This window comes from Mobula hypostoma, chromosome 21 (assembly GCF_963921235.1).
Source record: "Mobula hypostoma chromosome 21, sMobHyp1.1, whole genome shotgun sequence".
NCBI lineage: Eukaryota > Metazoa > Chordata > Chondrichthyes > Myliobatiformes > Myliobatidae > Mobula > Mobula hypostoma.
Window position 1 is genome coordinate 58268858 of NC_086117.1, and position 121896 is coordinate 58390753.

At 43.3% G+C, this 121896-nt stretch overlaps 1 protein-coding gene across 1 annotated transcript; it reads left to right on the forward strand.

Moving 5' to 3' along the window:
- Positions 1-32552: 32552 nt before the first annotated feature.
- Positions 32553-121139, forward strand: chfr (checkpoint with forkhead and ring finger domains, E3 ubiquitin protein ligase). The gene is made up of 16 exons (XM_063074100.1): positions 32553-32881; positions 51938-52034; positions 55919-56028; positions 58343-58402; positions 63245-63697; positions 70048-70204; positions 77755-77909; positions 84223-84385; positions 86446-86597; positions 91888-92007; positions 99982-100065; positions 101847-101917; positions 102832-102919; positions 110317-110424; positions 112078-112150; positions 113835-121139. Exons 1-16 carry the CDS (start codon positions 32773-32775, stop codon positions 113875-113877), a joined length of 2043 nt encoding a protein of 680 aa, XP_062930170.1. The 5' UTR covers positions 32553-32772; the 3' UTR covers positions 113878-121139.
- Positions 121140-121896: the final 757 nt, after the last annotated feature.

A 121896-nucleotide genomic window follows, 5' to 3' on the forward strand; every position in this document is an offset into this window, starting at 1 on the left:
CCAAGAACCATAATTGAATCAATTAAAGACTGCTCCCAACAGAGCAAACAAGCCGCCAATCTGCAAAAGACAACAAACTGTGCAAATTTTGTGTGTGTGTGTGTATGCCATACTCTGCCAGAGCCTCGGTGACCACTTTTTCAAGTGGTTGTCTTGGAGGAAAGATTCTGTGAGTGGTCCCCCACGTCCTTCTCACAGCGCAGTCTTTTTTTTACGAGGCCGAGTTGCGAGCTCAGGTTCCTGGGAGCGCCCCAACTGGGTTCGAACTCGGGTACCTTCGCTCCGGAGTCCAGCACTGATGTCACTGCGCCACCAGCCGGCCCAACTGTGCAAATACAAAAGAGAAAAATAAATAATAATAACAATAATAAATAAATAAACAAACAATAAATATTGAGAACATGAGATGAAGAGCCCTTGAAAGTGAGTCCATAAGTTGTGGGAACATTTCAATGATGAGACGAGTGAAGTTATCCCCTTTTGTTCAAGAGCCTGATGGTTGAGGGATAGTAACTGTTCCTGAACCTGGTGGTGTGAGTCAGAGGCTCCTGTACCTTCTTCCTGATGGTAACAGTGAGAAGAGAGAGAGGGTGTCCTGGGTGGTGAGGGTCCCTGATGATGGATGCTGCTCCCTTACAATGGCGCCCCGTGTAGATGTTCCCAATGTTGGGAGGGATCTAATGGTGATGGACTGGGCTATCCACTACTTTTTGTTCAAGGACAGAGGTGCTTCCATATCAGGCTTGTTGTCCTGTAAGTTTATCTTGGTCCAGGATTTAGTCTTGTTGTAATTTCTGAGTTTCCTGTCTCCTATAGTATGATTTGCACTCAAGCCTTTGGGATAAATAGTTGTAGTTTTCTTAGTAATTTGGTTTATAATTGTCACGTATACTGTCATTCGCTCATACATTACATGCCTTGTCGTGTGACTTGGGCGATCATGGTCTTATCCATGATGGTAATTGTTCTTGACAAATCTTTCTACAGAAGAGGTTTGCCACTATCTTCTTCTGGGCAATACCTCTACAAGATAGGGGAGAACCAGTGGATGTGGTATATTTGGATTTTCAAAAGGCTTTTGACAAGGTCCCACTCAGGAGATTAGTGTGCAAACTTAAAGCACACGGTATTGGGGGTAAGGTATTGATGTGGATGGAGAATTGGTTGGCAGACAGGAAGTAAAGAGTGGGAATAAACGGGACCTTTTCAGAATGGCAGGCAGTGACTAGTGGGGTACCGCAAGGCTCAGTGCTGGGACCCCAGTTGTTTACAATATATATTAATGACTTAGACGAAGGAATTAAATGCAGCATCTCCACGTTTGCGGATGACACGAAGCTGGGCGGCAGTGTTAGCCGTGAGGAGGATGCTAAGAGGACGCAGGGTGACTTGGATAGGTTAGGTGAGTGGGCAAATTCATGGCAGATGCAATTTAATGTGGATAAATGTGAGGTTATCCACTTTGGTGGCAAAAACAGGAAAACAGATTATTATCTGAATGGTGGCCGATTAGGAAAAGGGGAGGTGCAACAAGACCTGGGTGTCATTATACACCAGTCATTGAAAGTGGGCATGCAGGTACAGCAGGCGGTGAACAAGGCGAATGGTATGCTGGCATTCATAGTAAGAGGATTCGAGTACAGGAGCAGGGAGGTGCTACTGCAGTTGTACAAGGCCTTGGTGAGACCACACCTGGAGTATTGTGTGCAGTTTTGGTCCCCTAATCTGAGGAAAGACATCCTTGCCATAGAGGGAGTACAAAGAAGATTCACCAGATTGATTCCTGGGATGGCAGGACTTTCATATGAAGAAAGACTGAATGAACTGGGCTTGTACTCGTTGGAATTTAGAAGATTGAGGGGGGGATCTGATTGAAACATATAAAATCCTAAAGGGATTGGACAGGCTAGATGCAGGAAGATTGTTCCCGATGTTGGGGAAGTCCAGAATGAGGGGTCACAGTTTGAGGATAAAGGGGAAGCCTTTTAGGACCGAGGTTAGGAAAAACTTCTTCACACAGAGAGTGGTGAATCTGTGGAATTCTCTGCCACTGGGATCAGTTGAGGCCAGTTCATTGGCTATATTTACGAGGGAGTTAGATATGGCCCTTGTGGCTAAAGGGATCGGGGGTATGGAGGGAAGGCTGGTACAGGGTTCCGAGTTGGATGATCAGCCATGATCATACTGAATGGCGGTGCAGGCTCGAAGGGCCGAATGGCCTACTCCTGCACCTATTTTCTATGTTTCTATGTTTCTAAGACGGGTGACCCCAGCCATTATCAATACTCCTCAGAGACTGTCTGCCTGGCTTCAGTGGTCGTATAACCAGGACTTGCGACACACACCAGCTGCTCACACGACCATCCACCACCTGTTCCCATGGCCTCACCTGACCCTGATCAGCGAGGGCAGGGGGCAGGGGGCAGTTTGCTAAGCTGGTGCTGCACCTTGCCCAAGGGTGACCTTGCCCAGGCTAGCAGAGGGAAGAGGCACCCTGCACCTCCTTTAGTAGAGACGTATCTCCACCCTGCCAATCATAAACGGCACCTCTGTGAAAAGCTTTGGTTTTCAAGCTGGCCATACAAAGTATTTCATTACAACAATGCATTAATATAGTTCAATGGAAAGCAATAACAGTGCAGAATAAAGTGTCTCAGTAACAGAGAGGTCAGGGCAGGCTGACAGCGAGGTGCTGGGACATACAAGATTGATAGCCATGTTATTATGCTAGGGGACGGTTGAATAGTCTTATGATAGAAGCCGTCTTTGAGCCTGGTGGTATGTGCTTTCTGTTTTTTTCATCTTCTGCCCAGTGGGGGGTGGGGGGGAGTGGAGAAGAGAGAATGTCTGGATGTCTGGGGATGAGAGGGGTTTTCGACTACATTGTCCACTTTACCAAGGCAGCACAGAGCGGACAGAGTCCGTGGATGGAAGGCTGGAATCCGTGATGTGCTGTGCTGTGTTGACAACTCTGCAATTTCTTGCGGTGACAGGCCGTACCAAGCCATGATGCATCCCGAGAAAAATTGGTAAGTGTCACATGCCAAGTTTCTTTAGTCCCATGAAGAAGAAGAAGTGTTGGTGAGCTTTCTTGGCTGTGGAGTCAACATGGTTGGACCAAGAGAGGTTATTGGAGATGTACCCTCCGAGGAACTTGAAGCGACCTCAACACCGTTGATGTAAATATGAACATCGATTTCTATAACTTCTGGACATCCCCCCCTTCTTTCGCTTCTCACTCTGACCCCCCGCCATCCTGCCTCTTCTCCTCACCTGCCAATCTCCTCCCTCAGCTGCCTCTCCTCCTTCCCTTTCTGTCAGCAGCATAATGCAATCCATGATGAATATAGAAAAAGAACTGAATTACAGATATTATATATATGCACATTAAATGGTTAAATTAAGGTAAGTAGTGCAGAGAAAGAAATGTTTTAAAAAGTGGTGAGGTGGTGTTCATGGGTTCAATGTCCATTCAGAAATCGGATGGTAGAGGGAAGAAGCTGTTTGTGAATTATTGCGTGTGTGTCTTCACACTTCAATACCTCCTTCCTGATGGTAACACATTACAGCAGTGGCGTGCAGAACAGCATCTCTGAACGCACACCATGTTGAACATTGAAGAGGACGGACGACAGCAGCAGAAGACCATGAATGTGCAACCCACTCACGAAATGTAAATGCAAAGCTTTCCTTTGCAAAACTCCTTGCGAAAATGTCCTTTCAGTGAACCTGTGTAAATCACCGGCGTCATTAATGCTCTTTTCAAATGTGTGTAACTAGATGCAAGGCAGTTCTTAAAACAGACAGGCCTCTGCAGTTCAGAGTCCTGAATGGTGCCCTCAGGCCCTGTTACCAGGCTGAGAGTCCCCGACCTGTGTTTTAAATGAACAGACTTATTAACTGATAGATCAATCACACGTCTGTTTCAATGGGTTCAGTCTGAGCTCGAACTGCTCCCTTTTGACCCTGAGCTGACTTTCCAGCTTTGGTATACCTGCTTACGTTTCCGTTCTGCTGCCCCTGCTGTGACCCACCTGTTGCTGAGATCCCCCTGTGCCTCTGTTGGCTCTCAACATGGATATCTCAGTGTCTTCAAAATGCCCTCCTTCCTCTGGGTTCTCACGAACATGAGCTCACCCAGATCGCTGCTGCCCTAAGGCACTCTGGCCAAGGCAAGGGACGGACAAACTCTCTTTGTGAACTTCACCTCTGAACGCCATTTGATTAAGTTTATTGTCTGCATGATTTTTTTCTCAGCACATTGGGTGTTCGATCGTCTTTTTTTTTGAAGTGGGTTCTTTGTTTAACAGCTGCCTGTTTGGGGACAAATCTCAAGGTGGTATAATGTATAAATACTTTGATAATAAATGTACTTTGAACTTTTTCTTTCTCTTCAACTGTTGCTTATTGACATAAATCGAGCAGGAGGTACTGAAGCCTGATGTCCCACAACACCAGGTTCAAGAACAGTTACGTCCCTTTCACTATTCAATTCTAGAACTGACCTGCACAACCTGCGTTTGTTGTATCTAGTATGAATGCTCACAATCCTGCAAAAGGTAGTGAATAAGCCCAGTCCATCACAGGTAAAGCCCTCCCCACCACTGAGGACATCCACACAAAACAGTGTCGTAGGAAAGCAGCAACTTTCATCAGGGACCCCACCACCCAGGACATGCTCCCTTCTCACTGCTGCCATCAGGAAGGTGGAACAGGAGCCTCAGGACTCACACCACCAGGTACAGGAACAGTTATTACCCTTCAACCATCAGGCTCTTGAACCAAAGGAGATAACTTCACACAACTTCACTTGCCCCATCACTGAAATGTTCCCACAACCTATAAACTCACTTTCAAGGACTCTTCATCTCATGTTCTCAATACTTGTTGTTTATTTATTTGTTATTATTACTTATTTCTTTTTGTATTTGCAGTTTGCTGTCTTTCACACGCTGGTTGAACTACCCGAGTTAGTGCGGTCTTTCATTGATTCTATTTTGGTTATGACTCTATTAAGGATTTGTTGCGTATGTGCAAAAAACAGTGACTCTCAAGGTTGTACATGGTAACATATGTGTACTTTCATAATAAATTTACTTTGAATTTTGAAGAAAATGAATTTTTATTGTGAAGTTGAATGAAGTTATCCCCTCTGGTTCAAGAGCCTGATGGTTGAGGGGTAGTAATTGTTGCTGAACCTGGCGGTGTGAGTCCTGAGGCTCCCGTCCCTCAGCAGTGAGAGGAGAGCGTGACCTGGATGGTGGGAGTCTCTGGTGGGCCGTTCTTCAGTACACAAGTGTAAAGGAGAAGGAAATGTCTGTTACCCTGGGTCCTATACTGTACAGTATAACAAAAATACATTAACTAAAAAAATACAGTAAATATAAATACATAAAATTAACTTATATACATAGATTGACCGGATCTCCATACGGTGATACTAGGTGCAGGAACATTTGTACGTAAGGTCACTGTTGAGTTGGGTGGTCCTGGCTCCCTCCTGCTGGGGCTGGACAAACATGACCAGGGTGGGTGGGACCCTTCATGCCACAAAGCACCTTTCTGTCTTTATGTCTTTGATGGCAGGCGGGCTGGTGCCAGTGATGTGTCAGGCAGTTTGATCCTACGCTAAGGGTCAATCTTGTGGAACATATTTATTATTTGTTAATTTATCTGCGGTAACATTACTTCATGTGTCTTGTGTACTGAGTTGTGCACCTAGATCTGGAGGAACATTGTTTTGTTTGGTGGTAAACATGTATACTTTCGAATGACAATAAGGGTGAATTTCTCATCCCAAATCTCTCTCATTCCCTCTGATGCCTCTTTAGGGCCTGTCCTGTTGTTGTTTCTTTTCACGCCTTGTGGTGCAATTGGCAGCATCTTAGCCGTTTCCTTAGCATTAGACTCTTTTAGGGCCTATCCTGTGCTCTTCCCCTTTCTCGTCCAGTGTTGACACACAGTGTCCAATTCCAAATGTATGCTGAGGATACCATGATTCCCCAACACCTTTGCTGGCTTTAAGCTTAAGCTTCAACTTGACCTCAAAATTCACACCTGAGACTCTCACTTTACCAGGGTTAACTATCTTCAAAGTTCAAAGTAAATTTATTATCAGTACATATATCTCACCATATACAACCCTGAGGTTCATTTCTGATCAGCTTTACTGCTTGGGGAAAGTACCTGTTTTTGAGTCTGGTGGTCCTGGTGATGATCAGTAATGATCCATATAACCATATAACCATATAACAATTACAGCACGGAAACAGACCATCTCGGCCCTTCTAGTCCATGCCGAACTCTTACTCTCACCTAGTCCCACCGACCTGCACTCAGCCCATAACCCTCCATTCCCTTCCTGTCCATATAGCTATCCAATTTAACTTTAAATGACAATATCGAACCTGCCTCAACCACTTCTGCAGGAAGCTTGTTCCACACAGCTACCACTCTCTGAGTAAAGAAGTTCCCCCTCATGTTACCCCTAAACTTTTGCCCCCTAACTCTCAACTCATGTCCACTTGTTTGAATCTCCCCCACTCTCAATGGAAAAAGCCTATCCACGTTAACTCTATCTATCCCCCTCATAATTTTAAATACCTCTATCAAGTCCCCCCTCAACCTTCTACGGTCCAAAGAATAAAGACCTAACTTGTTCAACTTTTCTCTGTAACTTAGGAGATGAAACCCAAGTAACATTCTAGTAAATCTCCTCTATACTCTCTCTATTTTGTTGACATCTTTCCTATAAATCGGTGACCAGAACTGTACACAATACTCCAAATTTGGCCTCACCAATGCCTTGTACAATTTCAACATTACATCCCAACTCCTATACTCAATGCTTTGATTAATAAAGGCCAGCATACCAAAAGCTTTCTTCACCACCCTATCCACATGAGATTCCACCTTCAGGGAACTATGCACCATTATTCCTAGATCCCTCTGTTCTACTGCATTCCTCAATGCCCTACCATTTACCATGTATGTCCTATTTTGATTAGTCCAACCAAAATGTAGCACCTCACACTTATCAGCATTAAACTCCATCTGCCATCTTTCAGCCCACTCTTCTAACTGGCCTAAATCTCTCTGCAAGCTTTGAAAACCTACCTCATTATCCACAACCCCACCTATCTTAGTATCATCTGCATACTTACTCATCCAATTTACCACCCCATCATCCAGATCATTAATATATATGACAAACAACATTGGACCCAGTACAGATCCCTGAGGCACACCACTGGACAGCGGCCTCCAATCTGACAAACCACTACTCTCTGGCATCTCCCACCCAGCCACTGCTGAATCCATTTTAGTACTTCAATATTAATACCTAACGATTGAACCTTCCTAACTAACCTTCCGTGTGGAACCTTGTCAAAGGCCTTACTGAAGTCCATATGGACCACATCCACCACTTTACCCTCGTCAACTTTCCTAGTAACCTCTTCAAAAAATTCGATAAGATTTGTCAAACATGACTTTCCACACCATTTCCCTCTCAGCCCCAATACAGAGAGCCTTCTCCCTGTGTCCCTTCATGCCCTGATTAATCAAAAATCTATTAACCTCTTCCTTAAATATACCCAATGACTGCTGCCTCTGGCAATGAATTCCACCTCTCTCCGGCTAAAGAAACACAATAGGATCAATGAAAATCCACACACAAGACAGGCAAACAACAAGACCAGTGTGCAAAAGACAACAAACTGTGCAAGTACAAAATAATTATAAATAAGTAAGCAATAAATACCAAGAACATGAGAAAGTGAAAGTGGTTATGGGAACAGTTCAGTGATGGGGTGAGTGAAGGTATCCCCTCTGGTTCAGGAGCCTGATGGTTGAGGGGTAATAACTGCTCCTGAACCTGAAATGAATTTTATTGCATATTTATCTATCTATTATTTATTAATAATAATTATTATTTCTTTCTTTCTTTCTGTATTTATACACAGTTCATTGTCTTTCGCACATTGGTTGCTGGTCTGTCCTGTTGGATGCAGTCTTTCATTGATTCTATTGTGTTTCATGTATTTACTGTGATTTTCTGCAAGAAAATGAATTTCAGGGCTATACTTGGTGACATGTATGTACTTAACTTTAAACTTTGAACAATAAACTATCTTGAATCTGAGTTGACAGATGCCTCCGCAGTCTGAGTGCCCGCCTAAAGTCCAGCTCTGAGCTGGCATCTCCCTCTAGTGGTGACACAGGAGACTGCAAATCGCAGAATCTGGAGCACCACAGAACCCTGGAGTGGGGCACAGACCAACCTTTGCTTTGAGCGGGATTGGGAAACGTTCTCTCTAATTTTTTTTAAGGTTGCACAGACCAACCTTTGCTTTGAGCAGGAAATGTTTACACTGCCTGAAAACTACAAAAGACTTTAATTTTTTAATGCAAAAAATATTCAAAGACTCAAAGTACATTTATTATCAAAACTTTGTCCTCCCACAGGCAGTCACTAAACAAAGAAACACCATGGAAACCGGTCAAGAAAACATCAAACACCCAACGCATTTGGTTCAGTTCAGTTCATACCGTAAGCCCAGTTCAGTTCCTACTGTTAGTCCAGTTCAGTTCATACCGTAAGCCCAGTTCAGTTCCTACTGTTAGTCCAGTTCAATTCGTACCGTTAGTCCAGTTCAGTTCGTACCGTTAGCCCAGTTCAGTTCGTACCGTTAGCCCAGTTCAATTCGTACCGTTAGCCCAGTTCAGTTCCTACTGTTAGCCCAGTTCAGTTCATACCGTTAGCCCAGTTCAGGCCACAGAGCTATTATTCACTGAAGCATACCGTCCGCAATGATTGTCCCGATCAAACTGTCAAAAATAGCAAAAAAAAAGAGTAACTCGTATCCAGGAACCCGTGCGACATGAACCTTAAGGCCCCGCAAAACGAGTTCATAGCCTTTCCGATCAATCCAGGCAATGTGGATCCCAAGACTCCTGCACTTTCCTCTAACAACAGCTAGTGAGAGGGAGAGGAAAACCAGTTAAACGCTGGCACACGACGCCAAACACCCGCCTGTCCTCTGCTGTCGTCCTTGTCGACTTCAACCTTACTTGTCGCCTCAATTGAAGAGAAGCAATAGAGTCAATCATGGGCTCACGCCCTGCCTCCAGGCCCCCAGGCCGTACACTCCTCTGCAAACCTCACCGAACTCCCTCAGAGTCAGTAAAGCTCCAGATCACTCAACTGGCCCCAAAACACACCATCCACATGTAAATCACAGGTTCCAATCACACACAGCTCAGATGTACAATCATATTCGACATAAGTAGTAAAAGAAGTACTGTCGCGATTGGTTGTGTTGTTTGCTGGTGCCATCTTGGATGAATATGCATACATGAATATTTAGAATGAAAATTGAAAAATTTCATACTTTTGATTTTATTAATTAATTGAAGAATATACACAATACAGTCCAACAAAGAAAATGTTTCCTGTTTTGTAAACTTTTTCTTGTCTGTCTTTTTCTTGTTGCTGTGTGGCAACAAAGGCTATGTGCTCAGGGGCATTTCGGTTACTGTGTGGCTGTGTAACTCAGTGGGTCAGGCTGCATCGATTGAGGAATGTGGACAATTGCTGTTTCTGGCTGAGACCTTTCATCTGAACACACCAACAGGCCTTGACCCGAAACATTGACCCCCGACCTCCCTCTAAAAGGGCGTCAGAGTAGTGTAGCATTTAGCGTGACATTATTACAGCTCAGAGCATTCCAGAGCTTGGAGTCCAATTCTGGTGCCATTAACATAGAGATAGAAGAGTACAGCACAAAAACAGGCCATTCGGCTCACAATGTTGATCTGAACCAGCTGAAAAGCAAATCAAATGTAAGGGGTTTCTTCTTTTATGTTACTGTGAAGGCTAACAAAATGGCTTCTTTGTTATGTTATAATTAAAATGGCTTTTCTGTAATAATAACTGCAATGTAAGTTTTCTCTCTCTCCCTCTCTCTCCCTCTCTCTCTCTGCTTGTTTGGGTTATATTATTGATAAGAGGAATAACGAACCAATTGGGATAGATGTTATTCTTTCTTGTGTGTCTGTAAGCTATTGTTTTCGCGAGTGTTGAGAGAGAAGGCACAATGGGGACAGAGAGAGGAAACGCGATGCTGTGACCCTGAGCAGGAGTCCGAAGCCCAGGGTCTTCGGCGAGGAGAGGATACAAAGATAGACTCGTGTGGAGCGTCTGGTCAATCACCGTGGTTGGTCCCAGGCGATGGGTTGAGATGGTCAGAGGGGATCGAATGGTGGAAAGGTGACTCCATTACTTGAGCTCTAACTGTTGTGCATGAAGTAGTTAAACTTTGATAAGTTTGGTTCCTTTTACTTTCCTTTTATATTTTATCTCTAATAATTGGTGGTGTGGCGTACATCGCACAGCATCCACACAAACTTGATTACCCAGTTTGGCAGGGCCGAAGGCTGCTCCCCCCAGACAAAAGCGAGTTGAGCGAGCCTGAGGCTTACCGGGGGCTACACAAAAACACCCAAACACTAATCCCTCCTACCTACACAATGTCCATATCCCTCCATCTTCCTTAAATCTATATGCCCATCCAAATGTCTCTTAAAAGCTTCTATTGTATTTAACTCCACCACCATACAAGGCAGCGAATCCCAGGCATCCGCCACTCTTTGAGTAAAAAACTTACCCCTCACATCCCCCTTGAACCTACCCCCTCTCACCTTCAATGCATGCCCTCTGGTATTAGACATTTCAACCCCGGGAAACAGATTCTCTCTGTCCACCCTATCTGTGCCTCTCATAATCTTATAAACCTCTATCAGATCTCCCCTCAGTCTCCAGCACTCCAGAGAAAACAACCCAAGTTTATCCAGCCTCTGATGTTAGCACATGCCCTCTAAACCAGTCAGCATCCTAGTGAACCTCTTCTGCATCCTCTCCAAACCCTCAACATCCTTCCTATCCGGGCGACCAGATCAGCATGCAATACCGCAGATGTGGCCTAACCAGAGATTTATTCTGTCAGGAGTCTGTACATCCTCGCTGTGGAAGGCATAGGTTTCCTCTGGGTGCTGCTGTTTCTGCCCACGGCCCGAAGATGTACTGGATGGTAAGCTAGTTGGTCATTGTACATTGTCCCATGATTAGGTTAGTGTTTATTGGGTTTGTTGGGAGTTGCTGTGGTGCCATGGCTCAAAGGGCTGGAGGGAGAGGCCTACTCCATACTGTATGGCTAAATAAATAACGATAAACAGCCAGGTTCAAGTGGTGTGACACCTGCTACAGGAAAACTAAGAAGCTTCTAGAAAAATACAGAATCATCTATACTACAACAACTGGAAAATTCACTGAACAATTACGTGTACATGAGTGAATACATAAAAAAACAGGACAACAGCTGAACAACATATTGATGCAGTTACAAAGAAGGCACGACAGCAGTTATATTTCATTGGGAGTTTGAGGAGATTTGGTGTGTCATCAAAGACACTCGCAAATTTCTACAGATGTACCATGGAGAGCATTCTAACTGGCTGCATCACCGCCTGGTATGGGGGTGGTGATGGTGGGGCGGGGAGGGGGCTATTGCACAGGATCAAAATAAGCTGCGAAGAGTTTTAAGGAGTGATGCTTCAATGTCCATTGTTAAGGTCCCCCATCACCCAGGACATGCCTTGTTCTCATTGTTACCATCAGGAAGGAGATACAGGAACCTGAAGGCACACACTCAATGATTTGTCTCCTCTGCCAGCCAATTTCTGAATGAACTTTGAACCCATAAACACTACCTCATTATTTTTTAAGCAACGCACACAAAATGTTGGAGGGTCCTACTGAAGGGTCTCACTCCAAAATGTCAAGTGTACTCTCTTCCACGACGCCGCCTGGCTTGCTGAGTTCCTTCAACGTTTTGTGTGTGTTGCTTGGATTTCCAACATCTGCAGATTTCTCTTGTTTGTGATTGGATCACTTTTTTATTTCTATTTTTGCATTACTTATATAACTAAATTATATATGTTCACTATAATTCACATTTTTTCTATTATGTATTACAATGTATTGCTGCCACTGTCAGGAACCCCGTGTCGGGAATAAAAAACCAGCAGAGATGGAAAACACTTTGGAGTCCAGTATTGCTTTAACTAATGATATTTATTAGTAACTACGCAATACAGTAATATAAATGTAGATAAATCCAACAGGTTAGCAATGATTATATATATAAGTATATCAGTAAGCGTGGAAATATATGTATGGGAAAACCAAGCTTCTTTAAGTCTAGGGGTAAAAAGATACAGTCTTACGATGATGAGTAAAGTTCAGTTCAGTTCAGTTCAGTTCATGGTATTGCGTTGAGTAGTGATGGAGAGAGAGAGCGAGGGAGAGATTTGAGTCTTCAGGTGAGCTGATGCTGTCAATCTTCTTGTTGTCCTTTGAACTCCTTTAAAAGTCACCGACTGTGACTTTAACAAAGGGGACCAGTTTTCTGTGGTGGAGCTATCCCCCAGGCGAGGGTGGACACATGGACAACCCCCCAACAGTCAACCCTTTTCCTCCTTCCACTGCAAGAGCGATGGATCGATCCTCCAAAACCCACTTTTCCTGTGGGCACGACAACGCTCATTCAGTATCCAGAACATGTGTCTGAGGTCTGTATCATCTGACCTCCTATTTTATCTTCCCGTGCTGAGCATCAACTGTCACTCAAATAACTCCTTCTTCCTCTCTCTGTGAAGAAATGCAAGCAGGCAAAAAGTCCTTGAAGAAGTATCAACAACCTGCCGAAAATCATAACATCAATTGTCCATTTAATAATGCCCTCAGTCACCATAGCAGCTTACGAGCTGCTCGGTGCTATCTCCACTTCAGCAGAAATCCAACAGTTAACCAGTTCTTTATCGTTCCTTAAAATGACAGTCCCACAGTTAGTCTTCGTCTCTCTCTCTCTCTCTCTCTCTCTCTCTCTCTCTTTTCAAACTCGTCAGTTCGTAGGGGTACTTCAGGACCTCATCATACCACAAAGACAACAAACATCAAGACGTATGGCGAATGATAAAAACCTGACTCTGAGAGAAGAATAACAATTCTACACCGGATGTAACGCCGATGTTCACGTACACAGACACTTGGGAGCCACGTTTCTCATCATCGTCAACTCAGTCTCTCAAACAATGACAGTAACGCTACTAAACAAAACCCTCTCTATATGTGAAAATATCTATCAAGCTGAATTCATCCCCCATCCCCCATCATCAATGCTAAAGAATATGCTCTCTGATAAGAAATGGTCCATGTTATGTATTTCATATTTGAGTAATCTTGTAGATACCTTGTTTGATTAAGTATTCTTGTCTGCTTAAATAATTCATTACGGGTTATATGTATAAATATGTGACTTGCACCATGTGATACGTGCATGCCTTGCTTAAAGTAAACAGGAAGTTAGACCTGCATTCTCAGACTCCCACGTCTTCCTTTGAATTAGTTTAATGTTTTGAAGTTACAAAACAATCCATGATAAGACCCTTTCCAACACTCAGAAATGTGTCCAAATAGACTATTGCCTTATCTGCACCAGTACAGTCATTTGCTACCACAGGAAAGGATGATATCACCATAAGATATAGAAGCAGAATTAGGCCATTCAGCCCATCATGTCTGCTCTGCCATTTCATCATGGCAGATCCATTTACTCTCTCAGCCCCATTCTCCTGCCTTCTCCCATAACCTTTGACACCCTTACTAATGATCCCCCACTTTAAATATACCCAATGACTTGCCCTCCACAGCTATCTGTGGCAATGAATTCCGGAGATTCACCACACTGTGGCCAAAAATATTTCTTCCTCAGGCTCTTTCTAAATGAACACCCTTATATTCTAGGCTGTGTCCTCTGGTCCTAGACTGCCCCGCTATGGGAAACATCATCTCCTTGTGCATCCTATTCAGGCCTTTCACTATGTGGTATGTTTTCAATGAGATCTAAACCAGCGAGTACAGGCCCAGAGGTGCCAAACGCTCCTCATATATTAACTCTTACATTCCCAGTAAACCTCCTTTGGAGACTCTCCAATGTCAGCACTTCCCTTCTTAGATATGGGACCCAAACTGCTCACGAAACCCCAAGCGCGGTCTAACCAACGGCTTATAAAGCCTCCACATTGCATACCTTGAAGACTGAGTCCACAAACCTCCACAAAGCTCATGGTCTACAACCCAAGGACTCAAACTCATATTCTCAATATTGTACTTACTTACTTGCTTGCTTTATGTTTGAAGTTTGTCCTCTCTTGCACGTTGTTTGTTTGTCAGCCTTTGTGTGTAGTTTTTCATGGACTTTATCGTGTTTCTTTTTATTTACTGTGAATTCCTGCAAGAAAATGGATCTCAAGTTTGTGCATGGTGACATAGACACATTTCAGTGATAAATCTAACTTGAACTTTGAAGCAATACAGTCTTCTTCTTCTTGAGCCCTTAGCTCCCAGTCATCGATGACTAATCATCTCCATCATCTTCACCAAAATCAATGGTATGGTCAGAGTTCATCAATGATTCTTCAATCCATTCTCTTCACTGTACAGGGGATTGTCCGAGACAACTTCACCAGAGCCCTGTTGGCCGGCCTTACCCGTATCCACGTCTCACAACAGGGATGTAGGGTTGGACCTTGAGAGGCTGAGACATACAGTACCACCAACATAATTTCTAAATCCATTGACAAGATAATTGAACCAACATCAGTGTTCTTACCTGGGGCACCAGTGCCAGTACTGAAGCCCCAATTAATCTCAATCACCTCCTTCTGGTAGGACATACCATTTGCATTCCAAACAGTGGACTCCAGGTGAAGATACTCGAAATTCAGTTGTCAGAAGAGACTTCCAGGAGAACCTACACAGAGTCGGAATCAGGTTTAACATCACCAGCATCTGTTGTGAAATTTGTTGTCTTTGTGGCAACAGTATATTGCATTACATAATAATAGAACAAAAACAGGAATTACAGAAAGTATATATAGATATTAAATAGTTAAATTAAATAAGTAGTGCAAAAATGGAAATAAAACAGTAGTGAGGTCGTGTTCATGGGTTCAATGTCCATCCAGAATTCTGGTGGCAGAGGGGAAGAAGCTGTTCCTGAATCATCGAGTACGTGCCTTCAGGCTCCAGTACCTTCTTCCTAATGGTAGCACTGAGAAGAGGGTTTCCTGGGTGATGGGGGTCCTTGATGATTGATGCCGCCTTTTTGAGACATCGCTCTTTGAAGATGTCCTGGATACCACAGAGACTAGTGGCACCCCCCTTCCCCATACCAGACGGTGATGCAGCCAGATAGAATGCTCTCTACAGTACATCTTTAGAAACTAGCGAGTGCCCTCAGTGGCAAACCAAATCTCCTCAAACTGCAAATGAAATGTAGCCACTGTCGTATCTTCCGTGTAGCTGCATCAATATGTTGGGCCCAGGATACAGCAGATCTTCAAAGATAATGACACCCAGGAACTTGAAATTGCTCACTCTCTCCACCTGATCCCTCTATGAGGACTGGTGTGTTCCCTTGTCTTACCTTTTCTGAAGTCCACAAGCACAGTCACATGGAAAGCATGCGAACTCCACAAGGACAGCGCCCAAGGTTAGGATTGAACCTTGGTCTTGGACGCTGTGAGGCCAAACCACTGCGCTTCCCGTAAGAGTTATTAAAATACTTCGTGCAGTCTGAAGAAGAGAACGTCCCAATCTCGCTGCTCCCAACTGGGTTAGGAAATCTTTGCCTTTTAGTTTTCTTTTTGGAAGAAGGCTTTTCTCTCTGGAGCAAAGGGAATGAGCGGTGAATTGGTAGTGGTGTACAAGATGATAAGAAGCATAACTGGAGTCATAGAAAAGTACAGCACAGAAACAGGCCCTTCGGCCCAACTGGCCTCTGCACAACAATTTAAACTGCCTATTCCCATCTACTTGCACCTGGACCATAGCCCTCCATACCCCTACCATCCATGTACCTATCCAAAGTTCTCTTAAACATTGAAATCAAAATCACATCCACCACTTGCACTGGCAGCTCATTCACACTCTCAATGCCCTCTGAATGAAGAAGTTTCTCCTCAAGTTCCCTTTAAACTTTTCATCTTTTACTCTTAACCCATGACCTCTAGTCGTAGGCACGCCCCCAACCCCAGTGGAAAAAAGCCTGCTTCCATTTACCCTCATAATTTTGCATACGTCTATCAAATCTCCCCTCAATCTTCTACGTTCCGAGGAGTAAAGTCCTAACCTACTCAATCTTTCCTTATAACTCACGTCCTCAAGTCCCAGCAACATCCTTGTAAAATTTCCTTTGTATCTTTCAACCTTATTTGGCATCTTTCCTGTAGGTAGGTGACCAAAACTGCACACAATACTCCAAATTAGGCCTCACCAATGTCTTATACAACTTCAACATAACATCCCAATCTCTGTACCCAATACTTTGATCTGTGAAAGCTAAAATCTCAAAAACTTTCTTTACAATTGTCAAAGAATTTCATCGCGAATTTTCTGTATGAGATTTAACCTGTTATCAAACAGAAATAAAGACACAGACCTTGGTATATGGTTAACCCTTCGATACTTGATCACGGAGAACTGTTCCAAGGCCCTTAAATTTCTACAGTAAATATTGAGCAAAAGCCAACAGCTAAACATACTTGGTCAGTGTTTTCAAGAAGCACTTGTTAGGTTTCAGCCAGTCTACAAATGTCTCTGCACGGTGCACAGAATTAGATTAGATTAGATTAGATTAGATTATGAGGACACTCAGTCCTCGTTTATTGTCATTTAGAAATACATGCATGCATTAAGAAATGATACAATGTTCCTCCAGGGTGATATCACAAAAAAAAAGACAAACCAAAGACTAACACTGACAAGACCACATAATTATATCATATAGTTAAAGCAGTGCAAAGCAATACCATAATTTGATAAAGAGATGAGACCATGGGAACAGTAAAAAAGTCTCAAAGTTCCGATCGACTCCCGATAGTCCCTGATAGCAGGTGGCAGAAGGGAGAAACTCTCTCTGCCATAAACCTCCAGGCACAGAGAACTGTCGAAGCACCCGACCACAGCTGACCCCGAGTCTGTCCGAAACCTTCGAGCCTCCGACCAGCCCTTCGACACTGAGCACCGAGCACCATCTCTGCCGAGCACTTTGATCCCGTCCCGGCCACCGAGCAACAAGCAAAGCTAAGGATTCGGGGCCTTCCCCTCCGGAGATTCCGGACCACACAGCAACAGCGGCAGCGAGAAAGGCATTTCAGAAGTTTCTTCAGATGTTCCTCCATTCTCTCATGTCTGTCTCCATCAAATCAGGATTGTGCACGGCACCCGACTTGACAGATTACAGATATCATTCACCGTAGTGGCCGCGCAAGCTGCATTGTGCCGCCATCTTCTCCTCCTCTAGTAGGATTACAACAGCACATCCACATTCACTCCCCCTATTAGCCAGACAGACCCAGACAAAGGTCAGCAATACCTCATTATTGGCATGACCCATTGTTAGCTCGCACAAGTAAGACAGAGTATGCTTCTTATCCTGTCACCCTCATGACCCAACTCTTGGGCAATACTTAGCTAGTCAAGCTTGACAATTAAAATTTAATTTTCTTCCAATATGAGCCTATCTATCTGTGTCACCACTTTCAGTGAACTACAGACCTGTATTCCCAGATCCTTTTGTTCTACCACATTCCTCAGTGCCCCACCGTTCACTGTGTAAGTCCTACTGAAGTCCAAAACCTTGCACTTGTCTGCATTAAGTTCCACCTACCATATTTCAGCCCATTTTTCCAGCAGGTCCAGATCCCACTGCCAGCTCTGATAGTCTTCCTCACTGTCCACTGGACACCCAACCTTGGCATCATCTACAAGTTTACTGATCCATTTAACCACATTCAGATCATTGATATAGACGATAAACAACAACAGACCCAGCACTGATCCCTGCGGCACTCCACTAGTCACAGGCCTCCAGTCAGAGGCCACCATCTACTACCACTCTCTGGCTTCTCCCACAAAGCCAATGTCTAATCCAATTTACTACCTCGGCCTGAATGCCGAGTGACTGAACCTTCTTGACCAGCCTCTCATGCAGGACCTTGTCAAATGCCTTACTATAGTCCATGTAGACAACATCCACTGCCTTGCCTTCAACAATTTTCCTGGTAACTTCCTTGAAAAACTCTATAAGATTGGTTAGACATGCTGACAATCCCTAATCTGTCCCTATCTATCTAAATACTCATATAGCTGGTCCCTTAGAATACCTTCCAATAACTTTCCCACCACTGATGTCAGGCTCCCCAGCCTATAATTTCCTGGGTTTTTTTTTAGCCTTTCTTAAACAGCAGAACAACATTAGTTACTCACGTTAAATCAGTGGACAGCAGAGACCTTGTCCCGAGGTGGCAATTGTAATTACAAAGGGCGTATTTTAAAGGTGATTGGGGGAAAGCATAGGGGGATATCAGAGTTTCACGGAGAGTGGTGGGCGTGTGGAATTCTCTGCCAGGACTGCTGGTAGAGGCAGATACATCAGGGACATTTAAGAAGGTCTTAGATAGACAAATGGATGATAGAAAATAGAGGATTATGTGGGAGGGAAGGGTTAGATTGGTCTCAGGGTAGGTAAAATTTGGCACTGAAGGGCCTGTACTGTGCGGAGATGTTCTATGTAGTTCTTGGTCTTCAATGGTTCTGTTGTTTTGACCCTTCCCTGAACTGTTGTAACAATCTGTTTCTGTTCCCAGCTGATCTGTGATGGAACGAAGGGTACGTCGCATCTGGAGTTTCTCCGGTAAGCGGACGATTTCCCTCCACGCCTCTCTGATGTAGTGGGGAACCACATACAAGGCAAGTTACAGCAGTGGTTTGCCATTGCCTTCCGCCGGGTGAGTTTCCAAAGGGATCACCAGTTTGTAACCCAGCACGTTAGGAAAGCGTGCAGGGGAGCCGGCTGGATTCGAACTCGTCCCAAAGTCCGGCACTGATGCCAGCCGGGTCTGATCTGTGACGACCGGCTCAGAAGTCAATGCTGTAATGTGAAATCAGCACAGAGTCTGATGCAGTTGGCAGATGTTGCAGTCGTTACCCCATGTATTATTTTCACAATGTGCCTGACAACATTTTCATTTTCAAAGACTGATGGAAGCTCAAATGCTGGAATTTTTTCCAAGTGAGCATCGTATCCAAGGTATTTCACTTGAATAATGTTTCCGAAACAGACTCTCTGCTTGTACACCTCAGAGCTCTCTCTGGATCTTTCTGCACATGTTAATTTCATTTTTGCTTCTAGTACAACTGTTTTCAAAGATCAGAAGGGACTTTATCCCCCAACCCAGTCCCTTCTCACTTACAGCCGTCACATTTTAGATTTCTTCTACTGTTTTAACACTATTCCACACCTTGCTCTTTTTACAATCTCCCTTTGTCTCCTTTGTCTTTCTTTCTGTCTCTTTCTCTCCCACTTTCTTTCTCATCTCTTTCTTTCTCTTTATTTCTTTCTCACCCTCTTTCTCTTTCTCTCCGTCTTTTTCTCTCTTCTTCTGTCTCTTTCTTGTTCTCTCCCTCTATTTTCTTTTCTCAGTCTTTCTTTCTCTTTTCTCCCTCTCTTTATTTCTGTCTTGTTCTTTCTATTGTTTGCTTTCTTTCTCACTTTCATTCCCTCTCTCTTTCTTTCTTTCATAACCTACAGTGATTATTTATGTCTTGAACTGTACTGATGTCCGTTAACAAATTTGACAACAGTTTCTGATACATTGACAGCTGCGTTCGCACGGAATGAGGAAACTGAATCAGATCTCAGATTTCCAGCAGTTTTATATTTTGGCAAAAAGCATTTCACCAATTCTCAAACATTGCGCAATGTCTAAAAAGGGACTTAAAACAAATTATATCCACTTTTTTCTTTCAAACCCCTTCCTCTCCATCCATGTAAATCTTGTCCAGAATTGTCTGTGGTTTATTAAGTGAAAGCGAGTGATAGTGTTTGTTGTATTTTGTAACTCCAAAACATTAATCAAAAGCAAAAAGACGAGAATCCAGGAAAACCTGTGTATTTGGTTTTTTTTAAACTTTAAGCGAGACACCCACATATGACGTGGTACCATCATGACACCTGCAACACGTACTTTTACATATAAACTGCAATGAATTATTTAAATGAACAAGAATGCTTAATTGAACAATCTACTTATAATATTACTGAAATGCTACTAAAATATTGTAGCGAGCACTCGGTCTATGGTGACAGACAAGAAAAGCTCATTTGCCTCCGCAGCCATTTTTATTGCGACAAGAACAAAAACAGACCGAGCGCTTTGACCCAGGGATAGAACTACTCAGCCACATACAGACAGGGGAGGTGATTAAATTATTGTCACAACCAGAATCAGGTTTGTTATCCCAGCATGTGTTGTGAAATTTGTTAATTTAGCAGCAGCATTTCAATGCAATACATGGTACAGAAGAAGAGGAAAAAAATTGTATAAATAAGTAAATCAATTACAGTATACGTTTATTGAATAGATTAAAAATCGTGCAAAAACAAAATATATTAAAAAAGTGAGGTAGTGTTCAAAGGTTCAATGTCCATTTAGGAATCGAATGGCAGAGGGAAAGAAGCTGTTCCTGAATCGCTGAGTGTGTGCCTTCAGGCTCCTGTACCTCCCACCTGATGGTATCAATGAGAAAAGCACCGCCCTGGGTGCTGGGGGTCCTTAATAATGGACGCTGCCTTTATGAGATACCGCTCCTTGAAGATGTCCTGGGTACTTTGTAGGCTAGTACACCAAGATGAAGCTGACTAAATTTATAACCCTCTGCAGTTTCTTTTGGTCCTGTGCAGTAGCCAACAACACCCCATACCAGACAGTGATGCAGCCTGTCAGAATGCTCTCCACAGTACATCTATAGAAGTTTTTGAGTGTATTTGTTGACATACCAAATCTCTTCAAACTCCTAATGGAGCATAGTCGCTGTCATCCCTACAGGATTATTACACACCCCGGTTACAGTCACGGTGAACCACAAACACACAAGCAAACAACTGTCTCACCCGAGCTAGAATATAACAATAAATGAACTTGAGCATCTCACCATAATTTCACAAACGTATTTTAAAACAAGAACAATAGGTAGTGCTGGCCGTGAGGAATGCTGGGGGCGAGCTGTTGACCACACCCCGGGAGCATCACAGTATTAAACACAACTGTGTTGTTTGAAAAGTAGTAACCAGGCGTCTTCAATCACTTCTCCTTGCTGACACTTCACACGGGTATTAGGAAAGAATCAACTCCCTGCTGTCTTGTCATTTGATCTGTCAGTCAGGTAGAACTATGTTTGTGGCTACTCATTATTACAGTATTGGCTGGAGCAGCAAATTCCTTACTGGGGCCTATAGTTCATCATGTCAGATTTACCAGGATGCTGCCTGGTTTAGAGGCTGGATAAACTTGGGTTGTTTTCTCTGGAGTGCCAGAGGCTGAGGGGAGATCTGATAGAGGTTTACAAGATTATGAAAGGGATAGATAGAGTAGACAGAGAGTATCTGTTTCCCAGGTTTGAAATGTCTAATACCAGAGGGCATGCATTGAAGATGAACGGGAGTAGGTTCAAGGGGGATGTGAGGGACAAGTTTTTACTCAGAGAGTGGTGGATGCCTGGAATGCCCTGCCTCTCTTAAGAGATGTTAAGAGGCATTTAAGAGATGTTTGGATAGGTACATGGATGTGAGGAAGATGGAGGGATATGAACATGGTGTAGGTGGGAGGGATTAGTGTGTGGGTGTTTTTGATTTTTTTTTTAGCTGGTTCAGTACAACTCTGTGGGCCGAAGGGCCTGTTCCTGTACTGTACTGCTCTATGTTCATATGTTCTATGTTCTACAACTTGAAGGCAGTGTTCTTAGCCGTGAACCACACTCTTGTACGAGTCAGAATGCTGGCACATGAAAGAGAGAGCGATCTTGCCAAGCTGTCACCATCCCACACAGTGAGCCTCCGAAATATCCTCCATATTTTCTGACAAAGAAAGACCTCCACTCACACCCTACTCCTTCAGTGTCACCAAGAGGACATGGCCACAATCATCATGAGGAAATGTTGGAGATAGATTGGGCACATGATGAGAAGAGAGGCCAACTCCATCATTAAGACAGCCCTGAAGGGCGGAAGGAATGCAGGAGACCAAAGACAACTTGGCTCCATACTGTAGAGACAGAAATGAGGAACCCGAACCACACCTGAGGCACAATAGAGAAGGTGGCCAAGGACAGATGGAGATGGAGGACCTTCATCGCTGCCGTAAGTGGCCAGTGGTGTAATGGGCAGTAAGCAAGCCTTGTCAGTCTGGAGGGACCAAGGAATCTTGGGCTTCACATCCATAGACCCCTCAAAGTTGTCAGAGTGGTTAAGATAGCATATGTTGCGTTGGCCTTCATTAGTCAGGGGGGTGGATTGGGTTCAAGAGTCATTAGGTAATATTGCAGTTCTATAAATCTCTGGTTAGATCACACTTTATGTTCAGTTCTGGTCATCTCATTGTACAGAGCATATGGAAGCTTTGGAGAGGAGATTGACCAGGACACTGCCTGGATTACACAGCATGTCTTGGTTGAGAGAGCTCGGGCTTTTCTCTTTCGAGCGAAAGAGGGTGAAAGGTGACTTGAAGGAGGTGGATAAGATAAAGAGAGGCATACAGATAGTGGACGACAAGGACTTTTCCTCAGAGTGGAAGAGAGCACAGGAGGAATGTCAGAGGGAAGTATTTACACAGAGGGTGGTGGGTAAATGGAAAATGCTGCCAGGCTGGTGGTAGAGCCAGATACATTAGGGACATTTAAGAGACGCTTAGGCACATGGATAAAAGAAAATGTGGGAGGTGAGGGTTAGGTTGATCTTGGAGTTGGTTAAAAAGTTGGTACAACATCATGGGCCAAAGGGCCTGTACTGTGTTGTATTTTTTATTTTATAACTACAAGATCAAATTCAAATTTAAGTTTAATTGTCATTCAACCATACACATGAATTAAGGCAAATGAAACAGCATTCCTCTGGGGCTAAGATGCAAAAAACAGTACCAACAGTCACACACAGCTCACATAATTACAAAAGCAGAAAAACATACTGACACAAAAATAATCTAGATCAGGTCCTTGAGTGTCAACACTCCTGTAGACTGATGGTGCATGGGACGTTGTCCTGGAGCCACGTTTCTGCAAGAACAAACACATAACAGTTAGACCATAAGATACTGTATAGGAGCAGAAGTAGGCCATTTGGCCCATCGAGTCTGCTCCACCATTCAATCATGGGCTGATCCAATTCTTCCAGTCATCCCCACACCCCTGCCCTTTGATGCCCTGACTAATCAAGAACCTATCTATCTCTGTCTTAAATGCACCCAATGACTTGGCCTCTACAGCCACTCATAGCAATAAATTCCACAGATTTACCACCATCTGACCAAAGTAATTTCTCCGCATCTCTGTTCTAAATGGACATCTTACAGTCCTGAAGTCGTGCCCTCTTGTCCTAGACTCCCCTACCATGGGAAATAACTTTGCCATATCTAATCTGTTCAGGCCTTTTAACATTCAGAATGTCTCTATGGGATCCCCCCCCTCATTCTCCTGAACTCCAGGGAATACAGCCCAAGAGCTGCCAGATGTTCCTTATACACTAACCCTTTCATTCCTGGAATCATTACAATATCTCCAGCACCATTTTCTATTGGTCCTATATCTAACCTCAACTCTCTTTTACTCTTTATATACTTAAAAAAGTTTTTAGTATCTTCTTTGAGATTAGTTGCCAGCTTCCTTTCATTATTCATCTTTTCCTTCCTAATGAGCTTCTTAGTTTCCTTCTGCAAGTTTTTAAAAGCTTCCCAATCCTAAATCTTCCCACCAGCTGTGGCTTCCTTGTATGCCCTGTCTTTTGCTTTTACTTTAGCTCTGAATTCACTTGTCTACCATGGTAGTGGCCTTCTTCCATTCGAAAATTTCTTCTTATTTGGAATATATCTGTCTTGCACTACCCTCATTTTTCACAGAAACTCCAGCCATTGCTACTCTGCTGTCCTTCCTGCTAGTGTCCCTTTCCAGTCAACTTTGGCCAGTTCCCCACTCGTGCCATTATAATTTCCTTTATTCCACTGAAGTACCGACATATTGGAATTTAGTTTCTCCTTCTCAAATTTCAAAGTAAACTCGATAATATTGTGAAAAATGTTCACTAAGGGTTCCTTAACCTTAAGCTCTCTTATCACTTCTGGATCATTGCACAACATCCAATCCAGCACAGCCGATCCCCTAGTGGACTCAACAACAAGCTGTTCTAAAAACCATCCCTTAGACATTCTACAAATTCTCTCTCTTGAGGTCCAGTACTGGCCTGGTTTTCCCAATCCACTTTCATGTTAAAATCCCCAATGATTATTATGACATTGCCCTCCTGACATGCCTTTTCTATCTCCTGCTGTAATTTATAATCCACATCCTGGCTGCTGTTTGGAGGCCTGTATACAACTGCCAGTAGGATCCTTTACCCTTGTCATTTCTTAACTCAACCCATAGAGACTATACACCTTCTGATCCTACGTCATCCCTTTCTAATGATTTAATATTATTTCTTATACACAGGGTCACACCACACCTTCTGTCTACTAACTTATCTTTCCGATACACCGTATATCCTTGGACATTCAACTCCCAAAGGCAGCCATCCTTTAGCCAAGTTTCAGAGACGGCCACAACGTCATACTTGCCAATCTGTAGCTCAATTTCAAGTTCGTCCAGTTTATTTCTTATGCAGCGTTCATTCAAATACAGTATAACACTTTCAGTCCAGTATTTTTTGCTTTCTGTTGTAAATCATCCCACTGGCTGTGATTTGTCTCATCTCCTGCCTGTCCTTCCTATCATCTCTGTTGCATGCTATCTTTGATTTATTTCTGTTTTCCCCCTTCTCAGCCTTATCACTCCAGCTCCCATCCCCCTGCCAAATTAGTTTAACCCCTCCCTAGGATATTGGACCCTTTTGGGCTCCTCATCATGCACCAGTGCAGCTGCAGATGAATGCAATCTCCTCCCCTGGGCGGCTGTAGCAGGCAACCCGTGCCACAAGGGCCTGGTCCCTGCAACAACTGAGGCCACACACTCCCCTGCCGTCAATGAACCAGTGAGCCAATGCAACTTGCAGTATTCTACATAACCAATGTCCAGCGGGGTCCTGCCATCACAAGATGACACCCTGATACACCAGTGTGTTTGTTAATTCCACGCGCATCTAACCCTGGAAATTTTGCCACCTGACCTTCTGCTCTGTCCCTATGTGGCCCACTCCTTTCTCCGAAGACAATTTTACCACAAGTATACCACAGAACACGATGGACAAGGGACCACCGAGCACATCTTTCCCTCCCCTTCACTTTCTGCTTTCCGCAGGGATAGGTCCTGTTACGTAACCGGCAACAATGAATATCAATCATGACAGGTTATATAAAAACAACCAAACATTTATTAAACACGGATAAACAATAAAAAAAAAACGAAAGCCTTAACTGGAAGTTAACTGCTATGCGGCCATTCAACAAATCGCCACTCAGTACTGGTTCTTAAAGTGATAAATGCGAAAACAGTTCTTAAAGCGGTAAAGTCAAATACAGTTCTTAAAATGGTAAATTCGCAAGTCCAACAGATTTATACATTCAATTGGGAGAGACTTCTCTGGAGAAGGATTTCTTCATAGATGCGACTTTCCTGCTGGTTCTGTCCAAAGGATTCACGATGAAGGAAATAAACGGCTTAAAACAACTGACCTTTCTTCCGGCGAGCAAATCCTGCATGAACTACCTTGTTCTTTTGGCAGGAATTATCTACGATGCAGGTCGCTACTTCTTCAACGAAGACTCAATAAGGTCGATCCTTTGTTAAACTGCCGACCGATACCAACTTCTCTTAATCCTCCAGGTCCTGTATTTTGATAAAGTCTTCACTCTCCAATACTACTGAAAAGGTACATCAACAAATCTGGCAGAAATGGGTAAACTACCAATCCAGCACTATTGTACCTTACAATAGAACGTAATACTCTGTTTTAAAAATGAAACTGTGTCATAAAACAAATACGCAACGGAATGGAGCCTCAGGCTAATGTTCTAGCTGGAAAACTAACTGCGTCACCAGGGGTCTTCCCTTTTATACCCATGGTGAACATGTCATCACATGACCTCACATCGGCGGGAAAATTACATCAGGTGACCTCCAAAAGACCATTACATCATTTTCACAAGAAAATCACAAGATCTCCTTGAGGTATGTAACACTCCCTACACAACTCCCTTGTCCATTTGTCCCTCCCCGCTGGGCTCCCTCCTGGCACATTCTTGCAAGTGGAACAAGTACTACACCTGCCCCTACACCTCCTCCCTGACTACCATTCAGGGCCCCAAACAGTCCTTCCAGGTGAGGCGAAACTTCACCTGTGAGTCTGTTGGGGTTATATACTGTGTCCAGTACTCCCGGTATGGCCTCCTGCATATCGGTAAGACCTGACGTAGATTGGGAGACTGCTTCGCCGAGCTCCTACACTCCATTCACCAGAAGAAGCAGGATCTCCCAAAGGCCATCCATTCTAATTCCACTTCCCATTCCCATTCTGATATGACAATCCATAGCCTCCTCTACTGTCACCACACTCAGGCTGGAGACACAACATCATATATTCCGTCTGGGTGGCATGACCATTGATTTCTTGAACCTGGTAATGCCCCCCACTTCACCATTCCCCATCCCCTTTTCCCTCTCTCACCCGATCTCCTTGCCTGTCCATCACCTCTCTCTGATGCTCCTCCCCCTTTTCTTTCTTCCATGGCCTTCTGTCCTCTCCCCCTTCTCCAGTCCTGTATCTCTCTCATCAATCAACTTCCCAGCTCTTTACTTCATCCCTCCCCTTCCTGGTTTCACCTATCAGCTTGTATTTCTCTTTCCCCTCCCACTAACCTTTTAGATCTACTGCTAATCTTTTTTACTCCACTCCTGCCGAAGGGCGTCAGCCCACAATGTCGACTGTACCATTTTCCATCGATGCTGCCTGGTCTGCTGAGTTCCTCCAAGTGTTCTGCAAAGTGTGTGTTGCTTTGATTTCCATCATCTGCAGATTTTCTTTGTATATAATGAAATAAACTGCCTTAGAGTATTTAAACATACTTAAACCAAGCATTCTTAAACATATTCAAGAGTATTCAAGCATGCTTAAGCGATGAACAAAAAGTTATCATCCCCGGCCCACTCCTTAGCTCTACCCAAACTAGACTGAACCAAAGACAAAACATGGATACGTAACTAAACTCTTCCCTTCTGTTACGCACCAAACCACATGACTGACTACCCATAATAAACATAGCGTAGTGGTTAGCAAACAACAGGAATTCTGCAGATGCTGGAAATTCAAGCAACGCACATCAAAGTTGCTGGTGAACGCAGCAGGCCAGGCAGCATCTCTAGGAAGAGGTACAGTCGACGTTTCGGGCCGAGACCCTTCGTCAGGACTAACTGAAGGAAGAGTTAGTAAGAGATTTGAAAGTGGGAGGGAGAGGGGGAGATCCAAAATGATAGGAGAAGACAGGAGGGGGAGGGATGGAGCCAAGAGCTCGACAGGTGATTGGCAAAGGGGATATGAGAGGATCGTGGGACAGGAGGTCCGGGGAGAAAGACAAGTGGGGGGGGAACCAAAGGATGGGCAAGGGGTATAGTCAGAGGGACAGAGGGAGAAGAAGGAGAGTGAGAGAAAGAATGTGTGTATAAAAATAAATAACGGATGGGGTACGAGGGGGAGGTGGGGCATTAGTGGAAGTTAGAGAAGTCGATGTTCATGCCATCAGGTTGGAGGCTACCCAGACGGCCTCCACGGCCTCCTCTACTGTAAAGATGAGGCCACACTCAGGTTGGAGGAACAACACCTTATATTCCGTCTGGGTAGCCTCCAACCTGATGGCATGAACATCGACTTCTCTAACCTGCTAATGACCCACCTCCCCCACGTACCCCATCTGTTACTTATTTTTATACACACATTCTTTCTCTCACTCTCCTTTTTCTCCCTCTGTCCCTCTGACTATACCCCTTGCCCATCCTCTGGGGTTCCCCTCCCCTTGTCTTTCTACCCGGACCTCCTGTCCCAGGATCCTCTCATATCCCTTTTGCCAATCACCTGTCCAGCTCTTGGCTCCATCCCTCCCCCTCCTGTCTTCTCCTATCATTTTGGATCTCCCCCTCCCCTTCCCACTTCCAAATCTCTTACTAACTCTTCCTTCAGTTAGTCCTGACGAAGGGTTTCGGCCTGAAACGTTGACTGTACCTCTTCCTAGAGATGCTGCCTGGCCTGCTGTGTTCACCAGCAACTTTGATGTGTGTTGCTTGTAGTGGTTAGCAGCATGCTTTACAGCACCAGTGGCCCGGGTTCAATTTCCGCCTCTGTAAGGAGTTTGTATGTCCTCCCTGTGATCGCCTGGGTTTCCTCCAGGTGCTCTGGTTTAAAGACGTACTGGTTGGTAGGTTAATTGGTCATTGTAAATTCTCCCGTGATTAGGCTAGGAATAAAAGGAGGGGTTGCTGCACAGTGTGATTTGAACCGCCTGAAGGACCTATTCTGCTCTGTATCTCAATCAATAAATAAACATGTAAACAAGCAAATAAACTAAATAAGTAAATGTACAACACAAGATACACTACAGACAGAAAATAGATACATGGCTCCTACACCCCACCGCCCCCACCATTCTTTTAAATTCCAGTGAGTACAGGGCCAGAGCCATCAAACATTCCTCACAATTCTTTCCTTCCCGGAATGATTCTTGTGAACCTCCTATGAACCATCTCCAACCTCAGCACATTCTATGTTACCGCTCACTTGCATATTAGTGGGAAATTTATGTACCTGTATTGGCCAATTATCTAACAGCTTGCATCCCTTTGGGATACGGTGGGGGGGGGTGGGAATGCAGCATTGAGGGTAAACCTGCAGGATCAAAGATAAAGCATGCAAACTCCACACAGACAGCATTCCTAAAATTGGGAGTGAACGTGGATTTCAGGAGACACGAAGCAGCAGCCTTACTGTAGTGTTCAGTTACCGCACACTTCCGGCTTTGATCCCTCTCATTTATCCTCTGTACCAACACCTCTGCCACCTTTTGTCCTCACCTGTCTCTCTGCATTTGTACTCCTGCCCTCTCGCCATCTATAGGTCCGCAGGGTGATGGGAGAAAGGAAGAGAAATATTACCTTTGCAGGAAAACGTCAAAGAAAAGGATAAAAATAAGAAATGGTCTGGTTCAATGACGTTGATGTCATGGCCAAGAAAGCTCAACACATCTACTTCCTCAGGGAGCTAAAGAAATTCAGCATGTCCCCCTCGACTCCCACATCAATACACAGTACAAAGGAATCTGTCTGGATGTATAACAGCTTCGTGTGGCAACTGCTCAAAGTTCAAAGTAAAATTGTACTGGACAACAACATTTTTCAGAAGTGTTGCTTCTCAGAAATATTTGTTTATGATAGACTGCTTGAAGCTGAACACAAATATAACTTCGGATTACTTGTATCGCGCAGGAATTTGGAGAAACAAGAAATTAACTTTTATTGGATATAATGTGTTCAATTTAATCAACAGTGTTGATGCTTTGCAATAGTTCAACTAAGCTAAAAGCGTTTCGTTGATGACTTTAGTTTGTATCGTGTGGATAGCCAGAAGCTTTTTCCTCAGGGCTGAAATGGCTAACACGAGGGGGCATAGTTTTAAGGTGCTTAGAAGTAGGTACAAGGGGGATGTCAGAGGTAAGTTTTTCACACAGAGCCTGGTGAATGCGAGGAATGGATTGCCAGCGAAGGTGGTAGAAACGGACACAATAAGGTCTTTTGAGAGACTCTTAGATAGGTACATGGAACTTAGAAAAAGTGGTAGGTAAATTCCAGGCAATTTCTAGAGAAAGTTACATGGTGAGCCAAAGGGCCTGTAATGTGCTGTAGATTTCTATGTTCAGTGCCTGAGGCTTCTCGCTTAAGTGTCCAACAATAATCAGCCAGTATTGATGGATTCCAGTTGCCCTGATACCATTTCTCCATGACCGCAATGTCCTGGTGAAACCTTTCACCGTGCTCATCCCTGACAGCACCAAGATTTGCAGGGAAGGAGTCTAAGTGGGAAAGCAGAAAATAACTCTTTAGTGACATGTTGCACTTCATGGTTTTGTATGCTTGAACCATGTTGTCAACCAGCTGCACGTAGTTTGGTGCTCTGTAGTTGCCAGGAAATTTTTCAAAAACATCCTTGAATGCCTTCCATGAGATTTTTTCCAGTCCCACGAAGTTCTTCAAATTGCCAGTCATTGGTGACCTGGTTGATGTTTTTTACCAACAAAAATGCCTTCCTTAATCTTGTATCAGTTATTCTGACTTGAATTATGAATTGAAATAAAACACTTAACTGATTTTTTAAAAATGGTGCGTGATACGGAAATTCCACGGTGATTTTCATGATGAACAGCCCAAAATCCATAAGATATACCCAAATGCTTGTTGTCCAGCATTAGCAGAGTACATATATGAGTCACCCTGAGACTTATTTTCCCGCAGGCATGCTCTGCAATTCTATGGAATAGTAACTATAACAGGATCAACGAAAGATCAACAGGGTGCAGAAGACAACAAACTGTGCAAATGCAAATTTAAATATATAGCAATAAATAATGAGAACGTGATAAAGAGTCCTTAAAGTGAGATCATCAGTTGTGGGAACATCTCAATGGATGGGCAAGTGAGTGTTCAAGAGTCTGATGGTTGAGGGGTAGTAACTGTTCTTGGACCGGGTGTGCAAGTCCTGAGGCTCTTATACCTTCTACCTGATGGCAGCTGAGAGAAAAGGTCATGGCCTGGTTGCTGAAGGTCTCTGATGATGGATACTCCTTTCCTACGACATACAGATGTGTTCAGTGGTTAGAAGGGCTTTAACTGTGATATACTGGGCCAAATCTATTACCTTTGGTCGGATTTCCCGTTCAAGTGCATTAGTGTTTCCACACCAGGCTGTGATGCAGCCTTCAATATACTCTTCACTACACATCTATAGAAGTTTGTCAAAGTTTTAGGTGTCATGCGAAATCTCTGTGCTTTCTTTGGTGACCATAAGAAGCGCAGTGAGTTGCAGACATATCATGGAAACAAGCCTCCCCTCCATGAACTCCATGTTCTATGCTTCTCGCTACCTCAGGAAATGTAGTTGACATAATCAAAAACCCCACTCATCTTGGACATTCTCTCCCATTGGGCAGAAGGTACAAAAGCCTGAAAGCACCAACTAACAGGCTCAAGGACAACTTCTACCCCACTGTTATAAAATATTGACTGGACCTCTTGTATTACAAGGTGGAACCTTGGCCTCACAATCTACCTTGTTATGGTCTTGCACTTTACCATTTACCTGCATTGTAGCTTTTATGGTTCATTCTGCATTGCTATTTTCCTACCTTATTCTAGCACAATGCACCATGTAATGATTTTATCTGTACAAACACAATGCTTTTCACTATACAGGTGATAATAATAAACTGATAACAAGTGAGATCAGTGATTCTAAGATTCAAAGTACATTTATCATCAAAGTATGTATTCAGTATAACCTCTGAGATTTGTCTTCCCACAGCCACGAAAGAAAGAAAAAAACATGTTTCCGAAAGAAAACGTTCAAAGTAAAACATCAAACCTCTGACGTGCAAAAAAAATCATGCAAATGGTCAAAAAAAAACCGAAAAACACAGAATATTAAACATCAAATTGCATATCATCCAACCAGTTCAATTCAATCTAACTCTGTGTCCTTTGTTATTTCAGGCCACAAAGCCAGTCCGCCTCAGTCAAAATAGCAACAAAAGAGAGAAATGACCAGAAACCAGAAACATGGACTACAAAGTCCAATCCACGAACTGCGTCAATTAAATCTTGCCCCAAGAACTAGACACTGGCAGCATCGATCGAGAGGGAGAGTGAGAACGATTGCATGCAGACACCTTCCTCCAGGAGTAGTGGATGAGAGGGAGAGAGACCGTCACATGCAGACACAGGCAATAAATTCTGGTCTTGCCAGCAACATCCATAATATTAACCGCAAATTTTGTTTGCTGTGGGTCCTACCCTCTACTGGCATCAGGTAATTTAATAAACATAATCAGAATCAGAACCACGAGAAAGTCTGCAGACGCTGGAAATCCAGAGCAACGCACACAAAATCCTGGACGAGCTCAGCAGGTCGGGCAGCGTCTATGGAGAGGAATGATGCCAGCTTCAGCTTCGCTAGGGATGGAATTCCTGAAGGGCCAAAGGCGGCAGCAGAGAACATAGACGGGTCACGTGATAGTGGAGACCCGCCCCAGGATGATTGACGTTGGACACGACCAGACAGCGGACGAGCTGTTTGTCTAGGCGGCCAATGGGAGCGCGGTGGAGGCGGGCCCTCGATGGTAGTGGGGTGGACTGGCCTGGGACGTCCCGCTCCGCCCTGTCAGCTGTTGGCTTCGGGAGGAGGAGGGGTGCGGCGGTGGTCGCGGTGGAGAGGGGCTGGATCGCAGTTCGAGGGCGAGATGTTGTGATCGGGGGCGGCGGAGGCGGTGTCCCTGCAGTTCACTGAGCGGAGGAGCCTGGTGCCGAGGCTCTCGCCTCCCCGGGTTCGGGAGCCTATAGGCCCCGGTGCCGCCATGCAGCCACTGCAAAGCCAGGCCTGGGGCCGCCTCAGCCGTATCGACCGAGAGAGCGAGAGCCACATCCTGCTGGTGAACAGCGAGTGGACCATCGGCAGGAGGAAGGGTATGAGTGGGCCGCCGGGGGGCGGGAAACGTCCTGGGCACTGAAGGGGAGGGGGGAGCTTCGGGGGACAAGGGGAAAGGAGGGGGAGGTCAAAGAGCTGCTGATTGGGGAAAGTGATGGTGGGGGTACGAGGAGGGGCTGATGGTCATTTATTTGGAGGTCATGGTGGTGAGGAGAGTGGTGGCACCACGAGGTTAAAGAACGGCTACTCCCCCTCAACCCATCAGGCTCTTGATCAAAAGGTGATGACTACACTCGTTTGCCTATCCATTGAAATGTTCCCAAACCCAATGATGTCACTTTAAGGACTCTTTTATCTCATGTTCTCGATATTTATTGCTATTTATTTATATTTGCATTTGCACAGATAGTTGTCTTCTGCACTATGGTAGATCTTTCATTGATCCTGTTGTTGTTACTATTTTCTATATATGTTCTGTAGAGTTGCTGAATCTGCCTGCAGGAAAGTGGATCTCAGGGTTGTATGTATTTGGTAATTGGTGAGTTGATTAGGAAGGTGCATTGGAGTGTTTGGACGAAGAGGAATCGCTTTGTGGGTTGGGTGGATTGTGTGCTAAGCAGGTTGGGGGCGGGGGAATCAAACTGTAGTTCCTGCAATCCGCATCAGAGAGAAATGCTTGGATTACCCAGCCAGTTGAGCATCTTCCATGGAAAGGAAATCAGTTTGGTCCTGAAGAAGGGTCTTGGCCCAAAGCACCAACTGTCTATTCCTCGCCATAGATGCTGCCTGACCAGCTGAGTTCCTCCAGCATTTTGTGAATGTTTTAGGTCGATGACCCTTTAGAAGTAGGCAGTATTGGTTGGTGTGGCTGAGCTTTGGTATGTAGGATGGAAGGGTTACTGGATTTCAGGTTTGCTCACTCCTGTCTGTATAGTCAATGCTTTTACAAGCTATTATGGAGGGTACAGTTTGCATAATGCTATTACAGCATCAGAGACCCAGGTTCAATTCCTGCTGCTGCCTGTAAGGAGTTTGTACGTTCTCCCTGTGATCGCATGGGTTTCCTCCCACAGTCCAAAGATGTACCGGTTAATGGATTAGTCCGTCACATAGTCCAAAGATGTACCGGTTAATGGATTAATTGGTCACATGAGTGTAAATGGCGGTGTAGGCCCATTGGGCTGGAAGGAATTGTCACTGTGCTGTATCTTTATAAAATATATATTACTTGAGAAATCCTCCAAAAGGAGAAGAATTCTTCAGTGTTATAGGGATTCTATTTTCTTAAATTATTTTCAATTAAAGGTTACTTTTCAGAATCAGGATTGATGTCGCCAGCATATGTTATGAAATTTGTTGTCTTAGTGGTAGCAGTACGATGCAATACATAAAAATAGCGAAAAGAAACTGAATTGCAGTAAGTATATGTATATAGTTGCAAGAAAATGTTAACCCTTTGCAATTACCTGGTTTTCTGCATTGATTACTCATAAAATTTGGTCTGATCTTCATCGACGTCACAATAATAGACAAACAAAATCTGCCTGAACTAAAAACGACAGACAGTTGTACTTTCCACGTCTTTATTAAACACATTGTTTAATCATTCACAGTCTATATTAAAAAAATTATGTAAACCTTGGGATAATGCCTTCTGCAAAAGCTATTTGGAGTTGGATGTTCCAATCAATGAGATGTGATTGGAGGTGGGGGTTGTAGAGGTGCCCTTCTCTATAAAAAAGATACACAAAGTCAGGTTACTGACAAAGCTTGCTCTTCTCAAGAAAGATCTGTGTATATGCACCGTGTCTCAATCAAAACGACTTCCAGAGGACCTTAGAAGAACTCTAGAGATGCATGAAGCTGGAAAACGCTACAGAAGCATTTCTGAAGACCTGAGTGTTCATCAGTCCACAGTAAAAGACATTGTCTACAAATGGAGGAAATTCAGTACTGTTGCTGCTCTCTAAGAGCACAGTGTGCAATGCTGAAGGTGAAAAATAACCCATGGGTAGCAGCAGAAGGCCTGCAGAAATATCTAGAACTTGCTAAAGTAGAAAAACACTGAGCAAGAATGGTGTTCATGGAAGGACACCAGAGGAAACCACTGATCTTAAAAAAAAACGTTGCTGCACATCTCGAGTTTGCAAGAGACCACCTAGATGTTCCACAACACTTCTGGGACAATGTTCTGTGGACAGATGAGACAAAAGTTGGACTTTCTGGCAGAAAAGCACACCATGTGTTTGGAGGAACCAAACCTCATTCCGACTGAGGTATGGTGGAAGGAGCATCATGGTTTGAACTGCTTTGCTGCCTCAGGGCCTGGACGGCTGCAGTCGTTGAGGAACAATGAATTGAAAATTGTATCAAAACATTTTACTGGAGAATGTCAGGGTAGCGGTCTGTCACCTGAAGCTTAATAGAAGTTAGATGATGCAACAAGACAGTGATCCAAAGCATTAACAAATCAACAATAGAATCGTTTAAAAAGAAATTCATTCATGTTTTGGAATGGCCATGTTAGAGTCCAGACTGTAACCCAATTGAGGTGCTGTGGCATGACTAGAAGAGGGCTGTTCGTGCAAAGTATCCCAGAAATATTGAACTGAAACAATTTTTTATGGAGGAATGGTTGAAAATTCCTCCTCTCAATTGTTCAAGTCTGATCAGCAGCTACAGGAAACATTTGATGGAGATTATTACTGCTAAAGGACGTTCTACCGGTTATTAAATACAAGGATTCGCATACTTTTTTCAGCCTGGACTGTGAATAATTAAACAATGTATTCAATAAAGTCATGAAAAGTGCAATTGTTAGTGTATTGAGTTTCAGCAGATTATGTTTGTTATTATTGTGACTTGGATGAAAATCAGACCGCATTTTAAGAGTAATGCAGAAAACCAGGTAATTGCAAAGGGTTCATAATTTTTTTTCTTGCAACTGTATGTTAAGTAAGTACTGGAAACATAGAAATAAAATAAAAAGTAGTGAGGTAATGTTCATGGGTTCCGTGTCCATTCTGAAATCTGATGGCAGAGGAGACAAAACTGTTCCTGAATCATTGAGTTTGTACCTTGGGTTTCAGTATCTCCTTCCTAATGGTAGCATTGGGGGAAAAAGGCCATGGCCTGGATGATGGTCCTTATTGATGGATTCCAGCTTCCTTGAAGATGTTCTGGATACTACGGAGGCTCGTGCCCATGATGGAGCTGACTAAGTTTACAACTCTCTGCAGCTTACTTTGATCCCGTGCAGTAGCATCCCCACCCCATATCAGACGTTGATGCGGCCAGTTAGAATACTCTCCACAGTACGTCTGTAGAAAGTTGTGAGTGTCTGACACACCAGATCTCCTTGAACTCCTAATGAAATACATCTGCTGTCTTTGTAACTGCATTGGTATGTTGGGTCTGTAACAGAATTATTACAGCGTGACGGCTATTCAGACCATTGAATTTGTACTAACTTTGCACAGTGAGTTCCACTCCCATCCTCTTTTCCATTGCTCACTTAACCAGTTCTTTTGACTTGTACAGTTGAATCTGTCGCCAGTGACATCCCTAGTGCTGCATTGCAGTCCATCACAGGTAAAGCCCTCTCCACCATTGATTTCTGTCGTAATTTTATGTATTGTACTGTACTGCTGCAAAAAAAAACAAACAAATTTCATGACGTGAGTAATGATGAAGCTGATTCTGGTGTGGATCTCTATTGTGGACTGAGTGGGAAGGGTGATGGAGAGGGGACGGAGCAGGAAGCACCAGAGACTCATTCTCTAATGATTCAATTGTTTGGAATTAAATGACCTTGCCCGGTGTCTCGGGAGCCTGTGACACCCCTCATCCCTGGCATTCCTCTTCCACCTGTCCCACACCCTTCCTGTAGTGCTCCACCCTCGACATTGACAAATACAGTACTGTGCAAAAGTCTTAGGCATCCTGGCTCTATATATGTATGTTTTTATATATTATAAGACTTTTGCACAGTACTATATTTGTACAGTTTGTCTTTTGCACGTTCATTTGCCCATATTTGTGCGTGTTTTCATGGATTCTATTGTGTTTCTTTGTATTTACTGTGAATGCCGCAAGAAAATGAATTTCAGGGTAGCGATTGGTGACGTGTATGTACTGTAACAAATTTACTTTGAACTTTTGAGCCCTAGCTACTTAGCAGGTCAGTCCTCTGAACCTTTTCTATCCACATACGTGTCCAAGTGCCTTTTAAGAGACCCTTAGTAGGCACATATATGAAAAAATATTTAAAGTACCTTACTATCATAGTATGTATACAGAATACAGCCTAAATGCCTCAATTGGAGAGAAGCAATGGGGTCGATTGTGTGCTCATGCCCCGTTTCCAGGCCTCACACCCTTCTTCAAGCCTCACCATAGTCCCTCAGAGACAGCAAAGAGCCAGATTGCTCAGTTGGTCCAAAAAACACTGTCAAAATGTAAATCACAGGCTCCAATTGCACACAGCTTAGTAGTGGATTCACATTTGAAAAAAGAAAAGTTCTAAGTATGTATACATCAAACAACCTTGAGATTTATCTCCTTACAAGCAGTCACAAAAGAAAGAAACACAAGAAAGCCCATTTAAAAAAAACATCAAATACCCAATGTACAGAGAGAAAAAAAACAAATTATGGAAATAATAAAAGCAAGAAAATAGCGTTTAGAACTGAAGTCCATGAAAGAGTCTGTCCACGGTCCCACAATTCAGTGCAGAGCTAAGCAGACATTGTGGAGCAGTGAGCTGAAACAGCCCATCCTTTTCACTCTGGACGGGTGCTTAAATCGTCATACAAACATTGGACACGAGGAAATCTGCAGATGCTGGAAATTCAAGCAACGCACACAAAAAATGCTGGCGAACGCAACAGGCCAGGCAGCATTTTTTGTGTGTGTTGCTATACAGACATTGGGATCAGTTGCTTCGATAAGCTTTGGGGCCTGGACCCGCTGTCTTGACCTGGCCAGTACCTGACCACTACAATTCAGAAGTAAAAGAAGTAGTTTTGTGAACTGTCTGCAGGATATCGCCATTATTAAATATTTAAGTTTCTTTTGTTCTAATTTTGCTGCTCTTGAAGGAGGAAATGAATTGTTTTCCACACTGCTGGTGTACAAATTTCCTTTTCAATGCCTCTTAAGTTGTCAGGTTTAGCTTATTGAGTAATTCCCTCTCCTCTGTCAGAACATGTTGTGAATCCCACTCGAGGTTCAAGCACGCAATCTAAGCTGACGCTGTCATGGTGGTGCGAAGAGAGATTCCCCCAGTGGGGAATGCCATCATCCAGGTGAGATGTTGTACAAGTGACCTGTTCTCCCAGATGGGTATGAAAGACTCCACAGCACCTTTTCAATTAAGAATGGTGGATTTACCCTAGTGCCATCAACTGATATCTTTTTTTTAAAAAAAATATGTTTTGTTCATGATGAATTATCAGAAGCTTGCAGCTGCAATTTCCACATCACGTTTGTGAATAAAACATTTGGAGCATAATGCAGTGAAATGCATGACTGAAAGACCTGTTCTAATGCATTTCTTATTGCTGATACGATCTCTTGGCTTCTTGCAACTAATCTTGTCAGAGTTCTGCAGTTAGACACAATAAGTATTAACGACCTATTCAACCTTGTAAAGTTCAAATAATGAGCAAAAAAAAAACAAATCATGCAAACAAAAAAAAACAAGCAAAAAAACACCGAATATAAAACATGACAAAGTTATTGAAAAAATCCAGGCATACTCAGTTCAATCTAGTGCTGTCGTTTGTTATCTGCAGTTCGCAGAACCAGTCCCAATCAAAATAGCGTCAAAAAAAGGAGCAGCCAGAAACACTCACAACGTGAACCAGAGTCCAATTCACAGACCGCGTCAATTAAACTTTGCCCAAGGCCCAGGACTTCAGCAGCATCGGTGGGGGGGCGGGGGGGTGCAGAGGAGGGGGAGAGAGAGAAGTTTGTACTCAAGCAGCTTCATTCAGGACCAGCGGGCGAGAGGGAGACCAGTCACACAGATAGATGGCGATGAACGCCTGCCTTCCACTGTCATATTCATTGATTTCAATCTTCCTCAGTGTTTTAATCAGTGAGATCGACAAGAAATGGAATCGATGGTGGGCTCGCACCCTCTCCATGTTTCATGTCCTCCAGGCCATTAAGTTTGCTCGAAACCTCACTGAACTTCCTCGGAGCACCAAATTGCTCATTCAGCCCAAAAACACCACCCTATACAGACTGGAGATTCATCTTCTTGCTGGCAGCCACAAAAAAGAAATACAATAAAATCCATAAAAAACAATATACGTCAAAGACTGCCATGCATATTTGAGGTCTAGATCAGAGCCTGATTCTTTCTGAAGAAAGATGAGTTGGTACAGTGGAGTGGATGTTAATGGACTGGCCACTAGACTTCTGGATAATTGATCCAGTTTGAATTTAACTAGCAGTTGGTGAATTTAAATACCACAATTTCTTTTTTTTATTATTAAATTATCTAATCTGAAACTTTTCAATTGATTTCATGTTGGCATTCATTTTGAGGGGACTAGAATATGAAAGCAAGGATGCAATGTCAAGGCTTTATAAGGCACTGGTGAGGCCTCACTTGGAGTATTGTGGGCAGTTTTGGGCTCCCTATCTAGGAAAGGATATGGTGACATTGGAGAGGGGTCAGAGGAGGTTCATGAGAATGATCCTGGGAATGAAAGGGTTATTATATTGGGTGGCAGGGTGGACATGTGTCTCTACCAAAGGAGGTGTAAGGCACTCCTTTCTGCCACAACCTGCAGGTCGCCCTTGGACAAGGTGTAACACCTGCTTAGCCCCTGCTTAGCGTCAGGTGAAATCATGGGAGCAGGGGGTGGATGGTCGTTTGAGCAGCTGGTGCACATCGCAAGCCCTGGTTATGTGACTACTGACACCAGGCAGACAATCTCTGAAGAGGATTGAAAATGGCTTGGGTCACCTATCTCGTAAAAACACTGCCCAGTAGAAGGCAATGGCAAACTATGTCTGCAGAAAAATTTGCCAAGAATCATCATGGTCAAAGACCGTGGTTGTCAATGTAACATGACATGGCACATGATGATTATATGAGGAGTGATTGGCTCTGGTCCTGTACTCTCTGGAATTCAGAAAATGAGGGTATTTCATTGAAACCTATTGGATGTTGAAAGGCCTCGATAGAGTGGATGTGGAGAGGATGTTTCTTACCATGGGGGAATCTAGGAGCTGGGAGGACACAGTCTCAGAATAAAGTAACGTCCATTTACATAGAACGGAGAATAAAAGGAATTTCGTTAGCCAAAGAATGAATCTGTGGAATTTGCCGCCACATTTGTCTGTAGAGGCCAAATCATTGGGTATATTTAAGGCAGAGGTTTTGTAGATTCTTGATGGCCAGGGCATGAAGGGTTACGGGGAAAAGGCAGGAGACCAGGGCTGGGAGAGAAATGGGGCAACCATGATGAAATGACAGAGCAGAATGTGATGGGCCAATTGGCCTAATTTTGCCCCTGCATATGGTTTTTATATCATTCAGGAAAGAAAATACCTCATCCTTATCCAGTGTTACTCCAGACTCTTTGACATGGCTGATTCAAAACTGCTTTGTCAGTTCAAGCCTAATCAGTGATGAGCTATGTGCTATGCACAAAATGCTGGAGGAACTCAGCACATCAGACAGCATCTATGGAAAAGAGTTAACAGTCGGTGTTTCAGGCCGAGACCCTTCATCAGGTCTGGGTGAAGGGTCTCAGCCCGAAATGTTGACTATTTACTTTTTTCCATAGATGCTGTCTGGCCTACCAAGTTCCTCCAGCGTTTTGTGTGTATTGCTTTGTATTTCCAGCATCTTCATATTTTCTCTTGTTTATGAATTATGTTCGCAATGTCCTTTGAGTAAATCAATCAAAGCAGAAGATAGCCACATTTGAGACATCAGGTGCCATTTTCAATGTGGTGAGGTAGGAAGTGCTTAGCATGGTGATCTTGGCCAGATAGTGGTTTTGATAATGTTGACTAAAGGGAAGTGTTAGCCAGTTCACCAGAGATTTCTTGCCCACATGCCAAAATCATACCATAGTATCTGAGAGCCCAAATCTGGACTTGATTTATAGTCTTAGCCCAAAAATGAATCAGAATCCAGTTTAATCGCTGGCATATATCATAAGATTGTTTTGCAGCAATAATACAGTGCAATATATGATTTTTGAAAAATATGAACTACAATAAATATGTCCATTATTTGGGACACAGCAGGACCAGTAAATTTTGACCCAATTAAACAGCCCTAATAAACCAAAGTTTCATGGAAATAGTTAAAAATGTATAAAAAAGACAAACATTCTAACTGAGTAACAAATGTATTTAAATGAAATGCAGAACAAGTTAGAAAATGTCCATTCTACTGCGGTACAGGTTTCCCCCACTATCCGAACGTAGAGCGTTCCTATGAAACGGTTCGTAAGCCGGAATGTCGTAAAGTGAATAAGCAATTACCATTTATTAATATGAGAAAATTTTTTGAGCGTTCCCAGACCCAAAAAATAGCCTACAAAATCATGCCAAATAACACATAAAACCTAAAGTAACAGTAACGTATAGTAAAAGCGGGAATGATATGATGAATACGCAGCCTATATAAAGTAGAAATACTTTTCTGCAGCACTGTCTAGCCCAGTGAAAATCCCACAGCAGCGCTCTGGGCAGAAACACTCTCTCCAGTAACCTTTAAGCTATGAAGCTGCCCAATCACACCAAATAATACATAAAAATACACAGCCTATATAAAGTAGAAATAATGTATATACACTGTAGTTTCACTTACTGGAATCGGGAAGACTCCAATAAATTGCAGTTTCGTCACAGTTAAACACTTGCTTCTACGAATAACCACCTTCTGTAATTATTTTCTTCAGTTCTGCTGGGAATTTTTCAGCAGCTTCAGTATCTTTGTACACCCATCAATCCCTCAAGCAATAGACTTTCCATTTTATCCATTATTGGATGCTGACTAAGAGAGACCACTTTGCTACAAGCAGAACCAACAGTAACATCGGCAGCTTTCAAAATTCTTTCTCTCTGCGTATAAGTAGTGCGAATGGTGGACACAGGGTAGTTCAACGCGCGGACAGTGTCTACTTCGTTCACCACGATCGAAACGCTTAATTATGTCTAGTTTTACGCTAAGTGTAACACCCTTAGGAGCTCTTTTAGGCTTTTCCAATACCATAGAACTCATTTTGCTAACGGATGCACAAAATAAATCGAGATAAAGCATGTGTTTAAGCAATGACGGCTAGAATGCCGTTCCGGGGGAGGAGTTTGGCTGCTCAGGTGCGTGCCGCCTTTTTTTGTGACAGTGAAAACACCCTCTGTTAGCGAAAACAGGTAACTATTGTAGGTCTTTCGTAACAGCAAGGTGTCATAAAGCGAACGTTTGTAAAACGGGGGCCACCTCTACTATAAAACTTAGTTCCTAATTATCGAAGGAATTAATCTAGTATACACTTTTGTTCTTTTGATTGACTATAAATGAACAAATTCTAGTGCAGATAATGGACTGCCTTCAAACAATGCTTTTGGTGATTGCATCCTCCAAATCTTTGTAACATTCAAGATGATTGCTGATACCTTCAGATTTTTGTAGTTCCTAACTTGGAAGTAGTGAAATCGTTTCATTTTCACTAGTGGCCGTTTCTGGTATCTCCAAGCCTGAATACTTGAAACTGCAGAGAGCAAAACAGTTTGAATTGTCTTATGGTGTATTTGTCACCAACTATCAGTGACAAAAATCTCTGCTTTTTGAACACACACACAAGTAAGTTGTCAAGCTGGATCGACCCAATGCAAGGGCGCAAGTACCATGAACACAATAGAACAAGCAATACTTTATCAAACTTTACTCTTTGTTCGTAGCATGCTGTGGGGGAAGTCACAGACTGATCTCTCAAAGAACCAGTCCGGACACTACCCTCCCCAGAGTCACAATTCTTCACAGTTTATAACATTGATCATCACGTACGCAGGAAATCTTACAATTACGCGAGTTAAGACAGTTTTAGAATAGTTTCAATCATATGCTAATATACTATTAGATGTAAAATCATCATTGGTTAGTTATAATTATTTTCTGCCAAAGCTAGCCTGAATACAACATCAGTTCCTTATGTTGAAACCTTCCCCTTTCTCTCGAATGTTCTGTCCCCTACGCTATCCTTCCCATATTTAGTTATACCTTGAGATGCTTTTGTATGACCAGATAATTCCTTATTTGAACCTTGATTTAGCATTTTCAGAGAACAATGTCTAGTACATCACCTGTTGCTGGGTAGGGTTTCTTTCTGACTTACCCAGTGACAGTAACATACAAGGTACTCATAAGGTAGTTGATCATTAGCTAATCATTGTTCTTAGTCTATACGCATATTTACCTATCCCTCTACTCTATCAAAGCGACCCTATTTAACAACTCGAACACGAGGAATTCTGCAGATGCTGGAAATTCAAGCACCGCACATCAAAGTTGCTGGTGAACACAGCAGGCCAGGCAGCATCTCTAGGAAGAGGTACAGCCGATGTCCCTCCCCCTCCTGTCTTCTCCTATCATTTTGGATCTCCCCCTCCCACTTTCAAATCTCTTACTAGCTCTTCCTTCAGTTAGTCCTGACGAAGGGTCTTGGCCTGAAACATCGACTGTACCTCTTCCTAGAGATGCTGCCTGGCCTGCTGCGTTCACCAGCAACTTTGATGTGTGGTGCTATTTAACTGTTCGCTCCAAGCTCAGTATAATATCTAACAGTCACAGGACAGGCGCGTGATGATACTAATTAGAAGCTATTCGGCAATAGTCTCCTGTCCCAATTAAGTGGCATAGTGTCCTAAATAACTGAAGTGACTCCTGGCTACTTTCTCGATTTGGTCTTTAAGAGTTGTCCCAAATAAGCGACTGTCCCAATTAACCAAAATTCTCTATATAAAAAAAAATTAAATGAGAAAATGTTAATAAAATTAAGTAACAAGTTTTTTTTAAAAAGTGAAATGGTGTATATGGATTCATTGCTGGTTCAGAAATCTGGTGGAATGGATGAAGCTGTTTCCAGAACAGTGAGTGTGTCTTCTGTACCTCGATGGTAGCAATGAGAAGAGGGCATGTCTGGAGTTAACGATAGATGCCATCTTTTTGAGGCATCACCGTTTGAAGATGTCCTCAATGCTGGGGAGGGTTGTGCCCAAGATGGGGCTGGCTGGCTTTTTCCCATCCTGTGCATAGGCCTCTTCATGCCAGACAGTGACACAACCAGTTGGAATGCTCTCCCTGGTATACGTAGAAATTTGCACCACACTACCCCATGGTGGGATAATTATTAAAACATTTTTTGGGTGAGATGAGATTACTCGTTTTGAGTCTTGTGAGATTATTTTGTGCTGTATGTAACTTCCATATGTGGTCATTCCCATTCCCTTGTTTCTAAGTTCCTCTTTATTCATGATTCTGAAAGCTGCTATGTCCCCTCCCCTGAACTTATGAACAATTTATTTTCTTCTCTGCTTCTAATCAATGTATTCATCCTAGAATTATGTCTCTGCATGTTCAGCCAAATTAGGTATAGCATTTTGGTGTTATTTGTTATAAAATAGCAAAAGCCATTGATTCAAAGTCTCCCCTGTGGGTCCGTTGGGGTCCTATACTGTGTCTGGGCTCCCAGTGTGGCCTCCTGTATATCAGTGAGACCTGACGTAGATTGGGAGACCCTTCACCAACACTTACATTCTGTCCACCCGAAGAAGCAGAATCTCCCAGTAGCCACCCATTTTAATTCCATTTCCCATTCCCATTCCGATATGTCAATCCATTGCCTCCTTTACTGTCGTGGTGAGGCCACACTCGGGTTGGAGGAATAGCATCTTGTATTCTGTCTGGGCAAAAAGCCTCCAATCTATGGCATGAACATTGATGTTTTAAACTTTTGGTAATGCCCTCCACTTTCACCATTTCCCATCCCCTTTTCCTTGTTTCACCTTATCTCCTTGCCTGTCCATCATCTCCCCTGGTGCTTCTCTTTTTTTTCTCCATGGCCTTCTGCCCTGTCCTATCAGACTCCCCTTTCTCCATCCCTGTATCTCTTTCACCAATCAGCTTCCTAGCTCTGTACTTCATCCCTCCCCCTCCTGGTGTCACCCCTCACCTTGTGTTTCTCTCTCCCCTCCCCCTACTCCTCATCTTTTTTTCCCTCCAGTCCTGCTGAAGGGTTTTGGCCTGAAGTGGCGTCTGTACTTTTTTCCATACATGCTGCCTGGCCTGCTGAGTTCCTCCAGCATTTTGTGTGTGTTGGTTCAAAGTGTAATATGGCTTGTTGTGAAATTTGATTCAAGCTATGTCGTAACTCTGCCATGGATGCTCCCAAGCCCAGTTGCGAACGAAGTAGTTGAGAATGGGGCTAGCAACCCCATCCCGTAAAAACCCAGAGATACAGAAAAAGATCTTTGTCGAGAACAGGGATTCACAACCTTTTTTATGTCATGGGCCAATACCATTTAGCTAGCGGCCCATGGATGCCATGTTGGGATCCCTGTCCAGATGGGCTACACCTGGGTTCAACTTGAAAAACTGGCCCAGGACGGAGGACTCTGTCAAGCTGCTGTCAGCGACCTGTGCCCCAGTGGGGGGAATGGGCTTAAGAAGTAGTAGTCCTGTAGGAGACAGACTAGTGCTAGGCAAAAGCTTTTAATTTTAAATTAATTTTAATTATTCTGCGGTCTTTTGCAGAAGGGTATGTACTTCCCTTGCTGTGTTTGGCCTACATGTTGGTTTTCATTCTGATCCTGCTTTAACTCCATCTCCAACAGGGGCTCCCAAACACTTTTTATACCCATTAACTGAGGACCCCAGGTTGGGGACTCCTGATCTACAAGTTTGCAGATGATACTACTTTTGTGGGTCACATCTCGGGTAATGACGAGTTGAAATGCAAGGAGTTCAAGAGCTTGGCAGCATGATGTCATAACAACAGCCCTTCCCTCAATATCAGCAAAGTAAAAGTTCCTAGAAGTAAATATTGCCAAAGGCCTGGCCCAAGCATATAGGCACTGTGGCCAGAAAACCTCACCAAAGCCTCTACTTCCTCGGGAGGCTAAAAAAGATTTGGAATGTTCCTGTCAACCCTCACCATACTTTATGAATGCACCATTGGAAGTATTCTATCTGGACGCATCATGGCTTGGTATGGCAGCAGCTCTGTCTGTGATCGCAAGAAATTGTAGGGAGTTGTGGACTCAGCTCGACATATCGTAGAAACCAGGTGCCTCTCTGTCATGGATGCTGCCTACACTGCTCGCTGCCTCAGTAAAGCATTTGTCATCACAGGGCCATCCACCCCAGATATAAGACCATTGGACATAGGAGTACGATTAGGCCATTCGGGCCATTAAGTGCTCTGCCATTCTGTCAGGGCTGGTTTATTATCCTTCTCAGTTCTATTTCCTGCCTTCTCCATGTGACCTTTGACACCCTGACTAATCAAGAACCTACCAACCTCCGTGGTTACTTGACCTTCACAGCTGTCTGGTCAATGAATTCCACAGGTTCACTACCTTCTGGCTAAAGAAATTCCTCCTCATCTCTGTTCTGAAGGAATGTCCTTCAATTCTGAACCTATGAAGGGCACAGATTTCCTTTTGCTGAAGAACGTTGGAGAACCAAATGGATTTTTAATTTTAACCTGGTAGTTTCATGGCACTACTGAGACTAATTTTAATTCCATATTTACTGCTTGACTGTATAATCATTAGCTGTTGTAATAGGATACAAATCCACGTCTAGTTTTCAAATCTAGTTGCCAGTGCAGTCATTTAGACTCTCATAGTCAAGCCCTTTTCCATCTACAAATTTTCTCTCTCATTTGGGATTGACGGACTTGGAGAAATTATTGCAAACTTCAGATATTAACATAGCAGACAAACATTTGCTGATGATTATCTTACAAGTAAGAGCACTCAATGAATTGCAGCATTTGTGGCCGTCCCAAATGAATTTATTTTACGTAGAACATAGATCAGTACAGTCCCTTTAGCCCGTGACGTTGTGCCGGCCTTTAACCTACTCCAAGATCAATCTAACATTTTCCTCCCACATAGCCATCCACTTTTCTTTCATCCATGTACCTATCTGAGTTTTGAAGGGCTGTGTTTTATTCATTGTCTGTGGATATTGCTGGAAACACCAGCACTTTTTGGCAATCTCTACCTGCCTCTGAACCAAAAGGGCTTGCGGGGCTGCCTAAGAGCATTTCAGACTTAAATTCTTGTGGGTCTAATGTTACATGCAAGCCAAACCAGATAAGTTCAGTGGGTTTCCTTTCCACAGATTTTAATAATTGTAGTTTTATAGAAGTCCAATTGTTCAGGATTTTTTTTTAGTCTAAACTTAAGCAGTCATGGTGAGATTTGAGCTCTCATCTTTGAATTATTCATTTGAGTGTTAAATGTTACTTAGGCACTACACTGTTGTCTCCTGTGAGAAACTTTCTTGCACTGAATTCTGCAGTTGAACAAAAATGTTGGGCTAAATTTATGTGACCCAACTCTGTGATCTTCCCAGCTGCCAAGATTAACAAGATGTAGAACAAAATCTTGGGGTACTTGCTATTACAAAGCTATTCAAGTGTAAAATGTATATTCTATTCATAACTCTTCATATCACCTTTTCCATAGAATGTGTATAAATAGAATACTCTGAGTAACTTATCCATTCAGTGAGTATGGCTTCTAATGCAAATTTCTACACAGAGGTGTGCCAGGGTGGGGGGGGGGGTGGTTGTTGTGGGTGCAGACACACTCAGCCCTGAGACACCAGGCAAGCTCTATTGATCATTACAGAATGTCTCTGGTGCTTTCTGCTCCCTCCCCTCTCCCTTCCCCTTTTCCCAACCATGATTCCCCTCTCCCTGCCCCTTTCCCACTCACAGTCCACAATAGAGACCCAGATCAGAATCAGGTTTATCATCACTCACATAAGTCATAAAACTTGCATTTTTGCAGCAGGAGTACTGTGCAGTACATAAAATTACTGTGTGTTCCCTCTTTGTCTGCATTAGTTTCCTCACACATTCCAAAGACTTGGGTTAGTAGATCGGGGGCTTTCTATGTTGGTGCTCAAGTACGGCAACACTTGCCAGCTGGATTGTGTTGGTCATTGACACAAACAACACATCTCACTCAATGCTTCAATGTTTCAATGTACATTTAACAAAGTGAATCTTTTTCCTTAAAACCATCCTGTTCTATAATGGGTTTGTAAGGTGTGGAGGTGTGTTTAGTTACAGCTAGGGCTGAAATAGTGAAGCTGTGGAATTGCTCAGGTAGACATGATGTTTGCAAGTTGGGAACTGCCTATTTTGTTTAATTGGAGGAGGAAATTAATTTGTTCCCAGTGGGATGGAATTTCCAACTTTCTTGAGGGGAGGAGCTGTTTGTTTTGTTTGACAGATGCTGAAATTTTCATCCTCACCGATTGCTGTAGATGACTGATTTTAATGTGCTGCATCCACTGCGAATACGAGAGTTTGAACTGTGCGCCAGCATCGTTCTTCAGATGCTCGATTTGATCCCTCAAAGGTCCTTGCTTCCTGCTAAAAGTTCAGACCTACAGTGGCATGCAAAAGTTTGGGCACTCCTGGTCAAAATTTCCGTTACTATGAATAGCTAAGCAAGTAAAAGATTAACTGATTTTCAAAAGGCATGAAGTTAAAGATGACACATTTCTTTAATATTTTAAGCAAGAAAACTTTTTTATTTCCATCTTTTACGGTTTCAAAATAACAAAAAAGGAAAAGGGCTTGAAGCAAAAGTTTGGGCACCCTGCATGGTCAGTACTTAGTAACACCCCCTTTGGCAAGTATCACAGCTTGTAAACACTTTCTGTAGCCAGCTAAGAGTCTTTCAATTCTTGTTTGGGGGATTTTCACCCATTCTTCTTTGCAAAAGGCTTCTTGTTCTGTGAGATTCTTGGGCCGTCTTGCAAGCACTGTTCTTTTGAGGTCTATCCACAGATTCTTGATGAATGTTTAGGTCAGGGGACTGTCAGGACCATGGCAAAACATTCAGCTTGTGCCTCTTTAGGTAGTCCATTGTGGATTTTGAGGTGTGTTTAGGTTCATTATCCTGTTGTAGAAGCCATCCTCTTTTCATCTTTGTCTTTTTTAAAGACAGTGTGATGTTTGCTTCCAGAATTTGCTGGTATTTAATTGAATTCATTCTTCCCTCTACCAGTAACTGTTCCCCGTGCCACTGACTACAACACAAGCCCAAAGCATGATCGATTCTTAACAGTTGGAGAGGTGTTCTTTTCATGAAATCTTTCACCCTTTTTTCTCCAAACATACTTTTGCTCATTGCAGCCAAAAAGTTCTATTCAAAAGGTTCAAAGGAACATGTAAACAAGCCTGATGCATTTTGGAAACAAGTCCTGTGGTCTGATGAAGATAAGATAGAACTTTTTGACCGCAATGAGCAAAGGTATGTTTGGAGAAAAAAGGGTGCAGAATTTCATGAAAAGAACCCCTCTCCTACTGTTAAGCACGGAGGTGGATCGATCATGCTTTGGGCTTGTGTTGCAGCCAGTGGCACGGGGAACATTTACTGGTAGAGGGAAGAATGATTTCAATTAAACACCAACAAATTCTGGAAGCAAACATCACACCATCTGTAAAAAAGCTGAAGAGGATGGCTTCTACAACAGGATAATGATTCTAAACACACCTCAAAATCCACAATGGACTACCTCAAGAGGCGCGAGCTGAAGGTTTTGCCATGGCCCTCACAGTCCCCTGACATAAACATCATCAAGAATCTGTGGATAGACCTCAAAAGAGCAGTGCATGCAAGACAGCCCAAGAATCTCACAGAACTAGAAGCCTTTTGCAAGGAAGAATGGGCGAAAATCCCCCAAACAAGAATTGAAAGACTCTTAGCTGGCTACAAAAAGTGTTTACAAGCTGTGATACTTGCCAAAGGGGGTGTTACTAAGTACTGACCATGCAGGGTGCCCAAACTTTTGCTTTGGGCCCTTTTCCTTTTTTGTTATTTTGAAACTGTAAAAGATGGAAATAAAAAAAAGTTTTCTTGCTTAAAATAGTAAAGAAATGTGTCACCTTTAACTTTATGCCTTTTGGAAATCAGTTCTTCTTTTACTCTCTTAGCTATTCACAGTAACAGAAATTTTGACCGGGGTGCCCAAACTTCTGCATGCCACTGTATAATAAGTTAACCTATAGCTGGGAAAGTGATGACACTCCTCCTGTTAGACTGTTGGAGGAAACTCGAGGTAATATTTGCATATCTATGCACTTGTAATGCTACTGTGGCATTGTAATTTCCTTTGGAATCAATAAAGCATCTATCTGTCTATCTTCCCAGACTGCTGTATAATGGACTGCTCTTTTAAAGGACACTTTTGTGACTTTTCCACTCTTACAAGCCTGTTGTAAATGAAGTCTTTGTGCAGAATCACTCAGGTGTCAGCCTCCAGATTTTGTGGAAACCAGTCATTAAAGTTAATGGAGTGCATCTCCTCTCCCTGGGGAGGTGTTTGCACTGTGCTATTTATTCTACAATTGCCCAACTAATGCCCCAGAGAGATTTGAGGGACTTGCAATACAGGATATTTCCTGAATACACAATGCCAAGATTGTTCAGTCCTTTTCACTGTAATATGAATGAGCACTTATTAAGAGATTTTTTCCAACTATTATTCATCTCCATTCCTTGTGAGAGATTGAACTTTGTTGCTTGTCTTATGGGAACCTGTTAAAGAAAACTGGTGTTTGTTTCGCACCCTTTCAAGCTCTGTGTGGTCCAGTGAATGAACTGACATCCTGACTGCTCTGATCTTGGCCTGAACTCCGTTTTCTTGTCTGTTGACTATAACTGTTACTGTATAATGGGGGGAGGGGGGAGAGAGTGAAATCTTTCAATACTGAATGTTTAATGATGCTGCTTCCTACAGATCTGTGTAGAGAAATTTGAAAGAAAATAATTCCTCGAAGATTCAAAGTACATTTATTATCTGTGTATGCAGTGTACAAACTTGAAGTTTGTCTTTCCACACACTGCCCCAAAACAAAGAAAACCATGGAAGTGATTCAAAGAAAAGCAACATTCAATGCGTGAAAAAAAGAACAATTGCGAAAAAAACGAGCAAAATGCACAACCATTTTTGTGAATCTCCTGTGAACTCTCTTCAGTGTCAGCACACCCTTTCTTAAATAAGGAGCCAAAAACTGCTCAGAATACTCCAAGCATAGCCTCACCGTTTGTTATTTCATAAATTCTGTCATTGAACCATTAATCGGATTTGGGTTTACTCCCAAAGCCTTCCCTGTGAGTGTGTATAGCAGCAAAGCAGCTGAGGTTTGAGATTGGAGTTAGGTGAGCTGCCAATCATGGCTGACAAGCCCCATCTACCTGAAGCAACTGGTCTTGAGGCACCAGTAACCACGTTTTCCCCTTTTCCTGTCAGTAGAAATGGCTCCACTGGGCTTAGTAGCTAAGCCACATATGAAGACCAGGAGCTGGACTTGGTTGTCAGAGGCTAATTGAGATGCACGCCTTTGGAAGCATTTAATATTAGTGGGAGTTTATCCCTATTGTCATCCACGACTGTAATAACCTTGTGTTTTTATAAAATCACAGTTATAAGTGAAATTGGTAAACTTTGGATTTGATAGGGAAAATGTCCACTTTTCTTTCCCGAGTTGTAGCCCTGTGAGGAAGTGCAGTCTCAGTGGTGTGGAGCTGGTCTCCAGCTATTTGATTTAAGCCACTAATGGGGAATTCAATACAAGTCCTGGCTAAAAGAAAGTTTAACCTTGTTTCTCCCCGTGCAGCCATCCCCTTCTGCACATGCATTCATTACCTTAATAGATGGCTCATTGAGTAGAGTCTTACTTGGGGTCAGACAATATATTTCAAAGAAGTGTTTTAACTAATTGGCCCCAGAAAGCATATTAGCTAAGTGATAAAATAAATGGAGCTTTTGTCAAAAATCATTGACTCTAACCTGTGCCTCTTGTTATTTTTAGGTTGTGATTTATCATTTCCTGGCAATAAGCTTGTCTCAGGAGACCACTGTAAAATAATTCGTGAGCATACTGGGCAGGTGTGGTTAGAAGACACAAGGTAAGAAGTAATGCTAATTTTCTGACTAGCTCTTTCTCCTTCTTTCTCCAAAGTGGGGGGGGGGGGGGATCTATTGCCATTAGTAAGTTCTAAACACTCACCAGTAGCCAGCATTTATGACAACAACCGTTTTTGTGATTTTTTTTTTTGGTAAGAACCTGGCAGTGATTGGAAAGGACAATCAACAGTCCAGGCAGCATCTATGGGAAAGAGTAAATGGTAAAAGTTTCAGGCCAAGACCCTTCTTTAGGACGAAGATGAAAGGTCTCAGCCCGAATTGTCAACTGTTTCCATAGATGTTGCCTGGCCTGCTAAGTTCTTCCAGCATTGTGTGTGTGTGTGTGTATGGATTTCCAGCATCTGCATGTCATGTTTATGACCTTCAACGATGATGCCTCAAGAAGGTGGCATCTATCATTAAGGGTCCTCATCAACCTGTTCTCGTTGCTACTGTCACGCAGAAGGGACAGGAGCTTGAAAAGAGACACTCTGTTTCAGGAACAGCTTCTTTCCCACCGCCGTCAGCTTTCTGAATGGTCCATGAACACTACCTCACAAAATCCTCCAGCATTTTGTGTTGCTCACTATTTTACATTCTTTTTGCCCTACTTTAAAAAAAAATTATTGTTCTGCTGCCACAAGACAACAAATTTCACAACTTGCATCATAATAACTTGCGGGCAGGCCTATTAGTCATTGATTTGGCTCTTTTGAGACTGCTCTTTTATTGTAATTGCAACATTTTGCCAGTAGGTGGCTGCAGACCTCCTATTGCTGATAACTTCACAGACCTAAATGGCTGAAAATCTCAACTGTTCTGCTTGGAGGAGAGTGTGATACCCAACCAGGTTGCATTTATTCTCATGTATACAGTTAGGTAGCTTCCAACCTGATGGCATGAACATTGAATCAACAGTCCTAAAACTTTTACCATTTACTCTTTCCCATAGATGCTGCCTGGACTGTTGATTCCTTCTGCTAATTTTTTTCCCTCCCCCTTTCTTCTATTCTCCATTCTGACCGCTTACCTCTTCTCACCTGCCTATCACCACCTTCCCTTTTCATTTATTGAGCTACAGTATGGAATCGGCCCTTTGAGCCACACCGCTCAGCACTCCCTGACTTAATCCTAGCTTAATCACAGGACAATTTACAATGACCAATTAACCCACCTATTGGTATGTCTTTGGACTGTGGGAGGAAACCCATGCAGTCACAGAGAGAATGTACAAATTCCTTACAGGCAGAGGCAAGAATTGAACTTGGGTCGCTGATACTGTAAAGTGTGCTAACCACGGTGCCACCATGCTTTCTCCCATGGTCCCCTCTCCTATCAAATTCCTCCTTCTCTAGCCCTTTTCCTTTTCCACCTATCACCTCCCAGCCTCTTAGTTCACCCCCCTCTCCCCACCCACCTGGCTTCACCTAGCTTGCCTCCTTCCGCTCCCCCCCACCCCCCACTCCATCTTTTTATTCTGGGCATCTTCCCCCTTCCTTTCCAGTCCTGTTAAGGGTCTCGCCCCAAAGCGTTCAGTATTTATTCATTTCTATAGATGCTGTCTTTCCCATAGATGCTGCCTGGACTGTTGATTCCTTCTGCTAATTTTTTTCCCTCCCCCTTTCTTCTATTCTCCATTCTGACCGCTTACCTCTTCTCACCTGCCTATCACCACCTTCCCTTTTCATTTATTGAGCTACAGTATGGAATCGGCCCTTTGAGCCACACCGCTCAGCACAGACCAAGCAAAGGAATGAAATGGCCTGAGGCTTTTCTTGGGTTTGTTAGCAAATAAAAATATAAATGTCTGGCTGTTAGTGTTTTTAACCAAAAAGGAAGGTTTTGAGCTGCATTTTAGAGGAGAGAGAGTGGTGGGTGGATTCTGGACCTTAAGGCACTACTAGCAGCTGCAGGCAAGATGGAGTGGTTAAATTTGGGGATGTTAAATGCCCGGAAGTGGAAATGCACAACGACTTTGACTTTGGGGCTGGAAATTTGTGAACCCAACTAGGATTGCATTCTGTATATCATCCATTCTCAGGCCGATGAAGTCCCCTTCTCCAGCCTGATCTGTTTTGCTTAACAATGAAACTTTATTACTATTTTTCTCTAATGCTAAATATCTTCCTAATTGGTTCAACCTTTGGAAAAATTGCACAGCCAAATTCCTTTTTCAAGTTTGAATGTGTTTTGAAAAAAACTAGTACTAATAATTTTGCTATTTGCTCAAAGCTGCCTTTCCAGGAGCTAATACCTTCCTGGCTGGAGCAACACACACAGAATGCAGGAGGAAATCAGCAGGTCAGGCAGCATCCATGGAAATGAGTAAATAGTCAACGCATCAGGTCCTGCTGCCTAACCTGCTGAGCTCCTCCAGCATTTTGTGTGTGTTGCTCTGGATTTCCAGCATCTGCAAAATCTCTTGTGTTCCTGTGCCTAGGTTGTTTATATGCCATTAACAATGAAACAATATCAGTCCTGCAGCAAGGCAGAAGCAATAGCCAATTGAGAGGCTCAAAATTCAAAGTTCAAAGTAAATTTATTATCAAAGTGCGTATGTCACCATATTCAACCCTGGATTCATTTTCTTGTGGGCATACTCAATGAATCTATAGAATAATAACCATAACAGAATCAATGAAAGATCGCCCAACTAGGGCATTCAACTAGAGCGCAGAAGACAACAAACTGTGCAAATAAAAAATAATAATAAACACTGAACATGAGATGACGATAACTTGAAAGTGAATCCGTAGGTTGTGGGAACATTTCAATGAAGGGGCAAGTGAAGTTGGGGGAAGTTACCTCCTTTTGTTCAAGAGCCTGATGGGTGGGGGATACTGACTGTTCCTAACCCTGCTGGTGTGGGTCCTGAGGCTCCTGTACCACCACCTTGATGACAGCAGCGAGAAGAGAGCATGGCCTGGATGGTGCGGTACCCTGATGATGGGTGCTGCTTTCCTGCGACAGCATTTCATGCAGATGTGCTCAATGGTTGTGAGAGCTTCACCCACGATGGACTAAGCTGCATCCACTACTCTTTGTAGTGTTTTCCGTTTAAGGACATTGGTGCTTCCATATCAGGCTGTGATGCAGTCATTTGGTGTACTCTCCACCATACATCTCTAGAAGCTTGTTAAAGTTTCAGATGTCATGTTGAATTTCAGCAAACTCCTAAGGAAGTAGAGCTGCTGCTGGTTTTTCCTTTGACCCTAATGCGACCAGGACAGATCCTCTGAAATAACACCACCTAGGAATTTAAAGTTGCTAACCCTCTACACCTCTGATCCGCCGAAGAGGACTGGCTCTTGAATCTCCTGAAGTCGATAATCAGCTCCTTAGTTTTACTGACATTGAGTAAGAAGTTGTTGTTATGTCAGCACTCAGACAGATTTTTAGTCTCCTAAATGCTGATTCATCACCACCTTTGGTTCAACCCATGACAGTGGTATCATCAGTAAGCTTGAATATAGCATTGGAGCTGTACTAAGTCACGCAGTCAGTCATAAGTGTAAAGCGAGTAGAGCAGGGGGCTAAGCACACAACCTTGTGGTGCAGCTGTGCTGATGGAAATTGTGGAGGAGATGTTAGTAATTCAAACTGACTGGGATCTGCAAGTGAGGAAATGGAGAATCCAATTGCACAAGGCGGTATTGAGGCCACGGTCTTGGAGCTTACTGGTAGTGTTCTGGTTGCTGTTGAAGATGCAAGGCAATAAAATTTTGCATTATACTTGAGTTTTTACTCTAATTGGTCCCCTTTAGTAATCTAAATGCCTTAAACTTTGGAGTGTTTCATTTTCAGTCGGTACTTCTGGAGAATCATTAGTTTGCCTCCAGTGATTGTTTATACAGGCTAACGTGTTCTTGTCGCTTCGATTTTGCAGTACCAATGGAACAGTCATCAACAAATCCAAAGTGGTGAAGAAACAGACCTATCCATTGCAAAATGGAGATGCAATTTACGTTGTCTACAGGAAAAATGAGCCAGATCAGAGTAAGGATATCGCTCAGAAAAGTACTGCATGTACTTGATAATCTATTGTTTTTGGTTCCTGTCGTAAATCAGTAAATAAGAGATTAGCTTTACTTGACTATTTGTTACACGTACATACATAGGTGCCTAAGACTTTTGCATAATACTGTATTTGTCAATGTGGAGCAGAAAGCGAGTTTGTAAATCTGGTAGGAGCAAAGGCTGTTGGGAATAGCGAGGTTTGAGCACCGCGGTAAGGGTGTGTGGGGCAGGTGGCGGGTGGTGGCACGGGTGCAGATACACCCAGCCCTGAGACACCGGGAAGAGTCATTTGATTCCAAACAATTGTTTTATTGATCACTACAGAATGTCTCTCTGTTTCCTGCTCCCTCCCTTCTTGCTTCCCTTTTTCCCAACCATGATCTCCCCTCTCCCTGGCCCCTTCCCACTCTCAGTCCACAGCAGAGACCCATGAAATTTGTTTATTTTTGTGGACAGTTGCTACAGTACTGTGCAAAACTCTTGGGCACCTTAGCTATATATATGCCGAAGAGTTCTGCACGGTACTGTACAGTGAAATGCATTGTTTGCGACAATGGCCAACACAGTCTGAGGATGAGCAGGGGACAGCCTGCAAGGGTCACCACGTTTTTTGTGACAACGTAGCTCACACATCATTTACTGACCCGTACATGGTTAGATTTGGGAGTAAACCCACTTGTTTATAGGGAGAACATACAAACTCCTTATAGACTGGTGGGAATTGAAAAGTGTTACACTAACTGCTGCATTACTGTGCTGTGGTAGGATTGGGTCAAACTGGATATGTACAAATGCTGAGCAGTGGGAAGCTGATCCTTGCTTTTGTTAACTTCTCAGCTTGTCACTTTCGGTTGTGCTAGACCTGGAGTGTTGTGTACATTTTTATCTAGCCTGTTATAAGAAAGATGCAAAGAAGCTTGCTGTTATTTGGGTTGTCTCTTCCTCCCTTGATGGTGCCAGAGTGTTGAGTCTTGGACGAGGTTTAATTGACACGGTTTGTGGTTTGGGCTCTGTAATTCATGTTCTGTGTTTCTAGTTTCTGGTCGTTCCTTTTTTCTTGTTGCTATTTTGGGTGATTTTGAAATGGGATGGTCTGCGGATAATGAATGCTGAACTGAATGTGGCTAGACTCTTGGATTTTTATGTTTTATTCTATGTTTCTCACTCACCTTTTTTGTTGCTGTTTGCACAGTCTGTGTTTGTTTTTGCATGTGGAGGGGGTGTTGATGTTTTTCTTTAAACGGATTCCATGGATTTCTCTGTTTCGTGGCTGTCTGGGGAAGAGAAATCTCAGGGTTGTGTACTGCAATGCCTACTTTAATAATGAACTATATTTTGAATCTTTGAGATTTATGAGAACATTGTGAGGACTCCAGCCTGAGTTGTTGGAAGAGGTTGGAGGGGCTAGGACTTTTATTCTTTGGAGTGTTGGAGACTGAGGGTGACTTTAAAGGTATATAAAATCATGAGGAGCACAGATGGGGGTGAAGGCACAATCCTCTCCCCAAGGCAACTGAAACAGAATTCTCACTATTCTGTGTATTTTTTTTTATTTGTACAATTTGTCTTTTGCACATTGTTTGTTAGTCGTTTATGTATGGTTTTTCGTAGATTCTATTGTATTTTCCCGTAAATACCTATAAGTAAATGAATCTCAGGTTAGTATATGGTCATGAATGAACTTCTTTACAAGACGGGTGACCCCAGCCATTATCAATACTCTTCAAAGTTTGTCTTCCTGGCATCAGTGGTTGTATAATGAGGGCTTGTTATTATGCATGGTGATACGTTGTTCCCATGGCTTCACGAGACCCCGATCAGGGATGGGGAAGCTAAGCAGGTGCTACACCTTTCTCAAGGGTGACTTGCAGGTTACTGGAGGAAAGGAGTGCTCTACACGTCTGGTAGAGGCGTATCTTGACCTGTTTCCCCTGGTACTTTATTTGAATAAACTCTCCACAGCAATTTGGGGGCAGATTCTGAAGTGAACTGAAAGAGCTTTTTTGCATCTCCCCCTCCCCCTCCAGCTTTCAAATCCCTTACTCACTCTTCCTTCAGTTAGTCCTGACGAAGGGTCTCGGCCTGAAACATCGACTGCACCTCTTCCTATAGATGCTGCTTGGCCTGCTGCGTTCACCAGCAACTTTGATGTATGTTGCTTGAATTTCCAGCATCTGCAGAATTCCTGTTGTTTGCGTTTGAAAGAGCTGCTGTTAAATTTTGTGTATACTTTTTGCTCATTGGTGTTATATTTTGTAGTGAAAGAAAACATTTTTTCTGTTTGTATTTTCAGATGTTGCCTATTTATACAAAGCACTGAATTCTGAAGAGGAGAGTGTGGAAGATGCTTTGGGTAATTATTTCAACGTCAATTACTTTAGAAATAAGTGGAGGGGGGTAGGTGGATACTTTGCTGCGTGGGCGGGAGGTTGGGGTTCTAACATTTTACTGTCATTCATTCTTTGGGGTCTTCTGTTTTCATGGATGTTTGTGAAGAAAAGGAATTTCAAGCTGTGTACTCTATACTTTCTCCGATATTAAATGGAACCATTGAACCACTAATTGCATTTGACTTGTTTTTTCTAGCAGTGGATGAAGGTGCAAAAGATGTAAATTAAAAACAAGCTTTTCAAAGTTCAAAGTACTTTTATTATCAAAGTATGTATATATTATACAACCCAGAGATTCAACTCCTAATAGGCAGCCATGAAACAGACCCCCCCCCAACCAAAAACCCACATATAGAAGACTGTCTAACACCCAATGTGCAGAGAGTTAGAAACCACATTATGGCCAGAAAAATATCCATAAAAAATAAAAGAAAATAACGCATTGAAGAAACTACTGCCAAACACCCAATATGCACTGAAATAAAATCGTGCAGTCAGTAACCACAAACAAAATAGCTTTTCTGAACTAAAGTCCACAAAGAAGAGTCCTACAGTTCAGCACAGAGACGAGTAAACAGAGATCTGAACTGGCCGTAACTCACCTAGAGCCTCAACACCCTGACCTTTTCAATCTGGCTCGGTGCTTCTGATTGAGTTGTGACTTTTAATTTTGTATATAATTTTAAGGAGAGAATGCTGATAGGGTTTCAGTGAAGGGAGTGACTACCACTGATGTAGTCAACAGTGCTAGAAATTAATCTAATACATTGGGAAATCTCTTGAACCCAGAGGAGAGTGATAGGTTCGTTAACGTTTAAAAGTCACTTGGACAGGTACGTGACTAGGAGAGGTTTAGAGCAGGGGTTCCCAACATTTTATGCCATGAACCAATACCATTAACGGAGGGGCCCGTGGACTCCAGGCTGGGAACCCTGGTCTAGAGGAATCTGGGTCAAATGTGGGCAAATAGGACTGGCCTAGCGGATGTCTTGTTCAGCATGGGTGGATGGGACTGAGGTGCCTTTTTCTGTGCTGTATTACTCTATGGCACTGTAGTGTTTCTTGAATGAATAACTTTCTTTCATTAGCATTTGATTAAAAGGGAATCCATTGAAGGTATTCAGGATGATGAGTTTGGTTTATGTACATTAGTGTGAATGTTAGGGTCAGGGAGCAACTCAGATGTACAAATTTAAGAACTCAGAAATATTTGAAGCTCTCACCTGCCACCAGCACAACTCTCCCCTCCCACCTAAGGGATGGAACATAGAATGTGGAACAATACATCACAGTACAGGTGTCCCCCGCTTTTCGAACGTTCGCTTTACGAAACCTTACTGTTACGAAAAACCTACATTAGTTACCTGTTTTCGCTAACAGAAGGTGTTTTCACTGTTACGAAGAAAGGCAGTGTGTGAAAAAAGCACTGAGCAAAAAAAAGCAGCGCCTGATAAAAGGCAGCACGCGTGCCCCGAGCAGCCGCTCTCCCCCGGATTCGGAACGGCATTCTCGCCAGCATTGCTTAAACACGTGCCTGTGAGCATCCATTAGCAAGATGAGTTCTAAGGTATTGGAAAAGCCTAAAAGAGCTCGTAAGGGTGTTACACTTAGCGTAAAACTAGACATAATTAAGCTTTTCGATCGTGGTGAACGAAGCAAGGGACAAAGTGAGTTTGGCTTGTGGAAATTGATGAAGATGATGTTGAAGAGGTTTTGACATCCCATGACCAAGAACTGATAGATGAAGAGCTGATGCAATTGGAAGAGGAAAGGATAACAATCGAAACCGAATTCAGTAGCGAAGGTGAAGTCGTCCAGGAACTGAACATGAAGCAACTGCGTGAGATTTTCGCTGCATTGATAAAGTACGACTTTAATTTTGAAAGAGTACGTCGGTTTAGGGCATATTTGCAGGATGGTTTGAGTGCTTACAAAGAACTGTATGATAGAAAAATATGCGAGGCTCAGCAGTCAAACAAGCCTTCTGCATCAGCCACAGCAGAAGACGAAATTCGACCTTCGACATCGAGGCAGGCAGTCATAGGAGAAGATGAAACAGACGACGATAAGATGACACCCCAGTGTCCCACCACCCCATCCCCCAGGCCGCGGACAGATACCGATTCGCGGAGAATGCAGCGGCAGCCGTGAGGCACATAGCACATCTTTAAGAAACAAGCCGAAATAAACAAGCTAATTAATTAGGTGCCGCCCGGGACGTAAATGTCGGCCCAGATCAGAGGCCGACATTTATGTGCCGGGTGGCACCTAATTAATTAGCTTGTTTATTTTGGCTTGTTTCTTAAAGATGTGCTGGATGCCTCCCGGCTACTGCTGTACCCCTGCATGCTTTGCAGATCAGTATCGGTCAGCGGCCTGGAGGGTGGGGGCCACTGCACCACCCAAACACCGACGACTCAGTCTAACACACCATCATCAGTGTGCTCGGCAGGCTGTATTCCCGATTCCCGTAAGTGATACTGCACTGTACATACATTATTTCTACTTTATATAGGCTGTGTGTTTTTACGTGTTATTTGGTATGATTTGGCAGCTTCATAGCTTAAAGGTTACTGGAGAGAGTGTTTTTGCCAACAGCGCTTGTCTGAGATTTTCTGCCAAGAGCGCTTGCGTGAGATTTTCGCTACAGAGAACAGTGCTGGCAATGATTGTGGAAAAGTATTTCTGCTTTATATAGGCTGTGTATTTATCATATCATTCCTGCTTTTACTATATGTTACTGTTATTTTAGGTTTTATGTGTTATTTGGCATGATTTGGTAGGTTATTTTTGGGTCTGCGAACGCTCACAAAATGTTCCCATATAAATAAATGGTAATTGCTTCTTCACTTTACGACATTCCGGCTTACGAACCGTTCCATAGGAACACTCTACCTTCGGATGGCGGGGGAAACCTGTACTGGCTTTTCGGCCTGTGATGTTTGCCAACCTTTTAATATACTCTTAAAATCAATGTAACCCTTACATAAGATATTGGAGCATAATTAGGCCATTTGACCCATGGAGTCTGCTCTACCATTTCATTATGGCTGATCCATTTTCCCTTTTCTACTCTATCTCCCCATATCCCTTCATGCCTTGACCAATCAAGAATCTCTCAACCGCTCCCTTAATTATACCCAATGACTTGGCCTCCACAGTTGCCTGTGGCAACAAATTCCACAGATTCATGATTTTCTGGCTAAAGAAATTCCTCCTCATCTATTCTAAAAGGACACCCCTCTATTCTGAGGCTGTGTCCTCTGGTCCTAGGCTCCCCCACCAGAGAAACGTCCTCTGCACATCCACTCTATTGAGGCCTTTCAACATTCGGTAGGATTCAATGAGATCCTTTCCTTTGTCTTCTGAATTCCAGTGAGCAGAGGTCCAGAACCATCAAATGTTCTTCATTTGACAAACCTTTCAATTCCAGAGTCATTTCTGTGAACCTCCTTTGAACACTCTCCACTATCAAGCACATCCTTTCTAAGATAAGGGGCCCAAAACTGCTCATAATACTCCAAGTGTCTCACCAGTTCCCTCCCATATAACCCTTCATTTTCTATCATCCATCTCTATCTAAGATTTTCTTAAATGTCCCTAATGTATCTCCCACTACCACCACCCCTGGCATCGTTCAATGCACCCACCAAATAAATGTTGTTATCAAACTACATTCATTTTCTTGTCAGCATAAAACTAGTCTATAGAATAACTATAACAGAATCAATGAAAGACCATCCAACTACAGCGTTCAACCAGAGTGCAGAAGACGACAAATTTTACAAATAGAAAAGGAACAAACAATTTTAAGAAAAAAATAAGCAATAAGTAAGAGAACATGAGGTGAAGGGTCCTTGAAAGTGAATCCGTTGGTTGTGCGAACATTTCAATTATGAGGCAAGTGAAGTTAAGTGATCTTCTTTGGTTCAAGAACCTGAATACTCTTGTTCTTTTAAAAAAAAATCTGAAGATGCTGGAAATCCAAATAAACACATACAAAATGCTGGAAGAACTCAGCAGGCCAGGCAGCATCTATGGAAAAGTGTGAACAGTCAACTTTTTGAGCCAAGACCTGTCTTCAGGACTGAACAGGAAGGAGAGGTTAGAGTAAGAAGGTGGGGGATGGTGAAGAAGTACAAGGTGATTGGTGAAACTGGGAGGTGGGAGGGCATGAAATAAAGAGCTGGGAAGTTGGTGAAAGAGATAAAGGGCTGGAGGAGGGGGAATCCAATAGAGGATAGAAGACCATGGAAGAAAGGGAAGAGGGAGGAGCACCAGAGGTAAGGAGATAAGGAAACAGGAATGGGAAATGGTGAAGTATTGGGGGGTGGGGGAACGATTGTTGTGGAGGCAATTACCGGAAGTTCAAGAAATCTATATTCATGCCATTGGGTGTTACTTCTCCAAAAAAAAATTACATCTGATATCCCTTTTGTACTTTCCTCCAAACACCTTAAAGTTATACTCCCTTGTATTAGTCACTTCCACCCTGGGGAAAGGTCTCTGACTGTCCACTCGATCTGTGTCTCATCATCTTTGCACTTCTATCAAGGAAGAGTTAGAATCAAGTCCCTAAGTAGATTGTAGAATACATATGCAGAAATGGGTGGACAGATATCTCTTGTGTATTGCATCACGAGTCAGTATGGATGTGTTGGACTGTGCTGAAAGATTTTGGAGTTTTGTTCTGCATTGTTCATTCATCTTTAACAGAGCTATAAATGTAACGTGCAATTTTGTTTCATAATGGAATAAACTGAGTTACTATCTGAAATATTTTCTTATTGGATTGTCATTGACAGGATCATCTTGCAGTCAGGTTAATCAGATTATCAGTGAAACCTCAAGTTTGGACAGCAGCTCCAACCAAACGTCAGTTGCCAATCCCCTTTGTTCCAAGCGAGTGGAGCACCCTTCACGAGAGGATCCACAACCATGCACATCTAACTACAACCCTTTCTGTACCTCTGCAGTGGATTCTATCGCTAGTCAGCCTTCTGCCTCTACTCTGCAACCATGCATTTCCTCAACAGGGCCATTGTCCACCACTGGACCTTCTGCACTCACACAAGAAACTAGCTGCTCAGCAGCACTTTGGACTTCATGTCCAAGGCCACCCAGTCCTCCTTCAGCAACCTCACGGACTTGGGCAGGCACGGAAAACACACCAGGATTTGAAGTCTTAGCATACACTGTTTCTGATGTCCAGGCCAAAGAAGAGGACATGGAACCAGCCAAAAAGAAACAGAAAAGAGGCAAGTATATATTCTCTAAAAGGTTTTTCTTTTAATTTCTGGAGTTGACTGTCTTAATCAAAGTTGCATTTCGTATATCTTGCCATACCTGTACCACTGAGCGAGGGAAAAAAGTCTAACCCATTTGATGCCTCTCCCATAGAAAAGTTCAGCACAGGAACAGGCCCTTCAGCTCATCTGCGCCTTGCCAATGTCTTTGAACTACCTACTCCCATCGATCTGCACTGGGACCATAGCCTTCTATCCAAACCACCATCCACGTACCTATCCAAACTTCTCTTAAACATTGAGATCAAGCTCATGTTCACCTTGTGCTGGCAGCATGTTCCACACTCTCATGACCCTCTGAGGAAGCTTCCACTGAAATTCCCCTTAAACTTTTCATCTTTCACCCTTGACCTCTAGTTGTAGACCCACTCAAGCTCAGTGGAAAAAGCCTACGCTAAGGTGGAAACTCAATCTTGGTGTCATCTGAAAATTTGAACCAGTTATCATCCAGATTGTTGTTATAGATGACAAACAACGATAGACCCAGCACTGATCCCTGTGGTACTCCACAAGTCAAAAGGTCTCCAGTCATAGAGGCAACTGTCTACTACCCCTCTCTGGCTTCTCCTACAAAGCCAATGTCTAATTCAATTTACAACCTCACCTTGAATGGTGAGCAACTAAACCTTCTTGGCCAAGATATGTCTTTGGGTCGTTATCGTGTTTTTGTTTCAGGAAGCCTACGCTAAGGTAGAAACATAAGATATTGTTTTAATTTCTACTTGCTCACTGATGGCCTGCATTTGTGTAAGTGCCATGTATGGAAAATAACCACCTGCATGCAATGTGGGTATTTTTCAATGTTTGAATTACCGCAGAGACCCTTTCTTCACAAGAAAAGAGCTTGGATGAGTGGGCTACAAGTAATGAGTACAATAGATAAATCTGGGAGTGGTTAAGGAATTGTCCCAGATTTGAATGAATAAAAATTCAATTTCTAAAATATTTAGGTAAGATTAATACAAGACCATAACATCTTAAGATATAGGAGCAGAATTAGGCCATTTGGCCCATCGAGTCTGCTTCACCATTTCATCATGCCTGATTGAATTTTCCTATCAGCCCCATTCTCCTGCCTATTCCCTGTATCCCTTCATGCTTTGAAGGGATCGATGAATCTCTGCTTTAAATGTAGATAAAGACTTCCACAGTTACCTGTCGCAAAGAAATGGCTTTTCACCATTTGATAGGTTTCAATGAGGGTTCCCCACCTCCATTCTGAATTCTAGTGATTACAGGCCCAGAGCCATCAAACACTCTTCATATAACAAGCCATTCAATCCTGCAATATTTTTGTGAACCTCTTTTGAACCCTCTGCAGTTTTAGCACATCCTTTCTAAGATAAGCAGCCCAAAACTGCGCACAATACTCCAAGTGAGGCCTCACCAGTGTTTTATGAAGTCTCAACATTACATCCTTGCTTTTATATCCTCTTGAAATGAATGCTAACATCGCATTTGCTTTCCTCACCACAGACTCAACCTGCAAATTAACCTTTATGGAAATTTGCACAAGGACACCCAGGTCCCTTTGCACCTCAGTTTTTTGTATTTTCTCTTCATTTAGAACATATTCAACCCTTTCCTTTCATCTACCAAAGTGCATGATCATACATTTCCCAACACTGTATTCCATCTGCCATTTCTTTGCCGATTCTCCTAATCCAAGTCCTTCTGTAGCCGCTCTACTTCCTCAAAACTGCCTTTCCCTCCACCTATCCTCATTTCCATCAATTCATCATCCAAATCATTGACATCTTACAAAAAGAATCGGTCTCAACACAGATCCCTGTGGAACACCACTGCTCACTAACAGCCAACCAGAAAGGGCTCCCTTTATTCCCACTCTTGGCCTCCTGCCAATCAGACAGTGCTTTATCCATGCAATAATCTTTCCTGTAATACCATGGGCTCTTAGCTTGTTTAGCAGCCTCGTGTAGCCTTCTGAAAATCCAAGTACGTAACATCAACCAATTCTCCTTTGTCTATCCTGCTTGTTATTTCTTCAAAGAATTCCAACAGGTTTGTCAGGCAAGATTTTCCTTCGAGGAAACCATGCTGAGTAGGGTCTATTTTATCATGTGCCTCCAAGTGCCCTGAGACCTCACCCTCAATGGACTTCAACATCTTTCCACGAAGGTCAGACTAACTGGCCTATAATTTCCTTTCTTCTACCACTCTCCCTTCTTGAAGAGTGAAGTGATATTTGCAATTTTCCGGTCTTCTTAAGCCATTCGAGAATCTAGTGTTTCTTGAAAGATAATTACTAATGCCTCCACAATCTCTTCAGCCACCTCTTTCAGAACCCTGGGGTATACACCTGTCCAGGTGACTTATCTACCTTCAGACTTCTCAGTTTCACAAGAACCTTCTCTCTGGTTATAGTAACTTCACACACTTCATGATCCCTTCCACCATACTGCTAGTGTCTTCCACAGGGAAGACTGATGCAAAATACTTATTCAGTTTGTCTGCCTTTTCACTGTCCCTCATTACTATTCAGCATCATTTTCCAGTGGTCCGTCATCCACTCTCGCCTCTTTTACAATTTGCATATCTGAAGAAACTTTTTGGGTATCCACTTTAATATTATTGGCTAGTTTACTTTCGTATTCCACCTTTTCTCGGTGCCTTCTGTTGGTTTTTAAAAGCTTCCCAATCCTCTAACTTCCCATTAATCTTTGCTCTATTATATGCCCTCTCTTCAGCTTTTTTTTTTGGTTGACTTTGACTTCTCTTGTTATCCATGGTTGCGTTATCTTTCCTTCAGAATATTTCTTCATCTTTGGGATGTAAATATCCTGTGCCTTCCAAATCGCTTCCAGAAATTACAGCCATTGCTGCTGTGCCATCATCCCTGCCAGTGTTCTTTTCCAATCAATTCCAGCCAACTCCTCTCTCATGCCTTTGTAATCACCTTTACTCAACTGTAATACTGATACATCTCACTTTAGCTTCTCCTTCTCAAATTTCAGGGTGAATTTGATCATATTATGATCACTTTCCCCTAAGGGTTCTTTTACCTTAAGCTCGCTAATCAATTCTGGTTCATTGCACAACATCCAATCCAGAATAGCTGATCCCCTCGTGGGCTTATCCACGAGCTGCTGTAAAAAGCCATCTCGTAGGCACTCCAGAAATCCCCCCTCCTGGAATCCAGCACCAACCTGACTTTCCCAATCTACTTATATATTGAAATCCCCCATGACTATTGTTACATTGCCCTTTTGACATGCATTTTCTATCTCCTGTTCTGATTGTAGGCCACATCCTTGCTAATGTTTGTGGGTCTGTATACAACTCCAATCAGGGTCTTCTTACCCTTACAGTTCCTTAACTCTTTCTACAATGGTTGAATACCTTCTGACCCTATGACACCTCTTTCAAATGATTTGATTTCATTTTTTTTTAACCAACAGAGCAAAGCAGCCCCCTCTGCCTTCCTGCCTGTCCTTTCAATGCAATGTGTATCCTTGGACATTAAACTCCGAGCTATAATCTTTCAGCCATGATTCAGTGATGCCTACAGCATCATATCTGCCAATCTGCAACTGCACTGCAAGTTCATCTACCTTATTCCATACACTGCACACATTCAAGTGCAGCATCTTCAGTCCTGTATTCACCCTTTTCGCTTTGGTCTGCCTTTTGCATTGCAATTCATCTTGTTGACTGCGATTTCGCACTATCAACAACCCCTCCTCACTACGCATTGCCTGTGTTTGAAAATCAGCTACCTCATCTTCAGCGGTATTATCCACCTTTCCTATGATACTTGCATTGAAATATATGCAGATCAGGACACTAACCTCTCCGCTAACTGTTCTGACACTCTGGTTTCCATTCCCCTGCAACTCTAGTTTAAACCCCACCGTGCAGCGTTAACAAACCTTCCCGCTACAATATTAGTCCTCCTCCAGTTCAGGTGCAAACCGTCCCTTCTCTACAAGTCTTAACCTTCCCTGGAAGAGAGCCCAATAATCCAAAAATCTTATGCCTTCTCTCCTACACCAGCTTCCTAGCCACGCATTAAACTGTATAATCATCCTAGTTCTGGCCTCACTAGCAAGTAGCATAGGTAGCCATCCTGCAACCACAGCCTGAAGGTCCTGCCCTTGGCACCTAACTCCCTGAACTCCCTATGCAGAACCTTGTCTCTCATCTTACCCATGTCATTGATACCTACATGGACCACGACTTCTGGCTGACATAGAACATAGAATGCTACAGTACATACCCTTAGGCCCATGATGTTGTGTTGGTCTTTTAACCAACTCTCATGTTCGATCTCCTCCAAGAGGACCACAACATTGTCGTAGGGTTTGGAAGCTTGCTGATTTTCAAACACAGGCAATGTGTAGTGAGGAGAGGTTGTTGACAGGGTGAAATTGCAGTCAACAAGATGAATTGCAATGCAAAAGGCAGACAAGAACTCAATGACCCGGATAGTTACGTTGCCTGAAGTCAGGGCCTTGTGCTTTGACTCTTGGCCGTCACCCATGCCATACTGGTCAAAGGGTAGAGGTCAGACTGAGTGGTCCACTGGTCAAAAAAATTGTTATGGAAACAGCTATGAAGAATCCTACTTTCATTGCTGCCCTAAACACTAACAGCATAACAGGCAATAACTAACCAATTTCAATCTAACCCTTTCCTCCCACATAGTCCTCCATTGATGTATCTTTCATGGGTGTGCCTCTCTAACATTCTTTTAAATCTCCTGTATGTATCTACCTCTACCTCTACCACTACCCCTGGCAGCATGTTCCACGCACCTAACACAGTGTTTTAAAAAATGAATAAGTAAATAATGCTCCCTTATATCAGCTATTTCTGCCTGGGGAATGGTCTCAGGCTTTCCACTCAATCTGTTTTTCTTGTTAAATGTAAAGTGTTCATATACTGTGTATCTGAAGTGAAAGGACAGGTGGGTAACACACACAAAGTGCTGGAGGAACTGAACAGGCCGAGCAGCATCTATGGAAAAGAGTAAACAGTCAACAATTTGAGCCCACCCCATCATCAGGACTGGACAGGAAGGGGAGAAGTCAGAATGAGGTGGGGGGAGGGTGGCGGATTGGAGGAAGAATTACAAGGTGGTATATGATAGGTGAAACTGGAGGAGGGGTGAAGCAAAGAGCTGGGAAGTTGATTGGTGAAAGAGATAAAGGGCTCGAAGGAGAAATCTGATGGAGGACTGAAGACCATAGAAGAAAGGGAAGGGGGAAGAGCAACGGAGGGAGGTGATGAGCAAGTGAGAAGAGGTGTGAGAGGGAAACTAGCATGGGATATGTTGGGAGGTGGCAACGACTGCAAGTTAAAGAAATTGATGTTCATGCCATCAGGTTGAAGGCTACCAGATGGAATATAAGGTGTTGCTCTTCCAACTTGAGTGTGGCCTCTTCATGGTGGTAAAGGAGGCCATGGACTAACATGTTAGAATGGGAAGTAGAATTGAAATGGGTTCCCACCAGGAAATTCTGCTTTTTGTGTTGTTGGGTCAAATTGTTTGATCATCTCCCCCCCCCCCCGCCCCCCGGTTTGCATCTAGAGGGCTTAGATGTATTGTGAGAGAGTGAATGATGTAAAGGCATTTTGAGGGGCAGCTGTTCACGTGGGTCTGTGGAATGAGCTGCCAGAGGAAGTGGTAGAGGCAAGTACAGTTATGATGTTTGAAAGATATTTGACAAGCTACATGGACAGTAATGGCTTAGAGGAGTGGCTCCCAACCTTTATTCTTTGGGCCTTCTCATTAACCAAGTAATGTGTGGACCCCAGGTTGGGAACCCCTGGCCTAGAAGGATATGGGACGAGTTGAGATGGGTGTGGACATGTTGGGCCTGTTTCTGTGACTCCCCTACCAAAGGCTTAAACCTAAAACACTAACCAAGAATCCTCGGGCCACCATGCAGCTCATCATGCTTCTACCAGAGTTCTCTTTTTTTTTAAATGTTGGAAGACCAGTTTTGTGTTATAAACACAACACTCTGCAGATGAACATACTGGAGGAATTCCACGTCAGGGACTATCTATGGAGGGGAATAAACAGTCTTTGTTTTGAAACGAGACCCTTCATCGGAACTTCTGCACTCTTCTTGGTCTGATCACAGGTTTTGGCCTGAAACATCCGCTATTATTTTGCTCCGTAGATGATGTAAGACTTGCTGAGTTTTCCCCAACATTTTGTGTGTGTTGTTTGATATTCTACATTAAGTCTGTTTCTCAGATTCTATTCTGTTTTTCATTTCACCAAAGGTGGTAGGTTTTGACAATTTCCTATTTTTTTTTCAAAAACAAATCAGAGAATGATGGAACTCCAGAACCATTTCAGCTCGGTGAAGGTCAGAGTTCAAATGTTAGGCACGAGGATCAAGGGAACTTGGAGGGAAAACAGCCAGACAAAATGGAGGAAACACTCACCTGTATCATCTGTCAGGATTTGTTGCACGATTGTGTCAGGTATGAATAGTCTCTTCCATAGCAAGAGCAGTAGCTTTTGTCACTTGACAGGTTCTCCAAAACTTCAAACCTGTAACATAATGGATTTTCATAGTCCATCTCTTGTGACAACTTGCGTGATACAGTACTGTACAAAAGTCATATAGCTAGGATTCCCCGAGACTTTTGCACAGTACTGTATTTGTGCATGTGGAGCAGGGAGAGAGTTCATAAATATGGCAGGAGCAAAGGATGTTGGGAATGGGAGGGGTGTGGCGCAGATAGCAGGTGGTGTAGGTGCAGGGTAATTTGATTCCCAACTATTGGTTTATTGGTCATTACACAATGTCTCTCTGGTGCTTCCCGCTCTCTCCCCTCTCCCTTCCCCTTTTCCCAATCATGATTCCTCTCTTCCTGCCCTTTTCCACTCTCAGTCCACAATGGAGACCCATATCAGAATCAGTTTTGTATAGTTCTGTATATATACAGTATATATGTACAGTGCCTATAAAATGTATTTACTCCCTTGGAAGTTTTCGTGTTTTGTTGTTCTGCAACATTGAATCACAGTGGATTTAATTTGGCTTTTTTAACAGTGAACAACAGAAAAGACTGTTTGGTGTCAAAGTGAAAACAGATCTCTACACAGTGATCTAAATTAATTACAATTATAAAACAAAATAATTGATTGCATAAGTATTCATCCCCTTTAAGTCAGTATTTAGTAGATGCACCTTTGGCAGCAATTACAGCCTTGAATCTGTGTGGATAGGTCTCTATCAGCTTTGCACATCTGGACACTGCAATTTTTTTTCCCTATGTTACGTACCCCGTAACTGGGTTGCCAAACCAGTAGAAATAGATCACTCGGTTGGAGTCTGGATTACTAGAACTAAGAAAGTTTTATTAAAGAAACAAGCAACACAGTACTCTAATCAAAAGGATAATAAATGCAACAGTTCAGCAATGATAAACACACATGTACACAGAATTAAGATAACAGGATCGATCAAGCTCTATCGTTGTCTAGGGGTATATGACCAGTTTCAAAGTGACGCAAAGTTCAGTTCAATTTAGTTCAGTTCAGTTCGCAGTGATCGCTGCCGTGGGAGATGGACAGTGGGGGGAAGGAGAGAGAGAGCAAAATGAATGAATATTCAAACGGCTTCCACACAGACCTTCGATATTCTTCGCAGTCAGCTTTCGTGCGAGCCCTTTGTGATGTCATCTGAGGTCACCGACCGTGACCCCTCCGTTTCCAGATACGATCGTTTCTCTGCGGTGAACCTGGCACCCAGGCAAGAGTGGACATACACCAGGTTCCCGCCGATCGTGCCTTTCCACCCTGTGCGTCTATGGCTTGATCCCGCGACCAGCCGTCCAAAACTTCCCACCGACTTGTGGGAGACGCACCGCTTCCAGGGTCTCGTTACCTCGGGGTGTCGTGTGTGTCTTGCCCTAGCGAACCTGTCCCTTTTTATCCCCCTGCTGGGGTATCGCCTGTCCATCACTTCAAACAGTTCAGGGTTCAAAGGGGCAGCCGATCTTGACAGTTCTCCTTCCGTTAAACTCTCCCGTCCCTTCATTAACATCTCCAAATGCTGCTCCATTGTTTTCCTTATCTCTCTTTCTCCTGAAGACAGGTGGCAGACCAACTGCTGATCCCACTGGTGCCAGCACAGGACAGCTAACATCTTAATCTTTGTGTATTCTCGTCACACTTCCCACCTTTAAGGACTTCTACCGGGTTAAAAATTACAAACATGAATACATTATTTGATACACACAAATACACATCTTTATCAGCTATTTGGCTAATACAGCGAGTTTGAAGTTGTCAACACCTGACAGACAGTCAGCAATCACATTTTCTGTTCCTTTTATATGTGTAATTAATAATCCCTTAGACCAGGCTCCAATTTAGCAAACTTCATAGTGGCCAAAAACACTGATGAATTGCGATCAATGTAACCTCTCATTGGGTTTCGTCCCGGACCACAATAACAAGGGTCGTCCCATTCCGACTTAGTTTTCTCTCGCAAGGGCTTAGTAGGAGGGGGAGGGGTAGTAACCGCAGAGTTATTGCAAAACTTCCTACAGTACCCCACCATCTCCAAGAGCCTTCTGAGGGCCCTCTTGTCTGTCGGGGTTGGGATGTCAGAGATAGCTCGCACTTTAGCTTGCATTGCTGCCAGCTGCCCCTGTGTCACCACAATTCCCAGGTAAGTGACCTTCATTTTTTTCAAGGTTCACTATCAAGCTGGCTTCAGACAGCCGTATTACATCGCCAATACACACCTCTGTGTTCGTCAGCCCTTTCGTCACTGAATTACTCATTCTATAGGGGTGTTGCTCGCTAGGCTGGCCTAGCGTAACAAACACCACCCAACGTCCCAGTTCTTTGCATCGCCTCGGGACAATCAAACACACGTGTGCGAGTCGTTTAATTACTTCTCCTAAAGAGTCGCTTTGTTCGGGGATTAAGGGAGAGACTTTATCAGCAGAGCTGGCCAAAACAATGGCCTTCTCCCATCTGGTCGATACCATACTCATCTTTTCAAAATGGTTTTTTCCTCTTATCAGGGGGACCCTAGCTTAATTGATTTCCACGCCAACACCGACTAGGTTTGTTAGCATATCAAAAGCCTGTGACCGTCTCAGTTCGCGTCAGCCATAATCAATAACATCCTTCCTCCGGTGCAGCCGGTAAACCTCTTTCATGATTCCACCAACTGTTTCCTCCAGCACCTCAAAATGTCCACCGAGGGGTACCTTGTGGGCCAGGTTAAAAATCTCATCCCCATAACTCTTGCACCACCCCCATTCCTCATCTGCGGGTACGGTACTTGGTCTCCCTTTCTTCCTTAGCACTTCCTCCTCCACACAATAGCCTACTAGTTCCCTTGTTAATTCTGCGTCAGAGAGAGCTGTCTCCGCCAAAACCATCAGCCCCTCATCTCGCTCCTGCGCCTGCACAAATTCTTCCCTGGCTAATGCTAAGTCTGTCTCAACGCCCTCCCTACCTCTTGTTTCACTACACTCCTTCTTTTCACTTTCTACCCCCTTCTCGTACAAGGCTGGCAGAAATGTCTCAGCTAAATTTACTACCACAGTCCTGTGATGAACCTGTGAGTCCATGGGCGGGGCCTCAATGCTGGCAGGCTGACCTGTCAATCTCACTGCTGGGAACACGATTCCCCCGGCGAGGTCATTACCGAGCAAGACTTCCACGCCTTTCATCGGTAATTTGGGCTTCACCCCGATCGTGACTAGTCCAGAGACCAGGTTGCTTTGTAAGTGTATCTGGTGCAAAGGGACTGCCTCTGTCCCTTCCCCAGTACCTTTGACCTTGACCTCCCCAGTCTGGGTCTCTGAGCTAAACTCTAATACGCTCTTCAGTATCAGTGACTGACACGCTCCCGTGTCTCTCCAGATCCGCACTGGAACTGGTTTTAACCCCTCCTTCACTGACACCAATCTGGCCGAGATAAACCTCTCGCGCCCTTCCTGAACTTTGGCAGACCTGTCCTCTCCTAGCGGTTCATTTACCAGCTCGATACAGCCAGTCAAAATCGCCGTTTTTCCTTTTCCCGTCTCCTTCTTTGGGGCAAAGCACCTGGATGCAAAGAGTCCGACTTTCCCGCAATTATAACAGACGACCCCAGGAGACTTCCTACCAGACTGCTCCCGGTCTACCTTATCCTTCTCACTAGTCCCCGGCTTACTTTCTGACTTTTCTGGCGGACTCTCCCCGCCGTCCTGACTACCATTCTGGTAGCCTTTACTCAGGGCAAACTTCATTTTATGCGTCAACGCATACTCATCCGCTAACTTAGCAGTTGCGGCTAACGTGGCTGCCTCTTTCTGATCTAGGTAGGGGCTCAATTCCTCAGGGACACAACCTTTAAACTGCTCAATCAGGATCAGCTGTAGCAGTCTGTCATAATCCCCCTCTACCCCCTTCGAGGCGCACCAACGCTCACAATAAGTCTGCATCTCACGGGCAAACTCTAAATACGTGCGGTCCCACTGCTTCCTCGCATTACGGAACCTCTGCAGGTATGCCTCCGGGACCAACTCATAAATCCTGAGGATGGCCTCTTTCACCACCTCATACCTCTGGGCATCTTCCGCGGACAAGATGAGTAAGCTTGATGGGCTTTCCCTTTCAGTACACTCTGAAGCAAAACAGCCCACTTATCCTTCGGCCAGTCCTGACTTGTAGCAACTTTTTCGAAATGGAGAAAGTACTGATCCACGTCGGTATCGTCAAATGGGGGAACCAGCCTAACCTCCTGGGTCGCCCGGAACCCTCCACCTTGGTTCGGCACGGGCCCCTGCTCTGCCCTTATCTTTAACTTCTCCAGCTCGAATTCCCTTTCCCTCTGTTTCTCCTCTCGCTCCAACTGTCTCTCTCTCTCTCTCTCTCTCTCTCTCTCTCTCCTGCCTTTCTAACTCTCTCTCCTGCCTTTCTAACTCTCTCTCTTTCTCCTGCCTTTCTAACTGCTTCTCTTCGTGTTCTAACTGCTGTACCTGGAACTCGTGCTCGAGTCTCAGTTTTTCAAGCTGCACCTGTACTGCGTCTCCAGCAGGTTTTTCAATAGACACCACCCCCAGCTCACCTTGGGGAAACACACCTTTAGATACATAGTTCTCTACGATAGCTCTGTGTATCTCCTCTCTCCTCATTGTCGACTTCCCCTTAGCAAGATTCAACCGTTTGGCCACAGCTACCAATTCCGCTTTCCTGGCATCCTCTAATGCCTCCAAGGTCAGCACCTTTATAAATCCCTCAACCTCCATTTCTGCTGTTTGTCTTTTCATTCTTTCGGGAATTTTAACCCAATCAATTACTCCGTCCCAAATATAGCGTTCAAAATCGCGGACGAGAACCCCACTTATGTTACGTACCCTGTAACTGGGTTGCCAAACCAGTAGAAATGGATCACTCAGTTGCAGTCTGGATTACTAGAACTAAGAAAGTTTTATTAAAGAAACAAGCAACACAGTACTCTAATCAAAAGGATAATAAATGCAACAGTTCAGCAATGATAAACACACATGTACACAGAATTAAGATAACAGGATCAATCAAGCTCTATCGTTGTCTAGGGATAAATGACCAGTTTCAAAGTGACGCAAAGTTCAGTTCAATTTAGTTCAGTTCAGTTTGCAGTAATCGCTGCAGTGGGAGATGGACAGTGGGGGGAAGGAGAGAGAGAGCAAAACGAATGAATATTCAAACGGCTTCCACACAGACCTTCTATATTCTTCGCAGTCAGCTTTCGTGCCAGCACAGGACAGCTAACATCTTAATCTATGTGTATTCTCGTCACACCTATTATTTTACAAAACTGCTCAAGCTCTGTCACATCGCATGTGGATCAGTTGTGAACAGCCCTTTTCAAGTAGTCACAAATTCTCAATTGGATTGAGGTCTGGACTCTTGACTCGGCCATATTAACTTCGTTGTTTTTAAGTCATTCCTGTGTAGCTTTGGCTTTATGCTTGGGGGTCATTGTTTTGCTGCATTCATTTTACCCTCTACCTTTACAAGCCTTCCAGGGCCTGCTGGAATGCCCACAGCATGATGCACCCACCACCATGCTTCACAGTAGCGAAGATGTGTATTTGATGATGTCCAGTGCTCGCTTAGTCTGATGGTCAAACAGCTCAATTTTGGTTTCATCAGACCATGGAACCTTCTAGCTGACTTCAGAGTCTCCCACATGCCTTCTGGCAAACTATAGCCAAGACTTTGTGTGAGTTTTTTTTCAACAATGGCTTTCTCTTTGCCACTGTCCCGTAAGACTGTGACTGGTGAAGCAGCCAGGCAACAGCTGTGGTATGCGCAGAGATATACCACATCTCCTCCAGAGATGTCATAGTTCTCTTGATAGCCTCCCTCACTAGTCACCTTCTTGCACGGTCACTCAGTTTTTGAGGGTGGCTGCTCTAGGCAGATTTACAGCTGTGCCATATTCTTTTCATTTTTTAGATGATGGACTTAACTCTACACCAAGGCGTATTCAGTGACTTGGAAATTTTCTCATATCCATCTCCTGACTTGTGCTTTTCAAAAACCTTTTCATGGAGTTGCTTGGAGTGTTCTTATTGTCTTCATGGTGCAGTTTTTGCCAGGATACTGACTCACCAGCAGTTGGACCTTCCAGATCCAGGTGTATTTTTACTGGCTTGACTGCACACAAATGATCTCCTTTTAACTGATTATGTGACTTCTAAAACCAATTGGCTGCACCAGTGATGATTTGGTGTGTCATATTAAAGGGGTGAATACATATATAATCAATTATTTTGTGTTTTATATTTGTAATTAAGATCACCTTGTAGAGATTGTTTTTCACTTTGACAAAGAGCTTTTCTGCTGATCAGTGTCAAAAAAGCCAAATTTGTGATTCGATGTTGTAAAACAATAAAACATGAAAATTTCCAAGGGGGATGAATGCTTCTTATAGGCACTACATATGCATGTGTATATGTGTGCAGACTCACAGGCTTCATACCCCAGTGAGATGGAGACATTTCTGTCCTAGCATGCGAAATCAATGCCACAGACTGGGCGGATGAGACCCAACTGCAAAGCTCCACGGAGAGCAAAGGGCATGACAAGGCACAGAAGATGCCACGGTCATCCACTGCAACCAAGATCCCAGTTTGTCACTTGGTACCACTGGATCCTGGACTCCTGAGATCGAGAGAGTGGAACTGCCCTGGGTCGATGGCTTTTCACCTTTGAAAGCTCTCCCGCACAGGTCTCCTGTCATTGGACACATTAGACAACCACCACAATTTTGACACAGAAACCAGGGCTCCAGCAAGGAGAGTTCTACATAAGTCTTAGGCACATATATATAGCTAGGATGCCTCAGACTTTTGCACTCTACTGTAGTAATTTTATATATTGCACTGAAGAATTCATGCCCTATGTGAGTGATGATAAATCTGATCCTGATATGGGTCTCTATTGTGGACTGAGAGTGGGAAGGGGGCAGGGAGAGGGGAATCATGGTTGGGGAAAAGTGGAAGGGAGAGGGGAGGGAGCAGGAAGCACCAGAGAAACATTCTGTAATGATCAATAAACCAATTGTTTGGAATCAGATTACCTTGCCTGGTGTCTCAGGACTGGGTGTGTCTGCACCCACACCCTCCGCCCCCCCCCCCCCGGCCTCTGGTACTCCTCTGCCACCCGTCCCACACCTCTCCTGCAGTGTTCTACCCTCAACATTCCCAACATCCTTCGCTCACACCAAATTTACAAACTCTCTCTCTGCTCTACGTTGACAAATACAATACTGTGCAAACGTTGTAAGCACCCTAGCTATATAGGTGCCTAAGACTTTTGTACAGTACTATATATCAAGCTGGAGTTGACCAACAAATCCCATTGATATGTTTGGCTGCCTGGTTGATTGGAAAATACTTTTCTTCAAATGTGGTGCTTGTGAGAAATAAGTTATTGGATAAATGCTAAAGCGTAGTGCAAGATGTGAATATTTCAGGGCTTAATTTTGAAACAGTTGGATCTAATTTCAATTTCTGTCGCCTTTCAGCCTTCAACCATGCATGCACTCTTTCTGTGCAGCCTGTTATTCAGGGTGGATGGAGCGGTCATCACTCTGCCCAACTTGCCGTTGTCCTGTTGAACGCATTAGCAAAAATCACATGGTGAATAATCTTGTGGAAGCTTATCTCCTCCAGCATCCAGGCAAGTAGTTCCAGTGCTCTTTTTTAAATTTCAGCAGAAAATGTGTTAGCATTCCAGCCATCTGAGAAAGATGTTTGTATATTCCAAATAGAAACACGTCTTTTTACAACAGAGATGAGAAAGAATTTCTTTAGCCAGAAAGTGGTGAATCCTTGGGTAGGATTCTGTAAAAGTTAATTTGCAGGTTGAGTGAGTGGTGGCCCATTTTGAGAGAATTAGAATTTTTTTTAAAAAAAGGCAAGGATGTAATGTAGAGGCTTTATAAAGCATTGCTGAAGCCTCTCTTGCAGTTTTGGGCCCCTTGTCTTAGAAAGGATGTGCTGACATCAGAGAGGGTTCAAAGGAGATTCACAAAAATGATCCCAGGATTGAACAGCTTGTCATAGAGTGTTTGGCTCTGGGCTGTATTTACTAGAAATCAGAAAAATGAAGGATGACCACATTGAAACCATTCAAATGTTGAAAGGCCTCAACAGAGTGGATGTAGAGAGGATGTTTCCTGTGCTGGGAGAGTCTTAAGACCAGAGGACACAACCTCAGAATAGAGAAGCTTCCTTTTAGAAGGGAGTTGAGAAATTTCTTTAGCCAGAGAGTGGTGAAATTGTGGAATTTGTTGCCACAGGGAGCTGTGGAGGCCAAGTCTTTATGTATATTTAAGGCAGAGGTTGATAGATTCTTAGTCAGGGCAGGAAGGGATATGGGACGAAGGCAGTAGATTGGGGCTGAGAAGGAAAGTGGATTAGCCATGATGAAATGGGGAAGTCTCGATGGACCAAATGGCCTAATTCTGCTCCTATATCTTTTGCTCTTATGACTCTGTGGAATTCATTGCTGCAGATGGCTGTAGAGGCCAAGTTATTGGGTATATTTGAAGTGGAGGTTGATAGGTTCTTGATTGGTGGTGGTTGGTAAGGAGGAGTCCATGGATTGCATGCTTTAATGCCTTGTCACTGAATGATACAAACTATGGAACTGCACTTTATTCAATGTTGTTTGCCTTTTGAAATTCAAATTTGCTTGAATTGAATTTGGAAGGATGTACTGGCATTGGAAAGGGCCCAGAGGATGTTCAGGAGCATTATTCCAGGAATGAAAGGGTTAATGTATGAGGAGGCTTTGGCCCTGGGCTTGTAATCACTAGAGTTTAGAAGAATGTTGGGGGAGTCTCATTGAAACTGACTGACTATTGAAAGGCCAAGATACTGGACATGCAGAGGATGTTTCCTATAGTGGGAGAGCATGGAACCAGAGAAGCACGTCCATTTAGAACAGAAATGAGCAATTTCTTTAGCTAGAAGGTGGTGAATCTGTAGAATTCATTGCCACAGATGGCTGTGGAGGCCACGTTATTAGATACATTTAAAGCAGAGGTTGATAGGTTCTTGATTAGTAAGGGCATCAAAGATTACAGGAGAATGGCGCTGAGAGGAAAAATGATTAAACAGCAGAGCAAGCTCAGTGGGCTTAATGGGCAAATTCTGCTCCTTTGTCTTGTGGTCTTAAGGAATTTTCCCATAAAATTTAAGAAACCTTTTATTTTTTGAGTTTAACGATTCCATACAGGTCCACAATCCCTTATCCAAAATCCTTGAGGCAAGTTGGATTTCGGAATTCAGAATTTTTTGGATTTCAGACCCCCCCCCCCCCCGCCCCGTCCCCAAGTCCCTTATTTAACCTGTATCAGTGCGGTGGACTTTAGGACCCGGCGGTGCACCAAACCTACGCACTTCCTCCTGTATACTTTAAATCATCTCTAGGTTACTTATAATGCGTAATACAATGTAAATGCTATGTAAATAGTTGTTATACTGTATTATTTAGGGAATAATGACGAAAAAATTTTTACTTCCAACAAAAACATTCAATAAAACATAAAAATATACAGCTTCAAACAAACCGAATCAAACACATAGGAAGTGACTTATTGGAGTCAATGTAGAACGTCACTGTAACTGTCACTATAAAACTTCAGTAACTTGTCTTTCTGCTTATTTAAATCATATACAGTGGTAGTTCCGACACTATTTTCTTCAGTAAGTCGCTGCACAGACACACCGCAATCAAGCTTCTGTAATAACTCCACTTGCTGCATTATTGATAATGATAGATGCTTCCTTCTCTTTTTCTCATTGTTACCTATAGGGGTATCTGCATCTCTTTTTGACATTTTCACAGTGAAATTAAACACGAAGTCAACAGTGAACACGAAATATCAACAAACAACAAATGCATGTGTAACCAGTACAAGCGCTGAGCCACAACTGACGTCTGGCGGCCTCTGCTAGTGCTGCCACGTCACATCTGAGTGACGTCAGCTGTTGGCAAAAAAAAAACTTAGGTTTTCGGAGCTTTTTGGATTTCAGAATTTCGGATAAAGGAATGTGCACCTGTGCTTCAGATATTACTAAGATCGCTAATATGAATTCATCTTTCTGCCCTTTGAGGTAGAATAAGTGAAATGATCAATGGCCGTGATGGACGAGTTGCAATTACAAATGACATACAGTTGCAAGAAAATAAAGAGTATGAGCTCTTTACAATTACCTGGTTTTCTGCATTAATTACTTATAAGATGTGGTGTGATCTTCATCTAATTCACAATAATAGACAAGCACAATCTCCCTAAACTAACAACACATAAGCAATTATACTTTTCATGTCTTTATTGAACACATTGTTTAATCATTCACAGTCCAGGCTGGAAAAAGTAAGTGAACTCTGAGATTTAATAACTGATAGAACCTCCTTGCAGTAATAATCTCCACCAGATGTTTCCTGTAGCTGCTGATCAGATTTGCATCATGGCGAGGAGGAATTTTCGACCATTTCTCCATATAAATCCATTTCAGTTCATTACTATTTCTGGGATACCTTGCGCAAACAGACCTCTTCAGGTCATGCCGCAGCATCTCAATTGGGTTACCGTCTGAACTCTGACTTGGCCATTCCAAAACACAAATGTTTTTTTGAACCATTCTGTTGATTTACTCTTGTGCTTTGGATCATTGTCTTGTTGCATCATCCAACTTCTATTAAGCTTTCAGGTGACAGACCGCTACCCTGACATTCTCCTATAAAATGTCCTGATGCAGTTTTGAATTCATTGTTCCTTCAGTGATTACATGCTGTCTAGTCCCTGATGCAACAAAGCAGCCCCAAACCATGATGCTCCTTCCACGGTACTTCACAGTTGAAATGAGTTGTTGGTGTACAGTGCCCCTTTTCCTCCAAACATAGCGGTGTAAATTCTGGCAAAAAGTTCAACTTTTGTCTCATCTGTCCACAGAACTTTGTCTCAGAAGTGTTGTGGAACATCGAGATGGCCTTTTGCTAACTTGTGACATGCAGCAACATTTTTTTTGGAGAGTAGTGGTTTCCTCCATGGTGTCCTTGTTCGGTGTTTTTCTTATAGTAAACACTTGAACAGAGACTTTAGCAAGTTCTAGATATTTCTGCAGATCTTTTGCTGTTACCTTTGGGTTCTTTTTCACTTCAGCATTGCACGTTGTGCTCTTGGCGAGATCTTTGCAGGATGCCCACTCCTAGGGAGAGTAGCAACAGTATTGAATTTCCTCCATTTACAGACGACTTCTCCTACTGTGGACTGATGAACACACAGGTCTTTTGAAGTGCTTTTGTAGCCTTTTCCAGCTTCATGCATCTCTACGATTTTTCTTCTAAGGTCCTCTGAAAGTTGTTTTGATGGAGGCATGGTGCACGTAAACAGATCTTTCTTGAGAAGAGCAGGCCCTGTCAGTAATCTGACTTTGTCATTTTTATAGGGCAGGGCACCTCTACAACACACACTTCCAATCTCCATAAGACCGTAAGACAAAGGAGCAGAAGTCGGCCATTCGGGCCATCGAGTCTGCTCCGCCATTTTATCATAAGCTGATCCATTCTCCCATTTAGTCCCACTTCTCCGCCTTCTCACCATAACCTTTGATGCCTTGGCTACTCAGATACCTATCAATCTCTGCCTTAAATACACCCAATGACTTGGCCTTCACTGCTGCCCGTGGCAACAAATTCCACAGATTCACCACCCTCTGACTAAAAAAATTTCTTCACATTTCTGTTCTGAATGGGCGCCCTTCAATCCTTAAGTCATGCCCTCTCGTACTAGACTCCCCCATCACGGGAAACAACTTTGCCACATCCACTCTGTCCATGCCTTTCAACATTCAAAATGTTTCTATGAGGTCTCCCCTCATTCTTCTAAACTCCAAGGAATACAGTCCAAGAGCGGACAAACGTTCCTCATATGTTAACCCTCTCATTCTTAGAATCATTCTAGTGAATTTTCTCTGTACCCTCTCCAATGTCAGTACATCCTTTCTTAAATAAAGAGACCAAAACTGCCCACAGTACTCCAAGTGAGGTCTTGCCAGTGCCTTATAGAGCCTCAACATCACATCCCTGCTCTTATACTCTATTCCTCTCAAAATGAATGCCAACATTGCATTCGCCTTCTTCACCACCGACTCAACCTGGAGGTTAACCTTAAGGATATCCTGTATGAGGACTCCCAAGTCCCATTGCATCTCCGAACTTTGAATTCTTTCCCCATTTAATTAATAGTCTGCCCGTTTATTTCTTCTGCCAAAGTGCATAACCATACACTTTCCAACACTGTATTTCATTTGACACTTCTCATCTCGTTGATTTGAACACCTAGCTCCAAACAGCTTTTGTAGAAGGCATTACCCCAGAGATTCACATACTTTTTTGAACCCAGACTGTGAATGATTAGACAGTGTGTTCAGTAAAGACATGAAAACTACAATTGTTTGTGTTATTAGTTTAGGCAGATTCTATTTGCCTATTACTGTGACTTGGATGAAGATCAGACCCCATTTTACGAGTACTGTAATTAAGGCAGAAAACCAGGTAATTGAAAGGCTTCACAAACTTTTTCTTGCAACTGTACATTGGCAATTAAATGTCAATTCAAGATTTTGCCTCACAATCCTAGTCAGAATTGTGGTGTCACAATCCTTGCTGATTTCACTTGCGTTTACATTTCCTATACAAAACAGAAAGCAGCATCTATCATTCGGGCCTTCACCACCCGACGCATGCTCTCTTCTTGCTGCTGCCATCAGAAAGAAGACACAGGAGCCTCGGGACTCAACTCCAAGTTCAGGAACAATTACTACCCCACAACCATCAGGCTCTTGAATAAAAGGGGATAATTTGGACTCAACTTCACCGAAATGTTCCCACAGCTATGAACTCAATTTTCAAGGACCCTTCATCTCAAGTTCTCATTATTTAATGCTTATTATTATTTCATTTTTGTATTTGCACGTATTGTTTTTTGCACTCTGGTCGGTGCAGTCCTTGATTGATGTGTTATGGTTACTTGTCAATGAATTTATTGAGTATGCCTGCAAGTTGTTGAATCTCAGGGTTGTCATTGGTGACATACCATATGCACTTTGATAATTTATTTTGAACTTAGATTTGATACAAATGATGTATTTCACTGTACAATTCGAAGAACGTCACAAAAACTAATCATTAATCGCATTTATTGCTCTGGAAAACAAAATCTTCTGAGATTGCAGCAATTATTTCATTTTATTTATGAAGTGTGTATATATACATCACCTCATACAACCCCCGAGATTCATTTTCCTCTGGCCATACTCAGCAAATCTTTAGGATAGTAAGTTTAACAGGATCAACTAGAGTGCCAAAGACGACAAACTGTGCAAATGCAAATATAAATAAATAGCAATAAGTAATGAGAACATTAAATAACAAGTAAGATCATTGGTTGTGGGAACATCTCAATGAATGGGCAAGTAATGTAGCTATCCCCTTTTGTTCAAGAGCCTGATGCTTGAGGGGTAGTAACTGTTGGTGCGAGTTCTGGGGCTCTTGTACCTTCTACCTGATAACAGCAGCGAGAAGAGAACATGACCTGGATGGTGGGCATCTCTGATGGATGCTGCTTTGCTACAACAGCGTTTTATGTAGATGTGCTCAATAGTTTGGAGTGCTCTACATGTGAGGTACTGGGCTGAATTCACTACCTTCTGTAGGATTTTCTATTCAAAGGCATTAATGTTTCCATATGTAATACAGCCAGTCAATGCACTCTCCACTATACAACTATAGAAGTTTGACACAATTTTAGAGGTCATGCAACTTGCTGCATTATTATATACTTTCTTGCTTGAGTTGCCTTAAGATTTGTTTGTCCAAGATGGAATGGAAAGGAATTCGTCAAAAGTGACTGAGTCATGTAGAAGTTGTAACAATAAATCAAACTTGTGATATTTTTACACTTAATTCATTATTTCAGAGAAATGTCGCAGTGGAGATGAACTCCAAAGCATGGATGCCAGAAATAAAATTACCCACGACATGTTACAGCCAAAGATTAAACGGTCATTCTCCGATGAAGAGGTCAGCTCTGAGGATTTTCTGGAACTGTCAGATGTGGACAGTGAATCTTCTGATATTAGGTGGGTGTAGTACTTTATCTGTAGGAAGGGGATGTCCACGTTGGGTAAGACATTAACCCCCGAGGTGTTGATGGATTTGGCTGGTGGTCATGACTTTTGAATGTCAACTGTGCTGCAATATTGTCCGGGTCTTGCTGATGCAAATGTGGGCTGCTCTATTTTCAGGAGTTGCAGACAAAATTAAATTTTGTGCAGTAATAGAATGTGGAACAGTAAAGCACAGTACAGGCCCTTTGGACCATGCTGTTGTGCCAATATTTTATCGTACTCTGAGATCATTCTAACCCTAACCAACTTCAGTGTTTAGTATCAGATCCAGTATGGCCTACCCTTTAGTCAAACCATCTAAATCCTTTCTGTTAAGGGGAACCAGTCAATGTTTTGGAAGTTGAAGTCACCCATGACAACAGCCTTGTTATTTTGGCACTGCTCTTCAGAGTCTCTGTTGCGAGTGAGAATACTCCCAATTGCTCCCTTCCTGTTTCTGACTTCCACCCACCCTGATTCAGCAGACAATTGCTTCGCAGTGTTCTCCCTTTCTGTAGCTGTGATACTATCCCTGATTAGCAATGCCTCTCCTCGACAACTTTTACCTCCCTCCCTGTCCCTTTTGAAACATCTAAAGCCCAGACCTGAGGTTCAATCGATTTAAATGCCAGGCCGAATCAGAAAGGTCCAGTACAGGCCGAATTGAGAATCCCCGGAGCGTATCGAAGTGACAGAACCCGATGTTTGGACAATGATATAGAATTGAGAATCCCCAGAGCGTATTGAAGCGACAGAACCCGATGTTTGGACAATGATATAGAATTGAGAATCCCCAGAGCGTATCGAAGCGACAGAACCCGATGTTTGGACAATGATATAGAATTGAGAATCCCCAGAGCGTATCGAAGCGACAGAACCCGATGTTTGGACAATGATATAGGCGCAGGGCCAGATTGAGAAGTTCAGGGTATTGGGGCCCAAGGTGAGTGACAGGCGGGTTCAGTTCGCTGCTCCGCTCTGCGCTGAACTAACGGTCTAGGGACTGACTCCGTTCAGAACTTCATTTGCTTATGTTCATTGTTTGCATGATATGTTTTTCTTTGCACAAGTAATTTTTGGGTTCCTTTTCTTTGTGGCTGTCTGTTAGGAGACAAATCTCAAGGTTGTATAAAGTATACTTTGATAATAAACGCACTTTGAACTTGGAGAACATCCAGCAGCCATTCTTGTGACAGCCAAGTCTCTGTAATAGCCGGTGTTGTAGTTCCATGTACTGATCTCCCTTGTTGAGTTAAATCATCAACAAACATAGGTGATCATGGTCTCTCGTGACCATGATTGTTCTCAGCAAATTTTTCTACAGAAGTGATTTGCCATTGCCCTCTGGGCAGTGCCTTTACAAGACGGGTGACCCCAGCCATTATCAACACACTGCAGAGATTTTCTGCCTGGCCTCAGAGGTCACGTAACCAGGACTTGTGATCTGCACCAGCTGCTCATGGTTGTATTCGGTGATGATTTAAAAAAACGCCTTTGCATAACTTTACCACTGCTCGTTTTCAGTGTACTGTGGAGAGCATTTTAACTGGCTGCATCACCATCTGGTATGGGGGTGGGGGGGGCTACTGCACAGGACTGAAGTAAATTGGAGAGAGTTGTAAACTCGGTCAGCTGCATCACAGGCACTAGGCCTCAAAAAAGTGACATCCATCATTAAGGACCCCCACCACCCTGGACATGCCTTCTGCTCATTAACTTTAGCAAGGAGGTACAGAAGCCTGAAGGCACACTCAGCAATTCAGGAACAGCCTCTTCCCCTCTGCCATCCGATTTCTGAATAGACCTGGAACCCATGAACACTACCTCATACTTTTCTATTTCTGTTCTTGCACTATTTACTTAATTTGGCAATTTAAAATACATATACTTAATTTACGTTTATTTTCATTATACAAAGTGCTGCTGCAAAGTTAACGAATTTCACGATGTATACAGCTGATATTAAACCCATGCTGAAATGCTTTGTGTAGAATTCCATTTGCTGCTTCACTTTTCATCTTGTCTGTTTTCAGTCAGCCATACGTTGTGTGCCGACAGTGTCCTGGATACAGGGCCGAGAGCAATCAGACTTCTTTCTTACCGGGTCAGCACAGTGGATCCTGTGAGTTGCCAGGCTTTAGAACGACTGGGGACGCCCCGTCAACCTCTACCTGTACTCTTGTCGGTAAGTGTCCATGAGCCACAGTGACTGTCACAGTTAGGATAATATTGCATTCGCAAGTCTGATATCAAAGGAGGATGGTGTATGGGGTGTCAGGGAGGGGTAGCACCTCTGGTGGGGGAACATGTCGCGTCCTTTTCAAAGCGGTTAGTCCACATTTGGTCCCCACCTGGCACTCAGCTGTCACCCTTGGCTCCCCGTAGCTGTTTGCATGCGACAGCGGCCACACCCCGGGCAACGGCTTCAACAAGCCGGCTAAACCAGGTGAGGGTCTCAAACCCTCGGTGAGATACGGAGTTGTCTATCCCAGCATGTGAAGTCAGACTCCGGCGGACTGAGCGGACGAGACCAATGGAAGGTCCAACGGTCAAGAAGGCGGTCTCTGCAAGCGTCGTGGAACGTGTAGAGCAGGACAAGACACAGGGGACATCCTGGTCATCCACTGCGCCTAGTCCCATCTCCAGCCGTCTGGACTCTGTCTTGCCACTGGATCCAGATGGGAATTGGTAAGAGCGAGTGAGGCTGACGCTGCACAACTCTCCCTCGCTTAAATCCAAATCACGCGCTAGTCTCAACGCCGTCAAATGGTGTTGAGGTCCTCATCGACGTTGACGATGGACGAACACATCAAAGGAGGAGATGAAGCATGAGCATAAGTCAGATGAAGATTTTTAGGGTAATAATCAGCAGATTGGGTGATATCTGTGGAATGACACGCAATTAAGTTTTTCAGGTTTGTTGCAATGGTCTTTGTGTGTGTGAGAGAGAGAAGAGGGTGACAGACTGGGACATGTCATATTGTTAGAGAAACAACTGCAGATCATGGTCTCTCTTTGGGAGCTTTGCCATTGCTTGCTTGGTGGGTGGTAACGGGCTGATGCTTCCTGCTGGAGCAAGTGGGTGAGAGGGGTGGGTTGATACTTTGCTGGTGCTTGTGTGTTTTGGGGGGGGGGTGGTGAGGTGGCTAACATTTCTCTGTCATTCATTCTTTGGGGTTTTCTGTCTCATGGATGTCTGTGAAGAGTAAGAATTTCAGGTTATGTACTGTATGAATTCCCTGATATTAAGTGGAGCCATTGACCCACTGAAGTTTCAAGATTTATTGGTTTTTTTTTCAGTAAACAAGTGTACAGGGAGAACAAAATAATTGTTACTCCAGATCTGATGCAACATTAAAACACTTGGCATGAAATTACAATAAGTTTAATTATAAAAGCAGAATGTCCAAGTATCTTGAGTATGGCCAAGAAAGTAGCAGCCATCAATAGGGACCCCCACCACCCAGGGCCGTGCTGTCATCAGGAAGCTGGTACAGGAGCCTCAGGACTCGCACCACCAGATTCAGGAAAAGTTATTACCCCTCAACCAGAAGAGTAGAATGAGGCCGTTTGGCCCATCGAGTCTGCTCCACCATTTCATCATGGCTGATCCATTTCCACCTCAGCCCCAATCTCTTGCCTTCCTCCCGTATCCCTTCATGCCCTGACTAATTAAGAATCTGTCAACCTATATCTTAAATATACCCAAAGATCTGGCCTCCACGGCTGCCTGTGAAAATGAATTCCACAGATTCACCACTCTGGCTAAAGAAATTCCTCCATCTCCATTCTAAATGTATGTCCCTCTATTCTGAGGCTGTGTCCTGTGATCTTAGACTCCCCCAACACAGGAAATATCCTATTCACATCCACTGTATCAAGGCCTTTCAACATTTCAATGAGGTCACCCCTCAGTGTTCTGAATTCCAGTGAGTACAGGCCCAGAGCCATCAAACGCTCCTCATGGTAAGCCTTTCAATCCTGGAATCATTTTCATAACCCTTTGAACCCTATCCAATATCAGCATGTCTTTTCTCAGATAAGGGGCCCAAAACTGTTCTCAGTCCTCCAAGTGAGGCCTCACCCGTGCTTTATATAAATATGCTGAGTTTATATACTTTACGCTATACACAAAGTGACGCAAGTACAAAAAGCATTTGGGTGGATTGACCTGGTGGAGGTGTTGATCAGCCTGATGGCCTGGGGAGAGGGAGTCTAGTGGCCCTGATGGTGCTGTGTAGCCCTTTCCCTGATGGGAGTGGGGCAAACAGTCCAGAAGCATATTGCTGGCCCTTTTCCAGCACCATTCTGTATATACAATACTGTGCAAAAGATGTAAAAATAAATTCTGCAAAGTGAAAACGGGATGTCAACATTTATTTTGAAAGAGCTAAAATATAAATGCAAGTATGTAATGATGAAACTTTATGAAGCACTGGTGAGGCCTCACTTGGAGTATTGTGAGCAGTTTTGGGCCCCTTATTTAAGAAAGAATGTGCTGACATTGGAGAGGGCTCGAAGGAGGCTGACAAAAATTATTCCAGGATTGAAAGGCTTATCATATGAAGTGTGTTTGGCTCTGGGCCTGAACTCACCGGAATTCAGAGCTATGAGGGGGTGACTTCATTGAAACCTATCAAATGTTAGCCTCTCAACGTGCAACTGTATTTCTATGTTATATTGACTGTCCTGTTGTACATATTATTTATTACAAATTGCTGTAAATTGCACATTTAGATGGAGATGTAACATTTTTACTCATGTATTTGAAGGATGTAAGTAATAAAGTCAAAGCAGTGGATGTGGATAGGATGTTTCCTAAGGGCAGGGGGGGGGGGTCTTAAGACCAGAGGACACAGCCTCGGAATAGAATAGAGATGAGGAATTTCTTTAGCCAGAAAGTGGTGAATCTGTGGAATTCATTTCCCCGGGTGGCCGTGGAGGCCAGGTCTGTTTCGCTTGCTTGTGTCCTGCCAGGTAATCCCAGACAAGCCTCAATGACGTCGAGATCGGGGCCCTACGGAGTCCATACCATCTGTTGCAGAGCTCCTTGTTCTTTTTGCTGAAGATAGTTCTTTATGACCTTGGCCGTGTATTTGGGGTCGTTGTCCTGGTGCAGAATGTAGTTGGGACCGATCAGACATCTCCCTGATGATATTGTGTGATGGATGAGAGTATGGCTAGGCTAGGCATAGCTCAAATACCATCTACAAATTTGCTGACGATACAGCCATTGTTGGTAGAATCTCAGGTGGAGACGAGAGGGTGTACAGGAGTGAGATATGCCAACTAGTGGAGTGGTGTCGCAGCAACGACCTGGTACTGAACGTCAGTAAGATGAAAGAGCTGATTGTGGACTTCAGGAAGGGTAAGACAAAGGAATACACCAATCCTCATAGAGGGACCAGAAGTGGAGAGAATGAGCAGCTTCAAGTTCCTGGGTGTCAAGATCTCTGAGGATTAACCTGGTCCCAACATATCGATGTAGTCATAAAGAAGGCAAGACAATGGCTATACTTTATTGGGAGTTTGAAGAGATTTGGCAGGTCAACACAAACACTCAAAAACTTCTATAGTTGTACCGTGGAGACCATTCTGACAGGCTGCATCACTGCCTGGTATGGGGGGGGGGGGGTGGTGCTACTGCGCAGGACCGAAAGAAGCTGCAGAAGGTTGTAAATCTAGTCAGCTCCATCTTGGGTACTAGCCTACAAAGTACCCAGGACATCTTTAGGGAGCGGTGTCTCAGAAAGGCAGCGTCCATTATTAAGGACCTCCAGCACCCAGGGCATGCCCTTTTCTCACTGTTACCATCAGGTAGGAGATACACAAATCTGAAGGCACACACTCAGCGATTCAGGAACGGCTTCTTCCCCTCTGCCATCCGATAAGACCTTTGGTTGGCCCTGCTACAATCGAAAGCTTCGCTGTTCTTCTCCACCCCCCCCCCCGCCATTTGTGATATAATGCCTAGTTGCTTTCTCTAGCCCAATACAGTATTAGTAGACTGTTGCAGTAGGAACTGCCAAAATCAAGATGTTGAAATGGTTAGTGGTGAAAGATTACAGACCATCTACCCTGTGGTACTTGTGTCTGAGCTCACTGGATTCACCCCATTTTTCATCAGTGTTTTCTCTTGTCATCATTGTCATGGTGATGAGCATTCTTTCTGTTCATCCTCAGTATGTGACATTTCTGTGGAAGCAAGTCCATTAAGTCCAGTTCAAAATGGTGCTGCTGAGGACAAGCAGCAGCTTGCTGGCGGCTTTCAAAGCAAGAAATAGAACTAAATTTATTAACAACACTATTTAAAAACTTAGGGTGAACGATGACTGCAAACAATGAAGAGGCGAGTGAAGGTGAGACTGTTAGGGCTGAGTGTGAGAGCAAGGTTGAGTAAGGCATGTTCAAAACAGAGTGGGAGTGAACGTGGAAAATTCGGAGTGGAGGAGATTCAGAGCTAGTCCGCCTAAACTGAGAGCAAGGTTTGATCGATCTAAGCATCTGGCCGATTTGGAAAGGTTGGGTACATGCCAACGCGTGGCGGCGGGGGTCCTGGTCCAGAATATGCTGATGCGACAGGGCCCGGATCTTTGAACAAGGAGCAATCCGATGTTTGGATAATTTAAATGCTGGGTCAGCCGGGTTAAGAAGGCAGAGTGTCAGGACCAGACCGGAGAGTTGTGCAGGTTTTGCTTGCTGCTGTGCGATGTTTATTCTGCTATGTGATGATCTGAGACTGTGGGCTTGCTGCAGCTGCTCTGGGCTTCGTGCCTGAGGACTCACTTTTATTCTAAATGCTGTTTTAGTAGAATACTCTTATTGTTTGCAAGATTTGCTTTTTTTCCCCCTCTCTCCTACATTGATCTGGGCACAACTTGTAACAAAAAGCAACAGTCAACAATTATAAATAATAAAATTTGCATAACTACATAAATACCAGCATGTATTTACAGTGTAAACGTCATTAGGAAAAAGCAGTTTAAAGTGTTGATAGTACAGTGGTTGGGGGGGGGGGGCTCGTTCTCGCTAGAATAGTTGATCAGATTAACTGCTGGCGGGGTGGGGGGGGGGTAGAAACTTAAGACAGTGTGAAGTTTTTGTTTTAATAGCCCTATACTGCCTTCCAGAAGGGAGCTTTTGGAAAATAGTTTGCGGGGTGGGTAATGTCTGCAATTATTTTTGCTGTCATTTCTTTGTATAAGATCTGCAGTGATGGTAGATTGCTGTCTTATTTTTACACCATTTAAATAATACATATTAAATATGTATACTTCAATTTGGATTGTACTTAATTTAAGAATAATTTCTTGCACTGAAGTGAGTGATCAGTTACAGCACCAATTTTCCTCAGATAGTGAACAGTCAAAACAATGGTTTGTATTTAGAAGCCAACTTTTCTGGTCTTGGTGTAACTAATTTTATGTCCAGATGTTCTAACCATCTTTGTTGTTTCTCAATTTTTTTTTAAAAAGCTGTCCAAGAGTACACCTGCCCTGTCCGGGGTCCTCATACGATTTGCACTTGCTGTTTTCAACCAATGCCTGACCGGAGGGTGGAACGTGAACAGAATCCAACCATTACTCCTCAACAATGTATGTGGTTAGCTGCAGTATTGTTGGTCCTCGTTCTGAGTGGCTAGTTTAATCTTGTTTTGCATCATCGCTTACTTGTTGCTCTTAAATAAAGAAAGAATTGAGTTAGAGGTTGGTAATTGGGGCAGCACAGAGCATAGCAGTTGGCGTAACTCTTTACAGTGTCAGCTGTCCAAGAGAACTACAACTTTGCCATTGGGTATGGAGACTTGCATGTCTCAAAGACCCGGAGAGCTGTGTTAGCTGGAGTCAGGGCTTTATCCTTTGGTTCTTGTTAGGGTCAGCCATGCCAAACAGGTCAAAGGGTAGAGGCCAGACTGAGTGGTTCACTGGTCCTCCAGATTCAGGGATTCAGCTCAGGGCTAACAACCCTGACCCAGGTCAAACAAAATTGTTACAGAAACAGCAATGAAGAATCCTTCTACATCTGAGTGTGACAGTATTCCTGAGTCTCTACCTGGAAACTATGACTGACAGTAGTGAAAACCTAGAGGAAGCTACTGACATGAATGAAGGAAGCCCTGAACACCACCAGAGATGGTGGGCCTTCATTGCTGCCCTAAACGCCAGTGGCGTAATTGGCAGAAAGTACGTTACAGCACCAGTGATTGGTAGATTGTGGTTCGATTCTTGCTGCTGTCTGTAAGAAGTGTGTGTGTGTGCTCCCCTGTGACTGTATGGGTTTCCTCCAAGTGCTCAGATTCCCTCCCTCATTCCAAAGGTGTACGGGTTAGGGTTAGTAAGTTTAGACATGCTCTGGCACTCAAAGCATGGTAGTACTTGCAGACTGCCCTGAGCAAAAATCCTCAGGCTGTGGGTTGTTAATACACAGCTACGCACATCACTATATGTTTCAGTGTACCTGTGACAAATAAAGCTAATCTTCAATTGTGGTAGCTGACAAGTTCCTTGTTAAGTTTTGTCTAGGTTAAACGTGCCTTGAACAGGACTTCAGTTTGCTCTGAACTTTGGACAATTGAAATGGTGTAAATGGTGATTGTGATTTTGGCCTCCGTAGTCAGGTGGCCAACCACAGCAGGAAGTTATTGTAGAGTTGCACAACGAAGGTAACATGTCCATCAACCCACTGAGTTTGTATCAATGATCAGCTACCCATCTACATGGTGGTGAAGGGTGGGCTGCACGGTAGCATAGTGGAACCCCGCTCTAAACTCTATAGTACAGATGACCCGGACTTCATTCCTGCCACTGCTTGTAAGGAGATTGTGCGTTCTCCCCGTGACACGTGGGTTTTCTCCGGGTGCTCTGGTCTCCTCCCACAGTCCAAAGATTTATCAGTTGGTAGGTTAATTGGTCATTGTAAATTGTCTTGTAACTAGGCTAGGATTAAATCATAGAAACATAGAAAACCTACAGCACAATACAAGCCCTTCAGCCCACAGTGCTGTGCTGAACATATGCTTGCTTTTAGAAATTACCTGGGTTACTCATAGCCCTCGATTTTTTCTAAGCTCCATGTACCTATCCAAGAGTCTCTTAAAAGACCCCATCATATCCGCCTCCACCACAGTCACCAGCAGCCCATTCCACGCACTTATCACTCTCTGCATAAAACAAAAACTTACCCTGACATATCCTCTATACCTGCTTCCGAGCACCTTAAAACTATGCCCTCTCCTGTTAGCCATTACAGCCCTGGGAGAAAGCCTCTGACTATCCACATGATTAATGGCTCTGGTCATCTTATACACCTCTATCAGGTCACCTCTCATCCATTGTTGCTCCAAGGAGTAAAGGCCAAGTTCACTCAATCTCTTCTCCTAAGGCATGCTCCCCAAATGATGCAACATCCTTGTAAACCTCCTCTGCACCCTTTCTACGGTTTCCACGTCCTTCCTATAGTGAGGCAACCAGAATTGAGCACAGTACTCCAAGTGGGGTCTGACCAGGGTCCAAGATAGTTGCAACATTACCTGTCAGCTCTTGAACTCAATCCCACGGTTGATGAAGGCCAATACACCGTATGCTTTCTTAACCACACAGTCAACCTGCGCAGCAGCTTTGAGTGTCCTATGGACTCGGACCCCAAGATCCCTCTGATCCTCCACACTGCCAAGAGACGTACCATTAATACTATATTCTGCCATCATATTTGACCTACCAAAATGAACCACCTCACACTTACCTGGGTTGAACTCCATCTGCCACTTCTCAGCCCAGTTTTGCATCCTGGCGATGTCCGCTGTAACCTCCACACTATACACAACACCGCCAACCTTTGTGTCATCAGCAAATTTACTAACACATCCATTCACTTCTTCATCCAGGTCACTTATGAAAATCACAAAGAGAAGGAGTCCCAGACCAGATCCCTGAGGCACACCACTGGTCACTGACCTCCATGCAGGATATGACCTGTCTAGTACCACTCTTTGCCTTCTGTGGGCAAGGTTACTTTCTCAATAAGCCTTGCATGGGGTACCTTATCAAATCCTTGCTGAAATCTATATACACTACATCTACTGCTCTACCTTCATCAATGCGTTTAGTCACATCCTCAAAAAAATCAATCGGCTATTAAGGCACGATCTGCCTTTCACAAAGCCATGCTGACTATTCCTAATCATACTATGCCTCTCCAAATGTTCATAAATTCTGCCTCTCTGGATCTTCTCCATCAACTTACCAACCACTGAAGTAAGACTCACTGGTCTATAATATCCTGGGCTATCTCTACTCCCTTTCTTGAATAATGGAACAACATCTGCAACCCTCCAATCCTCCAGAACCTCTCCCATCTCCATTGATGATGCAAAAATCATTGCCAGAGGCTCAGCAATCTCCTCCCTTACCTCCCGCAGTAGCCTGGGGTGTGTCTTGTCCAGTCCCAGTGACTTATCCAATTTGATGCTGTCCAAAAGCTCCAGCACATTCTCTTTCTTAATATCTACATGCTCAAGCTTTTCAGTCCGCTGTAAGTCATCCCTACAATTGCAAAGATCCTTTTTCCGTAGTGAATGCTGAAGCAAAGTATTCATTAAGTACCTCTGCTATCTCCCCTGGTTCCATACACAATTTTCCACTCTCACATTTGATTGGTCTTATTCTCTCACATCTTATCCTCTTGCTCTTCACATACTTGTAGAATGCCTTGGGGTTTTCCCTAATCCTGCTCACCAAGGCCTTCTCGTGGCTCTTTCTGGCTCTCCTAATTCCATTCTTAAGCTCCTTCGTAGTAAACTTGTAATTTTCTATCATTACCTAATTTTTTTTTTGATCCTTTCATAAGCTTTTATTTTCTTCTGGACTAGATTTACAACAACCTTTGTTCACCATGGTTCTTGTACCCTACCATCCTTTCCCTATCTCATTGGACCGTACCTATGCAGAACTCCACACATATATCCCCTGAACATTTGCCACATTAGTGTTGTACATTTCCCTGAGAACGTCTGCTCCCAATTTATACTTCCCAGTTCCTGCCTGATAGCTTCATACAGTGGCATGCAAAATGCCCCATTCAAAGTTTCTGTTACTGTGAATAGCTAAGCGAGTGAAAAATGAACTGAATTCCAGAAGGCATAAAGTTAAAAAGACACATTTCTTTAATATTTTAAACAAGAAAACTTCTTTATTTCCATCTTTTACAGTTTCAAAATAACAAAAAAGGAAAAGGGCCTGAAGCAAAAGTTTGGGCACTCTGCATGGCAGTACTTAGTAACACCCCCTTGTAAATGCTTGTAAACGCTTTTTGTAGCTAGCAAAGAATCTTCCAATTCTTGTTTGGGGGATTTTCGCCCATTCTTCCTTGCAAAAGGCTTCTAGTTCTGTGAGATTCTTGGGCCTTGCATGCTCTGCTCTTTTGAGGTCTATCCACAGATTCTTGATGTTTAGGTCAGGGGACTGTGAGGGCCATGGCAAAACCTTCAGCTTGCGCCTCTTGTAGTCCATCGTGGATTTTGAGGTGTGCTTAGGATCATTATCCTGTTGTAGAAGCCATCCTCTCTTCATCTTCAGATTTTTTTAAAGACGGTGTGATGTTTGCTTCCAGAATTTGCTGGTATTTAATTGAATTCATTCTTCCCTCTACCAGTAAATGTTCCCGGTGCCACTGGCTGCAACACAAGCCCAAAGCATGATCAATCCACCCCCGTGCTTAACAGTTGGAGAGGGGTTCTTTTCATGAAACACTGCACCCTTTTTTCTCCAAACATACCTTTGCTCATTGCGGCCAAAAAATTGTATTCAAAAGGTTCAAAGGAGCATCTAAACAAGCCTGATGCATTTTGGAAACAAGTCCTGTGGACCGATGAAGTTAAGATAGAACTTTTTGACCAGCGGTGCCTAAACTTTTGTATATCCCCTTACTCCAAATAAACATTTTCCTAACCAGTCTGCTCCTATCCCTCTCCAATGCTGTGGTAAAGGAGATAGAATTGTGATCATTATCTCCAAAATGCTCTCCCACTGAGAGACCTGACACCTGCCCAGGTTCATTTCCCAATACCAGATCAAGTACAGCCTCTCCTCCTGCAGGCTTATCTACATATTGTGTCAGGAAACCTTCCTGAACACACCTAACAAATTCCACCCCAATCGGGGGATTGCTGGGTGGCGCAGCTTGAAGAGCTAGAAAGGCGTCTCCGTGCTGAATCTCAATCGATAAATCTATGTAAATCCTATACTAATCCCACTTTTTATTTGTTCTCCCCGCATTCCATCACTTAAACCCCTAATCTTGGGTTTAACTTGATCCCCTAATCTGAGAAAAGACATCCTTGCCATAGAGGGAGTACAAAGAAGGTTCACCAGATTGATTCCTGGGATGGCAGGACTTTCATATGAAGAAAGACTGGATGAACTGGGCTTGTACTCATTGGAATTTAGAAGATTGAGGGGGGATCTGATTGAAACGTATAAGATCCTAAAGGGATTGGACAGGCTAGATGCAGGAAGATTGTTCCCGATGTTGGGGAAGTCCAGAACGAGGGGTCACAGTTTGAGGATAGAGGGGAAGCCTTTTAGGACCGAGATTAGGAAAAACTTCTTCACACAGAGAGTGGTGAATCTGTGGAATTCTCTGCCACAGGAAACTGTTGAGGCCAGTTCATTGGCTATATTTAAGAGGGAGTTAGATATGGCCCTTGTGGCTACGGGGATCAAGGGGTATGGAGGGAAGGCTGGGGTGGGGTTCTGAGTTGGATGATCAGCCATGATCATAATAAATGGCGGTGCAGGCTCGAAGGGCCGAATGGCCTACTCCTGCACCTATTTTCTATGTTTCTATGTTTAAACATGGAACGTGACAGGCCCTTCTGAGTTCCCAATTTCTCCCCAGATTTTACCGTTTACCTACTCGTTCAAGTTATAGAGTCATAGAAAACTACAACACAGAAACAGGACCTTTGGCCCACCTAGTCTGTGTCCAACCATTTAAACTCAGAGTCTCATCAACCAGCACCATAGCTCTCCGTATCCCTCCCATTCATGTACCTCTCCAAACTTCTCAATCATTGCTTTTGAAATCTTATTCTCCACTTTGGTCTGACAGCTCATTCCACACTCGCCACCCTCTGAGTGAAGAAGTTTCCCATCATGTTCCCTTTAAACTTTGCACGTCTTCTCCCCCCCCCCAAAAAACCCAGGATTCTAGTTTTAATCTCACCCAACCTCAGTGGAAAAAGCCTGCTTGCATTTGCCCTATCTAGACACTTCATAATTTTGTATACCTCTCTATCAAATCTCCTCTCAATCCTCGTATGTTCCAAGGAATGAAGTTCTGACATATTCAATCTTTCCTTATGATGCCAGTCCCCCTGCGCCAGCAACAGTCTTGTAAATTTCTGTGTGCTCTTTCAAACTTATTTACATCTTTCCTGTGGGCAATATACAATGACAAATTAACTTATCATTCCTCACAACGTTGGCACTTGGGACTACCCAGAGGAAACCTGCGCGGTTGTGGTGTGACACAGCACTGAGGTTGGGATGGATGCCGAGTGGAGACGGCCTTTCTGCCATCTGCACCACTATACTGTTCCTGTGTAACTAATGTAAACTAGGAGAGCTAATTGGCTAATTACTGGTAGGTTTCATTCAAGGTCCTGAGTTAAAAATTCAAAGTTAATTTATTATCAAAGCGCATATATGTCACCATTTTACTTACTGCCCATTAAGCCACTGGCATTCAGGGCAGCAGTGTAGGTCCTCCATCTCTGATGGCGGTCAGGGCTTCTTCAAGTCAGTAGCTTCCTCTTGTTTTTCATAACTGTCAATCATGCAAGTCCCGGGTGGAGACTCAAGAATACCATCACACTCAGATGTAGGAGGGATCATCATTGCTGTTTCCGTAGCCTTTTTTTTTGGATCAGTCAGGGTTGTTAGCCCTGAGCTGTATCCCCGAACCTGGAGGACCAGTGGACCACTCTTAGTCTGTCCTTTACCCTTTGGCCTTTTTGGCATGAGTGACCCTAAGCATAAAGTCCTGAATCCAGCCAGTGTAGCTCTCTGGGTCATTGAGACATGCGAGTCTCCAAACCCTATGGCAAGGTTGTGGTCCTCTTGAAGGATGTCACCATATACTACCCTGAAGTTCATTTTCTTGCGGGCACTCACAGTAGATCCAAAGAGACACAATAGAAAAAATATTGCATGTAAAGATGGAAAGGTTGAATATGCTGGGACCTATTTCCCCTGGAGCAGAGGAGAAAGAGATTTACAAAACTGAGGAGAATATAGATCGGGTTAAAGCAAGCAGGCTTTTCCTACTGAGCTTAGGTGAGACTAAAGCTAGAAGTTATAGGTTAAGGGTGAAATGTTTAGAGCAGGGGTTCCCAATCTTTTTTTGCCATGGATCAATACCATTAAGCAAGGGTTCCATAGACCCCAAGTGGGGAACCTGGTGGGGAATGTCTTCACTCAGAGGATGGTGTGAATGAGGAATGAGCTGCCAGCAGAAATGGTGGATGCAGATTTAATTGCAATGCTCAAGGACAGTGTGGATGGGTACATGCTTGGAAGCAGTATGGAGGGCGATGGTCCAGTTGCAGTTGGTGGGACCAGGCAGAATAGCAATTTGGCATTGACTAGATAGACCAAAGAGCCTGTTTCTGTGCTGTAGCACTTAAGTACAAAGTTATAAAACTGGGGCTAGGCACCATGCAGACTCACTAAAGAAATGAATTTTCATCTAATCGAAAAGCAGTGAATTGCAAACGTTTCAATTGGAAGTGGTGAAATTTCAGTGGCTCTGGAATTCAGCTTTTAGTTTGAGAGAACCCTATAGAACAACACTTCAGAAGTTCATGCTGCAAGTACCAGCTGTTCAGTTTCTGTTTAATCCTCAAGGTCCTGTAACTTTTTTTTTACCCTTTTTTACATTTCTATACAAGACAATAAGACATAGAGAGGAGATAGGCCATTCGGCCTGTTGAATCTGCTCTGGCATCCAATCATGGCTGATTTATTTTTCTCCTCGCAATCCCAGTCTCTTGCTTTCTCTCCATATTTTTTGCTGCTCCTACTAATCAAGGAAGCGGCGCAATAGTTTTGTGGTTAGCGCAACGCTTCACAGTACCACCGACCCGCCGCTGCCTGTAAGGAGTTTGTACATTCTCCTCGTGAACGTGTGGGTTTCCTCAGGGTGCTCCAGTTCTAGTTTCCTCCCACAGTCCAAAGTAGTACCAGTTGGTAGGGTAAATGGTCATTGTAAAATGTCCAGTGATTAGGCTAGGGTTAAATCGGGGATTGCTGGGCAATGTGGCTCAAAGGCCTATTCCAAGCTGTAGCTCAGCAAGTAAAACCTATCAACCCCTGCTTTATATATACCTAATGACTTGACCTCCACAGCCATCTATATTAGAGCAGAGGTTCCCAACCTTTCTTGTGCCATAGCAAGGGGGCCCTTGATTTAGAGGGATTATTTGTTTAACTAGTCCTTTTAGTATTATAGGTAAACAGTCTGGTCAACAGGTAAAAATGAAGTAATGTGTTTTTACTTCTCATTTATTGCAGGTACAGTTTGTTTACGGCCTTTCTGCCACATGTACTGGGGCTGCTCTCGAGTAGGGTGTTCAGGATGCTTGGCAAGATTTTGTGGTAAACAAGTTTCTGTTAAGCATTTCTACTTCAAAGATTTTCTGTTATCAATAGTGTCAAAGGGGTGGCATGGTAGCAAAGTGGTTGGCACAATGCAGGTGACCTGGGTTTAATTACCGCTACTGCTTGTAAGGAGCTTCTACGTTCTCCCCATGACTGCGTGGAATTCTTCCAGGTGCTCCGGTTTCCTCCCACAGTGCCGAGACATACTGGTTGGTACGTTAATTGGTCATTGTAAATTGTCCTATGATTAGAGGCTAGGATGAATATCGGGGAATGCTGGACAGTGGCTCAAAGAGCTGGAAGGACCTATTCTGTGCTGTCTGTCAATAAATAAATAAATCACCTGTATCTCTCATCTGGTCTCGCATAATACCTGCCAGCTTGTACTCCTTCCCCACCACCTTATTCTGGTTCTGTTCCCTTCCATTCCAGTCCTCATGAAGAGTCTCAGCCCAAAGTGTCAACTGTTTATTCCCCCTCCATAGATGCTGTTGGACCTGTTGAGTTCCTCCAGCATTTTGTGTGTTAAATCACTTGCTGTTTGATTCAGATACACATTTGTTAGTAAATTCTAGTTCTTGGTGAATGAATCACTGAACCTGCTTGCAGCAAGAACTATTCAGAATTGAGCTGAAGAGTGGCAGGATAAAACTTTTCCAACAAGGTATTTATCCACCAGCCCTTCATCCAATGATGTTATTGTCATAAGCCCCATCAGAATTTGAATGGAAAATCATACAAAAGGAAATGGATTTGGCCCAGGGTTTACATCACGGGGGAAAACCCTCCCAATCATTGAGCACATCTGCGTGAAATGCTGTTGTAGGAAAGCAGCATCTATCATCAGAGATCCCCACCAACCAGGCCAAGATCTTTTCTCGCTGCTGCCATCAGGTAGAATGCACAAGAGCCTCAGGACTCACACCACCAGCTTCAGGAACAGCTACTACCCATCAACCATCAGGCGGTTGAATAAAAGGGGATAACTACACTCACCTGCCCATCCATTGAGATGTTTCCACAACAAAAGATCTCACTTTAAGGACTACATCTTGTTATTTCATGTTCTCATAATTCAATACTATTTATTTATATTTGCATTTGCACAGTTGTCTTCTATGCTGTACTTGATCTTTCATTGATCCTGTTTACAGTTACTATTCCATAGATTGTTGAGTTTGCCTACAGGAAAAAGAATCTCAGAGTTGCATGTGGTGACATGCATGTACTCTGATAATAAATTTTACTTTGAACTTCGAATCTGGAGGAGTGGTCACCATTGATAAGAAACTGGCCCTGACGGCACATCAAAGTTCAAAAGCGTTCAAATTAAATTTATATCAAAGTACGTATACTCTCCCGAGATTCATTTTCTTGAGGGTATTCACAGTAAATACAAAGAAACAAAATAGAATCAACAGAAGACCATAAACAAGATGGGCAAGCAACCAGTGTGCAAATACAAAAAGAAAAAATAAGCAATAATCATCAGGAACATGGTCCTTGAAAGTGAGTCCATAGGTTGTAGGAACAGTTCAGTTCAGAGGTAGGATCTCCAGCAGTGATCGACTAGCCTCATGCCTTCACAAAGCCTTTTTCCCTAAAGGATGGTTCACATTTGGTCTCATTGCATTGTTCCCAAAGCCCTGTTACACTAAGTTAGTTCAGGGATCTGAACGACAAGGCTGGTGAAGGGTACCTTATATGATCTCAGGTTTGAAATTTTTTTTTTAGTGTTGAGACGATCCTAATCAATTATGTGACTTTTTTGTTGGCAGATATAAATTTTGGAGAAAAATGTTTGGATGGAATATTGAACAACAACACGTTTGAATCTGATATCCTGAAGGTAATGTGCAGAAAGAAAATCTTTTCTGTAAAATTGCATATAAACTTTACCTTTTAAAAATGAGCTTTTTAGCCTTTGATCAGGGAAGAGTAAATCCATCTGTCAGGGTTTAACAGATTGTCTACCAGTCTGTTTGTTAATTTATTGAGATACAGCATGGACCTTCTGGCCCTTTGAGCAGTGTCGTCCAGCAATTCCCCAGTTATACCTAGAGCCAAATCATGGGACAGTTCACAATGACTAATTAACCTACCAACCTGTATGCGTTGGACTGTGGGAGGAAACCCACGCAGTAATGACGTGGGTGGGGGAACATACAAACTCCTTATAGGCAACGGCGGGAATTGAACCCCAGTGGCTGGTACTGTAAAGCATTGTGCTAGTATTAACCCAGTAAAACATTAGATCCGATGTTCACATTATGAGCAGAATATACATTGGAACAAGATGGTGGTGAATATTGCTAGCTCGGATTGAGGCATTTGATGTTGTGGTGTTCAAGTTTGGCAATCTGCTTACAGACATTTCATCACCAGTTAAGGTGACATCCTCAGTGCACATTTGTTGGTGTTTCTCTCTGGGAGTGCTGACATTTATATAGCCCACCCTCCCCCACCCCTTTCTCTTGTTTCAGTTCTGATTGGCTACCCCTTTCAGTTGACCTTTGAATTCTGTTGGCTCTTATTTCTTTGGGTCTTGGGTTCGCTGGCTCTTAGGAAAGCTGGTGTCTATGAATCAGGGCCAAGACAAGCAAACAGCAAGTTTGGAGGTGTCACCTCGACTGGTGCTGAAACATTTACAAGCTAATTGCCAAGCTCAGTGAACACCACATCAATCAGTTGAACTAGTTGTCAGAAATCCACTTGTGATTATTCTTACTTGACAGTAATATCTCATGATGTGATATTTTTCAGAATTACCTTGCATCCAGAGGCCTTACTTGGAAAGAGATGCTGCAGGAAAGCCTTTTAGCTCTTCAGAGAGGAACATTTGTTCTGACAGGTATGTTTAATTACAATTCAAACATTAAAGACATGCTAAAACTAACTTTTCACTTTGTGAAGGAAGCATTGAAGCACTTTTCAAAGTGTACTCACTGTGGTAGTCTGTGGGTGGGTGAGGTACATACAGGAGGGAGACTGAAAATCTGGCTGAGTGGTGCCACAACAACCACCTCTTATTCAATGTCAGCAAGACCATGGAGCTGATTATTAACTTGAGAAAGAAACCAGATGTTCATGAGCTAGTCCTCATCGGTGAATCAGAGGTGGAGAAGATCAGCAACTTTAAATTCCTTGGTGTTATTACTACAGAGGATTTCTCTTGGGCCCAATACAAGTGCAATTACAAAGAAAGCACAGCAGTGTCTGCTTCCTTAGATCTGGTATGACATCTAAAACTTTGACAAAGTTCTGCAGATGTGTGGTGGAGAGTATATTGACTGGTTGCATCACTGCCTGGTATGGAAACACCAATGCCTTTGAACGGAAAATCCATCACAGGTAAACCCCTCCCCACAAAGGAGTGCCTCTACACAGCACTGTCACAGTAAAGCAGCATCCGTCATCCAGGACATGCTGTCTTCTTGCTTCTGCCATCAGGAAGGAGGTACAGGAGCCTGAGAATCTACACCACAAGGTTCAGAAACAGTAATTAACCCTGAACCATCAGGCTCTTGAACCAAGGGGGATAACTTCACTCAACTTGCCCCATCTCTGACGATTCCCACAACCTATGAACTTGTCTTCAGGGACTTTTCATTGAACATTCTTGATATTTATTGCTTATTTATTATTATCATTTCTTTGGTTTGTTTTTGTATTTGCAGTTTATTGATTTTGTACATTTGTATTGATATTGTTGTCCCTCCTGTTGTGTGCAGTCTTTCATTGATTCTGTTATGTTTCTTGGATTTACTGGGTATGCCTGCAAGAAAATGAATCTCAGGGTTGTATATGGTACTTGTTTGTAGTTTGATAATAAATTTACTTTGAACATAGGCAGCCAGCTTACACTCAGCAAGGTACCACAGATGTCTATAAAATAATCTTTTTTTCTATATTGACTGAGGGGTAAATGTTAGAACATAGAACTTAGAAGAGTACAGCACAGGAGCAGGCTACTTGGCCTACAATGTTGTGTTGAGCCAGCTAAAAAGCAAATCAAAACACACGAACATTAATCCCTCCTACCTACACCATGTCCATATCCTTCCATCTTCCTTATATGCATGTTCCTATCCAAACGTCTCTTAAAAGCCTCTGAAGTATTTGCCTCTACTACCATACCAGGCAGCACATTCCAGGCATCCACCCTTGGAAAAACGTGCCCCTTCACCTTTAATGCATGTCCTCTGGTATTAGACATTTCAACTCTGGGAAACGTAATTTCTGTCCATTCTGTCTATGCCTCTCATCATCTTATAAACCATTATCAGATCTCCCCTCAGCCTCTGGCACTGCAGAGAAAACCACCCAAGTTTATTCAGCCTCTCGTGATAGTACATGGCCTCTAAACCAGACAGCTGTCGATCAAAATTCAAAGGATCTTTCCATGGTGTGGCATCTTTTAAATGTACCTGAGTGTATGGACTTGGGTTAACGTCTCATCTAAAAGAAAGTACCTTGGTGCTGAACTGAAGTACTAAACTGGATTTTGCAGGCATATCTTAGGGTTCAAGACTGTTTAATATCACTTTCAGTACTCGAGTGAAAAGGAGAATGAAGTAATTGTTACTCCGGATCTGATGTAACCCCAAAAAACCCACAATAAAATAAAGAAAACAATAATGGGGTGCGGGGAAGGAGTAAGAAGCTGGTAAGAAGGGGTAAAGGGCTGAAGAAGGAGGAATCTGATAGAAGAGACCAAAAAGGTCTGGGCTGAGGGAAATAGGATTCCCACTGAGAAAACCCTTCATACTCTACTCGGAGGTCAGTAGATACATTCAGCTATTGCTCTTAGTCATAAAATAAGATTGGCTAATTATTGGGAGCTAAGAGAATAATGGTTTGGGGACAATGGAACAAGGTAGATGATTTGCTGTGCCTTTAACTGAGCGAGTAACTCCAGTGACCCATTCCAGCTCCTATTTCTGATATTTTCCTTCCAGCCTCTCTCATTGTGAGTGAGCTTTCCAATTCAAGATTGAATGTCATTTTCAGTACACAGGCGTACATAGAACATAGAATAGTACAGCACAGTACAGGCCTTTCGGCCCACAATGTTGTGTCGACCCTCAAACCCTGCCTCCCATATAACCCCCCACCTTAAATTCCTCCATATACCTGTCCAGTAGACTCTTAAACTTCACGAGTGTATCTGCCTCCACCACTGACTCAGCCAGTGCATTCCACGCACCAACCACTCTCTGAGTAAAAAACCTTCCTCTAGTATCCCCCTTGAACTTCCCACCCCTTACCTTAAAGCCATGTCCTCTTCTATTGAGCAGTGGTGCCTTGGGGAAGAGGTGCTGGCTATCCACTCTATCTATTCCTCTTAATATCTTGTATACCTCTATCATGTCTCCTCTCATCCTCCTTCTCTCCAAAGAGTAAAGCCCTAGCTCCCTTAATCTCTGATCATAATCCATGCTTTCTAAACCAGGCAGCATCCTGGTAAATCTCCTGTGTACCCTTTCCAATGAGTCCACACGCTAGGCTTGCTGAGGAAGTCAGAAGGCATGGTATCCAGTTCCGATACAGCACAAAAAAACCACATTAAGATGAAGACCATAATAAAAAATCAGAATAACTTGTATACATTGGTTGTCCATCGTGTCCAACGATGATGGGAAACCTCTACGGAAGAGTTTTTAAAGTGAAAAGACCATTGTACTGGGGTAGTTCACTCTCAACCTGAGAAGTCCAGTCCAGTGGTACGAACAGGCGTCACGAAGTGGGGTTTCCTTGGTTGCCGGGGGTGACCATGACGTTCTTTGTGCCTTGTCATGCCCTTCACTCTCTGTGGAGCATTGCACTACCACCTTCCTGCCCATTGGATCTCACTGTAGATCTCATCCATCAGTCCGTCAGAGCTAACTTTGCATGCTAGGATGGGCATGACCTTGTGTTGGCTGACCTCACCTGGTTTAGCCTTCTTGTCGAAGCTTATACAGAGTGATTGTATGTCCATAAAGTAACGCTAGGCACAGGGGTGTCTGAACGTGAGACTGACAGGAAATGATAAAGTAACGGTAGTTGGGGGTGTGGAGGGGTGGGTTAGTGAGTGGAGGTGTTGATCAACTTCATTGCTTGGGGTAAGTAACTGTTTTGAGTTTGGTGGTCCTGGTGTGGACGCTGCATAACCTCCTCCTGAATGGGAGTGGGACAAACAGTCTCTCTGAGCAGGGTGAGTAGGATCCTTCATGATATTACCGGTCCTTTTCCAGCACCTTTATGTATATATGTCCTTGGCGGTGGGCAGGCTAGTTTTGACTACCTGTTGTAAAGCCTTCCTGCGTGCGGCAGTGCAGTTGCCATAGCAGGCAGTGACACAGCATGTTGGCGTGCTGTCTACGGTGCATTGTAGAATGACATATGACATGGATAGGTGTGCATAGCCCAGCCCTCTTCAGCTTCAGAAATCTCTGTTCACTTTAGAACTTCTAGAAATATAAACCCACACAGTTGTTTTCCTCCCAAGTAACTACACAAAGGTCTTGTATATAAAAGAAAGCAGGGGTGGGGGGCACTTGGACCACAAAGCTGTCATCTGGTATGATTGTGGCTTAAATCTTGCATTGGTTTTAATTTCCATGTCTGAATGTACTCATTGATCTGGCATCTTTCACCCTTTGGGTTATGAGATCCAGTGACTATGTGGGGTCCTCTGGTTTCTTCCCACATTCCAAAGATGTACTGGTTAGGGTTAGTAAATTGTGGGCAGACTATGTTGTCGCCAGAAGCCTGGTGACACTTGCAGGCTGCCTCCAGCACACTCTTGGACCCTATTGGCGGTTGTCACTGAAATATGGCAGATAGAATTTAATGCAGACTAGTGCACTTTGGTAAGGACCTGAGGAGTGTGGTAGAACAAAGGGAACTGAGAGTACAAGTCTGGTATTCATTGAAAATGATGCCACAGGTAGATAGGGTATTAAAGAAAGCTTCTGGTACAATGACCTTCATAAATCAGTGTATTGAGTTCAGAAGATGGGATGTTATGTTGAAGTTGTAAGAGACGTTGGTGATCTAATTTGGAGTATTGTGTTCAATTTTGGTCACCTACCCACAAGAAAGATGTAAACAAGGTTGAAAAAGTACAGAGAAAATTTGCAAGGATGTTGCTGGGTCCGGAGGACCTGAGTTGTAAGGAAAGATTGAATAGGTTAAGACTTTATTCCTTGAAATATAAAAGATTGAGAGATTTGATAGAGGTATACAAAATTATAAGGGGTATAAATTGGGCAAATGCAGGCTTTTTTCACTGAGGTTGGGTGGGACTACAACTAGAGGTGATGAGTCAAGGGTGAAAGTGAAAAGTTTAAGGGGAACATGAGGGGGAACTTCATTCAGAGGGCCGTGTGTGTGAAATGAGCTGCCAGCGCAAGGGTTGTATGCGAGCTTGATTTCATTGTTTGAGATAGATAGATACATGGATGGTGGGGGTATTGAGGGCCTTAGTCTCGGTGCAGGTTGATGGGAATAGGCAATTTAAATGGTTCGGCCTGGGCTAGATGGGCCAAAGGGCCTGTTTCTCTGCTGTATCTTTCTATGATTATGACAATGCATTTATTGTACATTTACACATTTTTTGTTCCTGCTTATCTATTCTTCCCCTCTAAGTGAAAGATTTCACATGACCTGGCTCTCTCCCCAACTGCATGACCTCTCCCCATCTGCCCCTTCATTATTTAATCTAAATTTGCTTACCTTTTCCATGATTTACCTTCCTACCTGACTTAATACCAGCAAATATTACATTTAAGTCTTTGCTCCAAGTGAAACGTGAAAATGGCCGTTTATTCTTTGTCTTTGATTCATTCTCGTACAGCTGTGGAGGCCAATCACCGGGTATGTTTTAAGCGAGGGTTGATCAGTACTTGATTGGTAAGGTTGTCAAAGGTTATGGGGAGAAAGCAGAAGAATGAGGTTGAGAGAGATAATAAATTAGCCATGATTGAATGGAAGAGCAGACTGATGGACTGAATGGCATCAATCTGCTCCCATGTCTTACGGTTTTATGCTTAAAGATAGTGTTTTTCATCAGAATCAGGTTTATTATCACCGGCATGTGACATGAAATTTGTTAACTTAGCAGCAGCAGTTCAATGCAATACATAACCTAGCAGAGAGAGAGAAAAAAATAAACAAAATATAATAACAAAATCAATTGTCTATATTGAATAGATTTAAAAGAGTGTGCAAAAACAGAAATACTGTATATTTTTTTTTAAGTGAGATAGTGTCCAAAGCTTCAATGTCCATCGGATGGCGGAGGGGAAGAAGCTTTTCCTGAATCACTGAGTGTGTCTCTTCAGGCTTCTGTATCTCCTACCTGATGGTAACAGTGAGAAAAGGGCATGCCCTGGGTGCTGGAGGTCCTTAATAATAGACGCTGCCTTTCTGAGACAACACTCCCTGAAGATATCCTGAGTACTTTGTAGGCTGGTGTCCAAGGTGGAGCTGACTAGATTTACAACCCTCTGCAGCTTCTCTCGGTCCTGTGCAGTAGCCCCTCCATACCAGACAGTGATGCAGCCTGTCAGAATGCTCTCCACGGTACAACTATAGAAGTCTTTGAGTGTATTTATTGACATGCCAGATCTCTTCAAACTCCTAATAAAGTATAGTCGCTGTCTTGCCTTCTTTATAACTACATCGATATGTTGGGACCAGGTTAGATCCTCAGAGATCTTGACACCGAGGAACTTGAAGCTGCTCACTCTCTCCACTTCTGATCCCTCTGAGGATTGGTATGTGTTCCTTCGTCTTACCCTTCCTGAAGTCCACAATCAGCTCTTTTGTCTTACTGACCCTTGAGTGCCAGGTTGTTGCTGCAGCACCATTCCACTAGTTGGCATATCTCACTCCTGTGTGCCCTCTCGTCACCATCTGAGATTCTACCAACAATGGTTGTATCGTCAGCAAATTTATGGATGGTATTTGAGCTATGCTTAGCCACACAGTCATATGTATACGGAGAGTAGAGCAGTGGGCTAAGCACATACCTCTGAGGTGCGCCAGTGTTGACGTCAGCGAAGAGGATATGTTATCACCAATTGCACAGACTGTGGTCTTCTGATTAGGAAGTCGAGGATCCAATTGCAGAGGGAGGTACAGAGGCCTAGGTTCTGCAACTTCTCAGTCAGGATTGTGGGATGTCCTTTTTGCCATGTATAGATTCTACTCTGTTCTGTTTATAGATACCAGACCAAATGGCCAACGTGTCATGATGGGGGTCTCATGCTTTCTACTGGAACAAGAGGGGGATGATACTTCGCTGTTTGTGCATGGGAGGGGGGAGAGGGGCTTTGGGGTTCTAATGTTTTTCTGTCATTCAGTCTTTGGGGTTTTTTCTTCTATTTCGTGGATGTCTGCAAAGAGTAAGGATTTCAGGTTATATACGGTATATATTCTCTAATATTAAATTGAACCATTGGGATTGCTCTGGAATCGAAGAAATCCTGAAACTTCACAGCCAGTAAATTCATGAGTCTTCAGTCTCTTCAATTAGTATGTAGGCCATTCTGGTCCAAGGGATTTGTTGGCATTTTAATCCCATTAATTTCTCAAGTGCTCTTACTTTAGTAATGTTAATTACTTAACCCACTTGATATTACAATGAATTTCATGCAATCAATTAGTAATGCTCCTTTCCATTGCTGACTTTATTGTGCATGGGATGTTTCCTATGATGGGGGAGTCTAAGACCAGAGGGCACAGCCTCAGAATAGAGGAACATCCATTTAGAATGGAGTTGAGCAACACACACAAACGTTGGGGGAACTCAGCAGGCCAGGCAGCATCTGTGAAAAAGAGTAAATAGTTGAGGTTTCAGAACAAGACCCTTCATCAGGAACTTCTTTAGCCAGAGAGTGCTGAATCTGTGTAATTTATTGCCTCAGGTGGCTGTGGAGGCCAAGTCATTGGGTATATTTGAGGCAGAGGTTGATAGATTCTTGATTAATTGGAACAGGAAGGGTTGCTGGGAGGGAAATGGATCAGGCATAATAAGATGGCGGATCAGACATGATGGGCCAAATGGCCCAAATCTGCTCTTATATCCTATAATTTTATGGTATAAACTTTGTATCCCTGTCATCTGACCACGTGGGAACTTTTTGAGTTGGAAATGAAAAAGCTTGCCTATGAGTCGGAAGTGTATCAAAATAATATACAATTGTTCCAATCTGTTTATTGCAAGCTTAACTGCATCAACAATCCTATATTTTTAAACAGATTATAATGTTTCATCAAATGCTGTTCTCTGTTACTGCTGTGGACTACATAACTTCCGCGAGCTGGCTTATCAGTACAGGCAGAACATTCCGAAAGAGGAACTTCCAGGTAAGCTTCATATATTTATTGAGATACAGCACCAAACAGGCCCTTTGAACCACGCCACAGAGCAAACCCCTCTCTTCCCCTGCCCCACCTCCCCTCCTATTTAACCCTGGTAGCCTAATCAATAAGACAAGTTACAATGATTAGTTAACCTACCAACTCGTACTACTTTGGACTGTGGGAGGAAACCCATGTAGTCATGGGCAAAATGTACAAACTCCATAAAGGGTGTTGAACCTGGGTCACTGGGTCTGTAAAGCTTTGTGCTAACCACTACATTATTGTGTCACAAGTAACAATTCATCAACTATTAAGAAATTCCGATCTTACTCACTTAACAAAAAAAATGCTGTCATTTTGCATTGTTTTTCAATAACAATCCAGCATGTGGATACAATAGCACTTGCAGTTTCAGCTGCCTGGGTGGCAGGATGGTGGAACCAAGGACAACATCCAGTGCAGACTCAGCAAAGCTAGAAACATCTTCAAATCATTGAGCTACATATGGGGATCATCCAAGTACAGCATCCACAAGGTGAAGCTGTACCAGAGCTGTGTTCTGTCCACACTTTTGTACAGGTCAGAATGCTGGCGTATGACAGAGAACAACCTTGCCAAGCTGTTGTCATTCCATATCACAAGCCTCCAGAAGATCCTCTGATCTTCCCGGCCATGAAAGATCTCCAACTACGCCCTACTCCCTCAGTGTCATCAAGAGCATAGGTCCATAATCTTCATGAGGAAACGTTGGAGATGGATTAGGTGCGTGATGAGAAGAGAAGCCAACTCCATCATCAAGATAGCACTTCATTGAACCCCTGAAGGGTGGAGAAAATGTGGAAGACCAAAGACAACTTGGCTCAGTACCGTAGAGGCAAGAATGAGGGCCCTGAACCACACCTGGGGTATAATAGAAAAGATGGTCAAGGACAGACAGAGATGGAGGACCTTCATTGCTTCTCCTAATGCCAGTGGCATAACAGGCATAATGCTGCTGATGTGGATACAACATGGCATCTACAGGCCCTTCAACCCACAATGTTGTGCTGACCTATATAAATCTACTCCACACCCTTCCCTCCTACACAACCGATCTGCAGAATCAGGTGTAGTATCACTGGCATTTGTCATGAAATTTAACTTTTCAGCAGCAATACAATGCAACACATAATAATAGACAAAATCTTAACTGCAGTAAGTATATGCATGTATATCAAATAATTAACTAAGTAGTGTAAAAAAAAAGGTAGTAAAATCGTGTTCATGGGTTTGATGTCCATTCAGAAATCAGATGGCAGAGGGGTAGAAACTGTTCCTGCGACACTGAGTGTGTCTTCAGACTCTGTACCTCCTTCCTGATGGTAGCAATGAGAAGAGGGCATGACCTGGGTGGTGGGGGTCCTTAATGATGGACGCTGCCTTTTTGAGGCATTGCTCCTTGAAGATGTCCTAGATACTATGGAGGATAGTGCCCATGATGGAGCTGACTGAGTTTACAACTCCCTGCAGTTTTATTTCGATGCTGTGCAGTAGCCCCGCCCCCACTACATCAGACAGTGATGCAGCCAGTCAGAATAGCCTCTGACTGGTAGAATTTTAATAATAGTATTCAATTGAGGAATTTTTAGTTTATATTGCAATTTATTGATCTTGCAGGTTCTGTAACTGCACGTCCAGACTGTTACTGGGGTCGAAACTGTCGAACGCAAGTTAAAGCACATCACGCTATGTAAGTACCACAAGAGGTTAATTGATTCCTTGTTTGAATTGTGGATCCTTTGAACGTGTTGTCTGCCACTTTCCAGTTGGCCTTTCATCTGGCATGAATTCAATACAATTTGCTTCTGTTACTTAGTAATTTGAATCATAAAGGCCACAAACTGAGAGGCTTTGCCATAGCACTGCAGAGAGTGAGTTAGATCTCTCTTTACAAAGCATCATTGTGTCCTCCCATCGGTATATTAAAGCCTTGCGTGTCCTCATAAGAACTGATTTATGAAGGGTTGACTGTAGCCATGGAGGAATGGATTTTATAACTTCTCCTTTTAGGGCTACAGATTTTTTTTTTATTGAACCTAAGCAGAAATTTGATCATCTGTTGTCGAATGCAAGAAATGGTCTAAAATAAGTTCGTTATTTTGGCTGAGGAACTTTACAACAATTTGTGTAGCACCAGTACTGCTTCCTTAATGTTTGAATGGATTATAGTCCATTCGTCTCTCCCACCCGGTACTTGTAAGCTGAACAAGCCCCTATACCACCTCCCTCACTACCATTCAGGGGCCCAAACAGTCCTTCCAGGTGAGGCGACACTTCACCTGTGAGTCTGTTGAGGTCTGGTGCTCCCGATATAGCTTCCTGTATATCAGTGAGACCCAATGTAGGTTGGGAGACTGCTTCACCGAGCACCTGTGCTCCATCCACCATAAGAAGCAGGATCTCCCAGTGGCCACCCATTTCATTTTTACTTCCCATTCCTATTCTGACACGTCAATCCATGGCCACCTCTACTGTCGTGATGAGGCCATACTCAGGATGCAGGAGCAATAACTTGTATTCCATCTGGGTAGCCTCCAGTCTGATGGCATGAACATCGATTTCTTGAACTTCTGTTAATGCCCCTCCCCAGACTTCACATTCCTGTTTCCCCCTCACTTTATCTCCTTACTTGCCCATCTAGAATGGTCTTCCCCCTTCCCTTTCTTCCGTGGTCTTCTACCCTCTCCTTTCAGATACCCCTTATCCCGCCTGTTACCTCTTTCACCAATTGACTTCTCAGCTCTTTACTTCACCCCTCCCCTAACCCTGACCTCATCTTTCTTCCCAGTCCTGATGAAGGGTCTCAGCCCAAAACGTTGACTGTTTGCTCTTTTCCATAGATGCTGCCCAGCCTGCATTTTGTGTGTTGTTTAATGGTATGAATATTGACTACTTCTGGTAAACAAGTTCTCTCCCCCTCCCACTTCCTCTATTCCTCACTCTGACTTTTTACGAGTACTTCTCACCTGCCTATTACTTCCCCCGGGTCCCCTCCTCCTTCCCTGTCTCCTGGCGGTCCACTCTTCACCCCTAGCAGACTCCTCCTTCTCCAGCCCGTGACCTTTCCCGCCCACCTGGCTTCACCCATCACTTCTAGCTGGCTGCCTCCTCCTCCCCCTCCCACCTTCCCCCTTCCTTTCCAGTCCTGAAGAAAGATCTCAGCCCAAAACGGTGACTTTTATTTCATTTACATCGATACTGCCTTCCTCCAGCATTTTGTATGTTGCTTTGGATTTCCAGTATCTACAGACTTCCTCATGTTTAAATTCCTTATCTGTTTTGTATGAATTGAAGAGTATCATCTGAATTGGTATTAACTGGGAAACATTTTGGTGAAATCCAGCCATTTTATTTTCATTTTTTTCTTCTTCCAGGAAATTTAACCACATCTGTGAACAAACTCGCTTCAAGCACTGAAGATATTCGATGTCAAAGCCATTGCAGCTCCTAGAGAATGAAGATTGAATGGATCTGAACTTTAAAAATAGTCTTTAGAAAACTTTCTACAAATTTATGAGGCTCTGGAGCATTGTAAAAATTTATACCTAAAAGATGAAAGGGCAAGATATGGACCAGCCGGCACAAAATTCACCCATTTTTCTGCTGTGGTAGGAACATAGTGCTTAGAGCTATGAAAATGGTTACGTTAAAGATGCACTGCGCACAATTTCAGATTATGGCTTGCAAATATTTACTCTAGTACTGTAATGTCACATTTTCCACATAAAATTAATTCTTGTTTTGAAACTGCTGTGCAGTTAATATAAGAGTATAATTTTTTTTAATTTAAAACAGAAGAACTGGAGATGCATCTTTTAAAATTGTTGCTTTTATTGAGCAAGATTCCAGGGATATTCATTACAAAATAGTTAAGGCACTGAGAACATATAATTTCATGTCCATTCTGGTGACTGCCCAGAAGTATTTCTTCAACGTCTTTTGTAGAAACTGAGCTTGTAAAGATTTAATTTTCAACAAAGTATTTTAAGTGGAAGATTCCCGTGGACTGCTATGGGAGCTGATTTCATTCCTGACTGCACACGCCTTTTTACTGCAGACATCCTAAACGTTTAGAATTTGGCAGGGATTGCTCACTGACGGGGTGATATTGGCCACCAATGATAGCTAAAAGGGGTCAGATCTGTGGTTGTTAAAGTAAACCTGTGCAGGAGAATTTGTCTGCCAGCTGTACTTACCTTCTGTTTTTATTGCATTTTAATGGATTGGCCGAATGGTCCATGACCTACAGCGTGGAATGTGGGGGAGGTGATACTCTTGTACCCATTCACTGGTAGGAGGTGAAGGCACACTTCTCCCACAGCTTCCATAAGAAAGTCATTGTGAATTGTTTGCTGTTTTTATAAATTGCTTCAGGGTTTTTCCAAGTTTAGAATCCTGTCTGAGATTTCCTTGTGTGAGTTAGTCCTTTGTGTGTTAAGCACCAACTCCTTGTTCAAGTGACCATGCTTTAAGGAGCCACTGGCTAGTGAGTGTCAGTGGGCTTTTTATGGGAGTCTTGTAGTCACATCTGAATGAATCTTCAATTGACATTGATGTTCAAATGGTTTAACTTGATATCAAAGAGTGTGTACAGTATACAACTGGAAATTCTTACTCTTCAGACATGTCTGAATCAGAGTCAGGTTTAGTATCAGTGGCATATGTCATGAAATGTTGTTTTGCAGCAGCAATATATTGCAATACCTAATTTTTTTTAAAACCTATAAATTACAATAAGAAATGTATATCTTTAAAAAAAAAATTAGGGGTCCAAAAGAGAGCAAAGGAAAAATGAGCTCGAGGATGTTGGTTCGTTGTCCATTCAGAAATCTGATGGCTGTGGGGAAGAAGCTGTTCCTAAAACATTGAGTGTGTCTTCAGGCTGCTGTACCTCCACCTGGATGGTAGCAATGAGGAGGCGTGTCCTGGGTGATGGGGGTCATTAATGATGGACATCTTAACACTGGAAATGCTTGGGACTCGGTCCAGAATTCTGTACTGAGAAACCTGAGGCTATTTCAGATCAAGTATGTGCCTACTCTAGATTATAACTGATGGGAGTACTACAGCACAGCAGCAGACCCTTCTGCCCACAATGTCAATGCTAACAATTGATTCTATTTACCTTGCCGTACTCGGCAAAAAATAAAAGTCATAGAGCACAGAAAACACCCTTCAGCCTGTCCAGTCCAGGCTGAACTGTTACTCTGCCTAGTCCCATTGACCTGCACCTGGACCATAGCCCTTCCTATCCCTCCCATGTACTTATCAAACTTCTCTTAATCACTGCAGTTGAACCCACATCCAGCACTTCTGCTGGCGGTTCATTCAGCAATTGCACCACATTTCTATTCTAGAAAACAGATACTTCCTGTTCACTATACCTATGCCTCTCATGATCTTGTGAACCTCAATCAGGTCTCCCCTCAGCCTCCGACACTCCAGAGAAAACAACCCAAGTTTGTCCAGCCTCTCGTGATAGCGCATGCCCTCTAAACCAGACAGAATCCTGGTAAACTACTTCTGCATCCTCTCCAAAGCCTCAACATCTTCCCAATAGTGGAGCGACCAGAACTGTACACAATACTCCAGATGTGGCCTAACTGAAGCAAACCTCATTAAAACCTTGTGCTTAAGTAAGGTACTAGAGCTTGATCCCCAGAAAAGCATTTCACTGTCAGGAGGAAACCAAATACTGTACAGTGTACCTCTGATCTATTTCAGAATACATTTGAATCCAAAGATTCTGGAGGTGTGAATTAAAAGTTCCGAAAGTGCCTAGCAGGTCAGACAGCATCATTTTAATATTTCAGGCTGATGAAGTTTTGTCAGACCTGGGCGAAGTTAGAAATGAGACAAGTGTCAAGTAGCAGAACAATGGTGGGGTGGGGGGGTGGTCGTTTTGGAAGAACTTAATTAAGCCTGTCACCTCTAGTGGAGCACAGGCCACTAACAGTAGCTTCCCAGAGTCTTCTGTCCTGGACCAGTCTTTCACATTGTCCCCAGATTTGGCCCATCTTCTTGGTGTAATCCTTCTTTTCCCAGCATTGGGGTCTTCTGAGCTTCTGTTGGTGTTTCTGTAGCGCTGGTTTTGCTAGCCCAATGCCCAACACCCCCCCTCTTTCGGCAGCCAGGTTTGAGACTGTAAATGGCGGGATTTGTTGTGGAAGAACAAATCCGTCTGATTTCCCCTCCATCTGGGCTCTGAGAAAGTTGTATATTGGTTTTATTTAACAAAGCCCTGAAAAGGGGTAACCCTGTGGTTTATGTATCATAAAGCAAAGGGGTGTATTTGTCCCAGTGTGGCTGTACCAGTTATTTGAAAGAGCTTCCTATTCCCAACTTTTCCCTATAGTTTTAGCCTTGTTTTATCCATTGTTCACATCGGACTTGGAGGCCACTGGTCGGGGTTTGAATCTGGGTGGTTTCTTACACACTTTCCATCTGTGCTGGGTCCCACCAAGCAACTTGGCCTTGGGGTTAAAAATAAGCAGACAAAAATGCTAAAGAAACAGCAAGGTTGCCGCCCAACGTGCCATAAGGCATGGAAAAGGAACAACAATTGCCAACAAAATTGTAAATTTTTATTTAAAAAAGCAATTCTTCAGCTGCAAGGCAACTTACATCCTGTGACATCTCTCCATTAAGTGTTATGAACATTTCCTTTACCATTTTGTTCTTTCAGAATAAATCCTCTTCCACTTCCTTGCATTAAATTCCATCTGCCTGCTCTGCCACTATCCATCCCTGTCGCCTTTGCGATTATCATCACTTAGCTTCCTACCAAACTTCCTGTTAGTTTTGTACACTTGCCTTGTGTCCCAAAGGTTATAATTTAAGCTAGTTTGTTACCTTCATGAATTTTACACTTACTGGCATTCAGAGCAGCAGTGAAGGTTCTCCATCTCTGTCTGTCCTTGGCCATCTTCTCTGGTGTGCCCCATGTGCTGTTCAGGGTCCTTATTTCTGCCAAGTTGTGTTTGGTCTCCCGCGTTTTCTCCACCCTTCAGAGGTCCAGTGGGACTGTCTCGATGATGATTGTGGCGTGTCCTCTTGATGACAGTGAAGGAGTAGGGCATGGTCTTCTTGGCCAGAAAATGTGGAGCATCTTGGTCTTGGCGTGTTCAAGGGCACTTCGTCATGGCTGATTCGTTTTCCTTCTCGGCCTCAATGTTCTGCCTTTTCCCCATATCCCTGCACACCTTGACTAGTCGAGAATACTGGTTGACATACTGGTTAATTGTTCTGTGATTAGGCTAAGGATTAAATAGGTGAGTTGCTGGGCTGGAAGGGCCTGTTCTGTTCTGCACTGTGTCTCTAAATAAACACATAAACGACCAGCCTCCAGGAGCATTCTTACTGCCTGTTACACTGCTGGTGTGTAGGGCAGCAATGAAGATCCTCCATCTCCGGCGGTGCTCAGTGCTTTCTTCATCACATCAGTAACTTCCCCTCGGTTTTCACTACTGTCGGTTGCACGTGGAGACTCAGGAATACCATTGCACACAGTTGTAGAAGGATTCTTCATTTATGTTTCCGTAACATTTTTTTTGACCAGTCAGGGTTGTTAGCCCCGAGCTTGGAGGACCAGAGGACCACTCTTAGTCTTTTTGACATGGGTGACCCTACCAAGAGTCAAAGGACAAGGTTTGTCTCTAGCCAGCATAGCTCTCTGGGTCATTGAGGAATGCAAGCCTCCGAAACAAGATTGTGATCCTCGGAGGGAATTTCAACACATCATTATCTTAGTTGTATGAATCTCCATTGATAGGTTGGCACTGGTTATAGCGGAGGCCACCAATGTAGCTTGTTCGATCTTGCCTTGATTCCACCCCCCCCCCCTTATGTTCACTGGCATCCTAGTCATTTGCCCACGTGTTACTGGACTTAACTTTGAACCTGCATTCTGGAATACAAGGGTGTTGATTCTTCAGATTGGCAAAGTTTCAAGCTCTGTGGTGCCTTTTCAATGCTGCATAAACACAACTAGACTGGCTGCTTTTGCTTAAGTACACATTTTATACTGATTAAAAGCAGTTAAGTGAGATCAGTTTCCAAATCTCTGCAAAAACTATCCAGTACGATTGAGCAAGGTGTTCAGCGGAAGTGAGCATTACATCCAGTTGCTCTGCTTAGGAATTCACAATTTTCAATCCCCACAGGTTGTTGATTCTTACTTAGTTTATACCTTGGCAGCGGGGGAGTTCCATAGCCTCGGTTGTAGCAGGGATTAGGTCTCAAGCTGTAGGCTTGCCTGCTGCTGCAGTCCAGGTGAGTAGACGCCAGAGGCGGTGTAGCGTGGCATCCATACTCAATTGGGAGCTGGCTTCTCCCGTTGGTGCTGCCCTCCAGTGGTTGATTAGTGGAATGACAGGCAGGATCTGTGCCATCAATTTATGGGGCATGTTGCTCAGGGTCTTGGACTATTTATGTTTTCTTGAGTGCCTTTTTTTTAATTTGCTATTTTGAAAGTGCTGTGTATGTTTTGCAACTTGGCCCTAGAGGAACACTGTCTTGTTGGGCTGTATCCATGTATGGTTGAATGATAATTAAACTTAATTTGATTTGATATTTACTGAACAGATTTCAAAGTTTCTGCGCAAGCCAAGTGAACAGAACATGGAGAGCTGGAAGTCTTGAGATAGAAAAGAAATGCTGATTGCAGAGAATTCAGATAGGATGCACCTACAACAGGAAGACCAGAATACATCAGATGCTGTAAATCTAAAATATAGTGTCAAATGCTGGAAATGTTAATGAAGGGTCATCTACCAGAAATGCTACCCACTTGTACCTCCACAGATGCTGGAAATCCAGAGCAAATCTCACAAAATGCTGGAGGAACTCAGCATTTCATCTACGGAGAGGAATAAACAGTCGACTTTTTGGGCCATGACTGAGAAAGATCTCCCCCCCAAAAAGTCGACCGGCAGAATCAGGTTTAATATCATTTGCATATGCTGTGAAATTTGTTATGTGGCAGCAGTACATGTCAATACATAATAAAAACTGTAAATTACAGTATATTTAAAAAGTTAAGCAAAAAGAGGGGAATAAAAATAGTGAAGTTGTCATGAGTTTAATGTCCGTCCATTCAGGAACCTGATAGCATAGGGGGAGAAGTTGTTCTTGAATCTTTGAGTGTGTGCCTTCAGGCTCCTGTACCACCTCCCTGATGGTAGCAATGAGAAAAGGGCATGTCCTGGGTGATAGCATCCTTAATGATGGATGCCATCTTTCACTTGTTTTATTTTGAAGCATTGCTTCATGAAGACATCCTGGATGCTGGGGAGACTAGTGCCCATGATGGAGCTGACTGAATTTACAACCTTCTACAGTTTATTTCAATACAGTGTGGTGCACACCCCCGCCCCCCCCCCCAAATTACCAGGCAATGATGCAGCCAGTTAAAATACTCACCACAGTACCTCAGTAGAAATGTGAGTTTATTCATTTCTGTAAATACTGCCTGACCTGCTGAGTTCCTCCAGCGTCTTGTGAGTTGCTGCCTAACTTGACTGCCTCAGCACTTTCTATTAATTTTAATATTGATTGCTGCATATTCCAATTCTTAAGTGAATAAGGATTCTGTGCATTTTAAGCCATATTCCAGAGGCAAACCTAAGCAATAAGCACTTGAATCAATGTATAAATTGTGAGTCAGGTGCTGGTTAATGAGGTAGTGGGTTCCAGGGTCTGTTTCAATACTGATGAATTCCTAGATATGAGGAGCTTATGATAGAATTAAATTGCTGTAACCATCGGCGATAGAAGCAGAATTAAGCTATTCAAGTCTGCTCTGTCATTTGATCATGGTTGATTTACTTTTTTCTCTCAACCCCATTCTCTTGTCTTCTCGCCGTAACCTTTGAATCCTGACTAATCAAGAACTTACCAATCCTCGCTTTAAGTACACTCAATGTCTCCACAGCCTTCTGTGGCAATAAATTGTACAGATTCACCACCCTCTGAAGAAATTTCTCCTCATCTCTGTTCTAAAGGGATGCTCTTCTACTCTGAAGGCTGTGCCCTCTGGTCCTAGACTCCCCTACTGCAGGAAACGTCCTCTAAGTCAGTTACTTTTGCACTGATCATCACCAGTACAGTTCCAGTGTAGAATCTGGTATTGCAGAAAACCATCCAACCCATTGTCCAAGTGGTAACACTTGAGTCCTAGTATTGTGTCAAGTGTTTGAGTGCGGCAGTAATCCTAAATGTCGCACTTCCAGAACTCTGGGAAATTGTAGCTGTTATGAGTGCATCTTCACCTTAGCTCCAATTACGTTTACATTTTTGGCTTGAAGTTACCACTTTAACAATAAATTGTCTGGTGCCATTCCCTTGAGATTTGATTTAACCAGGCTTTCTGAAAATAGTATCACTGTATCCTGAGAAAACCCACAAATGCTTTGTCTTGAGTGATGTGGATGCCAGAACGTAGTTGGCCGGATTCATCTCGTCCTGCTTTCTAGGCCAGAGTTAACTGCCCATCAGATTTAGAATTCTTTCTCATGTTTCTCCTTGTAGTCTCCTCCCTTCCTAAATCTGCAACCTTCCCACTCGTCGTTTCCAACCGTGAGCACTTTCCTTCTGCCACATTGTCATCTTATGAATCTTCTCTTCCTTCAGCCCAATATTTCTAGCTCTGCATTTGGTAACTCTGGGATTTTCTGCATCTTCCTCCTCTCAAAATTCCAAAACAAAGCATCAGTAGCACTGGACAACAAATTTTTTTGAAGGTGTTACTTCCTCAGATTTTTTTTGTTTATGATAGACCGCTTGAAGCGGAACACAAATATAATTTCAGACTAAGTGTATTGCGTAGGAACTTGAAGAAACAAGAAGTTAACTCTTATTGAATGCATACTTAACTACATAATGGTGCTGACACTTGCAAACGTTAAATTAAGCAAAAAATGTTTTGTTGATTTTCATTTGTACCCGGTATCTGAGGCTTCTCACTTAAGTCTTCAACAATAATCAGCCAGCATTGATGGATTCCAATTGCACTAATACCATTTTCTCCATGACTGCAAAGTACTGGTGAAACCTTTTACCATGTTCGTCACTCAGTGCCAAGATTTGCAGGGAAGAAATGGGAATGCAGAAAATGAATCTTTAGTGACATGTTGCACATCATAGTTTTGTGTGCTTGAAATATGCTGTCAACCAGCTACATGTAGCTTGGTGCTCTGTAGTTGCCAAGAAAATGTTCAACAACATCTTTGAATGCCTTCCATGCGATTTTCTCTGGTCCCACTAGAAGTTCTTTGAATTGCTTGTCATTGATGACTTGTTTGATTTGTGGACCAACAAAAATGCCTTCCCTAATCTTGGCATCTGTTATTCTAACTTGAATTATGAATTGAAATAACAAAATATAGGCTTTTTTTAAAATTATAGGTGATGGGAAAATTTCAGTGATTTTCATGATCA

Excerpts from the sequence above, each read along its gene's own strand:
- chfr (XM_063074100.1), top strand. The coding sequence starts at position 32,773 with ATGCAGCCACTGCAAAGCCAGGCCTGGGGCCGCCTCAGCCGTATCGAC. Across the intron at positions 58,403-63,244 it reads GAGTGTGGAAGATGCTTTGG|GATCATCTTGCAGTCAGGTT; the intron begins GTAATTATTTCA and ends TGTCATTGACAG. Across the intron at positions 112,151-113,834 it reads GTTAAAGCACATCACGCTAT|GAAATTTAACCACATCTGTG; the intron begins GTAAGTACCACA and ends TTCTTCTTCCAG.